At 41.2% G+C, this 144,179-nt stretch overlaps 1 protein-coding gene across 1 annotated transcript; it reads right to left on the reverse strand.

Annotated features, from left to right (window-relative positions):
- Positions 1-8,070: 8,070 nt before the first annotated feature.
- Positions 8,071-113,247, reverse strand: ALG13 (ALG13 UDP-N-acetylglucosaminyltransferase subunit). The gene is given in 28 exon segments (XM_053579744.1): positions 8,071-8,980; positions 13,775-13,955; positions 21,919-21,959; positions 35,475-35,648; positions 42,415-42,580; positions 44,377-44,448; positions 49,805-49,860; positions 49,957-49,989; positions 53,284-53,401; positions 54,347-54,503; positions 54,667-54,780; positions 55,922-56,168; positions 58,019-58,146; positions 59,524-59,624; positions 59,932-59,996; positions 61,375-61,483; positions 62,488-62,563; positions 70,643-70,805; positions 71,005-71,086; positions 75,927-75,999; positions 79,324-79,370; positions 80,212-80,262; positions 82,665-82,748; positions 83,318-83,634; positions 83,637-83,662; positions 108,145-108,283; positions 112,034-112,196; positions 113,099-113,247. Coding segments are annotated over 28 exon segments (3,330 nt in total). The 5' UTR covers positions 113,180-113,247; the 3' UTR covers positions 8,071-8,714.
- Between the last annotated feature and the right edge of the window lie 30,932 nt (positions 113,248-144,179).

The following is a 144,179-nucleotide window of genomic DNA, read 5'->3' on the forward strand; positions in this document are numbered from 1 at the left end:
CACAATCAACAAAGCAAATAGACAACCTTCTGAATGGAAGATATTTACATGTTACAAATCTGACAAAAGGCTAATAACCAGAATCTACAAAGAACTCAAGCAAATCTGCAAGAGCAAACAACCCCATTAATCACTGGGCAAGAAAGATGAACAGAATCATTTCCCAAGTGGATAGATGCATGGCCAAAAATCACACGAAAAAATGCTCATTATTCCTAATCATCAGAGAAATGCAAATCAAAACCACTTTGAGATATCACCTAACCCCAGTGAGAATGGCCCCCATCACAAGGTCCTGAAGCTACAGATACTGGCATGGGTGTAGAAAGCGGGGCATACTTAGGCACTGTTGGTGGGATTACAAGCTAATACAGCCTTTATGGAAAAAAGTATGGCGAATCCTCAAAAAGCTAAGATGTGGAAACAACCCAACTGCCCATCAACACATGAATGGATAAACTGTGGTATATGTATACCATAGAATACTGTTCAACCATAAAAAAGATGGAGACTTTGCATCCTTTGTATTTACTTGGATGGATCTGCAGAACGTTCTCCTCATTAAAGTATCTCAAGAATATAAAACAAGGCTCGTGCTCGTAGCACAGTATTTACAGTGGAAGCCACATACACCTAGACTGGCAGGTTAGAACTCAGCCCGGGCCAGCTAAACAACAATGACAACTGTAACAAAAAATAGCTGGGCACTGTGGTGGGCGCCTGTTGTCCCAGATACTGGGGAGGCTGAGGTAAGAGAATCGCTTAAGCCCAAGAGTTTGAGGTTACTGTGAGCTGTGATGCCACTGCACTCTACCAAGGGTGACATAGTGAAACTGTCTCAAAAAAAAAAAATAATAATGTAAAACAAGAATCTCATGTACTCAATACTATGTTGAAACTAGTAGATCAACAACTACAGAGCCACACAAGAGAAAAAACAGTTAAATTCAAGCAGGAGGCAGGGGGCAGGGGGGAGTGGGGAGGTAGGTTAGTAAGTTCCCACCTAACAGGTACAATGTATGGGTATATGGTATACCACCTGGGTGAAGGACTCAATTGCAACTTGGACTTTACCTTAAAAATGCAATTAATGTAACATAATTGTATGTACCCTCATGTTAATCCAAAACAAACAAATAAATAAATAAATAAACTATTGATAAAAACAATGCCGATGGCTCGGCACCCGTAGCTCAGTGAGTAGGGCACTGGCTACATATATCAAGGCTGGCGGGTTCGAGCCCAGGCCAGGCCTGCTAAACGACACCTGCAATAAAAAAAATAGCTGGGAGGCTCGGCACCTGTGGCTCAAGCGCCTAAGGTGCCAGCCACATACACCTGAGCTGATGGGTTCGAATCCAGCCCAGGCCCGCCAAACAACAAGGACAGCTGCAACCAAAAAATAGCCAGGCGTTGTGGCGGGTGCCTGTAGTCCCAGCTACTTGGGAGGCGGAGGCAGGAGAATCGCTTGATCTCAGGAGTTGGAGGTTGCTGTGAGCTGTGATGCCACAGCACTCTACCCAGGGTGGCAGCTTGAGGCTCTGTCTCAAAAAAAATAGCTGGGCATTGTGGCAGGTGCCTGTAGTCCCAGCTACTCAGAAGGCTGAGGCAAGAGACTTGCTTAAGTCCAAGAGTTTGAGGTTGCTGTGAGCTGTGATGCCATGGCTCTCTACCAACCGAGGGCGACATAGTGAGATTCTGTCTCAAACAAACAAACAAAAAAACAATGCTGATGAAGCCTAAATACATTATGCTGAAAGAAGCCTTAAAAGAGCACATACTTGGATTGATTTATATACAGTTTGAAAAACAGAAAACTAATCTATGATGGAAAAAAACTCAGAACCAATAGTCATTACCCTGGGGGACAGAGATAGAAGCAGGGATTGACACAGAAGGTACATGAAGAGATTTTCAGGGGTGATGACACGTTATCTTGATAAAAGCTTGGGTTTCACAAGCACATGATTTGTCAAAATGAAATGCATCCAACATTTAATATTTGTGCATTTCACTGCATGTATACTTTACCTCAAAAGAAAAAAATAATCTTTAACAAATCCTGAATTCTAGTTAACAATATGCATTCTGAAATGTTTAAGGGGTATACTTAAGTCTGCAATTTTCCTTTAAATGCATGAAAAATAAGGACTTATAGATGGATATTTTAAAAAGCATAGTAAAGTATTAAGTATAGAATCTAAGTGGTGAATATATGCATTTTTTAAACTTCTCTGTAGGTTTAAAATTTTTCATCATAAAATGTTAGAAAAAATAAGCAGTGAGCAAAGAAAAAGAATTAAGGGGCGGCGCCTGTGGCTTAAGGAGTAGGGCGCCGGTCCCATATGCCGGAGGTGGCAGGTTCAAACCTAGCCCCGGCCAAAAGCCACAAAAAAATAAATAAATAAATAAATAAGAAAAAGAATTAAGTTCACAAAAGCCAGATGTATACTGTACTTGAAACAACCAAGAAAACTTCTTGAGTAGTCTAAGCAGAGGTAAAGGGATGAAAGAAAATCAAAATAAAGTTCTACTGCTAATATAAGCAAAACAACTGAATGGCCTTTTAGGCTCGGCACCTGTAACCCAAGCAGCTAAGGCGCCAGCCACATACACCTGAGCTGGCAGGTTCGAATCCAGCCTGGGCCTGCCAAACAACAAGGACAACTACAACCAAAAAATAGCTGGGTGTTGTAGCAGGCACCTGCAGTCCCAGCTACTTGGGAGGCCAAGGCAAGTGAATCACTTAAGCCCAGGAGCTGGAGGTTGCTGTGAGCTGTGATGCCATGGCACTCTATCCAGGGCAACAGCTTGAGTCTCTGTCTCAAAAAATAAAATAAAATAGCCTTTTATTAAGGTAAAAATTGTCACTTTGAGGTGGCTAATATACCATAGCAAGGAAATAAAACACTAGTTGAACTCTAGTACCTTAGTACCCTAGTACTAGGGTAGAATATGTTTTTCTACAACTCTGCAGACAATTCGAAAACCCTGTAGTAAAGTCATATGATCTGCAAAAGAAAAAAAAATTTTTTGAGACAGGGTCTCACTCTGTCACCCTAGGTAGAATGCTATGGTGTCATAGCTCACAGCAACTTCAAATTCTTGGGCTCAAGTGATCCCCTAGCCTCAGCCTCCCAAGTAGCTGAGACTACAGGTGCCCACCACAGCGCCCGGCTATTTTTAGAGGTGGGGTCTCACTCTGGCTCAGGCTAGTATGGAACTCTAGAGCTCTGGCTATCCACAGGCCTCGGCCTCCCAGAGTGCTAGGGTTACAGGTGTGAGCCACCACGCCTGGCCCCCGAGAAAAATTTTCTAATTATGTAAAGAGACTGACCATCCATATAACACTAATAAATCAATACTATTAATTAACAGTGTTTGGCTAGAATTGGTCCTAACAATTTTATTCATTGACTGGTCTGAATTCGTAAGAATTGATTCAGTTTAACTTCAATATTGTTGAAACACCCTCACTCTCACCTTCACAAAAGGTCTACAGTAGCAAGAGCCACCTACCAGGATAAAAACCAAACAGCAGCTCAGTAGTCAGATCTGGTTTCCAAGATCACCTCCAACAACCATAAAGAAAAAAGTGAATTCAAAAGTAGTGGTGATTATTTGCAAAAGTTATTCAAATAGTAAAACTTGAACTGGTTCACTCACCTCAATTAGTTTCAGTTACAAAGGAAATGTCATGTGTTAAATAAAATTGATTTTACATATAGGTAGTGAATATTCTTGAGAATTACAGAATGCCAAGAATCTATTTCCTATCCTGTAGGCTTCCCCCAAACCTCCAGATGTCTTAAGGTAACTATGGACCTTATGTGACAGCCTCTCTAAAACCTTATAAATTTCAGGATTCAAGCCATTTTTAAAAACTTGAACTCTTATTAATTTCATAAAAATCTCTTCTCCAGATGGCCAGTTACCAAGGTAGCTTTTCTCTATTATGAAAAATTTCAAATAGAGAATAGCATAATGAACCTAAGCTTCAACAGATATTTACTCAACAATTAGTAAAATGCACCTAATCTTTCATCTATAAGCCTCATCTCAAGATTATTTTCATGCAACTTCCTTATTTATCACTCTAAAAGAGTTTTAGTCACACATTTTTAGTTACCTAAAATTAAAAATGATCCCTTCCCTGAAGCTACATCTCACATACAGGAACCCCACATGTCATTGCCAAGTATTTTAGGAAAAACTCCCTTTTATAATTGAGGTAGGAGAAGACAAGTGTTTTTGTTATTGTTGTTGTTGTTTTTGACAGAGTCTTAAGCTGTCACCCTGGGTAGCATGCTGTGACATCACAGCTCACAGCAACCTCAAACTCTTGGGCTTAAGCGATTCTCTTGCCTCAGCCTCCTGAGTAGCTGGGACTATAGGCACCTGCCACAACACCTGGCTATTTTTGTTGTTGTTGCAGTTGTCGTTGTTTTAGCTGACCTGGCCAGGTTCGAACACACCAGCTTCGGTGTATGTGGCCAGTGCCATACCTACTGAGCTACGGGTGCTGCAAAGACAAGTGTTTTAAATTAAGTTGCAACTACTGAAACTTAACATTTTAAGTAAGATGGAAGGAAATAAGAGATTGTCTTTTGCTATACAGGTTGAGTACCCTTTAACCAAAATGCTTGGGACTAGAAGTATTCTGGATTTCAGATTTTGGAATATTTGCATTTTACTTTCTGGTTACACATCCTTAATCCAAAATCCTCCAATAAGCATTTCCTTTGACCAGCATGTCGGTGCTCCAGGTTTGGATTTTGGAGCATTTCAGATTAGGGATGCTCAAGCTATATTAGTTCTCTTGAAGTCTTAGTGTCCCAAAAGTTTCCATACATATAGAAAATGGTAAATTATAGCAAAACATACCTTTATTTACAAAATATTCATTAAAATTTTAGAAAGAGGTAGCCAACACATAGAGAACATTTTGCAAAAATTTTGTAAAATTTTGTAATGAATATTTTGCAAATAAAAGTATATTTAGCTACAATTTCTCATTTTCCCTATGTATGGCAACTTCTAAGACACTCTCTAAATGGAAATACAAAAGGAATAAAAGAGGTTTTATATAAAATGGACTAAATTTGTCCCAGATTTAGAAAAGTTCAGATTAAGTTTAAGCTCAACCCTCTCCAACAGACTATTTCACTATTCATGGAGAGTTATGTCTGAATTAAGCTCTGAATGTATAGTGTTCACAAAAAAATACATGACTTGTTTGTTTATATCTTTATTCCAAAGCTAAGTGAAAGGTTAGGCCTTGATTATAGGCTCCAAGGAAGTGAAAAATGTTTTCAATTTGTAAGTCTTGAACTTCAACTGTAAAACAGATTCAGTATTTTCATCTGCTTCTAATCAAGGCAGAAAGCTAAAATTAGTTTTGAGAATAAATATATACAGCATAAAAATGAATTATATTTTTTCTTGCCATGGAAATTATGGAAACTTCTACCTTCGGTGTAATCAGGTTTATGTCAGGAAAGGAGTAAGGGTAAAAGGTCTCAAACAAACCCCAATAATTGTAAACGGATGAAATTTGCTTAACAGTAAAAGGTAGGATATCTTTTGTAACAATAAGAGTAACTAAAGAGGTAATATTTTAAAAGGAGAAGTCCACCATTATGTTTATCCTACAGGCTGATTAAACCAAAGTCTTAGGGTTTCTTTGTTTTTTTAAACCGCAAAACCACTTCCTTTTTATCTGGAAGCTGCCTCCAAAAACCACTTCAGATTTCTGCAGCAGTATAGATTACCTTCACTCCTTCCCCAACAAAAGGAGGGCCAGGGCCCTCCGTGATTATTTCTTAGAAAGACTGATTGTAATACATATAAACAAAGAGATCTGGCAGGTGCAGTGGCTCACGCCAGTAATCCTAGCCCTCTGGGAGGCCGAGGTGGGTGGATTGCTTGAGCTCACCAGTTCAAGACCAGCCTGAGCAAAAGCAGGACCTCGTCTCTACTAAAAATAGAAAGACTGAGGCAAGAGGATCTCTTGAGCCCAAGTGTTGGAGGTTGCTGTGAGCTATGATGCCATGGCACTCCACCCAGGGCAACAGCTTGAGACTCTGTCTCAAAAAAAAAAAAAAAAAGAAAGAAAAGAAAAGAAAAAGATCTGTATGATTTAAATAGACCATAAATAATTGATTTTAATCGAAAAAAATAGGTTACTCTAGTACAAATGTTGATTTCAGATTACATTAATAACAATCATGTGATCAAATTGCATTAATCGATAAGGGAATGCAAGGTAAAGCAGCAAACCACAAGTTTTAATAAAAACAAATCAATTGGAAACCTAAGACTGGCACATTTGTCTCAAAACTACTCAAATTCTAGACCCATATTCTTAAGAAAGACTACAACTTTCTTTTTTTTCTTTTTTTTTACAACTTTCTAAAATACCACTAAGAAGATAGTGAGCCACTGATAGCTGAAGATACAGAGCAATCACATACTATGAATTTATGTGTATTTCTAAAATGTTAGCACGTTGTAAAAATTTTGAAGAGTTGCTCCATGTTATAAGCTTGACTAAAATAAACCTTTATGAAGAACCTAAGACAATTTGTAGGCTGCACATACTGAGAGACAAGAGCATTAGCAGAGAAGCAGCTAAAACATTAATATGCACAGTTAGGTTTTTGTAAACATCAGTGTGTATCATCTATCTTTATTAAAGTGTCAGATGTCAACTTGCAGTGCAAAGCTGTCTTAAGACCAAGGATACAAAAACAAAAACACCAATCAGTACTATATGTTATGAAACAGTACCCTTTAACTAGTACACTGGCTTATTGGGAGCTCATTAATATCAGTCATCTTTGAGAATACACTGAAGATAGGGTATCTTCTCTGCAATGGATTCCACTTTCTGTACTTTCAGCTGTTCAAGCACCTCAAGTCCTGATATCTCAAATGGCTCTTTTTGCTTGGGGTGCAGCCACAGGAAATAAAGGCTAGAATGATTCACAAACATAAATAACTTTTTTTAAAAGGTGGTATAAATACATTTTGTGACAATCAAATTAAACTTTTTTTTTTTTTTTGAGATGGAGTCTCACTTTGTCGCCCTTGGTAGAGTGCCACGGCATCACAGGTCACAGCAACCTTAAACTCTTGGGTTCAAGCGATTCTCTTGTCTCAGCCTCCAGAATAGCTTGGGACTATAGGCGCCCACCACGACGCACAGCTATTTTTAGAGGCAGGGTCTCACTCTGGCTCAGGCTAGTCTTAAACCTGTGAGCTTCAGCAATCCATTCTCCTTGGCCTCCCAGAGTGCTGGGACTACAGGTGTGAGCCACCGAGCCCAGCCCTCAAATTAAACTTTTTAAATAGATGTTTTTCAGGTAAAAATACTGTAAAACATTCAGGTTGAATTGCCACACAAGATCAATACAAGATCTTGTAGTCTTCAAGTAGAAGAAAGGGAGAAGGCAAATAAGACTTATGAAATATGCCTCACAGAAAGTTAAAGACAAGCCAGGCCTTGAGAGATAAAGGTAAGTCTTGAAGCAAAAATAGCAAGATCTAACAACTATTGGAAGAAAACGATAATGAGAAAGCAAGATTAGATCAAAGTGTCATAAGGGGGTTACAGATGCTTTAAAAAACAGAAATAGGGGCGGCTCCTGTGGCTCAAAGGGGTAGGGCACTGGCCCCATATGCCGGAGGTGGCGGGTTTAAACCCAGCCCCGGACAAAAACTGCAGGAAAAAAAAAAAAATAAACAGAAATACATGATGCCACGGCAGTCTACCAAGGATGACAAAGTGAGACTCTGTCTCTAAAAAAAGGAAAAGAAAGAAAAAAAAAATAGAAATACAACCTAAAAGGAACATTCTCAGGAGAAAAGAACTAGATATGGAATCTGCATTGCAATGATTTGAAATTAAATAACATTTCAAACAGCCATGTAACTACTCCCTGCCAGTTCATAGTATAAATTCGTATTCATTTGCAACCAAAATGCCAGGGGAAAAAACATGCTGAAACCACCAAATGTCTGGTACTCTTTGCTGCCACGAAAAAGCAAAAAAGAAAATCCCACTCACTGGCAATTTTAAATGCTAGTTTTTATTTACTGCTAACTGTGCAAAAGACACCAATTCAATAGTGTGCAGTAAAACACCTAAGTCTAATATTAAACAATACTATGGGTTAAACGTAAAGAAGAGCACCATGCACCTTCAAAACTGATCAATTTTACAGAACACAACTCAGTTCAGACAATTCTTAAGAAACCCCATGAGCTCTCTTATTTAATATTAAGTGAGTTAGCTGAAGCAAATTCTCTTGGTTTTGTTTTACTTTATAGAAAAAAGTGGAAGTAATCTCAATACTGCAGTTTAATATGATATGTGATTTCTGAACCAAGGAAATAGTTTATAATGAATTATTCTTTTACCAATTGGTACCATCAGCAAATACAAAGTTGATAAGCTGGCTGACAGGAAAACAGCTGAATACAATGAATGATGGCAATACTGGGCTAGTTGGATATCCATCTCTATTTCCTTATTCACAGCCCAAAGTAATATTTCTTTAAAGTACTATTTTAAACTAAAAGATAAAATAATCTTATAGATAGATACAATAGTAACCACTCTACCCACCCAACAACTTAAACATTAAACATAACTTTTAAAAATCCAAACAGCAAGAAAATGGCAGTGCAAGAGTACTTCATACTGCTAAATCTTACATATTCTGAGGCACATAATGAGAAGGTGAGGGAGATGCAGCAATATAGCCAACTGGCCCAGGATTTATAGCACCATGGATTTGAGAAGAACCAGCATATGCTGCACCAACCGGATGCCAGGGGGCAACATAGGAATAATCTGGCATGACAGGAATGCAGGACTCAAACCCTGGCAAAGGTGGCTGCCCATAGGGATCCGGCATTACTTGATAATAGACTGCTCCATGAGGGACAGATGTAGGGTCAGCATTAGGAAAAGGGCCTGAAACAAAGAATACATATAGTATACTTTATGTACAAAAATTCACTAAAACAGAATCCCATGCAATATAAACATATTCTTACAGGTGAAAATAAAACTTATCATACTATAAGATTACAGCAACTGCAGGGGCACTTCACATATGAACAATAGCGACAAAACAGGCCACCAAAAGATTATATGAAAATTTCCAAATTAAAAAAATATTTAAATATGTATGTGTATTTATATAAATAAAATGTATCAAATCTATTCTACCTATAGACAAGCTATCTTTCTTGGATAACTTAGGTATCAACAAGCTAAATATATAAACTCTGGAATCTTTCTAGTCAATTAAGATCTTACAGGCTATTGCAACGCCTGTGGCTCAGTGGCAGGGCGCTGGCCCCATATACTAAGGGTGACAGGTTCAAACCCGGCCCCTGCCAAATTGCAACAAAAAAATAGCTGGGCATTCTGGTGGGCACCTGTAGTCCCAGCTACTCGGGAGGCTGAGGCAAGAGAATTGCCTAGCCCAGGAGTTGGAGGTTGCTGTGAGCTGTGATGCCATTGCACTCTACTGAGGGCAATAAAGTGAGACTGTGTCTCTTAAAAAAAAAAAAAAGATCTTACAGGCTAAATACATAAACTCTGGAATCTTTCTAGTCAATTAACATCTTTTTTTTTTTTTTTTTTGAGACAGAGCCTCGAGCTGTCGCCCTGGGTAGAGTGCTATAGCATCACAGCTCACAGCAACCTCCAACTCCCGGGCTCAAGCAATTTTCCTGCCTCTGCCTCCCTGTGGGACTACAGGCCCTTGCCACAACGTCTGGTTTTTTGGTTGCAGCCATCATTGTTGTTTGGTGGCCCAGGCTGGATTCGAACCCACCAGGTCAGGTGTATGTGGCTGGTGCCTTAGCTGCTTGAGCCACAGGTGCCGAGTGGTCAATTAAGATCTTATAAGAGGTGGTCATATTTAGGTCATCTAATACTTTTACAGTATAACACATATCATCCATATAACCATTTTATAGCACTTGAGCAATGAAAAACTCAGTCTGGTCTATACTTAAAGGTATATACAGTTCTGAAGAGCAGTCTAAAAATGTAATCCACTGAATGTCATTACAATCCTAGCATCATTTTAATTTTACAGCACTTGTGCTACCATGAGTTACTCTGCAGATGGTGCTCTGACCTTGCTATGGTGACTATACACATTAGATAAAAAGAAATCTTTCATTACTTGAGCTAACTTAGATTAGTTCATTCTGTGAAATTAAGACTGCCATTGCTTCATGGTTTACTACAGTTAAAAATAGCTTTATAGGCTTGGCGCCTGTGGCTCAAGCGGCTAAGGTGCCAGCAACATACACCAGAGATGGGGGTTCGAATCCAGTCCAGGCCCACCAAACAATGATGACAACTGCAACCAAAAAATAGCTGGGCATTGGGGCGGGCACCTGTGGTCCCAGCTACTTGGGAGGTGGGAGAATTGCTTGAGCCCAGGAGTTGGAGGTTGCTGTGAGCTGTGATGTCACAGCACTCTACCCAGGGCGACAGCTTAAAGCTCTATCCCCCCCAAAAAAATAGCTTTATAAAAAGTAGATTGTACAGAGTGGCGCCTATGGCTCAGTGGAGTAGGACGCTGGCCCCATACACCAAGGGTGGTGAGTTCAAACCCAGGCCGGCAGAAGAGCAACAAAAAAATAGCCAGGTGTTGTGGCGGGCGCCTGTAGTCCCAGCTACTTGAGAGGCTGAGGCAAGAGAATCGCCTAAGCCCAGGAACTGGAGGTTGGCTGTGAGCTGTGTGATGCCACGGCACTCTACTGAGGGCGATAAAGTGAGACTCTGTCTCTACCAAAAAAAAATATATATATATTGTACAAAAATGCAATAAAGGTGGACATTCTATTTATTATGATGGACAACATCATACCAGTGCACTAGGGATAGGATTCTATAGTGCTAACAACATTCTAAAACCATTATTTATACTTTAAAATGGGGAAAGAGCAAGGAAATCAGCATTCCTAATATTCACTAAGTACAATTTGCTTTTAAGTAAGATCTCAATGAGTTCTTTTAACAACCCTGTCAAGTCATATATTTCCCATTTTACAGAAAAACAGGCTTAGGGAGGTTTAATTTTATGGAGATCACAACCATCAGGTAGTCTGGAATCTGAAACACATTTGGTTAGGTTAGTTAATATGGTTTCTTCTACCTCTAGCTGACTTATTCTAGGAACAGCAGTCAGAAGATCCTAGTCTAAATTCCCCAAATCTGTCCCCATCTGTACCTTACTATGAACTCATAAAACAACTATCCTTATGGTCTAAAGCAGTGGTTCTCAAATTTTTTTTTTTTTTTGAGGCAAAGTCTCACTATGTCACCCTCCGTAGAGTACTGTGGCATCCCAGCTCACAGCAACCTCAAACTCTTGGGCTTAAGCGATTCCCTTGCCTCAGCCTCCCAAATAGCTGGGACTACAGGCGCCCACCACAATGCCTGGCTAATTTTTGTTACAGTTGTCATTGTTGTTTGGCAGGCTGGGGCTGGGTTCGAACCCGCCAGCTCCCGTGTATGTGCCTGGCACCCTAGCTGCTGAGCTATAGGCATTGAGCTGGTTCTCAAATATTTTGGTCTCAGGATTCCTTTACACTTTTAAAAATTAAGAACTACAAATAGCTTTTGTTTATGTGAGTTATTATCGGTCAATATTTTCTATATTATGAATTAAAATTAGAAAGTTTAAAATATTTATTAATTCACATAAAAACAAGCCAATTACATGTTAACACAATTTTTTTTCTTTCTTTCTTTTTTTTTTTTTGTTGAAGTTGTTTAGCTGTTCAGCTGGCCTGGGCAAGGTTCGAACGTGCCACCTTCAGTGTATGTGGCTGGTGCTATAACCACTGTGCTATGGGTGCTGAGACACAAATTTGTTAAGCAAAATTTATATTCCAGAGTGAAAAAAATTTGAGAAGAGTGTCCTTGTTTTATACTGTGCAAATTCCTTTTTTTTTTAAAGACAGAGTCTTAAGCAGTCACCCTGGGTAGAGTGCTGTGGCGTCATAGCTCACAGCAACCTCAAACTCTTGGGTTCAAGTGATTCTCTTGCCTTAGCCTCCCAAGTAGCTGGGACTACAGGCACCCACCACAACACCTGGCTATTTTTTTTTTTTTGGTGCTGCAGTTGTCATTGTTGTTCTAGCTGGCCCAGGCCAGGTTCCAACCCACCAGCCTTGGTATATGTGGCCGGCTATAGGTGCCACCCACTGTGCAAATTCTATTAAACAAATGTATAGTTTAATTGAAGACAGCTAGATTCTCACACATGCCTTTGTTTTTATTATATGCTGTTTTAGTTGAAGTATATGAAAAAAATCTGACCTCATAGAAATATCTGGTTGGAAAATCTAAGTCCTTTAATAGCTAGTCTTTTCGGTAATTGCAGATATTTTTTGATAGTACACCAAAACTGCACAAGTGCTAGTCTCTCAAAGATTAGTAGAAATATGGAATTTTCATATGCTATTACATTAAAAAAAAGCAACTGTTGAGGCTGGGCACGGTGGCTCATGCCTGTAATCCCAGCATTCTGGGAGGCTGAGGTAGGTGGATTGCCTCAGTTCAGGAGTTTGAGACCAGCCTACGCCAGAGTGAGACTCTGTCTCTGCAGATCTTAAAAATGTTGACACATTACACAATTTAAGAAACTACATTCTATTCTACCAATTTTATTGTTAAGAGTTTTAATTATGGGGAAGCTGTCAAGCTCATATTGGCAGATACAAAATTTCCAAAATTCTAATTTTTATTTGAAAGTTAGATTTTTATCTTTGACAATGAATATTACAGATTATTTTTCCTGGAGTGATGGGCTCACTTTGTTCATTTGAGAAAATGTTGGCTAGCTCAATCAAATCCCAGTTTGTCTCCCACTCTTTCAAGTAAAGAGTGTTCCATGAAAAAAGTCAGCTAGTTCAACTCGTAACTTGATAGCACAAATCCTTTTTCTTATGTTAATAATATTTCATTCAACATGTAGAAGTATTTTGTGAGGTAGGGTGGCGCCTGTGGCTCAGTCGGTAAGGCTCCGGCCCCATATACCGAGGGTGGCGGGTTCAAACCTGGCCCCGGCTGAACTACAACCAAAAAATAGCCAGGCGTTGTGGCAGGCGCCTGTAGTCCCAGCTACTCGGGAGGCTGAGGCAAGAGAATCGCTTAAGCCCAGGAGTTGGAGGTTGCTGTGAGCTGTGTGAGGCCACGGCACTCTACTGAGGGCCATAAAGTGAGACCCTGTCTCTACAAAAAAAAAAAAAAAAGAAGTATTTTGTGAGGCATTCCTATTTTTTCACAAAGAAAATTAAATACATTTAATAATAAAACTTTAGTAAAAATAAGAATGTCTTTTTTAAACAAAAAAAAAAGAAAGAAAATTGGCATTTTTATATCATGAGTGTATGGCAGTGAGAAAGATATTGATTACTGATAGAGTTCAGTACCAGTGCCAATTTGTGCTTAGGGGTCAGCAGTTTTACCCACCACTGATATTTATACCCTCAATACAAATAAATGCAACACAGTGAAAGAAGCAAATAAAATCCTAGGATTTAATTATTGTGAATACACTGGGCCTCATGAATCCCTTCAAGGAGTCTGACAGACCCCAAGGGGTCCACATAGCATGCTTTTAGAACCACTAGTCTAGTATATGACCCTAATGAAATACCTGAAGGCTATTATTAAATTATCCACAATAAAATCCAACTGTCTTTCTTGCCAGCAATCTCATTACAAACTCACCAGTTGCTGATGCTTCTGCCTGAGTGCCATCTGCTCTCACTACTTCATTGTACGGCTGAGGAAGGGTATGATGTACCACAGGAGGTGGCTCAGTATAGACTGGATAATTCTCTACATTAAACTGCTCCTGCTGCATCTGTGGCCCACAGACCATGGAGTGCCAGTAGTTATGGTGATAGCACTTGAACAAGAAGGAGCAACAACGACAAAAAAAAAAAAAAATCAAAAAAGTTACTGTTACCTATCCTTAATGCAGTCCAGTTCCTCACTAAAACAAACAAACAAACAAACAAACGAACAAACAAATAAAGAAAACCTGGGTCATGATTTTCAGGTGAGGTAGCAATGTCTTTTTACCTAAGAGACATTTAGAGAGTCTGTTCTCTATTAGAAGTTTAAAATCTTGTGCTGAATTTGTATATTATATTTGGAACTAAGAATTATTTTAGGAATGTGCCCTAAAACATTAGAGATATACACAAGGACCTATATAGAAAGATGTTTTTACAGCATTATTATTTTTTTTTAAATTTTTTTATTAAATCATAACTGTATACAATGATATGATTATGGGGCATCATACACTCACTTCATAAACCATTTGACACATTTTTATCACAGTGGTTAACATAGCCTTTCTGGCGTTATCTCAGTTACTGTGCCAAAACATTTACATTCTACATTTACCAAGTTTCGCAAATACCCCTATAATATGCACCACAGGTGTGATCCCACCGATCCCCCTCCCTCTACCCACCCCCCCCTTTCCCACTTCCCCCTATTGTTAAGTTGTAGCTGGGTTATAGCTTTCATGTGAGAGTCCCAAATTAGTTTCATAGTAGGGCTGTGTACATTGGGTATTTTTTCTTCCATTCTTGGGATACTTTACTAAGAAGAATATGTTCCAGCTCCATCCATGTAAACATGAAAGAGGTAAAGTCTCCATCTTTCTTTAAGGCTGCATAGTATTCCATGGTATACATATACCACAATTTATTAATCCATTCGTGGATCGATGGACACTTGGGCTTTTTCCATGACTTAGCTATTATGAATTGGGCTGCAATAAACATTCTGGTACAAATATCTTTGTTATGTTGTGATTTTTGGTCTTCTGGGTATATGCCCAGCAGAGGAATTACAGGATTGAATGGCAGATCTATTTTTAGATCTCTGAGTGTTCTCCATATATCTTTCCAAAAGGAATGTATTAATTTGCATTCCCACCAGCAGTGCAGAAGTGTTCCCTTTTCTCCGCATCCACGCCAGCATCTCTGGTCTTGAGATTTTGTGATATAGGCTAGTCTCATTGGAGTTAGATGATATCTCAAAGTAGTTTTGATTTGCATTTCTCTGATGATTAAAGATGATGAGCATTTTTTCATATGTCTGAAGGCCGTGCGCCTGTCTTCTTCAGAGAAGTTTCTCTTCAAATCCCTTGCCCAGCCTGCGATGGGATCCCTTGTTTTTTTCTTGCTGATGCGTTTGAGTTCTCTGTGGATTCTGGTTATTAAACCTTTGTCAGAGTTATACCCTGCAAATATCTTCTCCCATTCTGAGGGCTGTCTGCTTGCTCTGCTTACTGTGTTCTTAGCTGTGCAGAAGCTTTTTAGTTTGATCAAGTCCCAGTAGTGTATTTTTGAAGCTGCTTCAATTGCCCGGGGGGTTCTCCTCATGAAATACTCACCCAGACCAATTTCTTCAAGGGTTTTCCCTGCATTCTCCTCTAGTATTTTTATAGTTTCATGTCTTAAGTTTAAATCTTTAATCCAATGAGAGTCTATCTTAGTTAATGGTGAAAGGTGTGGGTCCAATTTCAGTCTTCTGCAGGTTGCCAGCCAGTTCACCCAGCACCATTTGTTAAATAGGGAATCTTTTCCCCACTGAATGTTTTTAATTGGCTTGTCAAAAATCAAATAGCGGTAAGTAGCTGGATTCATCTCTTGGTTCTCTATTCTGTTCCAGATATCTACTTCTCTGTTTTTGTGCCAATACCATGCTGTTTTGATCACTATCGATTTGTAGTAAAGTCTGAGGTCTGGTAGTGTGATTCCTCCTGTTTTGTTTTTATTTCTGAGTAATGTCTTGGCTATTCGAGGTTTTTTCTGATTCCATATAAAACGAAGTAATGTTTTTTCAAGATCTTTAAAATATGACAGTGGAGCTTTAATAGGGAGTGCGTTGAAATTATATATTGCTTTGGGTAGTATGGACATTTTGATAATGTTGATTCTTCCTAGCCATGAGCATGGTATGTTTTTCCATTTGTTAACATTTTCAGCTATTTCTTTTCTTAGAGTTTCATAGTTCTCTTTATATAGATCTTTCACGTCTTTTGTTAGGTAAATTCCCAAATATTTCATCTTCTTTGGCACTACTGTGAATGGGATAGAGTCCTTAACTGCTTTTTCAATTTGACTGTTGTTGGTTTATATAAAGGCCACCGATTTATGAATGTTGATTTTGTAACCTGAGACGCTGCTGTATTCCTTGATCACTTCTAGGAGTTTTGTAGTAGAGTCCCTAGTGTTTTCCAGATACACAATCATATCATCTGCGAAGAGCGAGAGTTTGATCTCTTCTGACCCTATATGGATACCCTTGATCGCCTTTTCTTCCCTAATTGCGGTGGCTAAAACTTCCATTACAATGTTGAAAAGCAATGGAGACAATGGGCAGCCTTGTCTGGTTCCTGATCTGAGTGGAAATGATTCCAATTTAACTCCATTCAATATGATATTGGCTGTGGGTTTGCTGTAGATAGCCTCTATCAGTTTAAGAAAAGTCCCTTCTAGACCAATTTTCTTGAGTGTTCTGATCATGAAGGGATGCTGGATATTATCAAAAGCTTTTTCTGCATCAATTGAGAGAATCATATGGTCTTTGTTTTTTAATTTGTTTATGTGCTGAATTACATTTATAGATTTACGTATATTGAACCAGCCTTGAGACCCTGGGATAAAACCAACTTGGTCATGATGTATAATTTGTTTGATGTGTTGTTGGATTCTGTTTGTTAGGATCTTGTTGAATATTTTTGCATCTATATTCATTAGTGATATTGGTCTATAATTTTCTTTTCTTGTTGGGTCTTTTCCTGGTTTGGGGATCAGGGTGATGTTTGCTTCATAGAACGTGTTGGGTAGTCTTCCTTCTTTTTCTACATTTTGGAACAGGTTGAGTAATATAGGTACTAATTCCTCTTTAAAGGTTTGGTAGAATTCTGACGTGAAACCATCTGGTCCCGGGCTTTTCTTTTTAGGGAGGTTTTGTATAGTTGATGCTATTTCTGAACTTGATATGGGTCTGTTCAACATTTCCACTTGATTCTGGTTAAGTCTTGGAAGGTGGCGTGCTTCCAAGTATTGGTCTATTTCCTTCAGATTTTCATATTTCTGAGAACAAAGTTTCTTGTAATATTCATTAAGGATTTTTTGGATTTCTGATGAGTCTGTGGTTATTTCGTCTTTGTTGTTTCTGATTGATGATATTAGAGATTTTACTCTTTTTTTCCTGATTAGGTTGGCCAGAGGTTTATCTATTTTATTGACCTTTTCAAAAAACCAGCTTTTTGATTTATTGATCTGTTGTATTATTCTTTTGTTTTCAATTTCATTTAATTCTGCTCTAATTTTGGTTATTTCTTTTCTTCTACTGGGTTTGGGGTTGGAATGTTCTTCCTTTTCCAGTTGCGTGAGATGTCCCATTAAGTTGTTAACTTCCTCTCTTTCCGTTCTCTTGAGGAAGGCTTGCAGTGCTATAAATTTCCCTCTTAGAACTGCCTTTGCAGTGTCCCAGAGGTTCTGATAGTTTGTGTCTTCATTGTCATTTTGTTCCAAAAAATTGGTGATTTCTTTCTTAATCTCATCTCTGACCCAGCTATCATTCAGCATAAGGTTATTTAACTTCCATGTTTTTGTATGGGTATGCAGATTCCTGTTGTTACTCAATTCAAGTTTTATTCCATGATGGTCCGAGAAGATGCATGGAATAATTTCTATTCCTTTAAATTTACTGAGGTTAGACTTGTGACCTAAAATGTGATCAATTTTGGAGTAAGTTCCGTGGGCTGATGAGAAGAATGTGTATTCAGTTTTGTTGGGATGAAATGTTCTGTAGATGTCTGCTAAATCTAAATACTGGATGGTTAGGTTTAAATCTAAGATTTCTTTGCTCAGCTTCTTTCTGGAGGATCGATCCAACACTGCCAAGGGAGTGTTGAAATCTCCAACGATTATGGAGCTGGAGGAAATCAAGTTACTCATGTCTGTTAGAGTTTCTCTTATAAATTGAGGTGCATTCTGGTTGGGTGCATAGATATTAATAATTGAGATCTCGTCATATTGAGTATTACCCTTAACAAATATGAAGTGACCATTCTTGTCCTTCCTTACTTTTGATGGTTTAAAGCCTACTGTATCTGCAAATAAAATTGCAACACCTGCTTTTTTCTGATTACCATTTGCCTGAAATATGGATGACCATCCTTTCACCCTGAGTCTGTATTTGTCTTTTAAGTTGAGATGTGACTCTTGTATGCAACAAATATCTGGCTTGAGTTTTTGTATCCAGTCAGCTAACCTATGCCTCTTTAGAGGACAGTTTAAGCCATTCACATTGATGGAGAGTATTGATAAGTCTGGTGGAATTTTGGGTATCGAGTTTTTCAAAGGTCCAGTGGACATTTTTAATCCTTTCGCCAGTGTGGAAGTTGGAGTTTGATCCGAAGATTCTGAGTGAGTTTACTTTTGTGGTATAGGATTGGGTTGGTCATTGTGGAGGATAGGTCTGAGAACATCCTGAAGAGCTGGTTTACTTATGGCAAATTTTTTCAACATATGAATGTCATTGAAGTATTTAATTTCTCCATCATAGATGAAACTCAGTTTAGCTGGATACAAGATCCTGGGTTGAAAGTTTTTTTGCTTTAGGAGATTAAAAGTTGATGACCAGCCTCTTCTTGCTTGAAAAGTTTCAGCAGAGAGATCTGCAGTTATTCTAATATTCTTACCTTTGTACGTTATAGTTTTCTTTCGCCGGGCTGCTTTGAGAATCTTCTCTTTCACGTTAACTTTAGTGAAGCTAATTATGATATGTCTGGGAGATGGCTTATTGGGGTTGAATCGTGCTGGGGTTCTGAAGCTGTCTGCTATCTGAATTTCAGATTCTCTAGGCATGTCTGGAAAATTTTCTTTCATAATTTCATGTAGAAGGGCCTCTGTGTCCTTGGCAGCTACTTCATCAGTCTCCGAAATTCCTATAACCCTTATGTTGTTTTTTTTCGAATTATCTGAGAGCTCTCTGAGTGAGTGATCCGTTTTTGCTCTCCATTTCTCTTCCTCTTTGAGAGATTGGGAGCGTTCGAAGACTTTATCTTCAATGTCAGAAATCCTTTCTTCTGCTTGCTCCATTCTGTTACTGAGGGATTCTACTGTATTTTTCATATCTTTGAGGGCTGTAAGTTCTTGTTTCAGTGTGTCTAAGTCTTTGGTGGTTTTGTCTTTAAATTCGTTAAATTCTTGAGACAATTTTTGAATTTCTCCTCGAATTCCTAATTCCATTTTATTAATCTTGTCTGCAAACCAAATTCTGAATTCGACTTCTGACATCTCAGCCAGTTGTTTATGAATGGGATCTTCAATCACATCTGCCGTATCTTTTCTTGGGGGGGTTGATCTATTCTGGTTATTCATGTTACCAGAGTTTTTCCGCTGATTCCGCCCCATGGTTTACTCCCTTTGGTTTTTCCCCTGGGGTTTTATCGAGGGCCCGTACAGTGTTGTGGCCTGAGAAACTGGGGCCCTGTCTGGTGTGGTGGAGCAAAGTGGTTCTGTCTTGTTTTCAGCTGGTTTCTGTTCGATCCTATTGCAACTTCTACTCTGGCTTGAAGTCTCAGCTTTTGTTTGCGTCCTTGTGATCATAACTTGCCTCAGCGGTGTTGATGTGCGTTCTTCAGCCTTCTCTCTTGGTGAGGCTCAAGTCCACCAGGATACTTACTAAATTCCTGTCCCTTAACTCTCCTTCTGGACGGGAGCCTTTGTTGAAAGCTGGCTTCAGTCCGCCATCTTGTCTCCCCCCAATATCTACAGCATTATTTTTATTTTATTTTATTTTTTTGAGACAGAGTCTTACTATGTCGCCCTTGGTAGAGTGCTGTAGCATCACAGCTCACAGCAACCTCCAACTCTTGGGCTTAAGCTATTCTCTTGCCTCAACCTCCTAAGTAGCTGAGACTACAGGCGCCCATCACAATGCCCAGCTCTTTTTGTTGTTGTTGTAGTTATCATTGTTTAGCAGGCCCAGACCAGGTCACCCGCCAGCTCTGGTGCATGTGGCCCGCACCCTAACCACTGAACTACAGGTGCCAAGACAACAGCATTATTTTTAAAAACAAAAAATCCTGAACATAAGTTAACTATAGGGAACTGGGCGAATGAATATGATGAAATACTATATAGGCAATAAAATTATTCTATCAAATGCATAAAGAAAAAATTCTCATGCTTTTAAAAGACTGTATTATAGGGCGGCACCTGTGGCTCAAAGGAGTAGGGTGCTGGCCCCATATACTGGAGGTAGCAGGTTCAAACCTGGCCCTGGTCAAAACTGCAAAAAAAAGACTATCATACAGCATAATCTATACCACGTAAAATATAAAGAGTTCTAAGGAAATATTGGAAATATTGAAATATACAGTGGTTATACAGGTGATTTTTTTCTTCATACCTTAGTATTATCCAAATATATGACAATGGATATTATTATTTCTAATATAAAATGTATTAAAATATCAGACAGGACTGCTTGAGCCTAGGAGTTGGAGACCGCAGTGAGCTATGATCATACCACTACACACCAGCCTGAGTGAGAGTAAGACCCTATCTCTAAACAAATATATATATATAATCTATTCAGCATTTCCTGGTATGCCCATGATGTAAAAGGCAGAATATTTAAAATGCCTAAGTCTTGTGAAACAGATTACAAAGTATCTACATGAGACTATAATAAACTAACATAACTGAAGGGGCAAGTAGTTTATCAATTCTTGAAACTGTACTTAGGAAAAACAGTCTCAAGGAACAAAATCCCACCACACTACTCAATTTATAGATGTGTATTAGTTGGGAAGATGGTTTTCTGGCACTAACATGTACAAGGCCTTAGGGAAATCTGTCAGGGAATATGAACTACTATAAGCATTATCCAAGAGACCATATAATTTATCATCTTCCAAATCTTAAAATGTATTATTTCTTTTCAATGAATGCATGCCATCACATCACATCACAAGTCAAGTATATTTTGGAAGGAAAAGATCCTTGAAAGAATAAAACAGCTTTCACTCCCAAATCAGACACACCTTTCAGTGCTATTAAAACATTTGTCACTACCTATGCCACCACAACTTAGGTGAGTGATGAAAACCAATGTTTAGCAAATTCTATAAACATACGAGTGCTTTAAAAACAATATAGCTCTTTAAATGTCTTTGAATCAGTCTGATTACTTTTCACATAAAACGAAGAATCAGCCATAAAATATTTCAAGTAAGCAGAATAAACAATACATTTATTTTGAAACAGAAAAACTTTAAGTATTAAATATGAAGGCTAGGCTCAGTGCCCTTAGCTCTGTGGTTAGGGTGCCAGCCATATACCACCTGTTCAGCTGGCAGGTTTGAACCTGGCCTGGGCCTGCTAAACAACGACAACTATGACAAAAAAATAGCTGGGTGTTGTGGCGAGTACTACTCCAAGTACTGTAGTCCCAGTACTTGGGAGGCTGAGGCAAGAGAATCGCTTAAGCCCAAGAGTTTGAGGTTGCTGTGAGGTCATAGCACTCTACCGAGGGCGACAAAATAAAACTCTGTCTCTAAATAAATAAATACGAAGGCTAATCTAACATATGCTGAAGTTGGCGAAGCTTAGAGCCCAGTACCTACTCTCTTCAATTTAACAACTATTTTATAATAAAAGAAACTGAAGCACAGGAGGCTAAAGTAGAAAAGTTACCTACATCATCTTCAGAGGTCTCTTCAGACCCCTTGATAGCATTCTTGGCTTTTGAAAGCCAATTGATTATCAAAACAGCTTATATTTTGAATACAGAGTTAATCAAAGGAACTTTAACATGATTCTTACCTGTAATCCCAGATTGAAATAGTACTGCAGAACTTTTGTATCTAAAATTAAAAATTTTCAATTTAGTGACTAGATTGACATAAGCAATTAGAAAAATTATTTAATAGCTTTCTCTTTGAGCATTAATGTACACATCAATGTAATCTTCCCATAAGAAGAAGAAATATACCTTATAGTAAATAACCATTTACCTACCAATGTGGGTAAGATCATTTTCTGATCCAAGGTTTAATTATCAAACACTTTATTACTAGTCTTAATATCAGGCAGATGTTACAGGAATGCCACTCAATTTGTATTTGAGAAGTATCCAATAAAAATATTTTCTTCCTTATTTCAAGGAAAATTTTACTTTAATATAATTCTACTACATAAGCAAACATTTTGGTCCTCAGTTACTTGTGCTGCTACATAGCATAAACTAATGCTTTACCAATTCTGAGATTAGTGATGCCTGCAGAGACAACTAACACAATATGAAAAAATTTACCTTGTTTTTATATTTACCATGACTGACATACTACCACTAATGGTAGTAATGAGCGGTACCACTAATGGTCTAATGAGCGGTGAGCAAGGTAATTCAAAATGAGTTATACCCTAAGGTGATAAAATTTCTCCAGACATTATAGAATTCAAATATTTCTAAATGTTTTTACAGATTGACCTGGGATCCACACATATTTTTACTTATAAAATAACATAACCTAAGCTCCACTAACAGATGAACTCTCAGAATATATTTTTCTTAAGCTTGGAACCTCTCTATAAATACAAATATGTTTATTTTAAAAGAATCAGCTTGTACTACAGTGGTTCTCAACCTTCCTAATGCCGCGGCCCTTTAATACAGTTCCAATGGGTCGCAACCCACAGATGGAGAACCGCTATGGTACTATGATTATTATGTGGGAGTATAGCGAAAAGCCTAATGCTCAAGCTAAAGAATATGTAAAGATAACAGAAGGAAGTAAATTCATGAGTGGCATGAGATTCTACTCCTTGGTACACATATATAATCTCAACAAAATAACTTGTACACAAATGTCCATTCCAGCATTAACAGCCCCAAAGTAGAAACAACCTGAAATATCCATCAACTGATAGATAAAATGCAATAACAGGTACACTTCAATATTATGGGTTTGGTCCCAGAGTACCACAATAAAACAAACAGTTCAGTAAAAAAAGCCACACAAATGTTTTGGTTTCCTAGTACATATAGTAGTTAAGTTTATACTATCCTGTAGTTTTCTTTTTTGTGTGTGTGTGTGTGTTTTTTGGCCGGGGCTAGGTTTGAACCGCCACCTCCGGCATATGGGACTGGCGCCCTACTCCTTGAGCCACAGGCCCCCCCCATCCTGTAGTTTTCTAAGTGTGCAATAGCATTATGTCTACAAAACCAATGTGCATACATTAAAAATATTTTGCTGGTAAAAATGATGACATAGAGATACGAAGTAAGCACAAAGCTGTTGGAGAAAAGGTGCTAACAGATTTAACACAAGGTTACCACAAACCTTCAACTTGTGGGGAAAAATGCAGTATATGTGAAGGGCAATAAAGCAAAGCACAATAAAATGAGATATGGCTGTATATCCAAAACTGGAATATTATTTAAGTTACATGAAAACAAGTTTTTTTGTTTTTTTTTTGAGACAGAGTCTCACTATGTTACCCTCGGTACAGTGCCATGGCATCACAGCTTACAACAACCTCAAACTCTTGGGCTTAAGCAATTCTCTTGCCTCAGCTTCCCAACAGGGACTATAGGCACCAGCCACAACACCCAGCTAATTGTTTTGTTGTTGTAGCTGTCATTGCTGTTTAGCTGGCCCGGGCCGGGTTGAACCTGCTAGCCTCCATGTATGTAGCTGGCACTCTACCCACTGAGCTACAGGCGCCACCTGAACAATATGTTTTATTTAAACATTTTCTTTAGATTTCAGTGCAGATGAAGAGAACAATTATGTAAGTGCATATCATTTCAGAAATGTTAGACTAACCTATATCAGCAGATTAAAAATGGTTATTTCAGTATGATGGATTATCAATGATTTTTATTTTCTTTATTCTTCCATAAAGATTGTGTATTACTTTTATAATAAAATGTTATAACAAATATATGGGGCGGCGCCTCTGGCTCAGTCGGTGAGGCGCCGGCCCCATATACCAAGGGTGGCAGGTTCAAATCTGGCCCCGGCTGAACTGCAACCAAAAAATGAAAAAAAAAAAAAAAAAAAAACAAATATATGTATATACATACATATATATTATATAAATGCTCTTTTTTTTTTTTTTTGAGACAGAGCCTCAAGCTGTTGCCCTGGGCAGAGTGCTGTGGCATCATAGCTCACAGCAACCTCAAACTCCTGGGATCAAGCGAGTCTCCTGTCTCCGCCTCCCAAGTAGCTGGGACTGCAGGCACCCGCCACAATGCTCGGCTATTTTTTGGTTGCAGCCATCATTGTTGTTTGGAGGGCCCAGGCTGGGTTCGAACCCGCCAGCTTAGGTGTATGTGGCTGGCGCCTTAGCTGCTTGAGCCACAGGCGCCAAGCCTATATAAATGCTCTTAAAGAGGAAAGCTCATAAACAGACCTACACTTAAAAAAGTCATTTGATTTCTGACTAAAACATCAAAGGAAAATCCATTTCACAAATAGTTACTACTACAATACCGGATATCCACAAAGAAAAGAAAACCCAAAACAACCTCAAACTCCATTTCATACCATATACAAAAATTGATTGAAGATGTATGGATGACCGATAAAATTGAAAACAAAGGCGGCACCCATAGTTCAGTGGGTATGGCGCTGGCCACATACACTGAGGCTGGCGGGTTCAAACCTGGCCCAGGCCAGCTAAAACAATAATGACAACAACGACAAAATGACCAAGCATTGTGGTGGACATCTGTAGTCCCAGCTACTTGGGAGGCTGAAGCAGGAGAATCCTCAAGCCCAAGAGTTTGAGTTTGCTATGAGCTGTGATGCCACGGCACTCTACCTAGGGCAACATAGTGAGACTCTGTCTCAAAAAAAAAAAAAAAAAATCAAAAACTGAAAACAAAGCTTTTAGAGAAAACCAAAACCATGTAAGAATATCTTCATGACTTGGGGGTAGGAAAAGGTTTCTTAGGTTAGAGAAAGCAACAAACAAAAAAACTAATTACATTTCATTGCAATTAAGATTCCCTGCTCACCAGAAGACATCATAAACAAAATAGATAAACCACAGAATAAGAGCAAATATTCACAAAAGACGAGTATCCAGAATATGTAAAGAACTTCTATAACTCAATAATAAGTAGCAACCCAATAAAAAGTCAAAAGATGTGAAAACTTTAAAAAATAAGCAAATAGCCAGTAAGTACATGAAAATAAAGTACTCAAACTGGACATCCACATGCAGAAAAATGTACCTATACATAGACCTTGCACTCCTCACAAAAATTCCCTCAAAATGGATCAGAGACATAAACATAAAACCCCAAACTATAAAACTCCTAGATAACACAGGAGAAAATATAGATGACCCTGGGTATGGCAATGGCTTTTTAAGATACAACACCACAGGCATGATCCTTGAAAGAAATAATCAGTGAATTAGACTTCATTAAAACTATAAAACTCTGCTCTGTGTTTACACTATTAAAGGATAACAAAGACAAATCATGAACTCAAGAGAATCTCTGTAAAAGACATACCTAATAAAGTACTGCTACTCAAAATACACAAAAAACTCTTAAAACTCACTAAGAACCTGATTTAAAAATGAGTGTAAGGGTGGGGCCTTGGTGTGTGCCACACCTTTTGGGGGCAAGACACCACTGTAAGAGGGACTTTACCTAACAAATGCAATCAGTGTAACCTGGTTTCTTGTACCCTCAATGAATCCCCAACAATAAAAAAAAATTTTTTAAATGGGTGTAAGACGTTAACTGGGTGGTGCCTGTGGCTCAAAGGAGTAGGGCACTGGCCCCATATGCCAGAGGTGGCAGGTTCAAACCCAGCCCCAGCCAAAATCTGATCCAGAAAAAAGACTTAAAAAAAAAAAAAAAAAGATAAACAGATGGCAAATAAGCACCTGAAAAGATGCTCCACATCAGCTGTCTTAAGGAAAACACAAATTAAAACAGTGAGATACCACCCAGGTGTGGTGGCTCACACCTGTAATTCCAGCACTTTGGGAGGCTGAGGTGGGTGGACTGCCTCCTGAGCTCAGCGGTTTCAGACCAGCCTGAGTTAAGAGAGAGACCACCTAGCCAGGTGTTGTGGCAGGCGCCTGTAGTCACAGCTACTTGGAAGGCTGAGACAAGAGAATCACTTGAGTCCAAGAGCTGGAGGTTGCTTTGAGCTATGACACCATGGCACTCTACCCAGGAAAACAACTTGAGACTTCGTCTCAAAAAAAAAAAAATTAGAAAAGGAGAAAGCTGGAATGGAGTAGAAACTAGATTGTGAAAATTCATAAATGTTATCCTTAATCTGTTGAACTTTACAAAAACTGAGGAATCACTAAAGGTTTCTGAGCTAAGAAAAGACAAGTGGTACAACTGGGAAGCTACTCTAACTGTTCAGAGGTGAGGTGATAAAGACATCACCTATGAAAGAAGCAGTAGGTATTTTTTTTTTTTTATTGTTGGGGATTCATTGAGGGTACAATAAGCCAGGTTACACTGATTGCAATTGTTAGGTAAAGTCCCTCTTGCAATCATGTCTTGCCCCCATAAAGTGTGACACACACCAAGGCCCCACCCCCCTCCCTCCGTCCCTCTTTCTGCTTCCCCCCCCATAACCTTGTCATTAATTGTCCTCATATCAAAATTGAGTACATAGGATTCATGCTTCTCCATTCTTGTGATGCTTTACTAACAATAATGTCTTCCACTTCCATCCGGGTTAATACGAAGGATGTAAAGTCTCCATTTTTTTTAATGGCTGAATAGTATTCCATGGTATACATATACCACAGCTTGTTAATCCATTCCTGGGTTGGTGGGCATTTAGGCTGTTTCCACATTTTGGCGATTGTAAATTGAGCTGCAATAAACAGTCTAGTACAAGTGTCCTTATGATAGAAGGATTTTTTTCCTTCTGGGTAGATGCCCAGTAATGGGATTGCAGGATCAAATGGGAGGTCTAGCTTGAGTGCTTTGAGGTTTCTCCATACTTCCTTCCAGAAAGGTTGTACTAGTTTGCAGTCCCACCAGCAGTGTAAAAGTGTTCCCTTCTCTCCACATCCACGCCAGCATCTGCAGTGTTGAGATTTTGTGATGTGGGCCATTCTCACTGGGGTTAGATGATATCTCAGGGTTGTTTTGATTTGCATTTCTCTGATATATAGAGATGATGAACATTTTCTCATGTGTTTGTTAGCCATTCGCCTGTCATCTTTAGAGAAAGTTCTATTCATGTCTCTTGCCCATTGATATATGGGATTGTTGGCTTTTTTCATGTGGATTAATTTGAGTTCTCTATAGATCCTAGTTATCAAGCTTTTGTCTGATTGAAAATATGCAAATATCCTTTCCCATTGTGTAGGTTGTCTCTTTGCTTTGGTTATTGTCTCCTTAGCTGTACAGAAGCTTTTCAGTTTAATGAAGTCCCATTTGTTTATTTTTGTTGTTGTTGCAATTGCCATGGCAGTCTTCTTCATGAAGTCTTTCCCCAGGCCAATATCTTCCAGTGTTTTTCCTATGCTTTCTTGGAGGATTTTTATTGTTTCATGCCTTAAGTCCTTTATCCATCTTGAATCAATTTTTGTGAGTGGGGAAAGGTGTTGGGTCCAGTTTCAGTCTTTTACATGTAGACATCCAGTTCTCCCAACACCATTTATTGAATAGGGAGTCTTTCCCCCAAGGTATGTTCTTGTTTGGTTTATCAAAGATTAGGTGGTTGTAAGATGTTAGTTTCATTTCTTGGTTTTCAATTCGATTCCAAGTGTCTATGTCTCTGTTTTTGTGCCAGTACCATGCTGTCTTGAGCACTATGGCTTTGTAGTACAGACTAAAATCTGGTATGCTGATGCCCCCAGCTTTATTTTTGTTACAGAGAACTGCCTTAGCTATACGGGTTTTTTTCCAGTTCCATACAAAACGCAGAATCATTTTTTCCAAATCTTGAAAGTACGATGTTGGTATTTTGATAGGAATGGCATTGAATAGGTAGATTGCTTTGGGAAGTATAGACATTTTAACAATGTTGATTCTTCCCATCCATGAGCATGGTATGTTCTTCCATTTGTTAATATCTTCTGCTATTTCCTTTCTGAGGATTTCATAGTTTTCTTTATAGAGGTCCTTCACCTCCTTCGTTAGGTATATTCCTAGGTATTTCATTTTCTTTGAAACTACGGTGAAGGGAGTTGTGTCCTTAATTAGCTTCTCATCTTGACTGCTATTGGTGTATACAAAGGCTACTGACTTGTGGACATTGATTTTATATCCTGAAACATTACTGTATTTTTTGAATATCCTTTTTTTTTTTTTGGCCAGGGCTGGGTTTGAACCCACCACCTCCGGCATATGGGACCGGCGCCCTACCCGCTGAGCCACAGGCACCGCCCCATTACTGTATTTTTTGATGACTTCTAGGAGTCTTGTGGTTGAGTCTTTGGGGTTCTCTAAGTATAAGATCATGTCGTCAGCAAAGAGGGAGAGTTTGACCTCCTCTGCTCCCATGTGGATTCCCTTTATTTCCTTGTCTTGCCTAATTGTATTGGCTAGAACTTCCAGCACCACGTTGAATAGTAAAGGTGACAGAGGACAACCTTGTCTGGTTCCAGTTCTAAGAGGAAAAGCTTTCGGTTTTACTCCATTCGGTAAAATATTGGCTGTGGGTTTGTCGTAGATAGCTTCAATCAGTTTTAGAAATGTGCCACCTATACCTATACTCTTCAGTGTTCTAATTAGAAAAGGATGCTGGATTTTATCAAATGCTTTTTCTGCATCTATTGAGAGGATCATGTGATCTAGCAGTAGGTATTTTTATTTGTTTATTTTTTTGAGACAGTCTCACTTTGTCGCCCTCAGTACAGTGCTGTAGTGTCATAGCTCACAGCAACCTCAAACACTTGGGCTCAAGTGATTTTTCTTGCCTTAGCTTCCCAAGTACCTGGGACTACAGGCGCCCACCACAATGCCCGGCTATTTTTTTAGAGACAAGGTCTTATTCTAGCTTTGGCTGGTCTTGAACCTGGGAGCTAAGGCAATCCACCCACCTTGGCCTCCGAGAGTGCTAGGATTACAGGCGTGAGCCATCACACACAGTCTTAAGCAATAGGTATTTTTAAAAACCCTCTGTGAAAGACAGATTTTTAATAAATCAGCCAAAATTAACATACAAGCCAACTGCATTTTTTACATACTAGAAGGACAAAATTGCAAAATAAAAATTTAAAAATTCTATTTATTATGGTGCCAAATATCTAGAAATACATTTTTAAAAACATGAAGACTGCTATACCAAAAAACAAACAAACAAAAAAAAGGTGAGACACCAAAGAAGGCCTAAATAAAGATACACCATGTTCATGGCTTCAAAAAGGCAGTATTATTAAGATGGGAATTCTCTCCCAGATTTAGCTATGGATTCAGCACAAACCCAAATTCTCAGGTGTTTTATTAGGGACCGAGGGTCTTAAAAATTGATGATCAAACAGAAATACAAATTATACTACCTGACTTCAAACCTTTGTAAAATTACAGTGTGACACTGATGTAAACATTTAAAAAAGACATTGAGAGACGCTATCAGAGGACCCAGTTAATCATACTAATCTTAAAATGGCTGTCAAAGGTAAACCACTTGCATGTTAAATGAGTGACAACAGCATCAGACAACTTGAGGGAACCAGCAATGACTATGAAATTGCTGATGGGATCAGTAAACTTGAAGGGCTGGGTGCAGTGGCTCACGCCTATAATCCTAGCACTTGAGAGGCCGAGGCGTGTGGATTACCTGAGCTCACAGGTTTGAGACCAACCTAAACCAGAGCGAGACCTTGTCTCTAAAAATATCCAGGCATGCTCAGTACCTGTGGTTCAGTGGTTAGGGCGCCGGCCACATGCACCAGGGCTGGTGGGCTTGAACCCAGCCCAGGCCTGCTAAACAACAACTACAAGAACAACAAAAAAATAGCCAGGTGTTGTGGCAGGCACCTGCAGTCCCAACTACTTGGGAGGCTTAGGCAAGAGAATCACTTGAGCCCAGGAGTTTTGAGATTGCTGTGAGCTATGACACCATGTAGCTCTACCAAGGGATGACAAAGTGAGATTCTGTCTCAAAAAAAACAAAAAAACAAAAACAAAAAACCCAAAACTCGAAGGAACCAGCAATGACGATGAAATTGCTGATGGTGGCTACATGACTCTGAAACACAATGTACCCACTGATAACATGTACCTGATTCTTCCTTAATGACATCAACAGTAATAACTGTGATAGCCAAGATTAAAGTTATGCCATTTGCCCACCCAAGGGATCTTCACTGCTTGCTTTTGCTTTCTCTGAACTGAGAATACAATCACCCTTTCACTTCTCATGCACCACTACCCTCTAGAGAAAGAAACAGCACAAGTACAAGAACCTCATTTAGTCTCCATTGTCTTATCCTGGGATTTGGGAAAAGAATCAGAAAGACAAGGTCAAAAGCATGTTGCAGTTCCAAAGGACGCTCTTCCAGAGTAATCTACTTCAATTCTCCCTGAAGCTCCCTGTCCTGAAGCCACAGACAACATGGTCCCAGATGACTTAACTGCACTTCCTGTGCCTTAGCACTTCCTGACATCAAGACTTCTATTATACATCCACACACCCCAATAAAATGAATAAAATCACTGCTATTAAAAGATTGTAACAACATGGAAAATACATTCACAAAGGCTTTTATAAGAATGTTCATAGCTGGGTGGCACCTGTGCTCAAAGGAGTAGGGTGCCGGCCCCATATACTGGAAGTTCAAACCCAGCGGTTCAAACCCAGCCCCGCCCCCCTGCCCACCCCCCAAAAAGAATGTTCATAGCAGCTTTATTCCTAAAGCCCCAAATTGGAAACAGCCTAGATGTCTATCAACAGGAGGCTGTACACGGCTCAGCACACATAGCTCAGTGGTTAGGGCTCCAGCCTCATGCACCAGGGGTGGTAGGTTCAAACCCAGTCTGGGCCTACTAAACAACGACAACAACAAAAAATAGCCAGGCATTGTGGCAAGTGCCTATACTATAATCCCAGCTACTTGGGAGGCAGAGGCAAGAGAATCACTTAAGTCCAGGAATTTGAGGTTGCTGTGAGCTGTGACACCACAGCACTCTACCAAGGGTGACATAGTGAGACTGTCTCAAAAAAAAAAAAAAAAATACTACGCAGCAATAAAAGCAAATGGACTTCTGATACATACAACAACATGGATGAGTCTCAAAACGATTATGCCAAGTTTAAGAAATCTTTTATTAAAATCACTTACTGCAGGGCGGCGCCTGTGGCTCAGTGAGTAGGGCGCCAGCCCCATATGCCGAGGGTGGCGGGTTCAAACCCAGCCCCGGCCAAACTGCAACAAAAAAATAGCCGGGCGTTGTGGCGGGTGCCTGTAGTCCCAGCTGCTCGGGAGGCTGAGGCAAGAGAATCGCGTAAACCCGAGAGTTAGAGGTTGCTGTGAGCTGTGTGACGCCACGGCACTCTACCCGAGGGCGGTACAGTGAGACTCTGTCTCTACAAAAAACAAAAAAATCACTTACTGCATGATTACACATATAGGAAATTCTAAAACAGGTAAAACTTATCAATGGTAGAAAACAATTAGAACAGTGGTTGCCTCTGAGGGAGAATGGGGATGGGCACAGAGAAAGACTGAGAAAGGTCATGAAAGAACTCTGCAGGATAATCGTAGTATTTTATACCTTGATGGGGATTTGGGTTACATACCCTGTTTCCCCGAAAATAAAACATCTTCCGAAAATAAGATCTACTTACAGGAAAGATAAGACGTCCCCATAAGACCTAGCACATCTTTGGGAGCACACCTTAAAATAAGACACTGTCTTATTTTCGGGGAAACAGGGTAGGTATGTGTGCATTTGCTAAAAACTCAGCTAGTGTTTAAGTTTTGCATATTTCATTATATGTAAATTTTACATCAGAAAAGAAAACTACGTATTGAACTCAAGTTAATAATATGCATGCTGATGTTTTTACGGGGAAATATATTGATGTCTACAACTTAAACTACATGCATTAAAATAAGATGATTTTATTAATCAACAGACACAGAGGGAAAGATGGACAGAAATGTGAAAAACTAGTTAAACATCAATGATTGAATCTAGGCTCAGTGCCTGTGGCTCAAGCACTAAGGTGCCAGCCACACACATCTGAGCTGGCAGGTTCTAATCCAACCCAGGCCCGCCAAACAACAATGACAGCCACAACCAAAAAACAGCCGAGCGTTGTGGCAGGTGCCTGTAGTCCCAGCTACTTGGGAGGCAGAAGCAGGAGAATCACTTGAACCCAGGAGTTGGAGGTTGCTGTGAGCTGTCATGCCACAGCACTCTACCCAGGGCGACAGCTTGAGGCTCTATCTCAAAAAAAAAAAAAAATCCAATCTAGTTTCTCTTCTGCTCTTGCACCATGTGAAGATACAGCATTTATCCTTCCGCCATGTGAAGACACCTAGATGGCTCTATCTAAGAGGAACAGGCTTTTACCAGACACTAAACCTGCTAATGCCTTGATCTTGATCTAACAAGCCAATAAAAAGACATGAAGGTACCTTAAATGTATATTTACTAAGTGAAAGAAGCCAATCTAAAAAGGCTACATACTATATGATTATAACCATATGGAATTCTCTTGCACCATGTGAAGACGCAGCATTTCCAGCCTCCAGAATTGTGAGAATACACATATATTTCTGTTACTTATAAATTACCAAAAAAGGAATCTAGGTAGCAGATGCATGACTATTCATTTTAAAATTCAACTTTGACAAAAACTTGAATTTTTTTTTATTAAATCATAGCTGTGAATATTTTCTTTCTTTCTTTTTTTTTTTTTTTTAGAGACAGAGTCTCACTTTATTGCCCTCGGTAGAGTGCTGTGGCATCACAGCTCACAGCAACCTCCAACTCCTGGGCTTAGGCCATTCTCTTGCCTCAGCCTCCTGAGTAGCTGGGACTACAGGCACCAGGCTAGTCTTTTGTCGCTGTTTGGCCGGGGCCAGGTCCCGGTTCAAACCTGCCACTCTCGGTATATACGGCTGGCGCCCTACCCACTGAGCCACAGACGCCACCCCAAATTTGAATATTTTCATAATAAAATGTTAGACAAATGTAAAACCAACACCATGTGGTAACTGAGTATATATACTGGACAGAAGAAGGTAAGGGAGTGGATCAGAGTCAAGTAATCAAAGTTAAGATACTGGGTAAATTAGTTGGAAATGATACAACTATTAACAAAATAATAAACCAAGGATAAAAGTCAACATTTTGTGTGGCCTGGGGAGAAGAAAGGAGATAAATATGAAGCATTTCATTTAGACATTTTAAGTTTGAAATGAAAGTAAAAAAGCTCAGTAAAAATGTTAAGCAAGTAGCTAGGGACAATTAACTGCAACTTCCAAGGCCCAGGCTAGCTAGATTTAGAAATCAACTACACAGAAGTAACAAAGTTTAAAGGTAGGGAAAGGTTGAAGAAAATTTTGGTGACTACTTTAGGGGCTGGGAAAAACCTCAAAATGGAATAGAGAAGTAGCTAGGAAAATCAAAGGGATGTTATAGCAAAAAGTATAAATAAGCTACAAACAACTTTCAACTAATTTCTCTTTTGAGAAATACAGTATTGCCAAACTGAGAGGTAACAAAGAGCTTCCAACAGAAAACTATATGGTTCTTTAAGAAAACAAGAGAGGGAAAGTTCTATTCATGACAGACGAATGGCTAACAAACACATGAAAAAATGTTCATCATCTCTATATATCAGAGAAATGCAAATCAAAACAACCCTGAGATATCATCTAACCCCAGTGAGAATGGCCCACATCACAAAATCTCAAAACTGCAGATGCTGGCGTGGATGTGGAGAGAAGGGAACACTTTTACACTGCTGGTGGGACTGCAAACTAGTACAACCTTTCTGGAAGGAAGTATGGAGAAACCTCAAAGCACTCAAGCTAGACCTCCCATTTGATCCTGCAATCCCATTACTGGGCATCTACCCAGAAGGAAAAAAATCCTTCTATCATAAGGACACTTGTACTAGACTGTTTATTGCAGCTCAATTTACAATCGCCAAAATGTGGAAACAGCCTAAATGCCCACCAACCCAGGAATGGATTAACAAGCTGTGGTATATGTATACCATGGAATACTATTCAGCCATTAAAAAAATGGAGACTACATCCTTCGTATTAACCCGGATGGAAGTGGAAGACATTATTCTTAGTAAAGCATCACAAGAATGGAGAAGCATGAATCCTATGTACTCAATTTTGATATGAGGACAATTAATGACAATTAAGGTTATGGGGGGGGAAGCAGAAAGAGGGACGGAGGGAGGGGGGTGGGGCCTTGGTGTGTGTCACACTTTATGGGGGCAAGACATGATTGCAAGAGGGACTTTGCCTAACAATTGCAATCAGTGTAACCTGGCTTATTGTACCCTCAATGAGTACAATGAGTACCCAACAATAAAAAAAAAAAAAAAGAAAAGAAAACAAGAGAGGGGCGGCGCCTGTGGCTCAATCGGTAAGGCGCCGGCCCCATATACCGAGGGTGGCGGGTTCAGGCCCGCCCAAGCTGAACTGCAACCAAAAAATAGCCGGGCGTTGTGGCGGGCGCCTGTAGTCCCAGCTACTCGGGAGGCTGAGGCAAGAGAATCGCTTAAGCCCAGGAGTTGGAGGTTGCTGTGAGCTGTGATGCCATGACACTTTACCAAGGGCCATAAAGTGAGACTCTGTCTCTACAAAAAAAAAAAAAAGAAAACAAGAGAGCATGGCTGAAATCCAAGGCAGACCACACCCCTAAAATCCCTAAGTTTTCAAAATTCAGCTGGAATCCTAAATAGCAAAGACTGCAAAAAATTTCCTAGACTTGTGAAAAGAATTTAAGAAATGAAGAAAATTTTAATACTGATGCCTCCTTTTCCAGAAATATAGTTATGAAAAGCAAAGATATCGGTGGCGCCTGTGGCTCAGTGAGTAGGGCGCCGGCCCCATATGCCGAGGGTGGCGGGTTCAAACCCAGCCCCAGCCAAACTGCAAAAAAAAAGAAAAGAAAAGATATCCAACTGAGAACCTTCTTTAGGACAGACATGTAGCTACCCCAAGAAGCAGCATGAGTCAACCATCTACTTGTTGATCATATAGAAGACATTTTTAGCTTTTAATTGCTCCTTTCTTTAATCACTTACCTAGCATTAAGCTTTCAAGTCAATTTTCTTTTTGTTCCCTAACCCACTCTTCCAGGGTCAACCAGAAAGAGATGTGCTCTAAAGTTAAAAAAAAAATCTCAGACCTAAACAACTCTCAAATCTAAACAATTATCAAAATCTACTTACCTTGGGGAAGATCACTGCCATTTGGATCACAGGAATAAGGTGGAGGAGGTGGTGGTAAGTTTGACATATCTCCCATATCAGGAGGCGGCGGAGGAGGTGGTGGTGGCGGCAGAGGGGTGGCAGCAGCAGCAGGTATAAGAGCAGAATGGTATGGAAAGGATGGTGAAGCAATCACTAACAAAGCAAAACAAAACAAAGTAGCAATTCACAACTCCTTATAAGCAAGCAGTGGCTCATTTTCTTATGTCCTGGCTATGGTCAAAGAACTCTTTGGTTTGACTTAAAAACTTGGAAGGTGAACTGCCCATATTCTTGGACATTGCAATTGAAAACTGGTTCATTACAGGTCATTTTGAGTTAAGGAAACTACCAGAAATTAAAAGGAAAAAATTGGAAGTGGCAGAGCTTTGCCTATTAGACTCTGACACACTTAGCTAACAGGTACATAAATAAAACACCATTAAAACAAAACTTTTACTTAGCTTAACACCCAAGGCAAATTTAAGAATACTTTCAGCAATCTGTCACAGTCAAATCACAAGTTGCAGAAGCTAATAAGAGATAAACCAAACCTGCAGAGATTATATATTTTAGCAATCCTTGAAGGTTTCTTTTATCTGAGAAATGTAGGAAACTCTAAATCACATCAGTTCTATTTCTAAGGAAGTACAGAATCTGAAATAAAACAGGCTAGGTACAATTCAGGGTGTCCCAAACATTGCACTTAAAGTTGCCATCCATAGAGAAAATGGGAAACTAGCTAAATGTACCTTTATTTACAAGATATTCATTACAAAATTTTACAAAGAGGTGGCCAACATGTAGAGACTATTTTGTAAATAAAAGTACATTTAATCCTTCAAACTTAACTGAAATAATTTTAGAGAACTTAACAATTCAACTACCAAATTTCATCATTGTTTTATCTGTACTATCATTTTAACCTTGAGAAGTATAGAAAGAAAGTTTAGAATGATTATTCAGTAAACGTTTGAATTCAGAGTTTTAGCATACTGAATTTAGTATAGGGACAGTCCATACAAGCTGAATTTGTTATTCTGGTAATTTAACAAGAATAATCCACATTGTTTTATCTTCTAACAAATACTAAAAATATACTCATCTGTACTTTTATACAGTTATAAGCTAATAATAATAGGAGATCTGTGGCTTTAGAGTGATCTAAAACTTGATAAACAGTGTTTTAGGGGTGATGGAATTATTTTCTCAATTGCGGTAGTAGTTATATAACTCTATGCATTTGTCAAAATTCACAGAACTGGGCACCAAAAAATGAATTACACTGCATCTAAATTAAATGATATATTTTTAAAGCTTACTCAACTGTTTTGGAGCTTTGTCACATATTTAGAAATCTCTTTTACAGTTTTGGAAGAGGAATTTAATTTTCAGAATATCTCCAAATGCTCTAGATCTATGGATTGTTTTTAATAAAATAATGGCTTCTCCAACAAAGCTCTACTCTTAATCTTTTTAAACTATTACTCAAAACAAATAACATTTTTTAAAAAAGCAAATGGAGTAAAGTTAATTAGCTAAAGACAGGAGAATGTGACTATGATGACTATATAAAATAAAAACCAATTACTACACACAGAGGTAGCTAAATAAATTTTCATGGGCCTGAGACAATCAAGGGTAGAAGAAATTTGAAGGTCACTTAGAAACCAAATTCCTTATAAATGCATAGTATTACAATAAGCCACCTAAGAAAAAGCTTGCATGATGTCAAGTTGCTAGAGTTGCTTTTACAACTTCAAGATGTTATACGTGAGCATCTCATCCTCAGACTTAAAGGGCTTTGTAGACTTAACAGAGTTCGAGGGATGACTCTTGTTCAACAGTAGAATCAACATTTTCTAAAATATTAGTGGAAATCAATGTAATGCATTCAAAATGCTGATTTCCCCATCCATGCAGTCTGTTTCAGGTCACTTCAGAAGAGAACATGAATATATAAAAGACTCTGCTTCTCTAGAGATCAAAGGGCAGGGCCAATGGCAGGCACCTATAGTCCTAACTACTTGGAAGGCTAAGGAAAAAGAATTACTTGAGCCCAAAAGTTTGAGGTTGCTGTGATCTATGATGAGGCGACAGCATCCTACACTCTACTCAGGGTGACAGAGTAAGATTGTCTCAAAAAAAAAAAAGGCAGGGCTAAAACTAAGGTGTGATGAGGCAGTCCACTGCAAAACCTAAAGGGCCACCAAAATTAATGGAAAAAAATCTATGATGGATAAAATACCAAAATTTTCAATAAAGATAGGTTCAAACTCTGTACTTATATGACCCCAAGAGTAAATGCCACACTCAATTCACTCTAAATTTAACCCACTGATCATGTCTTTCTTTAAAATTAATACTTTGGGCTGGGCATGGTGGCTTACGCCTGTTGCCTGAGCTCAAGGGTTTGAGACCAGCCTGAGCAAGACTTGCGAAGACACTGTCTCTAAAAAAAAAAAAAAATAGCCAGGTGTTGCAGCGGGTGCCTGTAGTCTCAGCTACTCGGTAGGCTAAGGCAAGAGAATCGCTTGAGCCCAAGAGTCCGAGAGAAGCCCAAGCAAGAGCAAAGACTCCGTCTCTGAAGAAAAAAAAAAAAAAAAAATTTGCCAGGTGTTGTGGTAGGCGCTTGTAGTCCCAGCTACTCAGGAGACAGGCAAGAGAATTGCTTTGAGCCTAAGAGTTTGAGGATGCTGTGAGCTATGATGCCACAGTACTCTACTGAGGGCGACATAGTAAGACTCTGTCTCAAAAAAATTAAAATAAAATAAAATTGATACTTTGCTCTTCTTGGACTTTCCTGAAATAATCTTGATTTTTAAAAATAATGAATTAAAGTGATTTTTTGGTACATACCACCCCTCTGAATCTTACATTTGGAGCAAGTGAGCAACTAGTACCTGCCCAAGAAAAGCCTTGGGAATAGGGCGGCGCTTGTGACTCAAAGGAGTAGGGCACTGGCCCCATATGCTGGAAGTGGCAGGTTCAAATCCAGCCCCGGCCAAAAAAAAATAAAAGCCTTGGGAATAGTTACCAAACTTCAAAGTTGGAAGTTGACAGGATTTAATGCCTATGCAGAGACTCCTAATTAAAGGAAATCATCTCACCTAGTTAGTTACTGTCAAATTAGCAATAACTTAAAGGAGGATGAGAGGCGCCTACCAGAGAGATACGTAACAAAGTAGGGGGGAAAATCAGTTGTTTCATCTAAAGAACTGACATGAATGACAAAGAACGACTAAAAAGCAGCCAGATTTAGTAAAACAGAGCTGAAGTTTATAAGCATCTCAAAGGAGAAAAAAATATATAAAATAAATGAAGTATACATATATTTTTTAGAAAAATCTGGCATTTAAATGGTAAGCTTTCAATTATTCCAAGTAAATGAGACATTATAATGGATGATTCACCTGTCACTTGAATTTTTTAAGCTCAGATGTCTGCAAGAAGCAGCAGACAGCCAATGTTTTCCCTATTAACACAAAGTAATAAAATCAGGGTCCATACTAACATTTCCAATGAAAAAATTTCTAACATTAATTAACATTTATGACTTTTTTTTTTACAGGCACTGTGCTAAGCACTTTGTTAATTAAATACACAGAGAAAACAAATGAATTAATCAATTATTATTATTATTTTTTTTTTTTGTAGAGACAGAGTCTCACTTTATGGCCCTCGGTAGAGTGCCATGGCATCACACAGCTCACAGCAACCTCCAACTCCTGGGCTTAAGCGATTCTCCTGCCTCAGCCTCCCGAGTAGCTGGGACTACAGGCGCACGCCACAACGAATTAATCAATTATTTTAATACTTTTTTGTATTTAGGTCAAGCAATAAAACTTAGCCAGTCACCCGAGAAAATTCCCATTTACCCTATCCCAACTGTAGCCCTCTCCTTTCCACCATAATTAACCATTATTCTGACAGTAATAGTAATTACTTCCTTGTATTTTTTAAAGAGTTTTGTCACTCAAATGTATATCCCTTGATTTTTTTTAATCTTACCTATTTTTTTTTAAAAACTGACTTATTTGCGAAACTTGGTAAATGTAGAATGTAAATGTTTTGGCACAGTAACTGAGATAACGCCGGAAAGGCTATGTTAACCATTGTGATACGAATGTGTCAAATGGTCTATGAAGTGAGTGTATGATGCCCCATGATCATATCAATGTATACAGTTATGATTTAATAAAAAAAAAATTCTCAAAAAAAAAAAAAACTGACTTATTTACAACCTCGTTGAATCAACGTAACCTGGTTTCCTGTACCCTCAATGAATCCCCAACAATAAAAAAAAAAAGATTCTGAGTATTGAGATAAAAGAAACTAATGTCATTATTGAGAGCATTAAAAAATGTTTTTCATATGTTTTCTCAATTCTATCATTTCCTAAAATAGCTGTATCTACATTTTGTCTTAATTCTATGGGTAGCTATATGCTGATGTCTCTAATAGTTTTGGTAGTATACAACTCAAAACTCAAACTCATTCACTCATTGTTGTCCAATACAACTTTCTGTAATGGTAAAAATATTCTATATCTTCTCACATAAAGTAATGCTGCCAAAGTTTGATAATTATTTCTGCTATATTCAATAGACTCTTCTTGCTAGATACTCAAAGTAACTTTTTCTAGTTCAGTAATTTTGCTAGAATATTCTGGTGTTGGTTGTTCCTGGTTAATATTCTCAGATATGCTGCATGCTGTTTCACTATGTACTTTTAAAGTTTTAAAAACTATAGCTTTTCATATTTGTTTTGTTCTGTTACTTTGGTTTTCTTCAGAGACTTCTTTCTTTTTTTTTTCTTTTTTTGAGACAGAGTCTCACTTTGTCACCCTCGGTAGAGTGCTGTGTTATCACAGCTCACAGCAACCTCCAACTCTTGTGCTTAGGTGATCCTCTTGCCTTAGCCTCCCGAGTAGCTGGGACTACAGGCACCTGCCACAACGCCTGGCTATTTTTTGTTGCAGTTTGGCTGGGGCTGGGTTGGAACCCACCGTCCTCGGTATAGAGGGCCAGTGCCCTACCCACTGAGCCACAGGCGCTGCCCTTCTTCAGAGACATCTATCAGTGTTTGATCCCCTTTGCCTAATTTCAATGTCAATTTCAAATCTTTATTTTTTTTCCATTTTAGGTTTTCCCTTTCTTTTTTTATTAAATCATAACTGTGTACATTAATGCATTTATAGGGTACAATGTGCTGATTTTACATACAATTTGGAAGGCTTTCATCAAACTGGTTACCACAGCCTTCACCTCACTTAATTATTGTTAAGACATTTTTTTTTTTTTTAATGTGAGTCCTGGGGAATCCAGAGGAACTCACTCTTTTTTTTTTTTGTAGAGACAGTCTCACTTTATGGCCCTGGGTAGAGTGCCATGGCATCACACAGCTCACAGCAACCTCCAACTCCTGGGCTTAAGCGATTCTCTTGCCTCAGCCTCCCAAGTAGCTGGGACTACAGGCGCCCGCCACAACGCCCAGCTATTTTTTTGGTTGCAGTTTGGCCGGGGCCAGGTTGAACCCGACACCCTCGGTATACGGGGCGGCGCCTTACCGACTGAGCCACAGGCGCCGCCCTGTGTTAAGACATTTATACTCTACACTTAACAGATTTGACATGTACCCTTGCAATATGCACCACAGGTGGGGAGGGAGAGAGGAGAAGGGAGGGAGGAGGTTGGATGGAGGGAAAGTAGTAGGTTTTCCCTTTCTTACACCCTTATTTCTCTTAAAGCATTATCTGTCGTGCATAAAGCATTATCTGTTGTGCATAAAGGGTGAATATGCCTAATCTGAGTATCTGAAAGCTAAAGTGTTCCAAATTCCAAAATTTTTTGAATGACTACATGATGCTTAAAGGAAATGCTCACAGGAGCATTTTGGAGTTCATATTTTTTAATTAAGAATGCTCAACCAGGGTGGCGCCTGTGGCTCAGTGGGTAGGGTGCTGGCCCAATATACCAAGGGTGGCGGGTTCGAACCTGGCCTGGCCGAACTGCAACAACAACAAAAAAAATGCTGGGTGGCACCTGTGGCTCAGTCGGTAGGGCGCCGGCCCCATATACCGAGGGTGGCGGGTTCAAACCCGGCCCAGGCCGAACTGCAACAACAACAAAAAAAAAATAGCTGGGCGTTGTGGCGGGCACCTGTAGTCCCAGCTACTCGGGAGGCTGAGGCAAGAGAATCGCTTAAGCCCAGGAGTTGGAGGTTGCTGTGAGCTGTGTGATGCCACGGAACTCTACCGAGGGCCATAAAATGAGACTCTGTCTCTACAAAAAATAAAAAAAATAAAAAAATAAAAATCTAATGCTGCTGTTGCCAACACCTTCCCAGAATTCTGCTAATAATCTTAAACTGTATTAACTCACTGAAATTCCACAACCACTTTGTGAATTGGTACTATCAGTACTCCCAGGCCATAAATAGAAAAGTTTTGACAATTTGTCCAAACTTACAAAGTTAGTAAGTTTAAAAAGCCAGGATTCTAATGATATCTAAAATTCTAGAACCTACATGTATATTCTTTATTATGGTATTCACAAAACAATAATTCATTTCATATGAATGCATTTTATAGAAAACTTTTAAGGAATTTATTCTATAAAGTGAGAAACATTTCTTTTAATATAATAAAACCTAACTCAAAGTTTGAGAAAATCGTAGAAGTCCTCTAAAATGTAGTGGGTCACAAAATGATAGGTACAAAATCTTAGAGCCAAATTTGTAAGGAAAAACTTGAAACTCTGACTTTCAAATATTACAGGTTCTTCAATAGTGTAACATATGTAATTAGTTAAGTTAAATTTAATTCTAGAAATTAATTATATCTAATCACTAGAATCATTGTATGTGCATGTTTATGAATACGAAAAAAAGTTTCCAAATTAAGTAACCACTAATAACCTACCTGGCCTGCCTCTTGTAGGTGGAGATACAAATAGAGGCTGTACAGCATTCTGAGAAGAAACTGAAGTGGAACTACTAGTTTGATTAGCTGCTGCACAGCTAGATAAGACTGGAGCTGGAACATTATTGGCAGAGGAAGTTGCAATTGCTGCGGAATTTCCCATCACCTGCAAGTAGGGAAGAAAGTTCAAAACTCTTAACTATGGTGTCTTGAACATTATTAGTTACTATCTGATCCTAAATTTCAAGAAATAGTATTTTGTTCTAATAACTAGAATACTGCGAAAACAATCTTTATGTAGACCCTATATAGAAAGGTTATTTCTTTAGAAGATCCCAGATTACTTCAAGAGCTTTAATTTTATAATCATTTTTCTGAAAACATAGTAAAGTAATGTGATTTTATTTTATTTATTTATTTATTTATTTTGTAGAGACAGAGTCTCACTGTACCGCCCTCGGGTAGAGTGCCGTGGCGTCACACGGCTCACAGCAACCTCTAACTCTTGGGCTTACGCGATTCTCTTGCCTCAGCCTCCCAAGCAGCTAGGACTACAGGCGCCCGCCACAACGCCCGGCTATTTTTTTATTGCAGTTTGGCTGGGGCTGGGTTTGAACCCGCCACCCTCGGCATATGGAGCCGGCGCCCTACTCACTGAGCCACAGGCGCCGCCCTATTTTATTTATTTTTTTGAGACAGAGCCTCAAGCTGTCGCCCTGGGTAGAGTGCCGTGGCATCACAGGTCACAGAAACCTCCAACTCCTGGGCTTAAGGGATTCTCTTGCTTCAGCCTCTCAAGTAGCTGGGACTACAGGCACTCACCACAATGCCCGGCTATTTTTTGGTTGTAGTTATCATTGTTGTTTGGCTGGATTCGAACCCACCAGGCTCTGGTGTATGTGGCTGGTACCTTAGCCCCTCGAGCTATAGGCGCCTGGCCAAGTAATATGATTTTAAAAATCAAGTATCAAATTATATACAACAGAATGTTTCTCATCCCTGCCCTCCATATATCTAGTTGCCACCTTCTCCCTGAACAGGTAACTTCTGGGTTTCCTGCACATTATTCCAGAGATTTGTTATATTCCTTTTTACATACATGCACATGTATTTCTCCACATAAGCACATATATACCTGTTAATAGAAAAGGTGCTTTGTATGTTTTGTAATTTCATGAGACTGCAATTTTTTTCTGCTTATGCCACAGTTCTTCAGGAGAACAGACTACTTCCCCGTAGCCCCCAGTACAGTGCTGTGCAGAGAGATATTCGATAGATAGTAAAAGACTCTTCTTGAGCACACTGTCTTCACTGGTAGTTTCTACTTCCTTACCACCCACTGAAGTGTGGCTGATACCCCCTCTGAAAATCCATTCAAGGTCACCAGTGGTCTCTATGGCAACAAATCCTATTAGATTCTTGTTAATCCTTATCTGGCTCGATCTTTTGGCAGCAACTGACACTTGAATGCTCCTTGAAACCTTCTCTTCCTAAGGCTTCCATAACTTCTACTCTCTTACTTTTCCTCCCTCCCTGGATGTTTCTCCTCTATCCATTTTCTAAAATGTTTCTCCTCTAGCATTTTCTAAAACACTGGCTCTGTTTAAGATGCTCTTCCCACTCTCTTCCTTTTCTCAGAATGATGTGGTTTCAGCTACCTTTTTTATGCTGATTTCTCATTCTAGATAACACCTTTAAATTTAAGTTTCAGTAAGTGAGATAGACTTGACAGGTAATTCTTAACTCAATTACACAAAAAGGTTCACAGTAGACTATGAGTAGTCCAAGGCAAGTACATAGAATAGTGTGTCTGGAACACAGCAGATATTCAATAATCTGTTGAATGAATTTAGTGATCACTGTGCCAGATACCACAGGTCTAGTAATACCTAAGGAACACAAGCAGCTACTTTGAAGGTGAAAGCATTGGAACCGATTACTTGATAACACAATGAAGATTACCTTCTTGGGGTAGTTGTATGAGGTAACTTTGTCCTGAGGAGACATGGAACATGGTTTTCTGTCCTGGAGAGACTTTAATGAATACAGAAATATAGTCAAATAAAGGTAAATCAAGATACCAAACAACACATAAATAAATCTGCTTTGTTTTGACATCTCCTAAAACAAAATGAAAGTGATCTGTCCTGAAGTAATTCAAACGTATAAGTGACTACTAAAGAAAATGCTCCAAAAAGTATCACTTTGCATTTGACTTAGGTGACTGCTGTATCCACAGAGATCCTCATCACATGCATCTCTAGTCCTGATGCACATAGTAAAATGTAATTAAGAATTGAAATTTAAAAACGTTCTCAGTGGCCTTTCTTGCCTTAAAAGCTTCAAATGCAGTAGGATCAATGACAGTTTTGCTTTACAAAAAGTCATTCTATCTGAAGATGTAGCTTGGGAAAGGAGTTAACCTGTTATTCAGCTACATCCTAGCTGAGCAGGATGTAATAGATATAAGTGGGACCCAAACACTAATCTCTGGCTCAAGGTCTTGTCTTTGTGAAGTAGTAATTTTGAAAGGCTCAGTCAGACTTATGCAGAATGGCACAGCAGCAAAATTCTAGCATCAGATTGACCATATTGGTAAAAATACAGAGAGAAACAGGAAAATAATCACAGTGAACAAGAAGCCATACTTTGAAAAATGAGTTTCACTTAACATGGACTGTATGTTTCCAAAGTTTTTGTTCAAGGATAGTCAAAGTATTTGTCAAAAAGCATTTGCAAGCATTTTCCCTGGCTCAAAGGATCCTGTGCAAATGCCAAAAATTTCCAGAGAAGGATTTAGTTGAGTGCTGGGTAAGGAAATAAGAGGTAGGAATAAATGTTCATGGTTTCTTAGAAGGTTCTGTGCCTGGAAATTTTTATTCAAGTCTTACATTAGCCATCCCCCTATGCTGTAAAAAAAAAAAAAAAAAATCACTTAGAAATTACTATGGAGGCTCAGCGCCTGTGGCTCAAGCAGCTAAGGCGCCAGCCACATACACCTGAGCTGGCAAGGTTGAATCCAGTCCAGGCCCGCCAAACAACAATGACGGCTGTAACCAAAAAATAGCTGGGCGTTGTGGCGGGTGCCTGTAGTCTCAGCTATTCGGGAGACAGAGGCAAGAGAATCGCCTGAGCCCAGGAGTTGGAGGTTGCTGGGCTCCAACCAGCAGGCCTCTGGTTGATGCCACCACACTCTACCTAGGGTGACAGCTTGAGGCTCTGTCTCAAAAAAAAAGAAAGAAATTTACTATGGATTTGGTGACTGGGGGGCAAGAGGGGAACATATTACGAAGAGATTGAAAGTTATTGGCAGTGTATAATTAAGTAAATTCAGAACAAAAAGGAACATGTGACAACTGAAATTAAAGGAACAGAAAGAGATTTTTACTTGCCTGTTCACTTGGATGGCTATTTCAAGAGATAGTATAAAAAGTACATGATAGGAGAATACTAATGGTGGGGTAGGAAGAGACTCCTTCTCTAGAAGAGGCAAAGTAAGGGAAGAAGAAAGACAGGGGGAAGAGAATTACACATCAGAGTTTTCGTCTCCTTTCTAAGATGCATGGCCTAAATAACAATAACAACAAAATTAGTACATGAAATTAAGATTCACTGGCTCGGCACCTATAGCTCAAGCAGCTAAGGCACCACATATACCAGAGCTGGGGGGTTCGAATCCAGCCCGGGCCTGCCAAACAACAATGACAACTACAACCCCCCCCCCAAAAAAAATAGCCAGGCGTTGTGGTGGTCACCTATAGTCCCAGCTACTTGGGAGGCTGAGGCAAGAGAATCACTTAAGCCCAAGAGTTTGAGGTTGCTGTGACCTGTGACGCCACGGCACTCTACCGAGGATGACATAGTAAGACCCTGTCTCAAAAAAAAGAAATTAAGATTAATCATAATGTTACTGGGCATCTACCCAGAAGGAAAAAAATCCTTTTATCATAAGGACACTTGTACTAGACTGTTTATTGCAGCTCAATTTACAATTGCCAAAATGTGGAAACAGCCTAAATGCCCACCAACCCAGGAATGGATTAACAAGCTATGGTATATGTATACCATGGAATACTATTCAGCTATTAAAAAAAATGGAGACTTTACATCCTTGGTATTAACCTGGATGGAAGTGGAAGACATTATTCTTAGTAAAGCATCACAAGAATGAGAAGCATGAATCCTATGTACTCAATTTTGATATGAGGACAATTAATGACAATTAAGGTCATGGGGGGGGAAGTAGTGAGAGGGAAGGAGGGAGAGGGGTGGGGCCTTGGTGTGTGCCACACCTTCTGGGGGCAAGACATGATTGCAAGAGGGGCTTTACCTAACAAATGCAATCAGTGTAACCTGGCTTATTGTACTCTCAATGAATCCCCAACAATAAAAAAAAAAAAAGAACATTCTAAGGCAAAAAAAAAAAAAAAAGATTAATCATAATGTTAATTATTTGAGTTCTTCATAACTAATCCAGTTCATGGCAGACTTGCCCTTCCTGGCTCCATCTAAATTTAGGTAAAGCCATGTTACTTGTTTGGCGAATGAAACATGAGCAGAAATGTTAAGAATCAGTATTCAGCCTGGCGTAGTGGCTCAGGCCTGTAATCCTAACACTCTGGGAGGCCAAGGCAGGTGGAATGCCTGAGCTCACAGGTTCGAAACCAGCCTTAGCCAGAGTGAGACCCTTGTCTCTAAAAATAGCCTGGTGTTGTGGCCGGCGCCTGTAGTCCCAGCTACTCGGGAGGCCAAGGCAAGAGAATCACTTGAGACCAGGAGTTTGAGGTTGCTGTGAGCTATGATACCAAGGCAGTCTACCAAAGTCAAAAAAGTGAAACTGTTTCAAAAAAAAAAAAAAAAAAATCAGTGTTCAATTTCTGTATCTTTGATCCTGCTGAGATGATTGGGAAAATATGTGTCCCTCAGCCTGGATCACCCTAATTAACAGAAGCCTGCTACCAACCTACACTGGACATACAACATTAGCAAAAGCAACCTTTTCTGTGTTAAGCCACTGAGATTTGGGGTGGGTTGTTACTGCAGCATAACCTAGCTTGACTAAAACAGAAATTGGTAACTAGAAGTAGAGTGCGACTATAATAAAAACCTAATTTAGGAGATTATGAATATGTAGCAAATCATTTTAGAAGGAAGAATGTTAGCATTGTGTTTGGATTACTATTGGCAGAGTTTAGGGCAAGGTATTTTAAGGCAGAGGTGTATAGAAAAGAATTAGCAGTTTGCAGGCAGGAATGAAAAGGAAATAGACAGTCCTTGTAGAGGGGTTCATTGGGCTAAAAAAGGGAACTGTTTCAACCCTAAATGATAGGGCAGCGCCTGTGGCTCAAAGGGATGGGGCGCCGGTCCCATATGCTGGAGGTGGTGGGTTCAAACCCAGCCTTGGCCAAAAACCACAAAAAAAAAAAAAAAGATAAAAGATTAAATTGCAGATGCTTTGAACAACAAAAAGCAGTTAACAACAAAAACCATTGTTAAAATCTGACAACAAAAACCAAATCTGAGTGCATTAAGATGTCTCAAAGCAAGAGTTCAATTAAGGATATGACGCCCAATAAATACTTGCACTTGGAAAAAATGTTTTGATCATGGAAAAGTATATAGTAATAGGTATGGCTATTCCATTAATGCCTGATAAGTACAAGGTGTCTGCAATCAAGTAGAAAGAAACAGATAAAAAATCAAAGATTTATAGCAAATCAAAGTAATACATCAATAAAAAAAGAACTGACAGTGTTTACTGGTACATGAAAGTAACAGAAATCAGAGAGGCAAAATAAATTAATCTCACAACCAAAGAAATCAGAAGCCAGAACTAAAACCATTCAAATGAGTTGAAAGGACCCTTAGGACTCCTATCTTCTATGAGTAAGTAGCAGGGTGAGAAAGCTGCTCAGTGTCAAGGATGAAGTATTCTATAAAGCCTACTTCAAATACTGCCAAAGAAGGGCAGGCCTTGGAGTAACTAATAGCCCCAGGAAACGAACCAGACAGTTCCTCCAGGAAATAATCCCAATGCATACCTTGAGGGTCCTTGGAATGTCTACCCATGAAGATCTCAGATTTTCTAAAGGCCAGTAATTGGGTTTTTTCCTCATTTCTCCCCCCCAGTAGAAATTTTTATTGCAATTTTTCAGTCCCTGATCTAGGAGGGGTGGTGGTGGTAAAAAGAAAAGAAAAAAAAAAAAAAAACACACACACACACAAAACTTTATATTTTTGGTTTTAGGCTTTAAGATCAATACAAGCCATATCTGTTCTTTTTTTTTTGTAGAGACAGAGTCTCACTGTACCGCCCTCAGATAGAGTGCTGTGGCGTCACACGGCTCACAGCAACCTCTAACTCTTGGGCTTCCACGATTCTCTTGCCTAAGCCTCCCGAGCAGCTGGGACTACAGGCACCCGCCACAACGCCGGGCTATTTTTTTTTTTTTTGCTGCAGTTTGGCCGGGGCTGGGTTTGAACCCGCCACCCTCGGCATATGGGGCTGGCGCCCTACTCACTGAGCCACAGGTGCCGCCCACAAGCCATATCTGGACCCAATATAAAGAGTGGTACATGTTACCCAGAAGTCCTGGGTTTTGAATTTGTTTACAATGAATGGGACTTTCAGGTTGTCTCCTTTGGGGTAGAAGCAAGTATTTGCCTTTGCGAAGGGAGAACAAGTTGAATGTTGTAGTCCTTGGTACTGTTAAAATGTTTTTAATTTTTTGTCTTCCAGGCACAGAGAAGCTAGACTCTTCAGTGGGACCTGTACTGGCCAATGAAATGTAAAAGAAAGTGACATGGGGCGGTGCCTGTGGCTCAAAAGGGTAGGGTGCCGGCCCCATATGTTGGAGGTGGCGGGTTCAAACCCAGCCCTGGCCAAAAAAAGAAAGTAACATGTATCATCTCTGGTGGAAGCTATAAGAGCCAGCGCACCCTGTACTACCTTTTATTTATTTCCTGCCTTGGCAATCATGAATGGAGCATCCATCAGCATGAAAGAGCCCCTCTCCTAAGTGAGCCCTCCTATAGGCCTCCCCTGTATATGTAGCATAACAAAGAATCAAATTTTTGTTATATGGAGTAAGATTTATGGTCCATTATGACTGATACAAAAAAATAAAGCCCTCTAAAAAAATCATTACTGCCAATGTTAGAATTTCCTCTTACATTAGTAAGTATTAAGAATACCTCTAAATTCCAGAAAAGGGGTATGATTTAGAGAAGAGTTTATTTCTGTATCTTAATTTTTTCATCTACAAAATGAGAATGATACCAACTGTTTTATATGGTTGTACTGATTTAAATACATTTATATGTATAGTGCTTAGAACAATATCCTAGTACATAGTAGAAGCTGTAAGTGTTGCTATTATTAAATACCTACCAAGTTTGCTGTAGATATAGTTGTGCTATAAACACCTGAAGTATCATAGTCTGGCCCTAGAGAATATAACCAAAATAAAATTAAAAATGAGCATATTTATAATTTAAAATTCCATAAATGATAATGTCAAATTATAACTAGATCTCACTGACCTGAAGGATAAAGATATTCTTCCTGATATCCCCCTAGAAAAAAAGACAGCCGTCTGTTTACATAGCTCTTTTTAGCTTACCAAAGCCAAACAGCCAGCCAGCACTTGCTTTTTCTCAAGTTTTATGGATATACATTCAAAACTAAAACACATATACCCTAGAAAGTAATTTGAACTTTCATACTAGTCCACAGATATTGAAGCCAGAGATTAGCTGTTAATAGCAAAATTTTCTCCTGTGAAAATTCCTTTAGCTCTTAGAATTCAAGCAGAGGTGAAAATCCAGCTGCGTCCAATTTTTCCAGTAATGCAGCACAGTGTGGTGATTAAGCATATTGGCTCTGGAGAGACTGCCTAGATCTGAATCCTAATTAACCATATTAACTTTATGCAAGTTATTTAATCTTTGTGCCTAAATTTCCTCCTTGTCTAACTAGGTAACATTATCTAGCTCATTAAGGGTTCTGAGAAGAGTTAGCACAAATGAAAAGAACTTAGCATGGTGCTTAAGACATACATTTATTTCTGTGTCTTAATTTCTTCATCTACAAAATGATAATACCAATTGTTTTATATGGTTGTTATGATTTAAATACATTTATATGTATAGCTCTAAGAATAGTGTCCTTGAACACAGTAGGAGCTATAAGTGTTTGTGCTTACAGCTTTATTACATAAAGTAATCTGAGTATAACCCCTTAATTCCATAGGCGGACATTAAAAGAATATATCATGCCTCCCAATTTGTTTTTCAGCCTGTGTCACATAAGCACTACATGTAAAACCAGTTTATCCTCAAATAATGGTCCATTAAACTGAAGTAATTTGAAGATTTCTGGACCAATGAAATGCAGAGAAAGTCAATCTTCAATTGGACAGTTTTACAACAAATAAAACCCCACAGGTCTAAACTGGATTTGAGTCTTAAACATACCACTTATCAACCACACATGTATGCAACTCCTCCAGACAGCAGGATTTTAGGTGAGAAAAAAAGATTTGGTTACTTCAGATATGCCACAACAGGTGAGTAGTCCATCTGAAACTACTCACAGGGATGAAAGGGTCATCTGAATGAGAGCAGAGAATGACCATCCTTAAGCACATGCATGTACAAAGTTTTCACAGATCATTCCAGCGCTAGATTTTTACTCTCATTAAATTCCTAGAAATATATATTTTTCCACATAAATAGGAAAAAGGATATCACAATAAAGAATTTATTAATAAGTTATTCAGAATGCCTCACACTTCAGCCACCCAACCCTCCAGAATTGTTTCAGTAGGCATATAAAATATCATTTAGCATTATACCAAGTAATCATGTAATAAAAACGTTTCTACCCCCTTAATATTTTGAAAAAACTATTAATTTTTTTTGAGACAGAGTCTCAAGCTGTTACCCTGGGTAGAGTGCCATGGCAACATCATAGTTCACAGCAACCTCCAACTGTTGGGCTCAAGAAGTCCTCATGCCTCAGTTTTTTTGTATTTTTAGTAGAGAAGGGGTCTCGCTCTGGCTCAGGCTAGTCTCGAACCCATGAGCTCAAGCAATCCACTCACCTTGGCCTTCCAGAGTACTAGGATTACAGGTGTGAGCCACCGTGCCCAGCCTAATCTTATCTTTTAAAAACCCTATAAAATAGTAAAAATAAACATACTCCATGGTGGGAGGCAATATAATGACTGTTAAATGTATGTGTATATGCAGGCTTTAGAGTCAGACAAAATCAAGTTCAAAATCCATCTCTGCCAATCACAAAGAACCACATAGATATATATATATTTTTTTTTTTTTTTTTTTTTTGAGACAGAGCCTCAAGCTGTCGCCCTGGGTAGAGTGGCGTGGCATCACAGCTCATAGCAATCTCCAACTCCTGGGCTCAAGTGATTCTCTTGCCTCTGCCTCCCAAGCAGCTGGGCCTACAGGCGCCCGCCACAAAGCCCGGCTATTTTTTAGTTACAGCCATCATTGTTGTTTGGCAGGCCCGGGCTAGAATTGAACCCGCCAGCTCAGGTGTATGTGGCTGGCGCCTTAGCTTTAAGCCACAGGCACGAGTCAAGAACCACATATTATATGATTCCATTCACATTAAATGTCCAAATTTGCCAGAATAGGCAAATACATGGGCGATAGAAGACAGATTGGTAGCTGCCAAGGACTACAAATAGGGGAGTTGAGGGATATGGGAAGTAACTACTAATAGGCATGAGGTTTCTGCGTGGGATGATAAAAAATGTTCTAAAATTAATTGTGGTGATTATATAACTCCAAATGTAAAAAAAAAAATACTTTAAGGGGGTGAATTGTATGGTATGTAAATTATATCTCAAAGCTATTATAAAACAATTATATGTTTGCTATATACCAAAAATATGACCTTGGCCACATCATTTACCCTTTGAACCTCATTTCTTCATATATAAAATAAGAACAGCACATTCTTATCAGGGATACAATAAGGAGTATAATTACTTAGTAGACTGGATAACATGAATAATTCAATAAATATTAATGTTCACAGATCAAACAGATGTTTTGGGGCAAAGAAGTTATTTCATAGGGGCCAGGAGCGGTGGCTCATTTCTATAATCCTAGCTCTGGGAGGCTGAGGTGGGTGGACTGCCTGAGCTCACATGTGCGAGACCAGCCTGAGCAAGGGCAAAACCCTGCTTCTAAAAACAGCCGGGCATTGTGGCAGGCGCCTGTAGTCCCAGCTATCAGGAGGCTGAGGCAAGATAATCACTTGAGCCCAAGAGTCTGAGGTTGCTGTGAGCTGTGACGCCACAGCAAGTGACAAAGTGAGACTCCGCCTCAAAAGCTAAAACATTATTTCATAGCCATCTTATACTATAAAATAATATTTGGTCACATGGAAAGGCTAAAGTAGTTATACAAATGATGAGGACAACTATGAATAGTGTCTTACTAAGAAGGAATACATTTTCCATACTGATATCTGACCCAATCAAAACTCACTAAACTAGGGTGGTGCCTGTGACTCAAGGAGTAGGGCCCCGGTCCCATATGCCGGAGGTGGCAGGTTCAAACCTAGCCCCGGCCAAAAACCAAAAAAAAAACAAAAAAAAAAAAACTCACTAAACTCATGAAGATAGTTGAAAATAACTTAAAATATGTAGTGGCCTACTGAAATAGAAGTCTATTCTTTTGAGAAATACCCAGACATCTTCAAAAACCCAGCAAGCTCTGAGACAAGAACTTGTAACTCTTTCAACCAAAACTAAACCTTTGGTCTACTTCATAGCCCTAACGTACTAATGCCACAAGAATCATCTTTTTAAAAATATTTAACTGTAATTAACTCACCATTGTCATTCTGGCTATTATCCTCTGAATTCAAAGTTTGTTTGCCTGATCTATGTCCCCGCCTTGCAACACGGTATCTCGAAGCAGCAGGAACCACTGTAGGGGGACCTCCATGGTTCTGTACCAAAAAGATATACACATACAGTTATCCCTATATAGTCAGAGAAGAAAAAAAGCTAGAGGAATGATTTAAAAGTCGGTTAAAAAAATAGTCTAACAATGTGAACTGCTATTGTAAAAGAACCCTGTAATTAAACTTTTTTATTTTTAAGACAGAGTCTCAAGCTGTTGCCCTGGTAGTACCGTGGCGTCACAGCTCACAGCAACCTCAAACTCTTGGGCTTAAACGATTCTCTTGTCTCAGCCTCCCAAGTAGCTGGGACTACAGCCCACCACAACACCTGGCTATTTTTTGGTTGTAGTTGCCATTACTGTTTGGCAGGCTGGGGCTGGATTTGAACCCACCAGCTCTGGTGTATGTGGCTGGCGCCCTAGCCACTGAGCTACAAGTGCCGAGCCTGTAATTAAACATTTTAAATGTACTATACAATAAAATGTGAAGTAACAATCAAGAAAGCAGAAAATATTAGCCCATACAATACAGGTAAGACTATTTGTTTACCTCTACCCCCTTCTCTAAGTACAGGTAGAAAAACTCCCCCATTTTCCAGAAAAAGATTTGGTTGTTCACACAAAATTTAAAGTTTATCCAGTGTCTTTACTTCAAAAAAAAAAAAAAGAAAGAAAAAAAGAAAAACAGGGGCGGCGCCTGTGGCGCAGTCGGTAAGGCGCCAGCCCCATATACCGAGGATGGCGGGTTCAAACCCGGCCCCAGCCAAACTGCAACCAAAAAATAGCCAGGCGTTGTGGCGGGCGCCTGTAGTCCCAGCTACTTGGGAGGCTGAGGCAAGAGAATTGCTTAAGCCCATGAGTTGGAGGTTGCTGTGAGCTGTGTGAGGCGACAGCACTCTACCAAGGGCCATAAAGAAAGACTCTGTCTCTACAAAAAAAAAGAAAAATAAAAAAGTAAACAGCTTTTTGAGTAAACCTTTGACCCACTCACAGGAAAAGTTGGATAAGCAGTTTCATCCCCTTCTTCAACTTCATAAAAAGTAATAGTTTCTTCCATGCCCCTGGGCATCTGTCCATTCTCTGAGGCAAAGCCATACTGGCACTCTTTATTCATACAATGCACCTGGCGGTGACTACGTCTAAAGGAACTTATGTAGTATGGAGAATAAAAAAGAGAAAAATTGATAAAACATAGTAGTAACTTATTTCTAATTTCTAAGTAACAGTTCAAACATCTGAAAGTTGACATTTAAAAAAAAAAACATTTATAGTAAGCAAACCATTTTCTCTGACTTTTAAAACAATACTTACCGAGATCTATAGGAGAAATTATCATAGGTATGGCAGCATCTTTTACCTGGGCCAGGATAAAAATCAACTTTAGGGGCCACCATATTGTTCCTGTTTATAAAACGAGATGAATCCCTAACAATAAAGGGAAATAAAAACAGAACTCTTTACTCACTAATGCCTTAGAGGTGAGTCTCTGTGGTTAAACAGAAATAACACATTTTCCTAAAAACATCCTACTAGAAAGGCCCATCCTTAGGCCTATCCATTAATGGACACAGTGTCATATATTATGACAAGGACACTCACCTTGACAGCATTCTATTTTCAGGTACAATGATTTTCAATGGGTGTGCTGTGAGAGGATCTTATGTGCCACAAAAATTTTTTAAAATCATTAATGATTTTTAGGCCAGGCACAGTGGTTCACACCTATATTCCCAGCACTTGGGAGGCCAAGGCAGGTGGATTACCTGAGCTCACAGTTTCAAGACCAGCCTGAGCCAGAGCAAGACTGCATCCCTAAAAATAGCCGGGCATTGTGGTAGGCACCTGTAGTCCCAGCCACTTGGGAGGCCGAGGCAAGAGCATCGCTTAAGCCCAGGAGTTTGAGGTTGCTGTGAGCTATGACACCACAGCACTCTACCAAGGGTGACAAAGTGAGACTCTGTCTCAAAAAAAAAAAAAATCATTAATAATTTTTGAAAGAAGTTCGAAGCACGGTAAGCACATTCTTTATTTACTTTTTTTTTTTTTGATCATCATAATTTAAGTGTGCCATGGAAGTTTAACTATAGGTTCAAGTGTGCCGTAAGATAAGGCTGAAAAGCACTGTTCTTCTATCTCGTTTCACATTTCCCTAGACTATGAGAACACAAATCTGCAAATGAATTCATGTAATAATAAGTATACATCAGTTCTCTCTTTTATGTTCCCTTTAGACATAAAATTGGTGGGACCACACCTATGGTGCATTTTACAAGGGTACATGTTAAATCTACTAAGTGTAGAGTATAAATGTCTTAACACAGTACCTAAGAAAATGCAGCGAAGGCTATGTTAACCAGTTTGATGAAAGTATTTCAAATTGTATATAAAACCAGCACATTGTATCCCATAACTGCATTAATGTATGCAGCTATGATTTAATTTAAAAAATTATAAAAGAAATCTAAACTATTAAGATGTTTCTTGATTTTACTGTAATTTTGGCTAGAAATTATTTCTAAGAATTAAACAGAGACATACATTATCTTGAAAGTCAGTTATGTCTCACCTGGGCACCCCATATCCCCGACCTTGTCTTGGAGATGAATACTGAGGATGAAAATGTTCATTAGACATAATGTTTCCAGTTGCCTGTGAGTAGTGCATTGGAGGTTCATGCCCATAGTGCACACCATGCTGAAACCTGGATGGGAGGAAGGCGTCTCCCCTGCTGCAAGCCATAGTCACATAAACTTCTTTCCCTCGAACTTTCTTGAACATCTTCTTTCGCTGCTTCATGTCCATCTCTGACATAGCTTTCAGACAAAGTGGTAGCAAATAAGCTTCGCAACCAAAGCAAAAAGTTCAATGACCCTGACCCCCTTACACTGCCTTAAACACTCAGAGGATTTTCTCAGGAATAAACCAAATAAATAAAAGATGGAAATTTTGGTTATTTTTCAAAAATATACTAGAACTTTCATTTGGAAGGGCAAAGCAAGGAGGTAATTTCTGTATAAATGGGTACCCTCAGCACTACCTTTAGTAGAGGCAGTTTAGTGTAGGCCATTAAAACACTGAGTCATCCAGTCACCTACACTACCATTCTCTTAACAAATTATACATGTTAATATCTCTGGCTGTCTCTATGAGATATTTTCCTAGTTCTTTAAGAAATATTTCCCCCTCGGGCGGTGCCTGTGGCTCAGGGGATAGGCGCAGGCCCCATATACCGAGGGTGGCGGGTTCAAACCCAGCCCCAGCCAAATTGCAACCAAAAAATAGCCAGGCGTTGTGGCGGGCATCTGTAGTCCCAGCTACCTGGGAGGCTGAGGCAAGAGGATCACCTAAGCCCAGGAGCTGGGGGTTGCTGTGAGCTGTGTGACGCCACAGCACTCTACCAAGGGTGATAAAGTGAGACTGTCTCTACAAAAAAAAAACAAAAAAAAAAAAGAAAGAAAGAAAAAGAAATATTTCCCCCTCAAGTTAGAGTCTAAAATGTACACTACCTTAAGTTTTTTTAATTTTATAGGTATATAGTTATTATACATATTTACATGTGATATTTTGATATAAGCATATAATGTGTAATATAATCAAACCAGGGTAACTGAGATGTCTATCACTTCAATTACCATTTCTTTTTTTTTTTTTTTTTTTTGTAGAGACAGAGTCTCACTTTATGGCCCTGGGTAGAGTGCCGTGGCGTCACACAGCTCACAGCAACCTCCAACTCCTGGGCTTAGGCGATTCTCCTGCCTCAGCCTCCCGAGTAGCTGGGACTACAGGCGCCCGCCACAACGCCCGGCTATTTTTTTGTTGCAGTTTGGCCGGGGCTGGGTTTGAACCCGCCACCCTCGGCATATGGGGCCAGCGCCCTACTCACTGAGCCACAGGCGCTGCCCCTCAATTACCATTTCTTTGTGCCAAGAACAATCCAAATCCACTCCTCTAGTTATTTTGAAATATACAATAATTTATTAACTATAGTTGCCCTATTGCACTACCAAACACTAGATCTTACTCCTTCTGTGTTTTTGTACCCATTAGGCAACTCCTCTCTATTCCCCAGTGCTGCATCTGAGCCTTTGGTAACCATCCTTCTACTCTCTAACTCCATGAGATCAAAATTTTTTTTTTCTTTTTTTTGCTCCCACACAAGTGGTTAAGTTTACACAACGTCCCCTAGAACAGTGGTTCTCAACCAGGGACAGTCTTGCCCTTCCCTCCCTCAAGGTACACTGGCAATGTCTGAAAACACTTTTGGTTGTCACAACTAGGCAGAGGGTGCTACTGGCATCTAGTGTAGTGGATAGAAGCCAGGGATGCTGCCAAGCATCCTAAAATGCACAGGGAGCCCTCCCTCTGATTTTTTTTCCAGTAGTAAGACAGGACTTTTATTAGAAGTTAGAAAGGAATTCAGAAGAAGTAAAAAGCACCAGAGCTTCTGGAAGGGGGAAAGAACTGAAGGACTCACTCAGGCGGAAGCCCTCCCTCTGAAACAATGATGTATTATCCATTCCATTATCAGTAGTGCTTAAGTTGAGTAACCCTATCCTAGAATAAGATATATGATATTACCTTTTTACAAAAGTATAATGTAGATAAATAACAGGAGATATAAAGAAGGAAAAGCAAAAGAATAACAAACTTTTAGCATACAAACCTATTTCTGGGACATAGGCCCCAGGCATTTTCTGGTAACCTCTTCCTTTCCGACTAGGCATAGCATTCCACACAGGAACAGGTGTCACTTGGGTAACTGGTTTTAAATTCTCCAATGGAACAACATGCCTTAAAAGTTAAAGGTATCACCATGAAGTCATTGCAATAAAGACTTAACTCTCCTTTGATACAAATATCCCCCATCTCTTCTGCTTCATTTTCAAGTATATTCTATTTAAACTTGCTGACACTATCTTTCCTAAGTTTTTTTAAGTTAGAAAACCTAAGAGTAGCTTATACAATTTCGTAACTGTTTGTAGTACCTATCACATTCCAAAAGACAGACAGTGGTAGACTGTATTAGTTCATAAATATTTGCTGCCCTTCCTTACAGGAGGATTGTTATTGCCCCACACCTAACTTCAGGCTTGGCTATATAAACCACTTTGGCCAATAAAATGTCAGATGTTGTAAGATCCAGCAAGTGGTTTGGCATGCTTTCGCCTACCCACCGCCTGTGAACATGGAAGTAATGTGTTAAAAACAGACCCTGTATTGGCCTGGGTCCCCTATGTTGACCCACTATGGGCATGCTATATGAGGGAGAAATTAACTTTATTGTTTGAAGCTGAGAATTTTTTTTTTTTGGTTGTTTGGGTAGCATAGCCTCATGTAATGGTTCTCAAAGTAGACCAAAAGCATTGGGCATCACCTGGAAACTTGTTAGAAATCCAAATTCTCGGCTTGGTGCCTGTAGCTCAGTGGTTACAGTGCCAGCCACATATACCAGGGCTGGTGGGTTCAAACCTGGCCTGGGCCTGCTAAATAACAATGACAACTACAAAAAGAAAATAGCTGAGCATTGTGGCAGATGCCTACAGTCCCAGCTATTTGGGAGGCTGAGGCAAGAGAATTGCTTAAACCCAAGAGTTTGAAGTTGCTGTGAGCTGTGACGCCACAGCACTCTACCCAGGGCAACATACTGAGGCTCTATCTCAAAAAATAAAATTCAAATTCTTACTTGAATAAAATTCAAATTCTAACTTACTGTATCAGAAACTTTGCAGATCAGGCTCATTAACCTATGTTTTCACAAGCTCTCCAGGTAACCCTGATGCATGGTAAAGTTTGGGAAAGACTAGACTAGCTTATCTTGATACTGGCAGGGGCTCATTTAGCAAACCACCTTTTTCTAGTAATTACTAGAACAGGTCTGTATCAGAATTCTGTTGGTCTTAAATTTAATATTTCTAGTAAGTTGCCTAGTGTCTAGGATTTAGAAACTTTAAGTAATTAAGAGGATTTATTCTATAAAATTTGGGATTCAGTCAAAAGGCCACACTCAAGGATCCAGAAGACCACATGTGGCCCCAAGGCCACAGGCTCCCCACCCCCAACAGATATAACCCTGGTTCTCTTATTACCATCCTAGTAATTATCAAGTTAATACAAAAAGGCACTGAGAGCCAATGACTTTAGTAACTTAACAAATTATTATATTCTTACTTTTCTGCCAGTTCTTCAATGAAAACTGTTACTGAATTGTTCTCCTTTCCAACTTCCTGAATATGTGCATTATAATATCTTCCCACTGACTGCAATTGAACCTGAAAAGAGAATACACCTAGTCTCAAGTCCATTGAAAGATACGACTTCTGCCTAACAAAATACCACTTTTCCCCAAATGGAGTTCAGTGTCTACTTTTTAAAGTAATTGATATTAACATTGCCAGTCTGGTTCAACAAAGGAGCATATAAGAGCCTTATTATAATCATAAAAGTTTGTAATTACAATTTAACACAAACATTAAACAACATTTTTCTAGAACTTAGTAAATAAATCTTATTCAACTCATATTAATGACCAAAAACACAGTCTTGGAGAAAAAGTTACTGATTCTTTAAAGAACTAACCTGACACTTGTCACCCAAATAGTACTGTCTTCCAGCATACTCCATGCATTCAGATTTTTGAAGTTCTATTAAAAAAAAATAAAGATTCAAACTCAACTGTAGTGGTTGCTTTACTATTTTATATCATTAATTTCCTAATTTAACTTTACCATAGTTCCTTTGACAATACTACCACTATAAGTGAAAATCTAGGGTGGGGGGAAGTACGAAAGGGCCATTTTATAGCTCTTCATGGATAATTTCTGTCATCAATTTAAAGAGACCTGCCAGAATAATTTTGTGCTTTAAATAACAAATAGGTGGAAATTGGGAGTTTGTTAATCTTAGAGTTGGTCAAAACATGAAAAAGGTATGATTTCAAAGTAACACTATGCAGCCTATATCTTTTAATAGCATACTGTGTTACATGAGGTCTTAACCTCATTCTAAACTGTTTTCTTTTCTTTTCTTTTTTTTTTTTTGAGACAGAGTCTCACTATGTTGCCCTCGGTAGAGTGCCGTAGCATCATAGCTCACAGTAACCTCAAACTCTTGGGCTTAAGCAATTCTCTTGCCTCAGCTTCCCAAGTAGCTGAGACTACAGGCACTCATCACAATGCCTGGCTATTATTATTTTTTTTTTGTAGTTGTCATTGTTGTTTAGCAGGCCCAGGTTTGAACCCTCCAGCCCCAATGCATGTGGCCGGCGCCCTAACTGCTGAGCTACAGGCGCCGAGCCTAAATTGTTAACTATACCTTGGTTCACCAAAGTTCAAGGAGATGAATGTGAAATATGAAAGGCTTACCTGGAAGGCAGAATTTTAAGGCCAAGTTTGATGGCTTTAGTTTACAAAGAGAAACAATTATCTATTTCAAGGGTTGGTGAACTTTGTATGTAAAAAGCCAAATCGCAAATACTTTAGGTTTCACGGGCCATACAGACTATCAAAACTACTCAAACTCTGCCGTAAAACTGTATTTATCCACACTGAAATTTGAATTTTATATAATTTTTATGTCATAATATATTGTTCTTTTAATTTTTTTCTGCCATTTAAAAATGTAAAGACCATTCTTAGCTCATGGACCATACAAAAACAAGCAGTACACCAGAATTTGTCCACAGGCCTGACCTTATTCATTTACCAATGAGCGTGGTCTTAACCGTTTAAAATTAAGATGAGTTTACTTACAGTCAATAAAAGTTTTTGGCACTCGTAAGGTTATCACCACAGTCTTTGCAAAGTTGAAGTATAAAATAAACAAAAGACTCTAAAAGATCCCTCCCCATTTCTAAACCTATTTGTTTCCTCCTTTGGATTTAAATTATCGTGAAGCAAAATAAAACTTAACAGCCTGTTTTTTAAAACAGGACATTGAAAATGTCTTTTATAAGAAACAATTTGCAAAATTATTCTCCTGGATCTGTCAGGATTCTAAAGTATCCTGTTGATATTTCATTACCTTTTCTGCTGTCCAACCAAACATCAAATTCTACATTACGATAGATTTCTGGATCCAGGGCTTTGAGCACCTTATAGGGCAAGAGCATCTTTGATGGATTTTCTGGAGACTAAAACAAAAATAATCATGCTACAAACTCACCCTCCTTAGCTTAAGTCTTTCTTCTATGTGGAAGGAAGAATTAAGGCTCTTTTCTTACTTAAAAAGAAAAAAAAAAACTACGTACACAAGCCTCCTTTTCTTTCTTAAAACAAGAAAATAAATAGCACAATAAATTTTACCATGTCTTTTTAAAACTAGGAGACTAAAGAAGTAAAATGCAAATAATCAGAACGCTTTAAGATGGCAGAAAGGAAATAATGTCTAGAGTAGCCAATACCTCAGGATACAGCTCACATAATTCAATGCAACATAGACCAGAATTTAAAATTCAGAACTATTCAACATTATCTTCATATGCACATGGAGGTGCAAGTGTTTCTGTACCCTATAATCACCTTTTTACTTCATTAGGTCAAATTCTGTTAAAATTTCAAAAGGAATTACGATTTTTCTTCTGTTTTCCTAAAATTTCACTTTATTTAATACTGTTCCAAGATTACCAGCACTGCAGATGTACCTAGAGATTGTTATAATAGTATTTGCCCTGTTTAGTTGGCTTCAACATGAAGACCTACTTGATTTTAGGCCTATCCCAACAGTAAAATTTTTCCTATTTCTCCAACTGTAATAGACCAGGCTTATCACCTAGTTTCTTTGAACAGATTAAGGATAGGCATTATATTCTTTGTTGAAATAAATGACCTTACTATCAGCAAGATTGCAAACTAAATATTGGATTTGTAGTATTATTTTAACTTGAAAACAACAGCTTCTTAAATTTCTGAAGTATTCAGAGTTTGTACTGAAAAATCTAAAATTCCATAAGAATAAGAATTATAAGAAAATTAAGCATGTGTTTTACTTTTTCGGATAGGTTAAGATTTCCACAAAGGAAAACATGACCAACTCTTCCCCAATCCCATTTAACTGAATGGACCACCTGACCATTAGTTTAATTCTTATGCTGCAAGCCAAGAGTAGAAAAATTCTTTGCCTTAGAAAATATCAAACCTTTGCTGCTTCTGTTCCTTGACTACGGCCCTCTGGTGTATTTTCCACACTGCAGCAGGCACCCAACTCTTCCAGCCTAATTGAAAAGATTTAAAGAATTTTATATAAATGCAGTAGTTACTTAAGTCTAATGACCATACCACCACCTAGTGGCAAAAAAGCTCATTTCTAAAAATGAGGCAAATATTTTCATCCCAATATTTGCATTTATACTTCCTTTTTATAAGTGCTGCAATACCTGCTACATTTATACCTTTTGCGAGGACACACTCTTAAGATGGTTCCCATGATCCCTGCTTCACCAATCTTGTTGGTCCCTCTCTGTCCCAGCCACTTGCTTGTAAAGAAGCAAACAGCCATTTTCATCAACCCTATGTGGCAAGGAGCTGAGACTTACTAACTCGGGCTAGCTGCCAAGAAAAAAAATGGAAACACTCAGTTCTACAGCTGGAAGAAACTGAATACTGCCAAGAATTATGAGTGGAGAAGTGGATCTTTCCCCCAAACTCCAGATAACTCAGTCCTGATCAACACCTTCATACATTCTTGTGAGATTCTCAGCAAAAGATCCAGCTAACCCATACCCAAACCCACATAGATTATGAGATAAGCATGTTGTTTTAAGCTGCCAAGTGTCTGGTAATATTGTTACACAGCAATAGATAACTAATAGACCTTGCCTCCCTACAACTATACCCTTCTACTATGTATGAGCCTAATGTCCTTAAGACAAGTAATCAGTCTATACTATGAAAAGTGATCTACAGATTCAATGTGATCCTCATTAAAACATCACCATTAAAATACCAACATCATCTTTTGCAGATCTAGGGAAAAAAAAGTCTACGCATCACATGCAACCAGAAAAGAGCCTGAATAGCCAAAGCAACCTTAACCAAAAAGGACAAATAGGGAGGCATCATTTTACCAGACTTTAAGCTATACTACAAGGCTATATAGTAACCACGCCAGGATGGTCCTGGCACAAGAATAGTGACATAGACCAATGGATCAGAACAGAAAACTCAGATATAAAACCATCCTCATATTGCCATCTTTGACAAAGCAGACAGTAACAAACACTAGGGAAAAGATTCCTTATACAATAAATGGTGTTGGAAAAATTGGATAGCCACATGTAGAAGACTGAAATAGGATCTGCATCTCTCACCACTCACAAAAATTAATTCACATGGGTAACAGACTTAAACCTAAGACATGAAACAGTAAGAATTCCAGAAGAAAATGCTGGAAAAATCCTTATAAGGCCAGGTGCAGTGGCTCACGCCTATAATCCTACCACTCTGGGAGGCCAAGGCAAGTGGACTGCCTGAGCTCCTGAGTTTGAGACCAGCCTGAGCCGGACGCTGTGGCAGGTGCTTGTAGTTCCACCTACTTGGGAAGCTGAGGCAAGAGAATTGTTTGAGCCCAAGAGTTTGAGGTTGCTGTGAGCTGTGGCACCACGGCACTCTACCAAGGGTGACAAAGGAAGACTGTCTCAAAGAAAAAAAAAAAACCTCTTATAGACATTGGCCTAGGCAAAGAGTTTATGAAGATCCCAAAGGCAATCATAGCAACAACAAAAATAAACAAATGGAACCTGATTAAATTATCAGGCTTGATTAAAAGGCTTGAGGAGGGACACAATTGTAAGAGGGACTTTACCTAACAAATACAATCAATGTAACCTGGTTCTTTTTACCCTCAATGAATCCCCAACAATAAAAAAAAAAAAAAGCTCCTGCACAGCCCAGGAAATAATCAACAGAGCAAATAACCTACAGAATAGGAGACAGTATTTTCTTGCTATACATCTGATGAAAGGCTCATAACCAGAATCTATAAAGAACTCAAGCAAATCAATAAAAAAAATCCAAAACCCCATAAAAAAGTGGACAAAAAGCCAGGCATGGTGGCGCCTGTGGCTCAGTCAGTAAGGCACCAGTCCCATATACCGAGGGTGGTGGGTTCAAACCTGGCCCCGGCTGAACTGCAACCAGAAAAAAAAAATAAATAAATAAAAATACATAAAAAAAAAAAAAGCCAGGCATGGTGGCTCACACCTGTAATCCTAGCACACTGGGAGGCCAAGGTGGGTGGATTGCTTAAGCTCAGTTCGAGACCAGCCTGAGCAAGAATGAGACCCCCATCTCTACTAAAAATAGAAAAACTGAGGTAAGAGGATTGCTTGAGCTCAAGGATTTGAGATTGCTGTGAGCTATAATTACGCCATGGCACTCTACCCTGCGCCACAGAGTGAAACTCTATCTCAAAAAAAAAAAGGTTGCCAAAAGACATGAACAGAAGCTTTTCAAAAGATAAACTAATGACCAATAAGCATATGAAAACATGCTCAATGTCCCTAATCATCAGGAAAAAGCAAATCAAAACCACAATGATGTATCATATCACCTAACTCCAGTGAGAATTTTTTTTTTTTTTTTTTTGAGACAGAGTCTTACTCTGTCAGCCTGGGCAGATTGCTGTGGCATCATCATAACTCACAGCAACCTCAAACTCATGGGCTTTAGCAATCCTCTTGCCTCAGCTTCACAAGTAGCTGGGAGGACAGGCATGTACCACTACACTCAGCTAGTTTTTCCATTTTTAGTAGCGACAGGGTCTCGCTCTTGCTGAGGCTGGTCTTGAAATCCTGAGCTTAAGCAATCCACCTGCCTCAGCCTCCCAGAGTGATAGTAGGATTACACACGTGAGCCACTGCATCTGGCCAGTGAAATGTCTTTTATCAAAAAATTCCAAACTAACAGATACTAGTATGGATGCAGGGAGAACAAAACACTTATACACTGTTGGTGGGACTGCAAACTAGTACAAAACTAGTACAACCTCTATGGAAAGTAGTATGGAGTTAAACTCAGAGAACTAAAAGTAGACCTGTGATTCAATCCAGAAATCCCACTACTGGGTATACACCCAAAGGATAAAAAGTCACTTTATCAAAAAGACACATGTTCTTAAATATTTACTATAGCACAATTCACAATTTCAAAGATGTGTAATCAACCCAAGTGCCCACCAATACATGAGGTGGATCAAGAAAATGTGGTATATATACCACAGAGTACTACTACTTAGCTATAAAAAAAAAGGTGATATAATACCTTTTGCAACAACCTGGATAGAACTGGAAACCATTCTTCTAAGTGAAATTTTACAAGAATGGAAAAAGAAACATGTGTACTCACTATTAAACTGGAACTAATCAATCAACACCCATGTGCATATTTAGTAGGAAGACTCAATTGGAAAGCAAGTAGGTGGAAGGAGGTAGAATGGGAGGAGTATATTCACACTTAACAGGTAAAAAGCACATATCCAAATAAGGGGCACACTTATAACTTTGACTCAAACTGTACGAAAGCAATTTTGTAAGCAAAACATTTATACTCCAGTAATATCCTGGAATATTAAAAATTTTTTAAAAAGACAAATAATCAGTAAAGAATGATACAACTTTTACCCTGATACATGGTTGTCACCCCCTGGAGTTCCAAATGAGCTTTTAAGAAAAACCTCTTTTGGGCGGCGCCTGTGGCTCAGTGAGCAGGGCGCCGGCCCCATATGCTGAGGGTGGCAGGTTCAAACCCAGCCCCAGCCAAACTGCAACAAAAAAATAGCCGGGCGTTGTGGCGGGCGCCTGTAGTCCCAGCTGCTCGGGAGGCTGAGGCAAGAGAATCGCATAAGCCCAAGAGTTAGAGATTACTGTGAGCCGTGTGACGCCACGGCACTCTACCCAAGGGCAGTACAGTGAGACTCTGTCTCTACAAAAAAAAAAAAAAAAAAAAAGAAAAACCTCTTTTGACTTGGCGCCTGTAACTCAGTGGTTAGGGCGCCAGCCACATACACCAGGGCTGATGGGTTCAAATCCGGCCCAGGCCAGCTAAACATCAATGACAACTGCAACCAAAAAATAGCCGGGCATTGTGGCGGGTGCCTATAGTCCCAGCTGCTTCAGCTGCTTGGGAGGCTGAGGCAAGAGAATCACTTAAGACCAAGAGTTTGAGGTTGCTGTCACAGCACTATACAAAAAAAAAAGAAAGAAAGAAAAAAGAAAAAGAAGAAGAAAAACCTCTCCTAAAAAAAAAGTCTAAGTATTAACATTCAAGAAATAGAATTGCAAGACAAAAACACAAGGTGACAGCTCGGCACCTATAGCACAACGGTTACAGCACCAGCCACATGCACCAAGGCTGGTGGGTTCAAACCCGGCCTGGGTCGGCTAAACAATGACAACTACAACAAAAAAATAGCCGGACATTGTGGCAGGGGTGTGTAGTCCCAGCTACATGGAAGGCTGAGGCAAGAGACTCACTTAAGCACATGAGTTTGAGGCTGCTGTCAGCTGTGATGCCACTGTACTCTACAGAGGGTGACATAGTGAGACTGTCTCAAAAACTAAAAAAAAAAAAAATTAAAAATTAAAAGAGCACAGGGCGGCGCCTGTGGCTCAGTGAGTAGGGCACCGGCCCCATATACTAAGGGTGGTGGGTTCAAACCCAGCCCTGGCCAAACTGCAGCAACAACAACAACAAAAAAAAAAAAAAAACAGGGGGGCGTTGTGGCCGGCGCCTATAGTCCCAGCTACTCGGGAGGCTGAGGCAAGAGAATCACCTAAACCCAGAAGTTGGAGGTTGCTGTGAGCTGTGATGCCATAGCTCTCTACCGAGGGTGATAAAGTGATACTCTGTCTCTACAAAAAAAAAAAAAAAAAAAAAAATAGCCGGGCCTTGTGGTGGGCGCCTGTAGTCCCAGCTACTTGGGAGGCTGAGGCAAGAGAATCGCTTAAGCCCAGGAGTTGGAGGTTGCTGTGAGCTGTGTGAGGCCACAGCACTCTACCAAGGGCCATACAAAGTGAGACTCTGTCTCTACAAAAAAAAAAAAAACACACAAGGTGACACCTGACTAGCACCAAACCTAGCTGAATTTCCAGAAAGAACTAGGAATCAGGAAGAAATATAAGACACCCACTTTATTATGTCAAACCCAGATTTCAACTACATCTGTTCAAGAACAGCTGTTTTCTCAGAGGCAGACAATCTATACTCATAGTGCAAACCAAAGCCAGATACTTTGAAAAACTTTGAAAACTCCCCTTAGCCTGATTTTCTACTAACTGAATGTACATGTCAAGTAACCACTCAACCTCAGTTATTAGCTACATAATGATGGTGGTGGTTTAGAAGCAGAATTTTCTCAAAGTATGATCCAGGGCCTAACTACATCAGAATAATTGATTGCACTTGTTTAAAAAAGAGATTCCTGGGTGGCGCCTGTGGCTCAGTGAGCAGGGCGCCGGCCCCATATGCCGAGGGTGGCGGGTTCGAACCCAGCCCCGGCCAAACTGCAACAACAACAACAACAAAAAAAAATAGCCGGGCGTTGTGGCGGGCGCCTGTAGTCCCAGCTACTCGGGAGGCTGAGGCAGGAGAATCGCCTAAGCCCAGGAGTTGGAGGTTGCTGTGAGCTGTGAGCTGTTTGATGCCACGGCACTCTACTGAGGGCAATAAAGTGAAACTCTGTCTCTACAAAAAAAAAAAAAAAAAAAGAGATTCCTTGCAATATGCACAATAGGTGAGGTCCCACCAATTACCCTCCCTCCCTCCGGCCTCCTCCCTCCCCTTCCCTCCCCCTCCTCCATTCTGGCTATAGTTGTGTTTTATCATTCCTATGAAAGTGTGGGTGATTATATATTGGTTTCATAATAATACTGAGTACAAAGGATGTGCATGTTAAAGCTATTAAGAGTATAAATGTGGGTGGCGCCTGTGGCTCAGTCGGTAGGGTGCCGGCCCCACATACCAAGGGTGGCGGGTTCAAACGCAGCCCCGGCCGAACTGCAACCAAAAAATAGCCAGGTGTTGTGGCCGGCACCTGTAGTCCCAGCTGCTCGGGAGGCTGAGGCAAGAGAGTCGCTTAAGCCCAGGAGTTGGAGGTTGCTGTGAGCTTTATGGCACTCGTACCGAGGGCCATAAAGTGAGACTCTGTCTCTAAAAAAAAAAAAAAGGGCGGCGCCTGTGGCTCAGTCGGTAAGGCGGCCCCATATACCCAGGGTGGCGGGTTCGAACCCGGCCCCGGCTGAACTGCAACCAAAAAAATAGCTGGGTGTTGTGGCGGGCGCCTGTAGTCCCAGCTACTCGGGAGGCTGAGGCAAGAGAATCGCTTAAGCCCAGGAGTTGGAGGTTGCTGTGAGCCGTGTGACGCCACGGCACTCGTACCAAGGGCCATAAAGTGAGACTCTGTCTCTACAAAAAAAAAAAAAAAAAAGAGTATAAATGTATTTTTTTTTGGGGGGGGGGACAGTCTCACTATGTCGCCCTGGGTAGAGTGCTGTGACATCACAGCTCACAGCAACCTCCAATTCTTGAGCTTAAGTGATTCTCCTGTCTCAGCCTCCCAAGTAGCTGGGACTAAAGGCACTCACTATAACACCCGGCTATTTTTTGGTTGTAGTCATCATTGTTTGGCAGGCCCGGGCTGGATTCAAACCTGCCAGCTTGGTATATGTGGCTGGCGCCCTAGCCACTGAACTACAGGCACCGAGCCAAGAGTATAAATGTCTTAACACAACAATTAAGCTAGGTGAAGGCTATATTAACCAGTATGATGTAAGCATTCCAAATTGTATATAAAACCAACACATTGGCTCGGCGCCTGTGGCTCAAGCAGCTAAGGCACCAGCCACATATACCTGAGCTGGCAGGTTCAAATCCAGCCCGAGCCCACCAAACCATAATGATGGCTGCAACAACCAAAAAATAGCCAGGTGTTATGGCAGGCGCCTGTAGTCCCAGCTACTTGGGAGGCAGAGGCAGGAGAATTGCTTGAGTCCAGGAGTTGGAGGTTGCTGTGAGCTGTGATGCCACAGCACACTACCCAGAGTGACAGCTTGAGGCTCTGAAAAAAAAAAAAAATTGTACACCATAAATGCACTAATGTACACAGTTATGATTTAATAAAAAATAAAATAAGAGATTCCTGGCCCCATATTTACCTCAAATGTTGTGAAAGTAGACCCAGGTGTAGACCCAGGAACCTGCCTTTCTAACAAGCAATGAAATTTATATACAAGTTAAGTTTGAGAATTGTGACATTAGATGATTCTTTTTTTTTAATTTTAAAATAGAGATGGTAGGCTGGGCACAGTACCTTGTGCCTATAATCCTAGCACTCTGGGAAGCCAAGGCAGGATATCCCCCTGAGCTCAGGAGTCATCTCTACTAAGAATAGAAAAATTAGGGCAGCGCCTATGGCTCAGTGAGTAGGGCGCCAGCCCCATATACTGAGGGTGGTGGGTTCAAACCTGACCCCAGCCAAAACTGCAACAAAAACAACAAAAAAGAATAGAAAAGTTAGCTGGTCAGGCACAGTGGTTCACACCTGTAACCCCAGCAATCTGGGATGCTGTGGTTGGTGGGTTGCTTGAGCTCCCAAATTTGAGACCAGCCTGAGCAAGAGCAAGACCCCATCTCTAAAAAATAGTTGGGCATTGTGGTGGGTGCCTGTACTCCCAGCTACTTGGGAGACTAAAGAAAGAGAATTGCTCGAGCCCAAGAGTTTGAGGTTGCTGTGAGATATGACTACATGGCATTCTACCCAGGGCAAGAAAGTAAGACTGTCTCAAAAAAAAAGAAAAAAAAAAAGAAAAATTAGCTGCAGGTGGCCAGGCACCTGTAGTCCCAGGGGGAGGAAGGAGGATCACTTGAACCCAGGAGTTTGAGGTTGCTGTGAGCTGTGATGCCACAGCACTCTACTGAGGGTGACATAGTGAGATTGTCTCCAAAAAAAAAACCACACACACACACACAAAATGGACTGTGACTTCAACAAAACGCCCAGAGGTTTGAACATCTCACAGTATATTTTTGGTAAAACTCTTCCCCCATTAAAAAATACGCATTCCAGGCAGCGCCTGTGGCTCAAAGGAGTAGGGCGCCGGCCCCATATGCTGGAGGTGGTGGGTTCAAACCCAGCCCTGGCCAAAAACTGCAAAAAAAAAAAAAATGCATTCCTAATGTATATGTGTGAATATATAATCTAAGTCATAAGCCTGTCAGACCCCTTCCACTTTCAAATTATGCACAGAAACACTGAAACATAATTATCTTGTAGTTCACACCCCCTTTCCCTTTATTACCTATCCTGAGTTGAACTCTTGTCATCAGTATGGGTATCTGCACTTCCAGTCAAAGCATTATTTCTATTCTTCCTAGAACCAGCTCGAAACAATTCAACTGCAGTTTTCAACTCTTCTTCATCGACAACAAATACATCTTTATAGAGAATTTCATATAACACAGCTGAAGGGGGAAAAATAGCCAAAATTCTGATTGTCAAAATAGTATTTTTTATAACAATGTAAAAATAGCTTTAACCCAACATACAAATTCAACAGATATACCAAAGTTTTAAAAGGCCTATTGTGGTAGGTCCACCAAATTAAAAACAAGCAACAAATGATCTGAAATCACACCTGAAAATTTATAAAGCTTCACTTACCCTGACAAATAGCAGCACTTGACTGAAATCGTTTTGAGTATACAGAATCATAATGACCATTACTTGAATAGCAGAGTACAATCTAAAAAAAAGAAAAACACGTAACAATTAAGTGAATATTACATATCTTACAACCATAAAATTATGTTGATAATTACCTTCAAATTAGGTTGGTAGTCAGCAATTGATAATTTAAATGTATTATTTTTTTAAGGTTTTTTTTTTTTTAGACAGTCTCACTCTGTTGTCCTGGGTAGAGTACCAAGGCATCATAGTTTATAGCAATCTCAAACTCTTGCACTCAACCATTCCTCTTGCTTCAGCCTCCCGAGTTGCTGGGACTACAGGCATGCACCACTACGGCTAGCTAGTTTTTCTATTTTTAGTAGAGATGGAGTCTCACTCTTGCTCAGGCTGGTCTCAAACTCCTGAGCTCAAGCAATCCACCCACCTGAGCCTCCCAGAGTGCTAGGATTAAAGGCTTGAGTCACCCTACCCTGTCTCTAAAGTCATTTTTAAAATCTAAATATAGGCCAGGTGAAGTTGCTCACGCCTATAATCCCAGCACTCTGTAAGGCCCAGGCAGGTGGATTGCTTCAGCTCAGGAGTTCAAGATCAGCTCTGAGCAAGAGTGAGACCTTGTCTCTACTAAAAATAGAAAAACTAAGGCAACATGATCATTTGAGCTCAAGAGTTTGGGATTGCTGTGAGCTATCACGACACCACAGCACTCTACCCAGGGCGACAGAGTAAGATTCTATCTCAAGCAAAATAAATAAAGGCTCGGCGCCGGTAGTACAGTTGTTATGGCACCAGCCACATACACAGAGGGTGGCGGGTTTGAACCCAGCCCGGGCCAGCTAAACAACAATGAGAACTGCAACAAAAAATAACCGGGTGTTGTGGCAGGTGCCTGTAGTCCCAGCTACTTGGGAGGCTGAGGCAAGAGAACCGCTTAAGCCCTAGAGTTGGAGATTGTTGTGAGCTGTTATGCCATGGCACTCTACCAAGGGCGACATAGTGAGAATCTGTCTCAAAAAAATAAGGAAAATAAATAAATAAATAGGTTCAGTGCCTATAGCTCAAGCAGCTAAGACACCAGCCACATACACCAGAGCTGGCGGGTTCAAATCCAGCCCGGCCCTGCCGAACAACAATGACAACTACAACCAAAAAATGGCTGGGCATTGTGGCAGGTGCCTGTAGTCCCAGCTGCTTGGGAGGCTGAGGCAAGAGAATCACTTAAGTCCAGGAGCTGGAGGTTGCTGTGAGCTGTGATGGCCACCGCACTCTACATTCAGGGTGACAGCTTGAGACTCTGTCTCAAAATAAATAAATTAAATTAAATCTAAATAGAAGGAAATGCAAGCTGTACCTCATAAAGAGATCTTCTTAGCAGTGACTTTTAAATGCCAAGATTAAAATCACTACTATTGTTACACTGTTCACCTCAATCACATTCCTTTAATATATGAAACAAAGCCTGATTTACAAATTTGCAAAAAATAGAAATTTTTACAAAAAGAGTTACTGAACATAATAGAAACCCTAGGAGATGTCAAGAGACTGAGCTTAACTTCTAAGAATGATTGAAGAAATTAAGTGAAATACCTAAATATTCTAAACTCAGACTAAGAAAGGGACTTCACTCAATTTATTCAAAAGATTACCCACTGTACTGAACAGCAATACATCAACACATCATATGGCAGCTAGACTATTAGACAGACTTCCTCAAGGCATTGAGCTATCTACAAAAATGAGGGATTAACTTCTGAACTATTTTCTTTAACTTCCAGTTTTTTCCCTAAACAATTCAAATATGTTTGCTAACCAAATTTTTCAGCAAAAAACATCCCATGAGATAAAATCTGTTCATGTAACTGCTCTAAAACCTTTCTAAATTTTTGTTCAAAATATGTGTCTTGGGCGGCACCTGTGGCTCAAAGGATTAGGGCGCTGGCCCCATATACCGGAGGGGGTGGGTTCAAATCCAGCCCCGGCCAAAAACTGCAAAATATATATATACACACACATTTTTATATATATATAGATAGATAGATAGATATTTATATATATACGTGTATATATATATGTCTTAGTCAGATGCAGCGTGGCTCACTCCTGTAGTTACAGCTACTTGAGAGGCTGAGGCAGAAGGATCACTTGAGCCCAGGGGTCTGAGGCTATAGTGTGCCATGATCACACCTATGAATAGCCACTGTACTTCCAGCCTGGGCTCCATAGCAAGACCTTGTCTCTATAAAAAGTCTATCTTGTATAAGGAATATAATTCTTAATGATTAATACTTTTCTTTTGAAGCTATCGTTGGTATCAGCAAACTGAAGATGATGCTATCTTCAGCTGTCAACATACAGAAGTATGTTGCCACATATTCTTGGCTGAAAAAAATTATCCTGAAAACTTTTTTTTCTACCTTCCTACACTACACTAGGGTAACTTCTAATAATCAAGTTCACTGATGCCAAGCCTATTGTTCTTTCCTAACCTTTTCTGAAATCACAATTCCATTTCAGTAATAATCTGTTTCCAATTGTCAAGCTAAAGCAACTCACAGTAAAGTTATGAATAAGTTTCTCCCACCACAAGGGATATTTGCATTTAAGAGGAGTTTATTAACTCCTAAGCAGAGAAGCTCTTTGTACTTTGGGCTACAAGAACCAAGAATTTGAACTAAGAAGTGTTAATAACCAGAGGCTATTAAGGAATAAAAGAACCCAGCTAACCAAAACTGATGAATAAATTATCAGTTCTTATAGAAAGAAAGCAGATGACTCTTAATTTATCTAAGCAAGTGGCAATAAGTTCCATTTTGATTGGAAGAAGCAAAACAAGGCATGATGGCTTTTATGTTCCTGGTGATATCCCAACATAAAATAGTAATTCTCATTCACGCTCATAGGGAGTGGTTTAGGAGTAGGCAGGTGGGATGTAATGCCAGTAAACTAATGAAAATGGGGTAAATCCGTATTACTGGTAAGGATAGATATCTAAAAAGAACAAGTAACAGGATGTTATGCATGAGCCCATCTACATAAAGAAAGACATGGGCGGCGCCTGTGGCTCAAGGAGTAGGGCACCAGTCCCATATGCCGGAGGTGGCAGGTTCAAACCTAGCCCCGGCCAAAAACAAAAAAAAAACAAAAAAAAAAAAAAGAAAGACATAAATGCAAAGAGAATGATACATAAGATTACCCACCCATACTTAATAGTTTACCTTCAAGGACATGCGATTGAAAAGCATGAATGAGAATTTACTTTTTACTCTACATTTTCAAATTTAAGTTTTATTTTGTTTTTAACATATGTACATTTTTCTAGATAGAGCAAGCGAGCTTAGTGAAGATGGCCAGCTTTCAGTAGCATTCACTTTAACACTGAATACACTTAGGAAATTAAAGATAGCTATGAAGAATGCAAAATTAGGTCAACATAGAAGGTAAAGGGTACCAAGATGAACATTAGGCATTTATTTCTTTGAAAGTTTGCTCTAGGCTCGGCACCCACAGCTCAGTGAGTAGGGCGCCGGCCACATACACCGCCGAGGCTGTCGGGGTTGAGCCCGGCCTGGGCCTGCTAAACAACAATGATAACTGCAACAAAAAAAAAAGCCAGATGTTGTGGTGGGCGCCTGTAGTCCCAGCTACTTGGGAGGCTGAGGCAAGAGAATCACTTATGCCCAAGAGTTGGAGGTTGCTGCGAGCTGTGATGCCACAGCACTCTACCGAAGGCGACATAAGGAGACTCTATCTTGACAACAGAACAAACAAAAAAGAAAAAAAAACACGGAAGTTTGAACCTTATCCTATAGTCACTGAAGTGTCAATTAGGGTTTGGGGAGCTTTTTTTAAATTACAGGGGTGACAAGATCAGATCTGTTCCAGAGGTAGCTAACAACACTGTGGATGAATGACTGGAGAGAAAAAGACTGGTGACAAAACACCTTGTCATTTAGACTGTGCTTACTTTTTCATTAATTTAGTTAAAAATTATTTAATACCCCAGTAAGCCAGTAGCATCCAATTTGTTTTCTTTCTTTTTTTTTTTTTTTTTTTTCTCAGACAGTCTCAAGCTGTCACCTTGGGTAGAGTGCTGTGACATCATGGCTCATAGCAACCTCCAACTCTTGGATTCAAGCGATCTTCTTGCCTTGGTTTTTCTATTTTTAGTAGAGAAGGGGTCTCGCTTTTGCTCAGGCTGGTCTCAAACTCGTGAGCTCAAGCAATCCACCTGCCTCGGCCTCCCAGAGTGCTAGGATTACAGGAGTGAGCCACCGTGCCCAGCCTCTTTTTCCTTTTCTTTTTTTTTTGAGATACAGTCTCCCTCTGTTGCCCTAGGCTAGCATACCATGGTATTACAGCTCATAGCAACCTCCAACTCCTGGGCTCAAACCTCTTGCCTCAACCTCCCTGAGTAACTGGAACTATAGGAGTACACCACTACATCCAGCTACTTTTTCTGTTTTTTTTTTTTTTTTTTTTGTAGAGACAGAGTCTCACTTTATGGCCCTTGGTAGAGTGCCGTGGCCTCACACAGCTCACAGCAACCTCCAACTCCTGGGCCTAAGTGATTCTCTTGCCTCAGCCTCCTGAGTAGCTGGGACTACAGGCGCCCGCCACAACGCCCGGCCATTTTCTGGTTGCAGTTCGGCCGGGGCTGGGTCTGAACCCGCCACCCTCGGTATATGGGGCCGGCGCCTTACCGACTGAGCCACAGGTGCCGCCCTACTTTTTCTGTTTTTTAGTAGAGATAGGAGTCTCACTCTTGGTCAGGCTGGTCTCAGAACTCCTGAGCTCAAGAAATCCACCCACCCCTGCCTCCCAGAGTACTAGGATTACAGGCATGAGCCACCAAGCCTGGTCTCAATTTCTTTTAAGTCAACATTCACTTATCATATTACCTTTTCTTCATAGCCATTATCAGTGATAGAAGTTGGAGGCTTTCCAGGATAGCGATAAAGAATGAAATCCCGACTACATCAGTAGAAAACAAAAGTGGGTGGGAAGAGATAATTTAGTATATGTAAGAGATAGTTTTAACAAGCATTCACACATTTTCCCTTTTTTAATTACTTTTTATTAAATCATAACTTTGTACATTGATGCATTTATGGGGTTCAGGGTACTGCTTCGATATACAATGTGAAAATGTTTACATTGAACTAAGTAACACATCCATCACAATTATACTCATTTCTTAATAGTAAGAAATGTACGATTGCATCATGCACATTAGGTGAGGTCCCCCCATATACCCTCCTTTCTCCCATATCCTCCTCCCCTCCCCTCTCTCTCCTCTTCCTTTCTACTTTCTGGACCATAGTTATTTCCTTTTTTTTTTAATTATTGGGGATTCACTGAGGGTACAAGAAACCAGGTTATACTGATTGCATTTGTTAGGTAAAGTCCCTCTTACAATTGTGTCTTGCCCTCAAGAGGTGTGTCACACACCCAGACCCCCACCCCCCTCCCTCCTTCTCTTTCTTTCTGATCTCCCCTGCCCCCACCTCCCCCCACCGTGTACTAGGTCATTAATTGTTCCCAAGTATTCACACTTTTAAACCGTCTACCTTATTAATATAAACTAACAAGCCTAATGTTTGGCTTTAAGATCCAAAGGGTCTGGATTGTTTAAAATGGTCTCAATCAGGGCGGCGCCTGTGGCTCAAGGAGTAAGGCGCCGGCCCCATATGCCAGAAGTAGGGGGTTCATACCCTGCCCTGGCCAAAAAAAAAAAAAAAAAAAATGGTCTCAATCAGGCTCAGCACCGGTAGCACAGTGGTTATGGCACCAACCACACACACCAAAGGTGGCAGGTTTGAACCCAGCCCGGGCCAGCTAAAAACGACGATGACAATTGCAACAAAAAATAGCCAGGCAATATGGCAGGCGCCTGTGGTCCCAGCTACTTGGGAGGCTGAGGCAACAGAATTCAAAAGTTTGAGGTTGCTGTGAGCTGTGACACCACAGCACTCTACCCAGGGTGACAAAGTGAGACTCTGTCTCAACAACAACAACAAAAAATGTGTCTCAATTAGGCTGGCGGGTTCAAACCCAGGCCAGGTCAGCTAAACAACGACAACTGCAACAAAAAAATAGCCAGGCGTTGTGATGGGCACCTGTAGTCTGAGCTACTTGGGAGGCTGAGGCAAGAGAATCGCTTTAGCCCAAGAGTTGGAAGTTGCTATGAGCTGTGACACCACAGCACTCTACCAAGGGTGACACCATGAGACTGTCTCAAAAAAAAAAAAAAAAAAAATGTGTGTCAATTAGGAGTGGAAGGGGTAAAGACAAAATATTACCAATTGTATGTATGTTTGTGAACTTTGGGGGCTCTCCCTATCTAAGCAGGGGTTGGCGAATCTTTTTTGGCAAAAAGCCAAATAATAAGCATTTCGGCTTTTACGGGCCATATGGTTTATTCAACTGTGCTTTTATAGCATGAAAGAAGCCATAAATAATGCTTAAGTGAATAGTCATGAATGTGTTCCAATAAAGCTTTATTTACAGGCAGTGAAATTTGAATTTTATATAATTTTCATGACATGAAACCTTCCTTTGACCTTTTAACCATTTAAAATATTTTATTTTTTTTTTGTAGAGACAGAGTCTCACTTTATGGCCCTCGGTAGAGTGCCGTGGCCTCACACAGCTCACAGCAACCTCCAACTCCTGGGCTTAAGCGATTCTCTTGCCTCAGCCTCCCGAGTAGCTGGGACTACAGGCGCCCGCCACAACACCCAGCTATTTTTTGGTTGCAGTTCAGCCGAGGCCAGGTTTGAACCCGCCACCCTCGGTATATGGGGCCGGCACCTTACCGACTGAGCCACAGGGGCCGCCCCATTTAAATTATTTTAAAGGGCGGCACCTGCGGCTCCGTGAGTAGGGCACCGGTTCCATATACCAAGGGTAGTGGGTTCAAACCCGGCCCAGGCCAAACTGCAACAAAAAAAATAGCCAGGTGTTGTGGCGGGCACCTGTATGTAGTCCCAGCTACTCGGGAGGCTGAGGCAAGAGAATCACCTAGCCCAAGAGCTGGAGGTTGCTGTGAACCGTGACACCATGGCACTGTACTGAGGGCTACAAAGTGAGACTCTGTCTCTAAAAAAAAAGAAAGAAATAAAATAAAGTCTTTTAAAAATCATTCTTAGCCTAGGGCGGCGCCTGTGGCTCAAAGGGATAGGGCACCAGTCCCATATCTGGAGGTGGTGGGTTCAAACCCAGCCTCGGCCAAAAAAAAAAATAATAATAATAATTCTTAGCCTAAAGGTCATACAAAGACAGAAAATAGGCCAATATAAAAGCCAACTCCTCACTTAACAGTAACAAAAAAGTGACTAGCCACCTTCCCAATGCCTCTTCTATATGTCTTGCTGGATTTAATGAGAAATGGACAAATGGTGAAATACTGACTTGAAAAAGTCCCTGTTGCAAGAGGGTTCTGATTCTACCAAGGTAGAATCTTACCATCCTAAGAATTATGAGAGAGTATTATACAGAGCAGATTCCTTAAATGAACAAGATTTCCACTAGCCTATAACCTATATTATATGGCTATTTTTTAAAAACACTACACCTTTCATAAATGCTACTTTTGCAGTTATAAAGATCAACTTTTAAGCAACTCCCAAACCAGTAGAGCAGTGCTTCTCAAATATTCCACCCATAATCACCTCCCAATAAACCTCTTTATACTTTTCTTAATTTCTCTATGAAATTTTAATACCATAGATGTACTATGTACCTGTTTATGTACTATGACCATTTGAAGGACCAAAAACCACATCTGAGTTGTTTTGCCCCTCCCAAAACCAATTCCTACTACCTGGGGACAATATTACTCCACAAAGAATGCATACCAAAGAGGCAAAAGTTAAATACACAAGAATTATATAAAATAAATATTCTGACTTCCTATAGAATATCAACAGTTCCTAGTCTTTTAGTCATCCATATAGACACAAATGCTAAAAGTAAGGAGGGCACCTGTAATAAGTTCTCCACCCAAAAACTACAAACTGAGGGCAGCACCTGTGGCTCAAAGTGGTAGGGCGCCGGCCTCATATGCTAGAGGTGGCAGGTTCAAACCCATCCTTGGCCCAAAACAGCAAAAACAAAAAGAAAACAAACAAACAAACAAAAAAAAAAAAAACTACAAACTGACTTTGCTTAGACCTCTTCATTCTACATATTACTACATCAAATCTCGAATTTCCCCAATCCTAACGGGACTTTAGTAGAAACCTTATACACACAGGCACACACACATACTCAGAAAGAAAAGGGGATACAACTTACTTATAAATTTGAGAAAGAGCCCTTATTTCCAACTGGCCAGCACCTTCCTAAACACAAATAATGTATAGAGATTTTAAAAACATTCTATAGCTAGGAGGTAGAAAGAAGTTCAACAATTTTTAAAGCTGCTTAGCATTGTTTTAGAATTTGTAGAACATGCTATAACTTGTTTTGATGCTTGGCATACTGCAACAGTTACTCAAACTTATCCTGAAAAAAATGGACCTAATGCCCTTCTTAGTCATTAAGTAATAAGGACAGCTAATAAGAGATTTTTAAAGCACAATAAAAGTAGAACTATTATAATAATAAAAAAGTATCAGGGTAAAGAGTTGGAGGTTGCTGTGAGCTATGACGCCATGGTACTCTACCAAGGGTGATATAAGTGAGACTCTGTCCCAAAAAAAAAAAAAAAAAAAAAAAAAGTAGCACGGTATTTAGTAAATGTGTCTTAAATCTAGAACTATGTAATTTTATCACATAAAATTACTTCTAAATAAGGCATATGTTTACAGATTTTACTTCCACAAAAAAGGAGGATAAATACAGAGAACTGTTTAATAAAACAAAATAGTGGTCTCTTTAGTAATATTCATTTCCACCCTCCTCCCCCGTGAAAGTGAATAGGCTTATGCTTATCCTACTTCCACTGTGTATACTCTTTTGCTAGTCTATGGATGATGGGATTACTGACACACAAATTTCAATGTTCAACACAAAATAACAGATCAATTGCCAGCCTCAAAACTTTTGCAAGAACTATTTGATTCAACACAGCTGGCTACCAAAGAAAATATTTTAAGTCTGTCTAAAGTGACAGTTGAATGAATATTTAGGTTGCTATTGTAAATAACTCTGAAAAGATTAAACCCCCATATTTGATCTTACCTTGGGATCTCCCAACCGTTCCAGGTATTTCTCAAAAGATCCCTCCACATACTTCAAAAATAAAACAAACTTGACTTAACCAAATACATAGCATTACTGAAATCTGGTTATATTCTGCAATATTATCCTCTGATGAGTTTTTTGTTCAGTTCAACAATTATGATATTAAGTTACTACTTTGCACAACATCTCAAGGAGATTTGCCCATATATAAAAGTTATGAGTGAAGAAAAGCTAGAGTATAAAAGTATCTTAGATATTGGTCTTGGCTTATTCACAAATCAGTACATTTCATAAAATTATACACCTTCAAGATTCATTTAATGTCAACTTAAATATCTTGATAATTTTTGTAAATCAAGCCTAGTAATTATAAAAATTTTCTAATTTGACAGGAAACATACCTTTGCAAAGTTAAACTGAGGAACTTTAAAAAGAATTATTAGTTTCAAAAGAGCCCAGGGTACAAGGGAACTTTTGGGGGTGATGAAAATGTTCTATATCTTAAGTGTGGTGGCAGTTGCATAATTGTGTTATCATTGCCAAAACTAAAAATGCTAAACTTAAAATGGTCAATTTTATCCTATGTAACATATACCTCAATAAAAATGAAATTCAACTCAGAACAAAACAAATTTATTTCTAACTCCATACATATCACTAGACTTTAAAAATCAGTTTTAAATTTTTCCTTAATTTTCAAAAGTTTTTTTTTTAGAGACAGAGTCTTACTTTGTCGCCCTCCATGGAGTGCCTTAGCATCACAGCTCACAGCAACCTCCAGCTCTTGGGTTTAGGCAATTCTCTTGCCTCAGCCTCCCGAGTAGCTGGGACTACAGGCGCCTGCCACAACGCCCGGCTACTTTTTTGTTGCAGTTTGGCTGGGGCTGGGCTCGAGCCCACCACCCTCGGTATATGGGGCCAGCGCCCTACTCAGTGAGCCATTGGCACTGCCCAACTTTTTAAAAGTTTTGAGGTATAACTTACATATAATAAACTGCACAATTTAAATAGCACAAATAAATTTTGACTTATGTACACATCCCATGAAATCATCACCACAGCTGAAGATAGTGCATATCTCTATCACTCCTGTAAGTTTCCTTGTGCCCCTTCCCTAACTGATCAAGCAGTGATCTGCTTCCTGTCACTGCAAATTGGTTTGTATTTTTATTGAATTTTATATAAAGGAAACCATAAAGTATAAATGGGGGGTGGCTTCTATCATTCAGTATAACCTTTTTGCGATTCATTCATGTTGTTTTAAAATTGTACACACATCTTTATTACTCAAAATGTAGTCCACTAAACGACAGCAAGCACCACTTTGGAATTTTTTTTAAATGTAAAAATCTCTGGCCCCAGCTCAGACCTATTGAATCAGAACCTGTAGTTTAACAAAATTCCCAGGTGTTTTGTATGTACAAAAATATTTGCGATGTACTGCTTTACACCATCAAGTAATGTCACTAATAACTGTTTCCCCAGGTGTGGAAAAACCTATACTCAGCTACAAGGTAACAAGCTTACAAGTCAAGAAGCCTTTGCACAGTTTTACAATTCCCTGAAACCTGTAGAGAAAATCAAGAGTAAACCTAAAACAGCCGGAAAATATCCAGAATAAACAGGAGAAAATAGTATTGGAAGCACTAGAAGCACGAAGGAAAAAAAAAAAAAAAACATACGAAAGGGCACACTTTCACCAAACCTTGATAAAACCTCCAGTTTTGTTAAAAAAAATTCAAATACTTGGGCAGCACCTGTGGCTCAAAGGGGTAGGGTGCCAGCCCCATATGCCAGAGGTGGTGGGTACAAACCCAGCCTAGGCCAAAAACTGCCAAAAAAAAAAAATTCAAATACTTATATGTGTACAAAGATATCCTCTAAAGTTATTTACCTAAAGTCAATCATTAGTAGCAGAGCTCCAATTACCACAATTTGTCACATGAAAAGACTAGATATTTAGACTAATTTGTTTCCTTACAATTAATTTTACAAGATTCCTCAAATTGACTAAAATTACTATGCACAGCATTAAGCAAGATTATGGAGAGAGTTTGCATTTGCACCTATTTCTAAATATGCATTTTAAAATATTAACAGAGCCAAACCTTTCATGAACTATTATTACATTTTCAAGAAAATAGTATATGGATAATACAAAATAAATGTAACTATTTAGGGTTTCAGGGCTGGGGTGTGGTATCGAAGAAGTAGGAGGAAGGGGACAGAGTAACTGTTTTTTCTTAATTTTTAATAAGAGTACAAAACAACATAATTCTGGGAGAAGGTTCAGAAGTATGCTAGCTAGTGGGAAGGAAGCCAAATGGGAATTAAATATTTGCTATTGAGAGACTACATGATATAATTCTCATATATAGATGCTCAAAATTCTTTTCCCACCCGCTACATATGCTGCTGACAATTCTCCCCTAGGTATGTGTTCTACTTACAGACTCAAAAGTTTGTCGATGTTCCCTCATATATGAGACACAAGCTTTCCTGATTTCCAAATGATGGACCTGGCTGCAAAACAACTAAAAAACACCAACTCACTGTCAGTAGCCATTTAAAACAGAAGCTTCTAAATCAAGATTATGAACTGGACACTTAATAAGACTTCTTTATTCAGAAAATATGTAGGAAATTGGAAATTAAATCCTTACCTTACTAAATTTATCATTTTAGTGAGATTGGGAAGGAATGATTCTGTCATGACTCACTCTTTTTTCTCCTCAATTTACAACCTGTAAATTGTTTCTTAGGCATAAAATTTACAGGAAGCAGAGGATACTTACAAATGATTAATTACATTTCAAGTTCTCTTTAACCCCATTTTCTTACCACTTCTACATTATAAACTGGCATTTAAAAAATAGAAAAGTTAAGAAAAGGTACAGCAATATATTTATACTAATCAGCAAAGACCAAGGTAATGCACCAAGTTAATAAGGAGCAGAGGGTCTCTTTCCAGGATCTGGATAGGCCTAGATGTTTTCATTAGGGAACAGAAAAGAATTTTGTTTCTTCTGGTGAACTACATATCTAGCTACAGGTCTCAAATTGAAAACTGAGTATATGGAAGATATATTTGTTTTCATTTTACCTGCTCCGAAATAGCCCGAAAGAGGCAAGAAGCATCCTTGGCAGTCAGCTTTCGAAACAGCCCTAAGCTGCCTAAATATTCATCCATTGATGCCTCATGCTGAAACTTCTGGCCGGAGTGCTTTTTCCATCCTTTATGCATTGTGCACAGCGTGGGAGGAGGGAGGAAGGAGCAGAAGAGTGGTAAGAAGGAAAAAGCAGGGTGCAGGCAGGAATGCTTATGCAGGTATCCGGAAAGCAGACCAAAGTCTAGGCATGAGAAGGCAGTTGGAGTCAGCACAGCAGTATCTTGGCACTTCCCAGGAGCAGAAGCAATGAGTTGGCTTTCCCCGGACAAATCAGGATCCTGTGAAAAGAAGAGGAAAAGCCAATGCTCCTAGGAATAGGGAACTTGACATGAGACAACGGAGGGAAAAGGTGCTTACAGAGCTACCTGGCTAGGGAAGAGTGGGATTACCCCAATCAGCCCAAGGTTGAGAAAAGTATGCATAAGCAGCTGAGCTTGGGACCAGAAGGAAACAGAGTTTGCGGCTTAACTCAGGGCAATTGCTGCAGGAGGCTGCAAAAGGATTAGAATAAGGCTCAGGTGTGTTAGATGCAGGCTGGTCCACATTACACTGCTTTAAAATCTCTGCTTTCATTTTCAACTAGTCTGTGCTCAAATTCCCTGTTCCTTTCATAGCTCCAGGGAAATAAAGGCAGGAGGAAATCTAAACGTAATTAACTAGTAAGCTTTTACATTATGAATACATTAAGAATATCTTCTTAGGCTTGGCACCAGCCACATACACCAGAGCTGGCCGGTTCGAATGCAGCCCGGGCCTGCCAAACAACGACAACTACAACCAAAAAACAGGTGGGCATTGTGGCAGGCGCCTGTGGTCCCAGCTATTTGGGAGGCTGAGGCAAGAGAATCACTTAACCCCAGGAGTTGGAGGTTGCTGTGAGCTGTGATGCCACAGCACTCTACCCAGGGCGATAGTTTGAGGCTCTGTCTCAAAAAAAAAGTATCTTTTTTAGGCCCGGTGCCTGTAGCTCAGCAGCTAGGGCGCCAGCCACATACACCAGAGCTAGCAGGTTCGAATCCAGCCCAGGCCTGCCAGACGACAACTACATCCAAACTATACCCGGGCATTGTGGCAGGCGCCTGTAGTCCCAGCTACTTGGGAGGCTGAGGCAAGAGAAATGCTTAAACCAGGGGTTCTCAACCTTCCTAATGCCACAACCCTTTAATACAGTTCCTGTGGGTCAGGACCCACAGGTTGAGAACAGCTCGGTTAACCACAAGAGTTTGAGGTTGCTGTGAGCTGTGATGCCACAGCACTCTGCCCAGAGCAACAGCTTGAGACTCTGTCTTAAAAAAAAAAAAAAGAGTATCTTTTTTAAAAAAATGGAGATGAACGTCCCTTTATCTGTGAGGGTAGAGATCACAGTTCAAGCAAATTGTCAAAGCAATTACCTGGTTATTTCAGATATGAGGGTGAAGTAATCGCTCATTTAATCCTACATAATAACGCTCTGCTAGCACCACAGAAACTAAATCTATTAGCTATGCTAGGAAACCCCAATACAATTATCGACTAATGTCTCCAAAGTATCATATGGCACTAATAAAAAGGAAAAATGCAAAAAACATGTTTCTTAAAAAATGAAAATAAAAATTTAAATGGAAGTAGCATGAAAACAATATTTTATCCACAAACTTTATAATAGGCTAAATTTAAAATGCTGTAGCACATTATGAGAGGCACTGGACGTAAGAGGCATGTTTCAGGTTCAGCACCCGTAACTCAGTAGTTAGGGCACAGGCCACATACACCAGAGCTGGCAGGTTTGAACCTGGCCCAGGCCTGCAAAACAACAACTGCAACAACAAAAACAACAAAATAGCTGAGCGCTGTGGTGGGCACCTGTAGTCACAGCTACTTGGGAGGCAGAGGCAAGAGAATCGCTTAAGCCCAAGAGTTAGAGGTTGCTGTGAGCTGTGACGCCATAGCACTCTACCAAGGGCTACACAGTGAAACTCTGTCTCAAAAAAAAAAAGAAAAAAGGCATGTTTCAATTATTACTAGGGTACTTTTCCAGAAAAACTGCTCTGGATTCTGAAAAGACCAAAGTAAAATATTAAGGGTCAAAGACAGGATGAGTTGTATAACTTGATTGCACTGTCAAGTGTCATTTTTATTTAAGTACCAAAATCCAATTATTTTCTTACTTTTCTTTAAGTGTTACAAAGTAAATAGGTAAAAAGCTGTCTTTTGAAAAGCTGCAACATTAAGCTGCTTTCAAAAAAAAATTTTTTGTGTTTGTGGATTCAGCAGTAATCATGACTGCCCCTATAAAACACCATCAATAGGGCGGTGCCTGTGGCTCAGTCGGTAAGGCGCCGGCACCATATACCAAGGGTGGTGGGTTCAAGCCCGGCCCCGGCCAAACTGCAACCAAAAATAGCCGGGCGTTGTGGCGGGCGCCTGTAGTCCCAGTTACTCGGGAGGCTGAGGCAAGAGAATCGCTTAAGCCCAGGAGTTGGAGGTTGCTGTGAGCTGTGTGACGCCATGGCACTCTACCGAGGGCCATAAAGTGAGACTCTGTCTCTACAAAAAAAAAAAAAAAAAAAAAAAAACACCATCAACATTCAGGCGGGTGCCTGTAGTCCCAACTACTCAGGAAGCTGAGGTAGGAGAATCACTTGAGCCCAGGAGTTAGAAGCTGCTATGAGCTGTAACCCCACAGCACTCTACCAAGGGCGACATAGTAAGACTCTGTCTCAAAAAAATAAAAACCCATCAAGGGGGGGCGCCAGTGGCTCAAGGAGTAGGGCACCGGCTCCATATACCAGGGATGGCAGGTTCAAACCCGGCCCCAGCCAAAACTGCAAAAAATATAAAAATAACCATTAATATTCAATTGTACAATTTAGGAATGAAAAAAATGCTTACATGGTAAAATAAATCCTGACTTTCCTTAGCACCCCAATTTACAATTACCTTAACTAATTTTTATTTTTTTGACAGTCTCACTTTGTCGACCCTAGTAGGGTACCGTGACATCATAGCTCACAGCAACCTCAGACTCTTGGGCTCAAGCGATTCTCTTGCCCCAGATAGCTAGGAGGGACTACAGGCACCTACCACAACGCCCAGTTATTTTTAGAAAGGGTGGTCTTGCTCTGGCTCAGGCTGGTCTCCAACTTACCAGCTTAGGTGATACGCCCACCTTGGCCCTAATTTCTTTTTTAAAAGAAATTGTAACACTAGGGAAGTGATGTCTTCTGCAAAACTTCTGAAATACTATGGGAAGAGGAATCACCATCTTTCTTTTTTTTTTTTTTTTTTTTTTTTGTAGAGACAGAGTCTCACTGTATCGCCCTCGGGTAGAGTGCCGTGGCGTCACACGGCTCACAGCATCCTCTAACTCTTGGGCTTCCGCGATTCTCCTGCCTCAGCCTCCCGAGCAGCTGGGACTACAGGCGCCCGCCACAACACCCGGCTATTTTTCTGTTGCAGTTTGGCCGGGGCTGGGTTTGAACCTGCCACCCTCGGCATATGGGGCCGGCGCCCTACTCACTGAGCCACAGGCGCCGCCCATCACCATCTTTCTTTAAGCTCACTGATTCACTGAGAGAAATTAATTGAAGGTTATAATTAAAATTTTAATTATTTTTTGTTGTATTTCATTTGTCAAGAAAAATGTAAGTTATTCACATATATTGCTTTTTAAGTGAAAAATAAGGTATATAAAATTTAATACAATCTATATACTTCATTTTGAGGAAGGGAACAGAAGAAAGAAAAATTGGGAGAGAGAAAATAAGAAAATAGGAGAACACTGGAAACAAAAAAATCAGGGACAGAAAGACAAAGGAGATGGAGGAAAAAAGAAAGTAACACACACGGAAGCACAGAGAAGCAGACCCACACAAATATCGTCAATTGATGGGCGGCACCTGTGGCTCAGTGAGTAGGGTGCCGGCCCCATATGCCGAGGGTGGCGGGTTCAAACCCAGCCCCAGCCAAACTGCAACAACAAAAAAAAAAAAAATAGCCGGGCATTGTGGCAGGCGCCTGTAGTCCCAGCTGCTCGGGAGGCTGAGGCAAGAGAATCGCGTAAGCCCAAGAGTTAGACGTTGCTGTGAGCTGTGTGACACCACGGCACTCTACCCGAGGGCAGTACAGTGAGACTCTGTCTCTACAAAAAAAAAAAAAAAAAAAATGGGGTGGCGCCTGTGGCTCAAGGAGTAGGGCGCCGGTCCCATATGCCGGAGGTGGCGGGTTCAAACCTAGCCCCGGCCAAAAAACAAAACAAATAAATAAATAAATACATAATAAAAAGTTTAAAAAATGGTCAATTGATCTCTGACAAACATACAATAACAGTTCAATAAAGATGGCATTTTCATCAAATGGTGCTAGAAAAACATATGCCAAAAAAAATCCCAACCTATACCTCACACCTTTATGATAATTAACTGAAAGATTTAAATGTAAAACAAACTTTCAAAACTTTTAAATAAAACATAGGAGAAAATCTTCAAGACCTTGAGTCAGGCAAAGAGTTATTACACATATCATAACATTAAAAATGATTAATTTAACTTTATCAAAACTAAAAATTTTTGTTCTGTAAATATCATTGATAGGAGAATGAAGATACAAACCACAGACCAGGAGAAAATATTTTTTATGTTACATATCTAACCAAAAAACTTTAAAAGTGTTCTCAAAAGTCAATGATAAAAAAAATCCAATTTTTAAAATGGGCACAAAATTTGAATACACATTTCACCAAGATATAGGAATGGCTAATAAGCACAGAAAAAGATATACAAAATCATTAGTCATTACGAAAATACAAATTAGAACCACAAGATATCACTACACACCTATTAGGACAGCTGTAATAAATATTACAGACAATACCAAGTGTTAACAAGGATGTAGAGAAATTAACCCTAAATAAAAGAAGACAAATGCAAAAGGTGTATGACTTCCAAAGATACATGATTCCATTTATGTAAAATACACCACAAGAGCAAATCTATAGAGACAGAAGCAGATTAGTAGTTGCCTAGGGCTGGAGTGGAACTAGGCACTGACTATGATTAAGCACAATGAATCTTTTGGGATAAAAAATTTATTCTAAAACTATTCTATGGTGATGCTTTCAGAATTCTGTATATTAACTAAAAACTACTGAGTTGTACTCTTAAAACTAGGGAATTTAACAGCTTTCAGATATGTCACATACCATACACTTCAAAGTTTAACTTTTATGATTTTTTTATTTTTTTTATCTTTAGAGTTGTGCATCCATCAACACATCAACTACCCTAAAATGATACCCTGCATCCTCTAGCTGTCAACCTCTAAATCCCCTATTTCCACCAACCCCAGGCAAAACTAATCTACTTTCTGAACTGAGGTTTTCAAGGTTCACTCACATTGCAGCATGTTATCAGTACTTATTTCTACCCATTGGATAGTTAAACCACAATTTATCCATTCATTAGATAAGAATTTGAATTTTTTCCATTTTTGACAACTATGAATAACATTGCTTTATTCATATACAAGTTTTTGTTTGGCCATGTTTTCTTTTTTTTTTTTTTTTTGTAGAGACAGGGTCTCACTTTATGGCCCTCGGTAGAGTGCCGTGGCCTCACCCAGCTCACAGCAACCTCCAACTCCTGGGCTTAAGTGGTTCTCTTGCCTCAGCCTCCCGAGTAGCTGGGACTACAGGCACCCGCCACAACGCCCGACTATTTTTTGGTTGCAGTTTGGCCGGGGCCGGGTTTGAACCCGACACTGTCGGTATATGGGGCCGGCACCTTACCGACTGAGCCACAGGCGCCACCCTGGCCATATGTTTTCAATTCTCTAAGGTAAATACTTAGGAATTGCTGGATTCCTTTAACCTTTTGAGGAACTGTCAAACTGTTTTCACAGCTGCTGTACTATTTTACATTCTTACCAGTAGCATATGAGGGTTCCAACTAGAACTTTCCTATGTTGCTAGTGGGAATGTAAAATAGCACAGCCACTCTAAAAAATAGTTTATCATGACCTAAGACAAAAGTATCCATACTGAGATTAAAAGAGTCCATTAAGTAGCCATGACAATAAAAGCAAAAAAGACTATTGGCACTGCACATAATAATAAAATTTCTGAAGCCAGAGGATAGAAGGAAGAGTCTACAGCTTTCAGAGAGGGAAGAACAGGTCAGATACAAAAAAATTTTTAAATCACAAATACAAAGAGCAACAAATTTCTCCAAAGAAAAAAATAGAATTAAGTAAACAATGAAGTTCCAGACTAGAGGGAAAATTATCTCCAACCTTAATTTCTATACTAAGCTATCTAATGGGAGAGTAAAATAAGGTGTTTGTAGAAAAGAAAACTGAAAAACTTTACCACCTTTTCTCAAAAAGCTACTAGAATATATTTGAAACCATAATAAAGAAGTTAAACCAAAAAGGGGAGCAAGCAATCCTGGAAATAAGTGATTCAACACAAGAGAAAAGCAAAGAGAATTTCCAAAATGAGGATGAAGGGAAAATCCAAGGAAGTCAGACACTCAGTAGGACTAGACAGAGAATGAGTAGTTCAGGTAAAAGAACAGAGAACTCCAGCATAGACATCTAAAATAACAAATAGGCATCTGTGGTTCAAAGGGGTAGGGCACCGGTCCCATATGTCAGAGGTGGCGGGCTCAAACCCAGCCCTGGCCAAAAAACGACAAAAAGAAAAAAAAAAGGGTGGTGCCTGTGGCTCAGTGAGTAGGGCGCTGACCTCATATACCGAGGGTTCTGGGTTCAAACCCAGCCCCGGCTGAACTGCAACCAAAAACTAGCCAGGCATTGTGGCGGGCGCCTGTAGTCCCAGCTGCTCGGGAGGCTGAGGCAGGAGAATAGCGGAAGCCCAAGAGCTAGAGGTTGCTGTGAGTCCTGTGACATCATGGCACTCTACCAAAGGTGGTAAAGTGAGACTCGATGTCTCTACAAAAAAAAAAAAAAAAACAAATAGGCTGGGCTCAGTGGCTTACACCTATAATCATAATACTTTGGGAGGCCGAGGCAGGTGGATTGCCTGAGCAAGACTGAGACATACTCTCTACTAAAACTAGCTGGGTGTTGTGGCAGGTGCCTGTAATCCCAGCTACTCCGGAGGCTGAGGCAAGATCACTTGAGTCCAAGAGTTTGAGGTTGCTGCGAGATATAACAACACAGCACTTTACCAAAGGCAACAAAGTGAGACTCTGTCTAAATAAATAAATAACAAATAGGTAATTAAAGTCATAGATAACTTATTCTGTTTAAATACCCTAAGGAGAGATATAACACTTCCGTTGGAGAGTTTAAGGATGTTTCTATCAAAAACTAGGCAAATTGGGTGGCACCTGTGGCTCAAAGGAGTAGGGCGCTGGCCCCATATGCCTAAGGTGGTGGGTTCAAACCTAGCCCCCGCCAAAAACTGCAAAAAAAAAAAAAAAAAAGAAAGAAAGACACTAACTAGGCAAATTGGCTCAGCCTCTGTAGCTCAAGCAGCTGGGACGCCAGCCACATACACTGGAGCTGGCGGGTTCAAATCCAGCCCAGATCCTCCAAAACAACAATGACAACTACAACTTAAAAACAGCCAGGCGTTGTGGTGGATGCCTGTAGTCCTAGCTACTTGGGAGGCTGAGGCAAGAGAATCGCTTAAGCCTAGGAGTTTGAGGTTGCTGTGAGCTGTGATGCTACAGCACTCCAGGGCAACAGCTTGAGACTCTGTATCAAAAAAAAAAAACAACAAAAAACTAGCCAAATTAAAAAATGAGATAAGACAAAGTTTTAAGAAATAAAATCGGGCGGCGCCTGTGGCTCAAGGAGTAGGGCGCCGGTCCCATATGCCGGAGGTGGTGGGTTCAAACCCAGCCCCGGCCAAAAAAAAACCAAAAAAAAAAAAAAAAAAAAAAAAAAAAAAAAAAAAAAAAAAGAAATAAAATCAATGAACACTACATAGCTCAGATGTTAACAAAAACTGTACTTAACTAGTCATAATAATGTCAGCAGTGAAAATGAATCTCACAACAGATAAAACTAAATGGGAGAAAGAAGAAAAATAAAGAAGAGAGAGAAAAGGAAGATAAAAGTCTCTTCTTTGGGACCTCATTACCCAACTTTTGACAAATCACCTAGACAGCAAATCAGTAACAAAACATTAGACTCGCATTATACTTTAAACCAAATTGACCTAAGAGATGCATACAGAACATTCCATTCAACAGCAACATAATACACACTTTTATTAAGCACACATGGAATATTTACCAGAATAAATCATATTAGGCCAACAAGTCTTAAGAAATTTAAGAAAACTGAAATCATATCTTTTTGGATCACAATGACATGAAACTATAAGATAATAACAGAAGAAATTCTGGAAAATATAAAAATACATTGAAATTAATCAACATGCTCCTAAACAAGTCATTATGTCATAGAAAAAAAAAATCAAAAAGGAAATCAATACGCCATTGGCTCATGCCTATAATCCTAGCACTCTGGAAGGCCAAGGTGGGTGGATTGCTTGAGCTGAGAAGTTCGAGACCAGCCTGAGCAAGAACAAGACCCTGTCAGTAAAAAATAGCAGGGCATTGTGGCAGGCCCCTGTAGCCCCAGCTACTCAGGAGGCTGAGGCAAGAGAATCACTTGAGCCCAAGAGTTTGAGTTTGCTGTGAGCTGTAATGCCATGGCACTCTACCCAGGGCAACAAAGTAAGACTCTGTCTCAAAAAATAATAATAATAAAAATAAATAAGTAAAATACTTTTAAAAGTCTCCTCATCCATATAGGAACCATATGGATAGTATTCAAATTTCAAAAGCCAGAAAACAGGTGGCACCTGTGGCTCAAGGAGTAGGGCGCTGGCCCCATATATCGAAGGTGATGGGTTCAAACCCGACCCCGGCCAAAAACTGCAAAATCAAAACAAAACAAAAAACCCATAAAACAATTTCACCATATACATAATATTTATATAAAATATAAAATAATATAAAGTAATATGATGACCTATAAGTAGGATCAGAGATGGGGAGGAGTTAGACTTAGGACTATTTCTCATTATATGCCTTGTAAAACTAGTTAATTACATGCATTAATTTTTAAAATAAACATTAAATTTAAACATTTTAATGAAGACAAAGAAACAGGTTTCAAATAATTATAAGTCTTGCCCAAGTTTTAAAGTTGAATCAGTAATACTACTGTAACTAATACTCCTCACAATTATTATGAAGAGGAATCACATACCAAAGCAGAAAAGGTAAGAACAAAGGCTCAGAAGCGGTAAAGTATGGGTTCCATTCTCCAAACTAATACAATGTTTTTTTTTTTTTTTTTTCATTGAGACAGAGTTTTACTTTGTCACCCTCGGTAGACTGCTATGGCGTCATAGCTCACAGCAACCTCAAACTCTTGGGCTCAAGCGATTCTCTTGCCTCAGCCTCTCTAGTAGCTGGGACTACAGGTACCCGCCAGAATCCTATTTTTTTCTGTTTAGCAGGCCAGGGCCAGGTTCGAACTGACCAGCCCCCGAGTGTGTAGCTGGCACCGTAACCAATGAGCAACTGGTGCCCAGCCTACAATATGATTTTTTAGAAGACCTGTGGGATAATGCTAGGCATTATCTTGCACATAATACAAACTCACTTCAAAGTGTTTAATACTGTCCTTTGAAATATCTATTGTGCTTGACATCTGAAAGTAATGGAAAAAAAAATGATTGTCTTAAAGACATTTTAGGCACTGTACCTTTGGGTACAGAATAATACACATTAAATAAAATTTAAATAACTTACAATAATTAACCTATTTGACCTATCATCAAATTGATGTGCTTTAATTTTACCATTATTTATATTGAAATTTAGCTAAAAAATGTGATTTGTAATTTTAATTACTAAAATTATTTTATTGATCAAACAGGTAAACTGTACAACATACGAATACTAGTGATTTTAATTCTAATATACTCCACATTTCAACCAATTAAACAAGGTATATGGCTGAAATTATTTTTTCAAAGCAGACGTTATCTGTGACATAGCCATAAATGTAAAGGATCTAATGCTTTTATTATTTTAATTTCTGAGACACAATACAGTATCATGAAAAGATTATTATAAACTTGGTTATGGCACTTTATTCTCTCTGTATCTCGGTTTTCTCATTTGTAAATGAAGGCTGCTTGATCTCTATGTGCTCTTCCAAGTCTAAGGAATTAACAGACTTGCCCTTCCTTGAGGTGGTCAAATTTGTGATTGCCATTAAAAACAGTTTTATGGGGCGCTGCCCCATAGCTCAGTGGGTAGGGCACTGGCCACAAGCACCGAGGCTGGAGGGTTTGAACCTGGCCGGGGGCCAGCTAAAACAATGACAACTGCAAAAAACGACAACAAAAATAGCCGGGCATTGTGGCAGGCGCCTGAAGTCCCAGCTACTTGGCAGGCTAAGGCAAGAGAATCACTTAAGCCCAAGAGTTTGAGGTGCTGTGAGCTGTGATGCCATGGTACTGACAGCTTGAGACTCTGTCTCAAAAAAAAAAAAAAAAAGAAAGAAAGAAAAATGCAAAACAGGGTGGTGCCAGCCCCATATGCAGGAGGTGGCGGGTTCAAATCCAGCCCCAGCCAAAAACTGCAACAACAAAAAAAATGGGGCGGCGCCTGTGGCTCAAGGAGTAGGGTGCCAGTCCCATATGCTGGAGGTGGCGGGTTCAAACCTAGCCCCGGCCAAAAATAAATAAATAAATAAATAAATAAAATTAAAAAAAAAATGCAAAACACAATGATTACCAAGAATCTCTTGCTCTCATTTCCTTCTCTTCCTCATTTCTACCTGAAGCATAATACAGATTTGAAAAGAGAAAATTGCATTGTGCTTTCAAAAAAAAAAAAAGAGAAATAGTACTTTGCTTTAAAAAATAGAAAGAAAATAGTACTTTGCTTTCAAAAGAGAAAATAGTACTTTGCTTTAAAATATATATACATATATATCACTAACACAGAAATACTGACCAAAGGTTTTTTGTCGCTGTTTACTGACTTAAGATACTTGAAGTGAGAATAAAAGAAAAAAAAAAATACTTGAAGTGCCTAATCAGTCTAGTGTTTTTCAACTTTTTTAAATCTCACAGCACACTTAAATTATGTTGATCAAAAAAAAAGTTAAAAAAAGAATACACTTACTGTTCTTTGAAATTCTTGAAAAAATAATGTTATTAATGATCTTTAAAAATTTTTCGGGCACACCAAGATCCTTTCACAGCACACCAGTGTGCCACAGCATACCAGCTGAAAATCACTGGTCTAGACAGATTGGGAAAAGGATGAATAAAGACGAGAACATTCTGTTCTGTTTTGAAGCAATGAAATCCTATTTCTTACAACAAAAGCTAACCAAGAGAAAATGTATTACTTCAATGGCATTTCTTTTTTTTTTTTTTTGGTTTTTGGCTGGGGCTAGGTTTGAACCTACCACCTCTGGCATATGGGACAATGGCATTTCTTATTTTAAACATGCCAATTTGTTTTACGTCTTAGAAATCACCTATTAAGGAAGTTAAAACTAACTCACAAGTGGGAAAACTGAGATCCAAAAAATTACTTACGCCAAGATTTAGGAATGTTTTTCAATCCTAAATTTGAGGTGTATTATCCACCCACTTAACACTAGTGATGGAGAAACAACCAGTATATTGTCCTATACAAAGGAGGAAATGTTGTCTGGTATATTTTAAATGTCACAAGAAAAAGATGCAACATATGCTCTCTCACAGATGCTATTCCAATAGTGATGATCAGAGTTCAGCAAACAAGTACCTTGGAAGCACTCTTAACTGTGAGTAAAAATACTGTAGGGCAGCACCTATGGCTCAAAGGAGTAGGGCACCAGCTCCATATACCGGAGGTGGCAGGTTCAAACCCAGCCCCAGCCAAAAACTGCAAAAAAACAAAAAAAAATGAACAATACCGTACTGCTTTACTGGTCGTCTTCTCCTAATATCCTAATGTAGTATATTATAAAATAATTGTTACAGGGTGGTGCCTGTAGCTCAGTGAGTAGGGCACTGGCCCCATATACCAAGGGTGGCAAACTGCAACAACAATAAAAAATAGCTGGGCGTTGTGGTGTGCACCTGTACTCCCAGCTATTTGGGAGGCTGAGGCAAGTGAATTGCTTAAGCCCAAGAGCTGAAGGTTGCTGTGAACTATGATGCTACAGCACTCTACTGAGGGCAACAAAGTGAGACTCTCTCAAAAAAAAATTATTACAAATAAAAAATCCTATTCAGTCCTTTTTATCATTAGAAACAGTTACAGGCGACACCTGTAGCTCAGTGGTTAGGGTGCCGGCCACATACACTGAGGCTGGTGGGTTCGAACCCAGCCTGGGCCAGCTAAACAATGAAAACTGCAACAAAAAATAGCTGGGCCTTGTGCCAGGCGCCTGTAGTCCCAGCTACTTGGGAGGCTGAGGCAAGAGAATCACTTGAGCCCAAGAGTTTGAGGCTGCTGTGAGTTGTGATGCTACAGCACTCTACCCAGGGTGACAGACTGAGACTCTGTCTCAAAAAAAAAAAGAATAGCTGGGCATTGTGGCGGGCGCCTGTAGTCCCAGCTACTCGGGAGGCTGAGGCAGGAGAATCGCTTGAGCCCGGGAGTTGGAGGTTGCTGTGACCTGTGTGATGCCATGGCACTCTACCGAGGGCCATAAAGTGAGACTCTGTCTCTACAAAAAAAAAAAAGAAACAGTGCTACATAAGACATTATGGTTTATAAACATAGCATAAGGATATTAATGTTAACTATAAATATGTATATTTTAAATGTCACAAGAAAAGTTTTTAATTTGTATTGCATTATAAAAACCGGGACTTATTGAATTTAAATCAGTAATCATAAAGGAGAGTCTAGGCGTTATCACCAAAACATTAATGAATGATGGTCAAGAAATGAAATTACTAAAGGTAGCCTCAGTGTAGGGATTCTTAATCTGGGGCCTCAAGATACCTGTAAACTCCCCAAAAGTCACTATAAAATTGTGTATATGTGTGAGCAGGGAGAAAAGCAATAATCTTAAGTATTTCATTTTTTGGACAGTGTCACTTTGTCGTCACCCTTGGTAGAATGCCATGGCATCATAGCTCACAGCAGCCTCAAACTCAGGCTCAAGCGATTCTCTTGTCTAAGCCTCCCAAGTAGCTGGAACCACAGGTGCCCGCCACAACACCCGGCTATTTTTAGAGATGGGGTCTCGCTCTTACTCAAGCTGGTCTTGAACCTGTGAGAATCTACCCACCTCAGCCTCCCAGAGTGCTAGGAATCTTAAGTATTTTAAAGGGTTCATGACTGAAAGAAGTTTTAAGAACCACTGCCTTGGAGAACAAGACTGTAGTCATCAAAAGAAAACCAAATTCAGAGCTATATGAGTATCAATAAAATAATTTTGGCCAGGATGGGGTAAAAATTCATAAGACAATAGATTTAGAAGTCAAATACCAAGATAGATGATGTATAAGGATGTGGCCAGTACCCTGAGCTATGGGTATTGAGCTATGGGTACTGAGCCATTCATCCAGTCTTTTATTATAAATACATAATGAGGGTCTATCTTTTGTATCAGCAGGACTCAGAGACAGTCTAGTGGGGGGAGGAACTATGTCTTATGCATTCTTGAGTTCTCTGCCTGAAATACAGTAAGCTGTTCATAAAGGAAACACTGTTATCTTGCATACATTTATTTCATACTGGCTTGATTTGACTTGTATGTAAGATAATCTCTCAAAGTATTTTTCTGAGAATATCAACATTAAAAAACATGTATTCTATATTCTAGTTTTAAAAACATGTATTCTATATTCTAGTTTAAAGCTAGATTTTGTTGTCTACCTTTTGTTTAGCCATCTACAAAATTATACTAGAATATTCATAATTATTTCATAAATTAAAATCACTTGGTAGTATCCTAAACCTTGCTCCATGTAATCTTTTACTGGAAAACACTTTAGCTACTGCTTATGTACCTGATTTTTAACAATGTTTTACCATAAATTTCCAATAGGTAGCATTATTTGACAGATCTTTAAACACCATCATATTGTGTAGGCCATGCCTGGGGCCTAGCACACTGGGAGGCCATGACGAATGGACTGTTGGAGGTCTGGAGTTCATGACCAGCTTGAGCAAGACACTGCCTCTAAAAAATAGATGGGAGTGGTAGTGGACACTTGTAATCCCAGCTACTTGGGAGGCTGAGGCAAGTGGATTGCTTGAGCTCAAGAGTTGGAGGTTGCTGTCAGCTATGATGCTACAGCACTCTACTGAGGGTGACAAAGTGATCCAGTCTAAAAAAAAAAAAAAAGATACTGTATGGATCAGCACTGTTATATTTGGGATGCCATTCCTGAAAATGCTTAATCCTAAAAACTGACCATGCAATAGGATGGTCACATCTTTCTTGTGAACAAGGGTCATACTAGATACTTTGAAGTCAAATCAAAGTCAGTATGAAATGTGTGCAGAATGACAGTGTTTCCTTTATGAAAAGCCTATATTTCTGGCGGAGAAATCAAGAATGCATAAGACATAGATAGTTCCTCCCCAAAGACTGTCTTTGAGTTCTGCTGATACAAAAGATAGACTCTCACTATGCATTTATAACAAAAGACTGAATGAATGGCTCAGTGCCTTGCTCAGTGGTTAGGGCACCGGCCACATACACAGGGGCTGGCGGGTTCAAACCTGGCCCAGGCCTGCTAAACAATTACTACAAAAAAAAAAAAATATATATATATATATATATATACACATATATATATATATATATATATATATCCTGGAGTTGTGCCGGGCACTTGTAGTCCCAGCTACTTGGGAGGCTGAGAGAAGAGAATCACTTAAGCCCAAGAGTTTGAGGTTGCTATGAGCTGTGATGACACAGCACTCTACCTAGGGCAACAAAGAGAGCCTCTGTCTCAAACAAACAAACAAAAAAAAAAGACCGAATGAACGAATGGGCTTGAGATACTCAGGAAATAAAGCTGAGTATTTGGTGAGCAATTAGACATAAGGGGTTGGGAGGCGCCTGTGGCTCAAAGGAGTAGGGCGCCGGCCCCATATGCCGGAGCTGGTGGGTTCAAACCCAGGCCTGGCCGAAAACTGCAAAAAAAAAAAAAAAAAAAGATATAAGGGGTTGGAGAGTTATAGCCTGAAGGACTGACTAAATGGGGACATCATTAATAGAGGTAAGGATCTCAGAAGGATGAATAGAAATATGACTTTAGTTTGGGACACATCAAGTTTGAGGTGCTTAACAGACATGACCAACAGGCAACTGGAAATGCCATTCAGAAGCTCAAAACAGATTTGGGAGATAAAGATAAGGGAGTCAACAGTAATAGCTCTGGGAGTGATAAAAATGGCAAGAAAAAATATATATAAAGGAAAAAGGACCAAAAGGAGAACCTCAAAACACTAATATTTAAGGGAAAAAAAGACCAGTAAGTAACTTGCAGCCAGGTAAACCAACGGGAAGTTTCCACACGCGGATTCTATGAAGAACAATTAGTGTGATTTTTTTAGTGGCAATACGAAAACTCAAAAAAGGTTATACATCTATGGCTACCATGCAATCTGAATATCTCGGGATAATCCTGAGTTCAAATTTATGAGTCTTACAACCAGCATGAATGATGGAAATATACTGGAACTCGATGTTCCAATTACAATTTCCATACCATCTTTGGACCCTTAAATAGCATAAAACTCTTTTGGTTCGGCGCCCGTAGTTCAGTGAGTAGGACGCCAGCCACATACGCCAAGGGTGGTGGGTTCAAACCTGGCCTGGGCCTGCTAAACAATGACAACTGCAACCAAAAAATAGCTGGGCATTGGTGTTGGGCACCTGTAGTCCCAGCTACTTGGGAGCTGAGGCAAGAGAATCACTTAAGCCCAAGCGTTTGAGGTTGCTGTGAGCTGTGACACCACAGCACTCTACGGAGGGCAACATTATGAGACTATGTCTCAAAAAAAAAAAAAAACTCATTTTTCACATCTGTCCTAAGCTCAGTTTCCTCATTTGCAAAGTGGGACAATAACTATTTCATAGTTACTATGAAGATTAAAGTTTCTCTGTGTTAAATGTTCTGAATAGTATTTGACACGTGCTGAACTCTCAGCAATTGTTAACTGAAATTATTTCTCATTCCCCACAACTCCATAAAAATAGGTACTAATTGTACAGCAGAAGACTGATCATCACATGGCTATCATGACCTTTTCCAAATCTTTTCCAAAAATCAGTTTCAAACAATATGCCCATATACTTCATTTCTCAAACTATATGCATATTTCTTGTCATCTCCACAAAGTTCACATTATGAACAAATCAGAGATTAAGTATTTATACCATAATAAAGACCCAAGAAAATTTTCTACATTACTGAGTCAGTTGTGACTTTAGTCTTTGAAACCTCTTGTTCAAACTATCAAAGTGGTAAACCTTTTTATATTATCCTTTGTTTATATATGACCTACTGTTAAGTGTACAAAGTAGAGCTCAAAGGTGTCTTAGATACTAGATAATACTTTGAGATAATGACGTTTAAATGTTCCAGAACTGTGTATCAAATTAATTTGTTGTATTGTCTCAGCCCCAAATCCTTTCAGTTCCTCCCTTCCCAAATTATAAGCCTATAGTCACCTAAAATCCTTAATTCCCAAGGTCATCCCATATTATCACAACACTGATTTACCCCAATACCCTAAACTTCCTAGTATTAAATTTCTGCCTCTGAACCTATCCACAATGTGAATTTCCTAATTTTAAGTTATTTCACTTCCTTATCCCTGGAAACATAAACATCTCTAATAGAAAACTGCTAAATAGGCTCAGTGCCTGTAGCTCAGCAGCTAAGGCGCCAGCCACATGCACGGGGCTGGTGGGTTCCAACCAGGTCTGGGCCTGCCAAACTACAACAACAAAAAAAAATCGCTGGGCATTTTGGTGGATGCCTATAGTCCCAGCTATTTGGGAGGCAGAGGCAAGAGACTTATTTAAGCCCAAGAGTTTGAGGTTGCTGTGAGCAGTGACATCCCAGCACTCTAGTGAGGCTGACATAGTGAGGCTCTTAAAAAAAAAGGAAAAAAGAAAATTGCTAAATAAATGGAATTCCATTTACTCACTGATTTCAAGAACCTGAAGCTCTATCATATAATGAAAACAAATTTTAACTTTATTCAACATTTCAGACAGAATTTTGCATACTATTTTCTCATTAAGGACCACTAAGTATGGGGGCGCCGGCCCCATATATCGGAGGTGGCAGGCAGGTTCAAGGTTCAAAGCTAGCCCCAGCCAAAAACTCCAAAAAAAAACAAAGACCACTAAGTTGTAAACTTGTCAATTTCTCTTAGTTCGTTTTCTCATGTATAAAATGAGCGGTTTAAACCAACTATTTATTCTTCGAACTCCAAAAGTATCTAATTCTTTAATGTCTTAATTCAGTAGATCTACGTAGTATCAATTCTTTCCGGAGAATTTTACTAGACTCCAAAAACTCAGAAATCACTAATTTCTAAATCCTAGGTAAGGCTGTCATATACCAAAGGAAAACTCAGGTAAGTATAAAAATACTAAAATAAACTTCTGGAAACAAAGAAAACCTTCCTTGGGCGGCGCCAGTAGCTCAGTGGGTAGGGCACCAGCCACATACACCAAGGCTGGCAGGGTCGAACCCAGCCTGGGCCACCTAAAACAATGACAACAACAAAATAGCCAGGCATTGTGGCGGGCGCCTGTAGTCCCAGCTACTTGGGAGGCTGAGCCAAGAGAACTGCTTGAGCCCAGGAGTTTGAGGTTGCTGTGAGCTGTGATGCCACAGTACTCTACCAAGGGCAACAGCTTGAGACCAGTCTCAAAAAAAATGAATAAAAAGAAAAAAAAATTGGCGGCGCCTGTGGCTTAAAGGAGTAGGGCATCTGCCCCATATGCCGGACGTGGTGGGTTCAAACCCAGCCCCATCCAAAAACTGTAAATAAATAAATAAATAAATAAATAAAAAATAAAAGAAAGAAAAAAAGACAGGAACTGAGCTGATGGGGAACTTAGCCATAAAAAAATAATAAAATTAAAAAAAGAAAACTTTGGGGCGGTGCCTGTGGCTCAAAGGAGTAGGGCACCGGCCCCATATGCCGGAGGTGGCAGGTTCAAACCCAGCCCCGGCCAAAAAAACTGCCAAAAAAAAAAAAAAAGAAAACCTTCCTTGGAAGGGATTAGTGACTAAAATATTAGACAAATAACAAAAAGCTTACAACATAAAAAAATGTATAGGAGAACACAAGGCAGGGAATCAAGGAGCTGCTTCTAGTGGCAGCTTTCTAAAAGAAATAATGGAATTGGACTAGATAATCTAGAGAAGCCTTGACATATCAAAACTGCTCTAAAGTCTCCTTTAATTAAAAACCCACCACTAGGGGCGGCGCCTGTGGCTCAGTCAGTAAGGCGCCGGCCCCATATACTGAGGGTGGCGGGTTCAAACCCGGCCCTGGCTGAACTGCAACCAAAAAATAGCTGGGCATTGTGGCGGGCGCCTGTAGTCCCAGCTACTCGGGAGGCTGAGGCAAGAGAATCGCTTAAGCCCAGGAGTTGGAGGTTGCTGTGAGCTGTGTGAGGCCATGGCACTCTACCAAGGGCCATAAAGTGAGACTCTGTCTCTACAAAAAAAAAAAAACAAAAAAAACCCACCACTAGCTCAGTGCCTGTAGCACAGTGGTTATGGCACCAGCCAGGCTGGCAGGTTCAAATCCGGCCTGGGACAGCTAAACAACAATGACAACCACAACAAAAAACAGCTAGGTTTTGTGGTGGGCACCTGTAGTCCCAGTTACTTGGGGGGCTGAGGCAAGAGAATCGCTTAAGCCCAAGAGTTTGAGGTTGCTGTGAGCTGTGACACCACGACACTCTACTGAGGGTGTCATAGAGAAACTGTCTCAAAAACAAAACAAAACAAAAAAAACCACCACTGATATAGTATTCCTAAAAGTATAGCCAGAGATCTTACTACCCACAATTGACATCACTGAGGCTCTGCTAAATGAAATAACAGAACCTAAGTTACACATTCTAATGGGAAAGGAAAAAGCAAATGATATGAGAGCCCATATGGCTTTTTAGTTGTCTGATATTTGGGTAGATCCTCCCTTTGTTTCTGATTCTCTATAGTCAGTCCTTTTTTTTTTTTTTTTTGTAGAGACAGTCTCACTTTATGGCCCTCGGTAGAGTGCCATGGCCTCACACAGCTCACAGCAACCTCCAACTCCTGGGTTTAAGCGATTATCTTGCCTCAGCCTCCTGAGTAGCTGGGACCACAGGCGCCCGCCACAACAACGCCTGGCTATTTTTTGGTTGCAGTTTGGCCGGGGCCGGGTTTGAACCAGCCACCCTCGGTACATGGGGCCGGCGCCTTACCGACTGAGCCACAGGTGCCGCCCAGTCAGTCCTTCTTGCTATAAAATAATCATAAAAACTGAGTGACCAACATAAACTTTCAGCCATAATTCTTCTCACATAAGAAAAACATTTAAAGAGGGACTAGAAACACTTAACATTCTCTCCCTGGATCTGAATATGATCTCTCCTAAAACATTAGTATTACGTTAATATACAATTACGGTTATGCTGCTTCGAATTCTCAACTATGTAATTACTCACTTTTTAGATTACTCTCAGCAAAATTTTAATCCAAGTTGGCTTCCTCCTGCTACCCAGAGTACTTCTCAGCCACCACTTCTACCATTAGTGAAAATTTATTTTAATACTAGCCTAAGTAAAACACAATCAGTAAAATAAATCTACAAAAACATTATAAAATGCATCCCAAGTAAAATATTTAGAACACTTAACATTTTGGAATAATGTCATGAAAGGTAGGTCTTCACAGTGAATGTTCAATTTTTACAAATCAATGATATATCTAAAACATTCTACCAGAGAACTATGGACATTTAAGGATAAAGCAGTTTATTTTAAAGGTCTTGAGACCATGTACTCTTAATAAGAATTGTATAATGTGTCTATCTCATGTTACCATATAAACTTTAAAACCATATTCAAAACCATATAAGTCATCATACACATATCATTTATTATTCACTTACGAAACTAATTTTATAACCAAACACATTGTAAATTTGTTACAGTAGATGTTTCATTACCACTATGGGAAGGGATTCTTTTTAAAATAACAGTAAATCCTACTGGTGTAAGTCCTTTGATTTGTTGTTCTCAAACCAAGAAAGCTTTGACATTGAGCAAAATTATTTTTGTCACTTTTAGATTTTAAAAAAGTGAACATATAGCCGGGCGTTGTGGTGGGCGCCTGTAGTCCCAGCTGCTCGGGAGGCTGAGGCAAGAGAATCACGTAAGCCCAAGAGTTAGAGGTTGCTGTGAGCCGTGTGACGCCACGGTGTGACGCCACGGCACTCTACCCGAGGGTGGTACAGTGAGACTCTGTCTCTACAAAAAAAAAAAGTGAACATAACCACTCCACTCTATTTTTCAGAATAAAAGTAGTTTCTCCATGTACAACAGATCAACTTACTTGATAATCATTTCTAATCAAGGACTGAACTATTTCGCAGAACACAACCCATCATTTCTGGGTTTTGTTATTTAAATGTAGTTCCTAGGAGACAGTCATGGTGGTTCACACTCATAATCCTAATCGGAGGCTGAGGGGAGAGGATCATTTGAACTCAGGAGTTGGGGATCAGTCTGAGCAAGAGCAAGACCCCATCTCTACTAAATATAGAAAAAAACTAGCACATCAGTAGTCCTAGCTACTCAGGAGGCTGAAACAAGAAGACTGCTCAAGCCCGAGAGTTTGAGGTTGCTATGAGGTATGATGCCACGGCACTCAACCCATGGCAACAAAATGAGACTCAGTCTCAAAAAAAAAAAAAAAAAGAAAAATGGTTTATTGGATTATGAAGCTAAAAATGCCAACTCTCATGGAAACTTGTTACTGTTTCCTTTTTTTATTCCAAGGAATATCAAACTAATTACATTTATGCTCCTTGTCAAAGTCTTTAAGTTTTGTTCATTTTTTTTTTTTTAATTTGTCCGGGGCTGGGTTTGAACCCACCACCTCCGGCATATGGGACCGGCGCCCTACCCGCTGAGCCACAGGCGCCGCCCAAGTTTTGTTCATTTTTTCATGATTCCAAATCCACTTGGCAATTCTAGGACAAAACCTGTGAATGCTCATTACATACTGAAGATCAGGAAAAAGCTAATAAATTTACTAAATTCTAATTAGGATTTGGACCCAAATGCAAATGTGTACACCATAACATTTCCTATACATTCTACAGATATAGGAAGTTTATTAACTTATATTATTCTGCAAATAAATGTTTAATTTGATTTAACCACATTCCATATGTTGGATTTGGGGGGTGTTTTTAAAGTGTTGAGAGTTTAGTGTTTATTTTTGTAATCCAACAACTTTATCCAAAAATGCAGAAAATTTTTCTGGCTGGCCAGGAGGATAACATTTCAGTGTTGATAAGTCCATTGACTGTAACAGCCCAGGAAGCGTGCTAAAACAAAAGAAGAAAAATATTAGGTAACATGGGAGAAAACGCCATACTTCATTTGTTGCCCCCTTGATGACTGAATCTAGCTTTCAGGAATATAATGGTAAAACTGCACATGTGAATTTTACATATTTTAATATTATACATGTATATATACTAGAATTAAAGTAATACAAAGAATACTATAAAATACCAGCATAAATTTAGCAGATATTTCATCTCCTATGTCAACTGAAATATTTCAGAAATATTATTTCACAAAAAATTTGTTCACATGGCTTTGTAGAACTTTTCAGGACTGGGCAGATTAAAACTGATGCAAAATTAACTTTATGAAAATAGAGCAAAACAAACTGAAACCAAAAACTCAAGTAAGTAATAGCTACCAGATAAGAAAATAATCTGGGGAGACTATTAGACCATGCACAAACACTGTAACTTTTTTACCAGTAATTTACTATCATAAATCCATATATAATTAAACAATTTACAACCACTGTGCATGTTGGAAATAAGTTTCTAAATCACAACATTCAGAAATTTATTTAAACCAGCCACTTAAATTAAAACAGACATATTGCCACCCAGCCTAGGTTTGGGGAAAATAAATGATTTACTTAAAATGAAAATACAATCAATTAATTTTTGTTATTGCTTGTACATATATGACTTTCTTGAATTAATACTGGATAAGACTTCTAAAACTGAAAAAAAAATAAATAAATAAATTGGATACTTGTACAGTTACCTTTCAGCCTGGGTAAAAACTCAGGATGTGTTTATGAAATCAATGTTTTCCTGTTAATGTACTAACATAAAAGCAAAATTGACTTAACATTTAGAATTATAATTACTCATCAACAAAATCTGGAAAAATTGACTTGCATAAACCAGTTAGGAAGGTAAGAATTTTATTCCTCTTTTTAAAATGATATAAAACCCACAAGTGCATTAATGTGCACAGCTATGATTTAATTTTAAAAAAAGTAAAAAAAAATAAATAAAAATGATGTTAAAACAATCTCAACTACCCAAGGGAAGATATGCCCATTATCTAAAGAATACATAATTTTAATTATCTAAGTTCTCCCTTGACTCATGATAGCTCATGACTACTTCTATATTACAGAGCCACCCAGACATTCCCTCTCCTCTATCATTATCGGAATGCGAGCACCAACAATTTTACACCTGAAACAATCAATGAAACTGTCTCCTCTTGATGAGAACAGGAATCCTTGTCTGTTTTTTTTCACTGAAGTGTATCAAGTGCCTAGAACAATGGCTGACACATGGTAGGTGTTCAATAAATTTTAATAAACGAACAAGTATTTACTGAATACCTAAGAAACAGAAGCAATAAAAGAAACCTTATTATTTTCTAACCATTTTTTTCTAAGATTTTTTACTTTAAAATTAATTTCAATTTATTGGAATATAAATATATATAATCCTTCAATGAGATTTTTACTCTTTAAAATATTAAATTAGTATAGGTTTTAAAGTCAAACAATTGGGAATTACTGACCTGGCTCTTTCGCAAGCTTCTAGTTTTTCAAGGAAGAACTACTAGAAAACCAGGAATTTTCTTCGTCCTTCTATTGTGATGATCAGTTCTTAATGAATTCTAATATACTTCTAAAAAATAATACTCCTTACCATAAAGTAATTCCTCTGCTTAAAATACTGCAATGGCTTCTCAGTAAACATACAATAAAATCGGGAACTATAACATGAGCTGTCTCCACCCAGCCTCATCTTATAGTAACACTCTCCCTTGCTCCTGCTATACTACCCCTTTCCCCTCTGTTCCTCAAGCAAATCAAACTCCAAGTTCACTCTTTTTTTTTTTTTTTTTATTTTTGAGAGCAAGACTTATTCTTGCCCTGGTTAGGAGTGCTATGGTGTCATAGCTCATGGCAATCACAAACTGTTGGGTTTGAGTAATCCTCTTGAGTTGCTAGGCATGTGCTACCATGGCCAGCTAATTTTTCTATTTTTCATAGACAGTATCTCTCTCTTGTCAGGCTGATCTTAAACTCAAGTAATCCACCTGCCTCAGGCTCCCAGAGTGCTAGGATTATAGACGTGAGCCACCATGCCTGGCCCCAAGTTCATTTTTTTTTTTTTTTTTGTAGAGACAGAGTCTCACTCCATGGCCCTCGGTAGAGTACCGTGGCCTCACACAGCTCACAGCAACCTCCAACTCCTGGGCCCAAGCGATTCTCCTGCCTCAGCCTCCCGAGCAGCTGGGACCACAGGCGCCCGCCACAACGCCCAGCTATTTTTTGGTTGCAGTTTGGCCGGGGCCGGGCTTGAACCCGCCACCCTCAGTATATGGGGCTGGCGCCCCACCGACTGAGCCACAGGTGCCGCCCCCCAAGTTCATTTTTAAAGCTTTTGCAATTACTATTCCCTCTGTACCTAGAGGGTCACATGATTGGCTCTTTCTTGTAATTCCTGTCCCAGTTCAAATGTCACATACTCTTGTCAAGCCTTCCCTGACAATTCTATCTAAACTAGCTCTTGCATAACCCTAACTTTTTTTGTAGAATATTTCACCATGTGAAATTATCCTGAACATTTCTTTTTGACCTTTTTTACTGTCAATCTTCCACCACTAGAATATGAGTACATAAGATCAGGAATTTCATGTTTATCACTGTATCCACAGCACCTAAAACAGTCCTGCTACATTTAGATGTAGTTGAGTAAATGAGTAATTTTTTTTTTTTTTTTTTGAGACAGTCTCAAGCTGTCACCCTGGGTAAGTGCCATGGCATCACAGCTCACAGCAACCTCAAACTCTTGGGCTCAAGCGAGTCTCTTGCCTCAGCCGCCCAATAAATTAGTAAATTTAATTTAGGGATACCAATAGATTCACTGAAAGCAAAACCTTAACTGAAATGAACAAATACCTTCCTTGAATAATGAAAATGTAACAACTGCATGCCAGATACACACACACACACACTCAGATATTCACATGAAAAGAAACAGCCACAAATAGAAATTCAACAGAGATCACAGTTAAAAGTGGGAGACAAATGAAAGGGTTTTATTGGTGAGAAAAATCAAAGTATGTTTGACAGGTGGGAGAAGAAACAAAGAGACAGATGGGTTACGTAGGTGGGAAAGAACCGTTAGGGAGTAATTGAGGCAAGAGATCAAATAATCAGTCTTCAATATACCTGCAGGTACAGTAGAAGAGATGCCCCTCTTTGTGTAGCTGCTTTGCCAATTCCAGTTGATGATTGCTCATCAACTTTTCATTTACAACCACCACAAGTGGTTTTCCTTTTTCCAGCGACTCCAAACAGGTTCCTGCCCCTACAAAAATAAATCACACCGTTCAATACAATGTTTAAAAAGTTACAATGCTCCATCAAGCTTTATAGTTGCAGGGGTGTCCAACCACAGCCTGAAGCTGGCTATAAACATTTACTTATCTAAGAGTTGTCTTGAGTCTACACATTAAATACGAAAACACTAACAAAAGCCAAGGAGCAGGGCGGCGCCTGTGGCTCAAGGAGTAGGGCGCTGGTCCCATATGCCGGAGGTGGTGGGTTCAAACCCAGCCTCGGCCAAAAACCACAAAAAAAAAAAAAAAAAAAAAAAAAAAAAGCCAAGGAGCAAAGGTCCGTGCATAATTTTCGTGATTATCTGCCACCAAAGATAAGCATTCACAGCCAACCATGGGCCATGGCTGGATGCTCCTGAAAGTGAAAAACAGTCAACACAACTACAAAGCAGGCCTTTCAATTATACATTCAAAATGAATGAAAGGGCTCGGCACCTGTGGCTCAAGCGGCTAAGGCGCCAGCCACATACACCTGAGCTGGTGGGTTTGAATCCAGCCCGGGCCTGCCAAACAACAATGATGGCTGCAACTAAAAAACAGCCGGGCATTGTGGCAGGTGCCTGTGGTCCCAGCTACTTGGGAGGCAAAGACAGGAGACTCGCTTGAGCTCAGGAGTTGGAGGTTGCTGTGAGCTGTGATGCCACAGCACTCTACCCAGGGCAACAGCTTGAGACTGTCTCAAAAAAAAATAAAATAAAAAAAGAATGAAAGTATAGTTATCAACTGCTCTATGGTGTTAGAAACCTGAGTTGAAAACTACATTACTTCATCACTGACAATGATATTATGGCCTATGACTCAGTTCTGTGCCATCTGCTTCTAGTACTTATGGGGTTACATTCCCATAAACTCACAAGTTAAAAATATCCTGTTGAAAATGCAATCCACCCAACCATTATCATAGTTTAGCCTAATCTACCTTAAATGTGCCCAGAACACAGGCAGCGCCTGTGGCTCAAGGAGTAGGGCGCCGGTCCCATATGCCAGAGGTGGCAGGTTCAAACCCAGCCCCGGCCAAAAAAAACACACACACACAAAAAAAAAAAAATGTGCCCAGAACACTTGTTATCCTACAGTTGGACAAAATCATGTAACCCCAAACCCATTTTGTAATAGTGCTGAATATCTCATGCCATTTACTGAATACTGCACTGAAAGTAAAAGGAATGGTTGTATGGGTAGTTGAGGAATGGTTTCTATTGAATATATATTGTTTTGCACTAGTGTGAAGCTGAAAAATCCTAAATCCAGCTGTTTTAACATATCACTGACCGGTCACAAGTTAACTCGTGTTTGTACTTGCATTAGCTACTGCAATTTTTAAAACACACGGCAATGTAGACTACCGTAAAAGCTTTCTTGATTGTGTTCAGTCATGTTCACTTTATTACAAAAAATTATTTTTCTGGATATTCAGGCTTTTATCACTGTTGTAGTTTTGCAAACATTTCAACCACGACAGATTGTGATGCTAAATAATTGTTTAGGGCCAGACAAGGTGGCTAAGGCCTATAATCCTAGTACTCTGGGAGGCCGAGGCAGATGGACTGCCTGAGCTCAGGAGTTGGAGATCAGCCTGAGCAAGATTCTTCCTCTAAAAATAGCCAGGCATTGTGGTGGGCTCCCACTTCTGAGGCAAGAGGATCTTTTCAGCCAAGAGTGTGAGGCTGCTGTGAGCTATCACCCCAGGGCACTCTAGCCTGGGGCAACAGAGTGAGACTACATCTTTAAAATATCATTTTTTTCTTTTTTGAGATGAAGTCTATGTTGCTAAGGCTAGTCTGGAACTTCTGGGATCAAGAGATCCTCCAGTCTCAGCCTCCCAACTAGAAGGGACTATGGGCTTGAATGCTATACAATTTAATCACCAATATCTTGGTAACACCTATTTCTTTCTTTTTTTTTTTTTTTTTTTGTAGAGACAGAGTCTCACTGTACCGCCCTCTGTAGAGTGCCGTGGCGTCACACGGCTCACAGCAACCTCTCACTCTTGGGCTTACGCGATTCTCTTGCCTCAGCCTCCCGAGCAGCTGGGACTACAGGCGCCCACCACAACGCCCGGATATTTTTTTTTTTTTTTGTAGAGACAGAGTCTCACTTTATGGCCCTTGGTACAGTGCCATGGCCTCACACAGCTCACAGCAACCTCCAACTCCTGGGCTTAAGCGATTCTCTTGCCTCAGCCTCCCGAGTAGCTGGGACCACAGGTGCCCGCCACAACGCCCGGCTATTTTTTGGTTGCAGTTTGGCCGGGGCCGGGTTTGAACCCGCCACCCTCGGTATATGGGGCCGGCGCCTTACCGACTGAGCCACAGGCACCGCCCACGCCCGGATATTTTTTTATTGCAGTTTTGGCCAGGGCTGGGTTTGAACCCACCACCCTCGGCATATGGGGCCGGCACCCTACTCACTGAGCCACAGGCGCCGCCCGGTAATACCTATTTCTAAAGCCTTTACTCTCCTCAAACTAGACTTTAAAAACGCAAAACACCCCCCCCACATTCAAAACTGCAATATTCCCCAAAAGTGGTTATTCTGAAGGTATTAGAACTCTAACCCAATCATCAGGAAATTAACTAGACCATCAAGATGGTTCTCTGAAGAACAAAAAATGATTTACAGAATATATGGCTATTAAATTTTTTTTTTTCTTTTTGAGACAGTCTCACTCTGTCACCCTAGGTAGTGTTGTGTCATCATAGCACACAGCAACCTCAAACTCTTGGACTCAAGAGATCCTCCTGCCTCAGCTTTGCAAGTAGCTGGGACTAGAGGCACCTGCCATGACACCCAGGTAGTTTTTCTATTTTTAGTAAAGGTGAGTCTTGCTCTTGCTCAGGCTGGTCTTGAACTCCTGAGCTCAAGCAATCCCCACCTGCATTGGCCTCAGCAAGTTATTAGGATTACAGGCATTACCACACCAGGCCCCTAGGGCAGTGGTTTTCAACCAGTGTTCTGTGAGAGGATCTTAGGTGTGCTGGAAAAATTTTTAAAGATAGTGGGGCACAGTAGCTGACACCCATAATCCTAGTATTCTGATAGGCCAAGGCAAATGAATTGCTTGACATCAGTTCAAGACCAGCCTTAGCAAGAGCTAAACTTACCTGTACTAAAAATAGAAAAACTAGCCAGGCCTTCTGGCAAGCGCCTATAGTCTCAGCTACTCGGGAGGCTGAGGCAAGAGAATCGCTTAACCCAAGAGTTAGAGGTTCCTGTGAGCTATGACACCACCGCACTCTACCCAGTGCGACAAAGTGAGACTGTGTCTCAAAAAAAAAAAAAAAACACCAGGGCGGCCCGTGGCTCAAAGAAGTAGGGCGCCAGCCCCATATACCGGAAGTGATGGGTTCAAACCCGGCCCCGGCCAAAAACTGAAAAATAAAAAAACAAACAAAAAACACACACACACACAAACCACTGGTTTAGGATTTCCTATTGTAGAGCTGGGCTATAGAGATTAATTTCCCATCCTTCTCTCCCGCAGAAAAACTACTTTCTCGCCGATAAAGTTCTCAATGGTTATATTTTAAAAAGTGTTCAAAAGGCTTACAGTTGCGGCACTCTACCGAGGGCAGTAAAGTGAGACTGTCTCTACAAAAAAAAAAAAAAGGCTTACAGTTGAGTTACTCTAGTGATTTTATTTCACCTGGAAAAGTTCAAGTGCCAGTTACTTATAGTTAATCAAAAACCGAGAGCCCCCAGAGGGTAAGGCACTTTACCTGCGTGACTAATGACAAGATCTGCCTTCCGAAGGTCTTCTTTTACCGAATCCTTGTACCTATAAACATCCAGAGTAAATGACTCAGTACGGAACGGTTCAGGTGCCACCGTCCCTCTCCCAATTTGGAGGATAAGTCGGCTGTAACCGAGGCTCTCGATTATCTGAAACGGGAAATAAGAAAAAGCGGGCCTTTTAAACTGGCTCCTGTAAGAACAGCTAGATCAATGAGGCACGCGCCAAGTTCCGCGTTCAGGCCGGGGGCCCGGCGTCCAAACTGCCCCGCCGCGCCGACTCCCGTTAGTTTTTCAGAACTTAACAAAGTTATTCCGTTTTCACGTCCCGAGCCCAACAAGTACCTCGCTAGCCCTAAGGAGACAGAGCCGCCTCACCGAGTCGGGAAAGAAGCGGTCCCGTTAAAAGAGAAGGAAGAAACTGAGAAAGCCGCAAGCTAGGAAAGGGGAGCGACCAACGGACAATTTAGTTCTACCTCACCGGCTGGCAGGGCCACGAGAACCGCGAGCGCTGAGGCTACGACGCCCTCCGGGGCCGACGCGTCACACGAGGACGCCAGCCCAAAGAGCGCCTCACCGCTAAGGCCCGAGGGCTGGCCAAGAGCGTCGGGGACCAGCAGGGGCACAACGGCTCGCAACGGCTCGCTACAGTCGCCCTGACGGCGGCCTCAGCGGACTGAGGCGCCGGGCCCTAACCGCCGGGCTCACAGGACGCCAGACAGACCTGCGAGACGTAAAGGGCTGGCCCGCGTCTGCCGCACCTAAGAGGGGCGGGGCCGTTTGAGGGAGGGGCGGGGCCATGGGGAGGAGGGGAGGAAGCGGAGAATTGCAGGGGAGAGAAGCGGGGGAAGGAGGAGCGGTCGGGGGAGTGGGCAAAGGAGGGGGAGGACCTCGCACAGCCGGGGCGTCGACACCTGTGATACGGTTGCGGGGGTTTCTTCCCGAAGCTGAGGTCAAGCAAGGTTGCCAAAGCTAGCAGTAAGAAGGCTGGCGGCGGGCGGCGAGCGAAGCGCTCCGAGCCACGCCGTTGCTGGGTCCCCCGCCCCACTCACTTGCAGACAGTCGTGCGATGACACACACGCAATCAGGTCATCAAAGCTGGTGGTCCCTACAGTAACAAATACGCTCTTCATTGCGCGGGTTTCAGGGTTTCGCAATCCAGAATTGCAAGGGCCGGATGTGACGCAACAGGCCACCGGAGCTGCGGCAGCCACACACTGTGCGGAAGGCGGAAGTCAGCTGTGGCCGCCAGGGGGCGGTGGGACGCTAAGCTACGTCACGGTGGGGGGTGGAGCTAAAATTGCTAAAGGCACGTGTGCCAACAGTTGTTTTAAACCTTTTCCGGGTAGCAGCTTCTGAGAATCCTTCGCTATAGGGGATGAGGGCTGGCTAAATGTATTTATTTCATCAAATATGGTGGTTAATAACAAAAATCCTAACACCCTATCCTAAGCATTGTGTTGGTATCATTACTTGGGTACCACAAATCTTTTAATGACAGAGAAGTTTGGGATTCTTTATTTGCTGCCATGGTTTTTCTTGTGTTGGTTTGAGTTTTTGAGACAATCTCACGCCCACCCTGGGTAGAGTGCCATAGCGTCATAGCTCATAGCAACCTCAAACTCCTGGTTCAGGTGATTCTCCTGCCTGAGCTTCTTGAGTAACTAAGACTACAGGCACCCCCCACAACTTCCAGCTAGTTTTTCTATTTTTAGTAGTGAGAGAGGATACCCAGGAAGGTTGAGATCTAGAACAGAGGTCTTCTCTGTTGGAGGAGACCACAAGGATACACCTGCAGGATCCTCTCCATGGTGACTCAGCTGTTAGGAATTTGTAGACTTAACTTCCAGGGACCTGGAAATTTCCACTTACGTGCAATCCTGTAGATCTGTAGGAGCTGGAACAGCATTTCCCGCTTGATTCAAACTGACCAATGACAAAAGTACCCATGGATTGGCATTTTTTTTTTTTTGTAGAGACAGAGTCTCACTTTATGCCCTTGGTAGAATGCCATGGCGTCACACGGCTCACAGCAACCTCCAGCTCTTGGGCTTACCGATTCTCTTGCCTCAGCCTCCCCAGCAGCTGGAAATACAGGCACCCACCACAAGGCCGGCTATTATTTTTTTGTTGTTTGGCGGGGCTGGGTTTGAAGCCACCACCCTGGGATGTGGGGCCGGCGCCCTACTCACTGAGCCACAGGCACGCCTGAATTGGCACTTTTTTTTATTTCTTATTTATTTTTTTTGAGACAGAGTCTCACTTTATGGCCCTCGGTAGAGTGCCATGGCATCACACAGCTCACAGCAACCTCCAACTCCTGGGCTTAAGCAAGTCTCTTACCTCAGCCTCCCAAGTAGCTGGATTGGCACTTTTTGATTGGAGATAAAAAGGGAAAGACCAAGCCAGTCAGGGAGCCAGGCCATTTCAAATTCTATGCCATTCGCTCCACTTGCTGAAATAAAGCCCTTTGTGTTATAAACATGGTGTTTGGGTGCTCTTCTCTCCATTGGGCCTTATCTTCCTGCAATAGTAGAGAGAGGTGTCTTGCTCTTGTTCAGGCTGGTCTTGAACTCCTGAGCTCCAGTGATTCACCAGCCTCAGCCTCCCAGCATTCTGGGATTATAGGCATTAGCCACCATGCCCGGACTATTTGCTGCCATGTTGTGAGAAGATATATTTGAGGGATGGTTTTATTTGGATTTAGCTAAGGAGATATGAACAATAAAAGTGCCTTTTAAAAATTAATCCAGGGCGGCGCCTGTGGCTCAGTCGGTAGGGCGCCGGCCCCATATACCAAGGGTGGTGGGTTCAAACCTGGCCCCGGCCAAACTGCAACCAAAAAATAGCCGGGCGTTGTGGCAGGCGTCTGTAGTCCTAGCTACTCGGGAGGCTGAGGCAGGAGAATCGCTTGGGCCCAGGAGTTGGAGGTTGCTGTGAGCTGTGTGAGGCAACGGCACTCTACCGAGGGCCATAAAGTGAGACTCTGTCTCTACAAAAAAAAAAAATAAAAATAAAAATTAATCCAATTCAAACTTGGGGCCTGTAGCTCAGTGGTTAAAGCACCAGGCACATACACCAGAGCTGGCGGGTTCAAATCCAGCCCAGGCCTGCCAAACAACAATAAGAACTACAACCAAAAAATTCCCAGGCGTTGTGGCGCACGCCTGTAGTCCCAGCTCCTTGGGAGGCTGAGGCAAGAGAATCACTTAAGCCCAAGAATTTGAGGTTGATGTGCACTGTGACACCACGGCACTCTACCCAGAGTGACATAGTGAGACTGTGTCTCACAAAAAAAAAAAAAAAAATCAATCCAATTTAGGTGCTCTTTTTCCAAGGGTGATTCTCAAGGATCCAAAGCACCACAGCATCTCTTATAAGCTCCAGACAGTTAATCAACATTAACAACCATTATTTGTTAAATGGAGGCAATAAGACCTGAAGCCTAAGGTCTTTCATTGAACCATGAAATACAAAGATCTGGGTGGCACCTGTGGTCAAGTGGGTAGGGCGCCAGCCCCCCATGCTGGAGGTGGTGGGTTCAAACCCAGCCCCGGCCAAAAAAAAAATATATATATATATAAAGATCTTTGTTCACTTTATCTCCTACCATTTTCTGTACTTCTACTTAAAGGTCTCCCCTTATGTTGTGTGTTTGCCTTGCCCTGCCTGGATGTATACTGAAAAGAAGTTGTGAGAAGAAATAATTTTAACCTTTTGAAAATGAACAATGCCTACAGGCATCAAAAATATATATTAGTTTGTTGCTAACAATGCCTGTAGGAGTTCATTTTCCAAACAAAAATTTGATGACATGTTACTATTAGGTTACCTAAGTTGAGTCTGTAAGAATCATATGCTTAGTTCTCAATATTTTCCACAGTTATGCCTGAAAAAATTTGTACAACTAGGGCGGCGCCTGTGGCTCAGTGAGTAGGGCGCCGGCCCCATATACCGAGGGTGGCGGGTTCAAACCCAGCCCCGGCCAAACTGCAACAAAAAAATACTGGGCGTTGTGGCGGGTGCCTGTGGTCCCAGCTACTCGGGAGGCTGAGGCAGGAGAATCGCCTAAGCCCAGGAGTTGGAGGTTGCTGTGAGCCGTGTAACGCCACGGCAATCTGTCTCTACAAGAAAAAAAAAAAGAGGGGCGGCGCCTGTGGCTCAGTGAGCAGGGCGCCGGCCCCATATACCGAGGGTGGCGGGTTCAAACCCAGCCCCGGCCAAACTGCAACAAAAAAATAGCCGGGTGTTGTGGCAAGTGCCTGTAGTCCCAGCTACTCGGGAGGCTGAGGCAGGAGAATCGCCTAAGCCCAGGAGTTGGAGGTTGCTGTGAGCTGTGTGATGCCATGGCTCTCTACCGAGGGCAAGAAAGTGAAACTCTGTCTCTACAAAAAAAAAAAAAAAAAAGAAAAACAAAACTGTAGGCTTGACGCCCGTAGCACAATGGTTATAGCGCCAGCCACATACACCCAGGTTGGTGGGTTTGATCCCAGCACGGGCCAGCTAAACAACAAAGGCAACTGCAACAAAAAATAGCCGGCCATTGTGGCAGGCGCCTGTAGTCCCAGATACTTGGGAGGCTGAGGCAAGAAAATCTCTTAAGCCCAAGAGTTTGAGGTTGCTGTGAGCTGTGATGTTACAGAACTCTACTAAGGGTGACATAGCGAGAATCTGTCTCAAAAAAATAAATAAATAAAATAAAACAAAACTGTAGAAGCTATTTCAAATTTAAATTCTATAAATAGGCCAGACCCGGTGGCTCACACCTGTGATCCTAGCACTTTGGGAGGCTGAGGAGGGTAGATTACCTGGGCTCACAGGTTCAAGACCAGGCTGAGATCCTTGTCTCTAAAGCTGGCCAGGAGCTGTGTCATTTGTGCCTGTAGTCCCAGCTACTCAGAAGGCTGACAAAAGAATCACTTGAGCCCGAGAGTTTTTTGTTTTGTTTTGTTTTGTTTTTTGCAGTTTTTGATGGGGCTGGGTTTCAACCCGCCACCTCCGACATATGGGGCTGGTGCCCTACTCCTTTGAGCCACAGGTGCTGCCGAGCCCAGGAGTTTGAGGTTGCTGTGAGCTGTGACACCACGACACTCTACCGAGGGCAACAAAATGAGATTCTGTCTCCAAATAAATAAATAAATTCTATATACTATACAGAAAACGTTAAAGTGGTACAAAAAGGTTTTTTTCCCCACATGCATAATTTATCAATTTATAATGCTTATGTACTTTATAAAACTGCAACAAATAAAAATTTTAAAATTGAGGCGGCGCCTGTGGCTCAGTGAGTAGGGCGCCGGCCCCATATGCCGAGGGTGGCGGGTTCAAACCCAGCCCCGGCCAAACCGCAACAAAAAAATAGCTGGGCGTTGTGGCGGGCGCCTATAGTCCCAGCTGCTCGGGAGGCTGAGGCAAGAGAATGGCGTAGGCCCAAGAGTTGGAGGTTGCTGTGAGCCGTGTGACGCCACGGCACTCTACCCCAGGGCAGTACAGTGAGACTCTGTCTCTACAAAAAAAAAAAAAAAAAAATTTTAAAATTGTACAATTTCATCTACATCTAATTAGAGAAATACTGGGAAAAATGTCTGTTGCAAGATGACTAACTCTGGAGAGAGAACTGTTTCTGGTAACAATCCATTCTTTCTTATGGAAAGGCATTTTTCATCAAAGTATAGCAATCCAACAGGAATATGCCAAAATGCCCACTGGAGATGTGTTGTTTGCAGGAAACATATCAATGCAAACAATGTAATGTTGGATTATGCATCAAACCGTGCGTTCAATTGCACCATTCAAAAGATTATTAGGGCGGCGCCTATGGCTCAGCGAGTAGGGCGCCGGCCCCACATGCCGAGGGTGGCGGGTTCAAACCCAGCCCCGGTCAAACTGCAACAACAAAAAAAAAAAATAGCCGGGCGTTGTGGCGGGCGCCTGTAGTCCCAGCTACTAGGGAGGCTGAGGCAAGAGAATCGCGGAAGCCCAGGAGTTAGAGGTTGCTGTGAGCCGTGTGACGCCACGGCACTCTACCCGAGGGCGGTACAGTGAGACTCTGTCTCTACAAAAAAAAATAAATAAATAAAAAATAAATAAATAAATAAAAACAAAAGATTATTAAATTTTTATTGATATGGCAAAGCTTTATCATTTCATATTAATTTTTGTTTGCATATTACTCATTTACAGATATAATATTGAAACTGAAACCAACTAGGGTGAATTGAATTGATCAGTAAGAAACCCAAGAACGTCTGAGAGCACTCCAGGTATCCTAACAATTGTGGTCTTTGCATGCCTCAATTTGCACATTTCTTTTCTTTTTTTTTTTTTTTTTTTGAGACAGAGTCTCACTTTATCGCCCTGGGTAGAGTGCCCTGGCATTACAGCTCACAACAACCTCCAGCTCTTGGGCTTAGGCGATTCTCTTGCCTCACCCTCCTGAGTAGCTGGGACTACAGGTGCCTGCCACTTCGCTCAGCTATTTTGTTATTGTTGTTGCAATTTGCCTGGGCCAGGTTCGAACCTGCCACCCTCGGTATGTGGGGCCGGCACCCTACCCCAACTGAGCCACAGGTGCCACCCCTTGTTTTCTTTTTTTGAGACAGAGCCTCAAGCTGTCACCCTGGGTAGAATGCTGTGGCATCACAGCTCACGGTAACCTCCAACTCCTGGGCTCAAGCGATTCTCCTGCCTCTGCCTCTCAAGTAGCTGGGACTACAGGCACCTGCCACAGTGCCCGGCTATTTTTTGGTTGCAGCTGTCATAGTTGTTTGGTGGGGCTGGGCTGGATTTGAACCCTCAGCTCAGGTGTATGTGGCTGGCGCCTTAGCCACTTGAGCCTCATGCGCCAAGCCTGCTATTCTTTTTTGATATGAAATTTCACAAACTAATGGTACAGTAAAACTACAGCTTAAAAATAACAATAGGCCAAGCAGGAGGATTGATTGAGCTCAGGAGTTCTAGACCAGCCTGAACAAGAGTGAGATCCTGTCTCTACCAAAAAACAGAAAAGATTAGTTGGGCATTGTGGCTGGTGCCTGTAGTTTGAGCTACTCTGAAGGCTGAGGCAGGAGAATCACTTTAGCCCTCAAGTTTGAGGTTGCTGTGAGCTATGATGACATCACTGCACTCTAACCCATGTGACAAAGCAAGCCCTGTTTCAAGAAAATAAATAAACAAATACAGAATCATGGTTGAATAATTAAAAATATGCACAATCATGTTTTTACTCAGTAAGAGAATGCAATATGATAAGTTATTGAAATATAAAGATAAAAATATTGGAAAATTGCACCTGTCCTAAAAAAATCTAGAATTTATGGTTTTTGTGGGAAAGAGATCTTCAAACCTCAGGTACCCCATTAGCATAGTGCAGACATGCTAGTGAGGTAGCTATTTAAGAGAGCTGGGCCAAGCAGTTGAATGAATTTAAACCAAAGGTCAAACAGCAGAACAAGGCTAAGCCGAAGGTTTGGAGGTCAACTGCAGAGCAATTGTTAAACCCCCACACATACACACCCCATGTCTCCAGAATATTGCAGGACAATTACTCCTGGAATGTTCCACAGTGTGAACTTTCCACCTTGGGTAGCGTCCCCTCTGCAGTTTTTATTATTTATTTATTGAGTTAGGTGTATTTTGAGACAGAGTTTCACTATGTTGCTTTTGGTAGAATGCCATGGCGTCACATCTCACAGCAACCTCAAACTCTTGGGCTTAAGTCCCAAGTAGCTGGGACTACAGGTGTCTGCCACAACACCGGGCTATTTTTTTTGGTCGTTGTTGTGGTTGTCATTGTTATGTAGCTGGCCCAGGCGGGTTTGAAACCCACCATACTTGGTGCATGTGGCCAGTGCCGTAACCACTGTACTATGGGCACTGAGCCAGCCCTCTGCAGTTTTTAAAAGCTAACTCTCCTTGCTTTTCCAGCAGATAACCCTCTCACCGGTTACAAGGCCTCTAGCAGATGACCTTGATCTCTGTCATGGCAGGCCCTGTCACCTGAGTCACACTTACGCTAAACCCTGAACTGCTTTAAAAGAGGCGCCTGGGGGCGGCGCCTGTGGCTCAGTGAGTAGGGCGCGGGCCCCATATGCCGAGGGTGGTGGGTTCAAACCCAGCCCCGGCCTAACTGCAACAAAAAAGTAATAGCCGGGCGTTGTGGCGGGCGCCTGTAGTCCCAGCTGCCCGGAAGGCTGAGGCAAGAGAATCGCATAATCCCAAGAGTTAGAGGTTGCTGTGAGCCGTGTGACGCCACGGCACTCTACCAAGGGCGGTACAGTGAGACTCTGTCTCTACAAAAAAAAAAAAAAAAAGGGTGGCGCCTGTGTCTCAGTGAGTAGGGCGCCAGCCCCATATGCCAAGGGTGGCGGGTTCAAACCCAGCCCCGGCCAAATTGCAACAACAAAAAAAAAATAGCCAGGCGTTGTGGCGGGCGCCTGTAGTCCCAGCTGCTCGGGAGGCTGAGGCAAGAGAATCGCGTAAGCCCAAGCGTTAGAGGTTGCTGTGAGCCGTGTGACGCCACGGCACTCTACCGAGGGCGGTACAGTGAGACTCTGTCTCTACAAAAAAAAAAAAAAAAAAAATCTCTGCAATTAACTCTACTTGCCCTGATGCTTTGTGGCACCTTTCTGCCTTTCGATATCTAACAGTTTTGTAGCTAGGCCCGTTAAGATTTTGGTACCCCAGCATTTTTAGTGACCAAAATAATGTAAATTCTGACTGGCCCTTGTTTGCATGCACCTGCACTTTGCCAATTCCTGGTTTGGAGGGCTAAATGCCAATGGATAGGCAGTAGGGATAATGTGGGTATACTCTCCATATCCCACCTCAGTCTATTTAATCGGAAAAGTAATAACCTCTCTTATCAAGATGATCCTAGACAAATGGCTGAGTTGTTTTCCTCCATTTTTTTGATATTCAGACACAATAAATGTTTTCCTCACAGCCAAGGAAAGCCAATGGCTATTGAAAAGACAAGAGAGGGCTCGGTGCCTGTGGCTTAAGCGGCTAAGGCACCAGCCACATACATCTGAGCTGGTGGGTTCAAATCCAGCCCAGGCCCGCCAAACAACAATGATGGTTGCAACCAAAAAAATAGCTGGTCGTTTGTGGCGGGCGCCTGTGGTCCCAGCTACTTGGGAGGCTGAGGCAAGAGAATCGCTTAAACCCAGGAGTTGGAGGTTGCTGTGAGCTGTGATGCAACAACACTCTACCCAGGGCGACAGCTTGAGGCTCTGTCTCAAAAAAAAAAAAAAAAAAAAGACAGGAGAGGAAGCCCATCAGCTTCACACCTTGAGGCTAGAAGTAACTGCCCTGATTCTACTGACACTGTCCCCACAGTTGATCCAAACTGATAGGTAACAATGAAGGGTAGCTCTGGCTTGAGCATTACAGAGACTGTATTATGTAAGGACAGTATCTAGGTAATATACTGATGCCAATCCCAAAGCCCCTGACAATCAGAGAATAGTGAACCTTGTAACAGAAGTAAGAGGGGGGAGGCAAAGAAATGTTTTATAAGCTGTCTCTCTATACCCCTACCCTTTTGGGGAATTAAAAACTGCACTCTTGCCCAAGGCCAGTAATCAAAGGGGCAGAAAAATGTTCTTTGCCTTTTGTTGTCTAGTATCTTAAACCACAGGAGATGGCTCAATGGAATTGTTGTCACTGGAGATAATGTTTACTGAAATTACCAATTGTAATTAAACAAACGCCTGAAGCCATGACATGTGACACCACTGAAAACCCCTTTTGCAAAGGCCTGTTTTTCTGTTTAAAAGGAGGATGGCAATCTTTAAGATGCTAGTCCACTCCCCTTTTCATTTGCCAGCAAATTAATAAACTTCTCTCCTTTTCCTCAAACCACTTGTCCTCATTTTTATTCTCACTGATTCAGGGTCAGGGGCAAGTACTGAACTTTCGGAAACAATGTGACCTTTATCAGCCAAAGTGCCCCTGATACTGAAGGGAACTGAAGAAGGTGGACAGGGTTTATGGGCATTTGGTGGAGCTTGATTTTAAGGCTTACAACAACAGAGAGGAGGCTAGCCAGGCATTGTAGCAGGAGCCTGCAGTCCCAGCTACTCAGCAGGCTGGGGCAAAAGAATCGCTTGAGCCCAAAGTCTGAGGTTGCTGTGAGCTCTGACGCCATAGCACCAGAGGTGACAAAGTGAGACTCTGTCTCAAAAAACAAAAAAACAGGAGGTGAGAGAGCAATGGAAGATGAAGTAATGGGCAACCCTGCTGATAGCATTTGACTATGGAAGCAAGGGGAAGATGGAAAAGGGAGGATCATGGAAGGTAAGGAAAAATCCTTTGGGAAAGGATCAGTGTAAATATTGCAAAGAAGAGGGATATCAGAAGAAGGATTGCACCAAACTTGTGAAGGTAGCAAAGAAAGGTAAGACCCCTTTAACCCAGATGGTGGAGGTGAAGGGGGGAGATACAGATGAAGAATGAAGATGCTGGGCGGCGCCTGTGGCTCAAAGGGGTAGGGCGCCAACCCCATATGCTGGAGGTGGCGGGTTCAAACCCAGCCCCGGCCAAAAACTGCAAAAAAAAGAATGAAGATGCTTAAGGGCTGCAACAGACTTGAAGCAGCCTGACGTCACACCCGCACAGGAACACCAAGTACCAGTGACAGTGGGGAACAAACTGATTGGCTTTCTTTTTCTTTCTTTTGTTTTTTTTTTTTTGTTTTAAGGCAGAGTCTCTCACTTTGTCACCCTTGGTACAGTGCCGTGCCATCATAGCTCACAACAACCTTCACTCTTGGGCTCAAGTGATTCACTTGCCTCAGCCTCCCATGTAGCTGGGACTACAGGTGCCAGCCTGAACACCTGGCTAGTTTTAGAGACAGGGTCTTGTTCTGGCTCAGGCTGGTCTTGAACCCGTGAGCTCAGGCAATCCACCCACCTTGGCCTCACAGAGTGCTAGGATTACAGGCATGAGCCACCATGCCCAGCTGATTGTCTTTCTTATTGATAGAGGGGATACATTCTGTAGTTAATACTCATCCACTGACTCAAAGGAGACTATTGTGGTAATCGGAGTGTCAGGAAAAGCTGTGACTTGCTTCTTCCTGCTACCTGGTTTGTCATCTTGGAGACACAAACCTGAAACATAGCTTTTTATATATGCCTGAATGTGCTGTTCCCCTCTGGGTGGAGATTTATTTGCTAGATTGAATATTCAAATTCGTTTTTCCCGGGCGGCGCCTGTGGCTCAGTGAGCAGGGTGCCGGCCCCATATACTGAGGGTGGCGGGTTCAAACCCAGCCCCGGCCAAACTGCAACCAAAAAATAGCCGGGCGTTGTGGCGGGCGTCTGTAGTCCCGGCTACTCGGGAGGCTGAGGCAGGAGAATCGCCTAAGCCAAGGAGTTGGAGGTTGCTGTGAGCTGTGTGACGCCACGGCATTCTACCGAGGGCAATAAAGTGAAACGCTGTCTCTACAAAAAAAAAAAAAAAAAAGAAAATCAAATTCGTTTTTCCCCTGAACGTCTTGAGTTCAAGGTTCTATTTGAGAATGCCTGCACCTTCCAGGTATCACTATGACAGCTGGAGAATGGATTTCCTTTTTTTTTTTTTTTTGTAGAGACAGAGTCTCACTTTATGGCCCTCGGTAGAGTGCCGTGACCTCACACAGCTCACAGCAACCTCCAACTCCTGGGCTTAGGTGATTCTCCTGCCTCAGCCTCCCGAGTAGCTGGGACTACAGGCGCCCGCCACAACGCCCGGCTATTTTTTGGTTGCAGTTTGGCCGGGGCCGGGTTTGAACCCGCCACCCTCAGGTATATGGGGCTGGCGCCTTACTGACTGAGCCACAGGCGCCGCCCGAGAATGGATTTCCTTATGAGATACCTGACAAAATTCTGAGCAAGGTAAAAGAGAGTGTCTGGGCAGATGGGAAACCAGTTTGGGTCTTAATAGCCAACCCAGGAGAAGTCATCCCTTTTTTGTCTTTCTTGAGATAGAGTCTCACTTGGTCACCCTTTGGTAGGGTGCCATGGCATCTTAGCTGACAGCAGCCTCAAACTCTTGGGGTCAAGTGATCCTCTTGGCTCAGCCTCCCAACTAGCTGGGACCACAGGCGCTCACCACAATACCAGCTATTTTCTTTTTTTCGCCGTTTTTGGCTGGGGCCAGGTTTGAGCCCACCACCTCTGGTATATGGGGCTGGCGCCCTACTCCTTTGAGCCACAGGTGCCACCCCCAGCTATTTTTTTTTCTCGCTCTGGCTCAGGCTGGTCTCAAATCTGTGAGCTCAGGCAATTCACTCGCCTTGGCCTCCCAAGTGCTCGCATTACAGGAATGAGCCACCACATCCGGCCCAGAAGTCGTCTCAAAAAAAAAAAAAAAAAAAAGGAACATGAGGTGCCTAACTTGAAACAATAGCCATTAAAGAAGAAAGCCTGACCCGTACTGGAGGCTTTCCCAAAGCAAGGCCAGATCCTCCTTGCTGCTCTCCTATGACACCCCCATCCTGCTGAGGCATGTGCCTCACTCATAGTAATACTAGTTTGTTCAGCAGGATTACCAAATCGGAAACCAGATTGTCCAGGAAGTGCATCCAATAGTTCCAAATTAATATACTTTACTGTTCACCTTGTTAGGAAACCTACACTGGTTTGTGCTTTTATTTTATTGTATTACTTTTTTTTGAGACAGAGTCTCACTATTGTCACCCTCAATAGAGTGCTATGGTGTCACAGCTCAGAGCAACCTCAAACTCTTGGGCTTAAGCAATTCTCTTGCCTTAGCCTCCCAAGTAACTGGGACTACAGGCACCCACCACAACGCCTGGCTATTTTTTTTTTTTTTTTGGTTGTAGTTGTCATTGTTGTTTGGCAGGCCCCGGCTGGATTCGAACCCACCAGCTCTGGTGTAAGTGGCTGGCGCCCTAGCCGCTGAGCTGGCTTGTGCTTTTAAATTTAAAGAATGTGTCTTGGCCCGGCGCATTTGTGGCTCAAGTGGCTAAGGCACCAGCCACATACACCTGAGCTGGCGGGTTCAAATTCAGCCTGGGCCCGCCAAACAACAATAACGGCTGCAACCAAAAAATAGCCAGGCATTGTGGTGGGCACCTGTAGTCCCAGCTACTTGGGAGGCTGAGGCAGGAGAATCGCTTGAGCCCAGGAGTTGGAGGTTGCTGTGAGCTATAATGCCACAGCACTCTACCCAGGGTGACAGCTTGAGGCTCTGTCTCAAAATAAATAAATAAATAATGTGTCTTTTGGGCTTGGCGCCTGTAGCTCAGTGGCTATGATGCCAGTCACATGCTTCGGAGCTGGTGGGTTCAAATCCAGCCTGGGCCTGCCAAACAACGACAGCTACAATCCCCCCCACAAAAAAAAAAAATAGCCGTGTGTTGTGGCGGACACCTGTACTCCCAGCTACTTGGGAGGCTGAGGCAAGAGAATCTCTTGAGCCCAAAAGTTTGAGGTTGCTGTGAGCTGTGGCCTCACAGCATTCTACTCAGGGTGACATAGTGAGAGCCTGTCTCAAAAAAAAAAAAAGAATGCCACTTTTCACAGACCATTGGAAAAAGCTTCCAAAAGATCTTTGCTTTTGAATGGCAGGATCTTGAGACCAATTCCAAACAACACTTTTGTTACACTGTTTTACTTCAGGGTTTTAAGAATTTGCCCACGGGCGGCGCCTGTGGCTCAGTTGGTAAGGCGCCGGCCCCATATACGGTGGCCTGTTCAGGCCCGCCCCGGCTGAACTGCAACCAAAAAATAGCCGGGCACTGTGGTGGGCGCCTGTAGTCCCAGCTACTCGGGAGGCTGAGGCAAGAGAATCGCGTAAGCCCAGGAGTTGGAGGTTGCTGTGAGCTGTGTGAGGCCACGGCACTCTACCGAGGGCCATAAGGTGAGACTCTGTCTCTACAAAAAAAAAAAAAAAAAAAAGAGAGAACGAATGGGCCACGTACTGTCATAATAAGAGCTAATGAACTAAGTGCTGTGACAAATTGTTTTACTTATCCATTAGTCGCTAGATCTGCATTATGTTACCTATTGACTAAACCACTAAATTGCAAGGTTCGCTTCTGTAAAAGGGGTCATCATGACTCATGACTCCGTGTTTGCTTTTTGCTTCTTTTGTCAACTTTCTTTTTGCTTCTTTTTTTTTATTTTTATTTATTTTTTGGCCGGGGCTGGGTTTGAACCCACCACCTCCGGCATATGGGACTGGCGCCCTACTCCTTGAGCCACAGGCGCCACCCCTCTTTTTGCTTCTTCTTTTTTTTTTTTTTTGCAGTTTTTGGCAGGGCCGGGTTTGAACCCACCAACTCTGGTGTATGGGGCTGGTGCGCTACTCCTTGAGCCACAGGTGCTACCCTTTCTTTTTGCTTCTAATTGCTAACTTTCAGCCCACCTGTTTGCCCCTTTGCCAACTTTCAGACCAGAAAAACCTCAATTTCAGACCCCTCAATGCTCTCTCGCTTAGTCTGCTTTAGACTTTCCTGAGACAGACTGGAGGTTAATAAAAGACTCCTTTTTGAAATTCTAATTTGAGTGGGTGGTCCTTATCTCGCCCCTGAACAGCTTACTGGGCGTAAAGAACACTATTCAAGTAATGGACACACTAAAAGCCCTGACTTAACCTTTATATTCAAACAAGGTATCCATGTTAAAAACTTTTTTGTATCCTTTTAATATTTTGAAACAAAAGAGAGCAGTTTAGATACAGCAAGTCTAGACAAAGCTGCCAGCTAAGGTACACAGAAAAATGTACAGAGTTTCAAAGGGATACGTATGTCTGCGTGTTTTGTTTTGTTTTGTTTTGTTTCTTTTGTAGAGACAGAGTTTCACTTTATCACCCTTGGTAGAGTGCTGTGGCATCACACAGCTCACAGCAACCTCCAACTCCTGGGTTTAGGCAATTTTCTTGCCTCAGCCTCCCGAGTAGCTGGGACTACAGGCGCCCGCCACAACGCCCAGCTATTTCTTTTGTTGCAGTTTTGGCCAGGGCTGGGTTTGAACCTGCCACCCTCAGTATAGGGGGCTGGCGCCTTACCCACTGAGCCACAGGCGCCACCCTGTCTGTGTTTCTTTAATGGAATGTAACATTGCATTAAAGGCTGACACAGAAAAGCTTTTATTTTGTTGTTTGAGTAAGAAAACATAACATTCTGAAGATTTCTACAAATATATTCCTTACAACTGGAAATAGTAGAACTAAGACAATGTCATACTTGAATGTGTACATTCTAAATGGCTAATGGTTTGCTAGTTGTATGTACAATGAGGAATAGAGGCCTCATGACGATCTAATCCGGAGGTGTCCAAGCTTTTGGCTTCTCTGGGCCACACTAGAAGAATTGTTTCGGCCACAGATTAAATACACAAACACTAACAAAAGCTGGTGATTAAAAAAAAAGGGGGGGGGGCGGCGCCTGTGGCTCAGTCGGTAAGGCACCTGCCCCATATACCAAGGATGGCGGGTTCAAACCCGGCCCCGGCTGAACTGCAAAACAAAAAATAGCCGGGCGTTGTGGCGGGCGCCTGTAGTCCCAGCTGCTCGGGAGGCTGAGGCAGGAGAATCGCCTAAGCCCAGGAGTTGGAGGTTGCTGTGAGCTGTGTGATGCCATGGCACTCTACTGACGGCCATAAAGTGAGACTCTGTCTCTACAAAAAAAAAAAAAGGTCTGTGTTCAATTTGTGTGATATCTGCCACAACAGATACAAAAAAGACCTCATTTAATAATCCTAATCATTCAATGGCCTGTTCAGAAAGCCTTTCAAAATTGTCAAGCAGGTCCCAAGTTTGTGATCACTAATATAGAAATGTACATATTTGGGTGGTGCCTGTGGCTCAAGGAGTAGGGCGCTGGTCCCATATGCCGTAGGTGGCGGGTTCAAACCCAGCCCCGGCCAAACTGCAACAAAAAAATAGCCGGGCGTTGTGGCAGGCGCCTGTTAGTCCCAGCTACTCCGGAGGCTGAGGCAGGAGAATCGCCTAAGCCCAGGAGTTGGAGGTTGCTGTGAGCTGTGTGACGCCACAGCACTCTACCGAGGGCAATAAAGTGAAACTCTGTCTCTACAAAAAAAAAAAGAAATATTGTATTGATAAGTTGATATTCACCTTGAAGACTCATGTTTAACTAATTTTTATCTTTTTTTTTTTTTTTTTGAAGTTTTTGGCCAGGGCTGGGCTTGAACCCGCCACCTCTGGCATATGGGGCTGGCGCCCTACTCCTTTGAGCCACAGGTGCCACCCTTTATCTTTTTTTTTTTTTTTTTTTTGAGACAGAGTCTCACCCTGTCACCCTGCATAGAGTGCCCAGGGTATCATCATAGCTCACAGCAACCTCCAACTCCCGGGCTTAAGCGATTCTCCTGCCTCAGGCTCCCGAGTAGCTGGGACTACAGGCGCCCGCCACAACGCCCGGCTATTTTTTGGTTGCAGTTTGGCTGGGGCCGGGTTTGAACCCGCCACCCTCGGTATATGGGGCTGGCGCATTACCGACTGAGCCACAGCGCCGCCCACAAATTTGGTTTTTGATACCATAAATTTGCACTTGATAACATGGTGCAAATCACAAAATCTTTTCAACATGTGGCCTGGACTTAGCCATCTTACTTCCAAAAAGTAAATGCTGGGGGTTTTTTGTTTGTTTTGTCTTGTTTTTAAGACAGAGTCTCAAGGTGTCGCTCTGGGTAGAATGCCGTGGCGTCAGCTCACAGCAACCTCCAAGTCTTGGGCTCAAGCGATCCTCTTGCCTCAGTTTTTCTATTTTTTTAGTAGAGATAGGGTCTCACTTTTTTGTTCAGGCTGGTCTTAAACTCATGAGCTCAAGCTGTCCACCTGCCTCCATGGGCCTCCCAGGGTGCTAGGATTACAGGTACGAGCCACCAAGCTTGGCCCCAAAAGTAAATGTTGTTATTATAGTCAGCATCAATACTTTTAAGGAATTGCTGGAAATGGCAATGACTGAATCCCTTGTCCCTTATGAAACTCACAGTCTTGATGATGATTTGCATGACGTTATCCACTTTTAAATCTTTAGTGCATACATTTTCTTGATGTACTATGTAATGATACTTCATCAAATGTGAGTTTTGGGTGACAAGGGCATCATTTTCTTTTAATTTTACAATTAAATTACCTACCTTTGCCAGGGCACCATTAGCAAGTCTCTTTACCTACCTTTGCTGGGGCACCATTAGCAAGTCTACCATATATGTTAGACAAAGAAAGTCACTTTAACATATTTTTACTACTTCATATAAATATCTTGATTTAGTTGTGTCTTTTAATGGCATTAAAGAATCCATTTCTCCAGTGACATTATATTTATCCTCAATACCTCTAATAAAAATAGCAAGTTGAGCCATATTTGTAGCATCAGTACTGCCATCCATCACCAAAGCATAAAAGTTTTTTTTTTTTTTGTAGAGACAGAGTCTCACTTTATGGCCCTCGGTAGAGTGCCATGGCCTCACACAGCTCACAGCAACCTCCAACTCCTGGGCTTAAGCGATTCTCTTGCCTCAGCCTCCCAAGTAGCTGGGACTACAGGAGCCCGCCACAACGCCCGGCTACAAAGCATAAAAGTTTTTTTTTTTTTTTTTGTAGAGACTAGAGTCTCACCTTATCGCCCTCGGTAGAGTGCCGTGGCGTCACACAGCTCACAGCAACCTCCAAATCCTTGGGCTTAGGCGATTCTCTTGCCTCAGCCTCCCGAGTAGCTGGGACTACAGGTGCCCACCACAACGCCCGGCTATTTTTTTGTTGCAGTTTGGCCGGGGCTGGGTTTGAACCCGCCACCCTCAGCATATGGGGCCGGCGCCCTACCCGCTGAGCCACAGGCGCCGCCCAGCATAAAAGTTTTAAATTAGCAGCTTTACTCTCCAAAGTTTACTCTCCAAATATCCTTTTTTTTTTTTTAAGAGACAGAGTCTCACTTTATTGCCCTTGGTGGAGTGTTGTGGCTTCACAGCTCACAGCAACCTCCAACTCCTGGGCTTAGGCGACTCTCTTGCCTCAGCCTCCTGAGTAGCTGGGACTACAGGCGCCCGCCACAATGCCCGGCTATTTTTTTTGTTGTAGTTTGGCTGGGGATGGGTTCAAACTCGACACCCTCGGTATATGGGGCCAGAGCTCCACAAGCTGAGCCACAGGTGCCGTCCCTCCAAACTTCTTTCAATAGATTTTCCAATTTCTTCAATTTGCCTGACTGCAGTCTGGTCAGATAAACTGATTTTAGAAATATCCTCCCTTGGGCGGCGCCTGTGGCTCAGTCGGTAAGGTGCCAGCCCCATATACCGAGGGTGGCCGGTTCAAACCTGGCCCCAGCCAAACTGCAACCAAAAAATAGCCGGGCACTGTGGCGTGTGCCTGTAGTCCCAGCTACTTGGGAGGCTGAGGCAAGAGAATCGCTTAAGCCCAGAAGTTGGAGGTTGCTGTGAGCTGTGTGAGGCCACGGCACTCTACCGAGGGCCAGAAAGTGAGACTCTGCCTCTCCAAAAAAGAAAGAAAAAAAAAAAAGAAATATCCTCCCTTTTTTCAGGGCAAATTGTATGTGTCATGATTTCCATATGTTGCCGAATAAACTCATCATCAGTAAATGGTTTTGATTTTTTTGCTATTAAGTATGCTACCACATAACTAGCTTTTGCAATGGAATCCATGCCAATTGTACCTTTTATAAAAATTTTATTGAGAAGACAAACTTTTTTTCAGTTCTGCTACATATTTTGTTCTTACAACACAATCCTTCATATGCATCAAATTTGACAAGATGTTTTTGCACATAATGTCTTTTCAAATTATAGTCTTTGAAAACTTGGACAAATTCCCTAGAAATTAAGCACAATGCCTTACTATTTGCCTTGACAAAAAAGTAGCCATTTGTCCACTTTTCACTGAACAGTCTTTCTTCATCTGTAATTTTTATTTTTTGGAGTTCTGTTTTCTTTTGAGATGTTGTAGAACCCATGCTGGGACTGAAAAATAATAGTAGAGAAGGAACTCTATTTACTTTCGATGTGGCGTCCATTGCTCAGTGATTAGGGGGCTAGCTTATATACACCGGGGCTGGCGGGTTCGAACCCAGCCCCTGACTGCTAAACAACAATGACAACTACAACAGAAAAAAAATAGCTGGGCATTGTGGCGGGCGCCGGTAGTCCCAGCTACTTGAGAGGCTGAGGCAAGAGAATTGTTTAAGCCCAAGAGTTTGAGATTGCTGTGAACTATGACACCACAGCACTCTACCAAGAGAGACATAGTAAGACTCTGTCACAAAAAAAAGAGAGAGAGAATCGTGGCTCAGCGCCCATGCTCAGTGGTTAGGGCTCCGGACACCTGGGCTGGTGGGTTCGAACCAGGCCTGGGCCTGCTAAACAATGACAACTACAAAACAACAATAACAACAACAAAAGGGTAGCCAGGTGTTGTGGCAGGCACCTGTAGTCCCAGCTACTTGGGAGGCTGAGGCAAAAGAATCTTTTAATGGGGCAGCACCTGTGGCTCAAGAAGTAAGGGTGCTGGCCCCATATACCAGAGGTGGCAGGTTCAAACCTGCCCCGGCCGGAAAAAGAATAAAAAGAATATTTTAAGCCCAAGAGTTTGAGGTTGCTGTGGGCTGTGACACCATAGCACTCTATCGAGAGCAAAACAGTGAGACTCTATCTAAAAAAAAAAAAACAAAACAAGAGAGAATCGTTTGAGGTGAGCTATGATGCTATGGCACTCTACCAAGCATGACAAATTGAGACTCTCTCTCAAAAAAAAAAGAAAAAGAAAAAGAAAAGAAAAGAAAATTAATTGACAGGGAACTAGGAAGCAAGGTTTGGCTATTCCACATGTCAGCTACTGGTGCAGGCTGAGGCAGAGAACTCATTATAAAGTGTGGTGGGTGATGTGTGTTAAGTATCCTTAATAATAAAATAAGAATACTTCACTGACTTCTAAATAACACTGAATCCCTAACATCACAAGTAGGTTGAAATATTGATAGGGCGGCGCCTGTGGCTCAGTTGGTAAGGCGCCGGCCCCATATACCAAGGGTGGCGGGTTCAAACCCAGCCCCGGCTGAACTGCAACCAAAAAATAGCTGGGTGTTGTGGCGGGCGCCTGTAGTCCCAGCTACTCGGGAGGCTGAGGCAAGAGAATCGCTTAAGCCCAGGAGTTGGAGGTTGCTGTGAGCTGTGTGATGCCATGGTACTCTACCGAGGGCCATAAAGTGAGACTCTGTCTCTACCAAAAAAAAAAAAAAAAAATAGAAATATTATTGATAATCTCTGCATTGCCAAGTCATCATGAGCACATGTAATGGCTAATGGTGCCAATTTGACTTGGGTGATAACAAGCTGGAAGCTGCATGCATAAAACTGTTTTTTTTTTTTTTTTTTTTTTTGTGTGGTTTTCGGCCGGGGCTAGGTTTGAACCTGCCACCTCTCGCATATGGGACCGGCGCCCTACTCCTTGAGTCACAGGCACTGCCCAAAACTGTAAAACTGAAGCCATGCATACATACAAATAGTGAGAGCTTCTGTATGTTTATTTGACATTACTACAAGACCTTGTCAATTACAAAGTTCACATTTGAGAACCACATGATTGAGTTCCACCAAAGAATCTCATAATGCTTTAAGTAAATTTATGTTTTTTGTGTTGGACCAAATTCTGGGACACATGCAGCCTATGGGCTGCGGGATGGACATCCCTGATCTAGTTCATTGAAGTGTCAAGTTTAAGTCTCCCCTAGTTCAGGATTAAAGGAAACAATAGGGGAAAAGCAATTTGGGTCTATAATCCCATTGATTGCAGTTTTCTTCAGGCTTTGATTCATAAGCCCATCTGTTCCCTGTGATTGCCCTGAACTCAGCAATGCCCCGCTGGTTTCCATGGTGCTAATTTGTATACCAAACTGATAAAAGATTCCTCCACTCAGGACTGGACAGGGATTCCCCCATTCTCTAGGCCCAAGTGAGCTCAGAAATCAGACCCCTATTTCCAGGCACAAACAGGCTGCCTTTTCCAGGCCACACCCTCTGGGCTCTAACATGATCATGAACAAAGCAGCCTGAGATGTTTTGGGGGGTGTTTCCACCTTAAGTAGGGAGCATACACCCCATCCTTTCCCTGAGACAAAAACTGCAAAGACTTAATAATCTTGCCCCAGGGGAGGGGCTACATTCAACTTGAAAGAATATTTTTCCACCTACCAATCCTATTCAAAAATGTAATTCTCCAGACAAAATATATCCCTAGACAAAGGACCCAGGGTAGACTTTTTTTTTTTGCAGTTTTTGGCTGGGGCTGGGTTTGAACCCGCGATCTCCGGCATATGGGGCCAGCGCCCTACCCCTTTGAGCCATAGGCGCCACCCCCAGGGGAGACTTTTGACTTGAGTCTTCCCCTTTGCCAGAAGATCTGGTACCTTTTTATTCCTTCTGTATTCCTTTCTGACTAATAAAATTGTATCTTACCACTGATCTGTGGTCCGTGGGTTCATTCTTCGAATCCCTGAGACCAAGGTCCTACTGAAGACGAAATTCCAGTAACATATTTTGGGGCCATCGTCCTGGATTGAAGATCTGTGGTAAGCATTGGGACCACTTAACTGTATCCTGGTTTTCTCTATAATCATAATAATGAAGACTAATAATTCAGATGCCCATCAGCCCCTAAAAGCACATAGTGTGGCTGCCGACCTCCAGGTCATGGGCAAGAGGCTGTTGGGGAACAAACTTTCTAATTCCCCTTGGCTCCAAAAGAAAGGAGCCAAAGGATTTGAATGTTAGTAGGCTTGAGAGCTGAGCAAACAGAAGTAGCGCCCAGAGGTCCTGGGGACTGTAGCAATCGTTCTGACCCATGGCACTGGAGGGCCTTCTGAAAAATGTGCTCTCCCAGCTCTTTTACTATCCTCTCATGTCTTCCTGGGTTCCAAACCTCTTCTACTTATCTCTATAAACCCCTACTGCTCTCTCTCCCTCTCCTGTGGTTTGCATGCTTTGTTTGAACACTGGTAAAGGATTGGTACTGGCTTTTTCTAGTATTTTTCAGTCAAAAGGGTCCTATCCATTGCCTTTTCCTCCAAAATTACATTCAATTGGCTGTTCCATGTATTTGAGAAAAAGTTGATCTGTGCTAATGATTACAGGGCAAGAAGCAGGCTCCAAACAAAGGGCAAAATGGTGGAAGGAAGCTGGGGGCAATTCCCTGAGGCAAGAATGGCCCAAAACCATTCAGAACCAACAGTTCAGTCTCTTAAAAAGAAAAAACGGAGGAGAGGTACCTGTGGCTCAAAGGAGTAAGGCGCTGGCCCCATATGCTGGAGGTAGCAGGTTCAAACCCAGCCCCGGCCAAAAAATGCAAAAAATAAAGAAATAAAAAGTGCACGAGATTAGGGTAGAAAGGGCACTTAAAAAAAAAAAAAAGAAAGAAAAAAAGAAAGAAAGAAAATGTTTAAAAGTGAAGGCAAAGAAAATGATCCTGGGTATTTGATTTTTTTTTTTTTCTGGCCTGTTGGCGTAAATGGGAAAGTTCAAAGTAAGTCTAGATTTCTCTAACACTCCACCTAGCTAATTCTAATGCAAAAATTTTAAAGTGTCTCTCAACCCTGAGTTTAATTATCGTTGCCTTGCCAACTTTTGGGGAAGAAAGGAGGTTGGAAAACATAGTATTTGAAACCTACTTAATGATAGAAAGCCTGTTTTCCTTTGTTACTGAGAATTTAGAAAAAGCCTGTAAAAATTATAAAGCGTTAAATGTGCAAACACTGCACAGCCGTTTTCTCCAGGGTGGGGCTCATCCCTACTTTGATTGACAGACATGTACTCAATAGCAGGAGCAGAAAGGAGCAGAACTTGCATCAGGTAGGACCAGGCTCCTAGATACTTGATTTCTCAGGCTGTGCTGCCAGCAAGCAATAAGCACAGGAGAGCCAGTGGGTACAAAGCGCTGCACTGGTAATTGTAGCTAAATCCAGACAAGCACATGGGCTGAGGAGGCCATTCTCCCCAGGGACTCTTCCCCAAGCATTGGAGGGATGCATCCTTTTGTCTGGCTGGAAGCCTTCCTGGGTCAGTCAGAGGATTCTTTGACAACTCAGGAATACAGGGTGGGACTGATTAAGAAACTAGATGTTTGGCTTGGTGCCCGTAGCACAGTGGTTTCAGCGCTGGCCACATACACTGAGGCTGGCAGTTCGAATCCAGCCCGAGGCAGCTAAACAATAATGACAACTGCAACAAAAAAATAGCCGGGCATTGTGGCAGGTGCCTGAAGTCCCAGCTACTTGGGAGGCTGAGAGAAGAGAATCGCTTAAGCCCAAGAGTCAGCTACTTGGGAGGCTAAGGCAAGAGAATCGCTTAAGCCCAAGAGTCTGAGATTGCTGTGAGCTGTGTTGTCATGGGCACTCTACCGAGGGCAACAAAAAAGAAAGAAAGAAGGAAGGAAACTGGACAATTGTTCTTTCCCACACATGGGTATCATTCTCTAAGAGAACACCCAGGTAACATGTTCTTTTGCCAAGAGAACTTTCATCAGGTGGGACCACTATGGCTCCTGGCTACCTGATCTTTTGGCCTATGCTGCCAGAACACCCCAGTTGGCTGTATTCTGAAGCATTGGGACATATTTGATCTCCAGACGCTGAAAAACGAATGTATGGTTTTCTTCTGCACCGAGCCTGGAATAACCCCAGGAGAGGTTACTCTAAATTTTGGTAAACAAGAGGGGAAATGGTCTGAATTAACTACATGCAAGCTTTATTTTTTTTTTATTTTATTATTTTATTTTTTTAAACATTTTTTTTTTTTTTTTGTAGAGACAGAGTCTCACTTTATGGCCCTCGGTAGAGTGCCATGGCATCACACAGCTCACAGCAACCTCCAACTCCTGGGCTTAAGCGATTCTCTTGCATCAGCCTCCCGAGTAGCTGGGACTATAGGCGCCCACCACAACGCCTGGCTATTTTTTGGTTGCAGTTCAGCCGGGGCCGGGTTTGAACCCGCCACCCTTGGTATATGGGACCGGCGCCTTACCGACTGAGCCACAGGCGCCGCCCATGCAAGCTTTCTTTTTTCTCAGAGACAACCCCCAACTGTGTAAAACCTGTCAGGTAGATCCAGCTCTCCTGGCTGTAGTAACTTCCCCAAATGGTCAGAAAATCCCAGAGGGGGCGGTGCCTGTGGCTCAAAGGAGTAGGGCACCGGCCCCATATGCCAGAGGTGGCGGGTTCAAAACTGCAAAAAAAAGAAAAAGAAAAGAAAAGAAAATCCCAAGAGAGACACCATCACCACGTAGTTCAAACCCTCCATCTACTTCTGCACCTTCCTCCATGCTTTAGAAAACCCCAAGAAGAAGGGCCAGGTGAGGTGGCTCACTGACTGTAATCCTAGCACTCTGGGAGGCCGAGGTGGGTGGATAGCTTGAGCTCATGAGTTTGAGACCAGCCTGAGTAAAAAAGCAAGACTCCCAGGCTGCGCCTGTGGCTCAAGGAGTGGGGCGCTGGCCCCATGTACCGGGGGTGGCAGTTTCAAACCCGGCCCCGGCCAAAACTGCAAAATAATAATAATAATAATTATTATTATAATAAAAGCAAGACTCCATCTCTACTAAACAAATTGAAAAAACTAAGGTAAGAGGATCGCTTGAGCCCAAGAGTTGGAATTTGCTGTGATTTATGATGTCATAGCACTCTACACAGGCAACAGCTTGAGACTCTGTCTCAAAAAAAAAAGAGAGAGAGAGAGAATCGCTTGAGCCCAGAAGTTTGAGGTTGCTATGAGCTATGACACCACAGCACTCCGCTGAAGGCAACAAAGTAAGATTCTGTCTAAAAACAAAATGGAAAGAGAAAACCCTAAGAAGAAGGAGTCTGTTTCAAGAGTTTCTTCTGGTCCTATTGGGACCCCCAGAAAGCAACTGTATCCTTCTTTGTGTCCCTTGGTCTAGACTGAGGGTGGCAAGAGGGGAAATGTGCGAGTATACACTCCATTTTCTCTGGCAGATGCAGATTTCAAACAAATTAAGGTTGATTTAGAAAATTAGGTATACACATGCTCTCCGAGGGTTAGGACAAAGCTTTGACCTCTCAGGCAGCGCCTGTGGCTCAGCAGGTAGGGCCCCGGCCCCATATGCCGAGGGTGGCGGGTTCAAACCCAGCCCCGGCCAAACTGCAACAAAAAAATAGCCGGGCGTTATGGCGGGCGCCTGTAGTCCCAGCTACTTGGGAGGCTGAGTCAAGAGAATCACCTAAGCCCAAGGATTTGGAGGTTGCTGTGAGCTGTGTGACGCCACGGCACTCTACCGAGGGCGATAAGGTGAGACTCTGTCTCTACAAAAAAAAAAAAAAAAGCTTTGACCTCTCTTGGAGAGATGTAATCCTACTACTAGATCAAGCTTTAACTTTAAATGAGAAAAATGAAGTCTTGGATGAAGCTAGAAGATGGGGTAGTTTGTGGTTCATTGCCAATACTGATAGCAGCATGTCCACTGAGGAAAGGGACAGATACCCCATGGGAAGGCAGGCAGTTCCCTTTGAGGATCCCAAATGGGACCCTGAGAAACAAGGTGACTGGTGACATAAACATTTTCTTTTTTTTTTTTTTGTAGAGACAGAGTCTCACTGTACCGCCCTCAGGTAGAGTGCCGTGGCATCACATGGCTCACAGCAACCTCTAACTCTTGGGTTTACGCAATTCTCTTGCCTCAGCCTCCCGAGCAGCTGGGACTACAGGCGCCCGCCACAACGCCCGGCTATTTTTTTGTTGCAGTTTGGCTGGGGCTGGGTTTGAACCCGCCACCTTCGGCATATGGGGCCGGCGCCCTACTCACTGAGCCACAGGCGCCACCAGACATAAACATTTTCTAACATGTATTCTGGAAGGTTTATGTCAATACAAGAAAAAGTCTATGAATATTCTTTTTTTTTCTAGAGACAGAGCCTCAAGCTGTCCCCCTAGGTAGAGTGCTATGGCGTCACAGCTCACAGCAACCTCCAACTCCTGGGCTCGAGCGATTCTCCTGCCTCGGCCTCCCAAGTAGCTGGGACTACAGGTGCCCACCACAACGCCCGGCTATTTTTTGGTTGCAGCTGTCATTGTTCTTTGGCAGACCCAGGCTGGATTGGAACCCCCCAGCTCAGGTGTATGTGGCTGGTGCCTTAGCCACTTGAGCCACAAGCTTCGAGCCTGAATATTATAAGTTATTACTATTGGCCCAGAGCAAAATGAAACTCCCTCACCCTTTTTTTTTTGAGACAGAGTCACACTATGTCACTCTCGGTAGAGTGTTGTGTCATCACAGCTCACAGCAACCTCAAACTCTTGGGCTTAAGCGATTCTCTTGCCTAAGCCTTCCAAGTAGCTGGGACTACAGGCGCCTGCCACAATGCCTCGACTATTTTTTGATTGTAATTGTCATTGTTTGGCAGGCCCGGGCTGAATTCGAACCAGCCAGCTCTGGTGTATGTGGCTGGAGTCCTAGCCACTGAGCTACAGGCGCCGAGCCATCTTCAGCCTTTCTTGAGCAGCTTAGGAAGGCAATTACAAAATACACCCAGTTGACACCCGACTCTTTAGAGGCCCAAATTATTTTAAAAGATAAATTTATCATTCAGGCAGCCCCAGACATTTGAAGAAACTCCAGAAAGTAGCTCTAGGCTCAGATCATAACCTGGTGAATCTTCTTTTATTTATTTATTGTTAAAGCATAGCTATGTACATTAGTGCAATCAAGGGTGAATCTTTTTTTTTTTTGTAGAGATAGAGTCTGACTTTATGGCCCTCGATAGAGTGCCATGGCCTCACACAGCTCACAGCAACCTCCAACTCCTGGGCTTAAGCGATTCTCTTGCCTCAGCCTCCCGAGTAGCTGGGACTACAGGCGCCCGCCACAACGCTCAGCTAAAGGGTGAATCTTCTTAAAATGGCCACATCGGTCACTCCAACAAACGGGCACCATTCAGGGACAGAGGGAAGCCAGAGGAGCTAACAAGTCCTTACAATGTGGTCAGACTGGCCACTTTAGGAGAGATGGCCCCAGCAGCACTGTCTGCCAGGCAAGCCACTGGGCCCCTCTCCAAAATGCAAGGGTGACCACTGGAGGGCAGCATGTCCCCAGAGATGAAGGCCTCCTGGCAAAGTGACCCCATCAGCCCCCAAAGTGAACTGAGGGCGCCAAGGGCAGATTCTCATGGCTCCATCTTGTGTCATTACCCCTTAAGAGCCCTGGATCTGCCTCACACTGGAGGACCAGGAGACAGAATTTCTTCTGGACGCTGGAGCAACCATTTCTGTACTCCTCTCTAACCCTGGTCTTCTATCTCCCAAATCTGTAACAATACAGGGGGTGTCTGGAAAGCTGGTTAGCGAATTCTTCTCTCAGCCTTTAAGCTTCAATTGGAGCGACTGGCTGTTCTCTCACGCCTTCCTAATCATGTCTGAAAGTTCTGCTCCCCTTTTAGAAAGGGACATACTAACTAAAGTGGGAACAGGGTGGCGCCTGTGGCTCAAAGGGGTATGGCGCCAGCCCCATATGCCAGAGGTGGAGGGTTCAAACCCGGCCCTGGCCAAATTGCAACAAAAAAAACAGCCGGGTATTGTGGTGGGCGCTTGTAGTACCAGCTACTCAGGAGGCCGAGGCAAGAGAATCGCCTAAGCCCAGGAGTTGGAGGTTGCTGTGAGCAGTTTGATGCCACAGCACTCTACCCAGGGTGATAAAGTGAGACTCTGTCTCTACAAAAAAAAAAAAGAAAGAAAGAAAGAAAGAAATTTACCTCAGAAACTCGGTTGTAGCCCATTTGAGTTATTATATGGAAGGCCCCCCTCTTTTCTTTTCTTTTCTTTTTTTTTTGAGACTCCCGGCTATTTTTTGTTGTTGTGGCAGTTGTCATTGTTGTTTTGCAGGCCCGGGCTGGGTTTCAACCGGCCAGCCTTGGTGTATGTGGCCGGCACCATAACCACTGAGATATGGGCGCCAACTCATGGAAGGCCCTTTTTAACTAACGATTTATTATTAGATTAAGAGACTATAGAATTGGCTCAGCGTCTGTAGCTCAGTGCGTAGGGCATGAACCACATACCCCAAGGATGGTGGGTTTGAGCCCGGCCCAGGCCTAAACAACAATGACAACTGCAACCAAAAAATGGCCAGGCGTTGTGTCAGGCGCCTGTAGTCTCAGTTACTTAGGAGGCTGAGGCAAGAGAGTTATTTAAGCTCAAGAGTTGAAGGTTGCTGTGAGCTGTGGTGCCACAGCACTCTACTGAGGGTGACATGGTGTGACTCTTTCTCAAAAAAGAAAAAAAAAAACACTACAGAATTAGTAAAACATATTACTTCTTTAGCTAAATTTCAACAAATCCTTAAGAACCTCCCAAATACATCTCCACATTCAATACTAAAAGAGCTTTTCATGAACAAAGCAGTCTGAAACTTTTTGGGGGTGCTTTCACCTTGAGTAGGGAGCACATACTCCAATCCCTTCCCTGAGACAAAAACTGCAAAGACCTAATAATGTAGCCCCAGGGGCTACAATCAACTTGAAAGAATATTTTTCCACCTACCAATCCTAGCCAAAATGTAATTCTCCAGACAAAATATACCCCTAGACAAAGGACCCAGGGGAGACTTTTGACTTGGGTCTTCCCCTTTGCCAGAAGGTCTGGTACCTTTTTATTCCTTCTGTATTCCTTTCTGTCTAATAAAATCGTATCTTACCACTGATCTGTGGTCTGTGGGTTCATTCTTCAAATCCCCAAGACCAAGGACCTACTGAAGAAGAAATTCCGGTAACAAAACCAGACTTACTGTTTTGTATTTGCCTCACATGGAATGTATAACTTATTTAGTGTTTACTAGATTCAATTCAGCCAAGTGTAGTAGGTATGTATGTCACTTAATTTTCATAATTCTATGAGGTCATTACTACTCCCCCCCATTTTATAGATAAAGACGTTCAAGCTCGGCTCGGCGCCTGTGGCTCAAGCGGCTAAGGCGCCAGCCACATACACCTGAGCTGGTGGGTTCAAATCCAGCCCGGGTCCGCCAAGCAACAATGACGACTACAACCAAAAAATAGCCAGGCGTTGTGGCGGGCGCCTGTAGTCCCAGCTACTTGGGAGGCGGAGGCAAGAGAATCGCTTGAGCCCAGGAGTTTGAGGTTGCTGTGAGCTGTGATACCATCAGGGTGACAGTTTGAGGCTCTGTCTCAAAAAACAAAAAACAAAACAAAACAAAACAAAAAAAGACGTTCAAGCTCAGAGAAACTAAGTTACCTGCCCAAAGTTATAGAGCTGGTAAATGATGGAGTCAGGAGTTAAACCCAGTCTGTTTAACCCCTAGCCGACAGAGATTTAGAAGTCTGGCTGGACAATACCAATGAATGTAGTGAGCAAAGAAAATGTCATCGTTTACAAGATGTTGTAACCTGGCTCCCACTAGTAATTGGCTGAAACCTGTTTACCAAGAACACCCAGCTAGGGCAGGAAACCCTTTTGTTCAAGATTAATGTGAAATGCACTGTGAAAACCATTATTCAAGAAAGGGCCCGGAAGGTATGTACCCAGCCCCCTCCTTAGGCCTAGAGGTATTATGATGGATATCCCTGGGTTTTTGTCATACACACTCCAGGCAACAAGGGATGTGGCAGCAAACTAGAAAATTGCCAGTTCTTTTCTATTTAATAGTTCAGAAAGGCTGTGTTAAGACCAGATGGGGGGAGACTCCATGATGTGAAGGGATAACCAGGTGTCCGGTCTGTGGAATATGCGAATATAAATGTCTGGGAGGTATTTAGATAGCCCACCCTGGAGCTCAAGAGAAAGGCTTAGGCTAGACATATGGATTTAGTGGTCATCAACATAGGTTACATATCCTTGAGTACAAGGAGACATCAACAAGAAAATACTAAAAAGTTTTTCTTGTTACCAGAACTATAAAAACTTTTAGGTATATAGATGAATAAATCAAATATCTACTTATGGCATTCAAAATTTCAATCTAGTAATAATTTAAAGCTACATTTATGAAGATATTAATTTAGCTGTGTTGCTTTTCCTGCTCATTTCATGAGATAATTTTATTTTAATTCTTCATACGCATTTTTAACATCACTGAAATCTATTTTTGTCTTCTTGTAGCAGCCCGTATAGCCTATGGCTAGGAGGAGTGAGAGTTATTAGAAATACCTGTATAGATCAATGATGGAACACCTTGGTGGAAAGGGCATGGAGAGGGATTTAGCTCTCCTAACAAGTATGAGAGCACTGGTGAATTGGCAGTCTCTACACCTGTGGTGTTGAGAAGCATGAGATCAGCCTTATACTAGGCTGGAGGACAAGGCAGGCAGGTGTGCGCATTCTATCACGGACCCGCTTTCTCTGACTCTGTCTCCTCTTCTGCCTGCAGAACGCCAGCATGGCGTCTCTCTGCTAAAGATTACCAAGCTCTACTAGAGACTAAGATCTATCTATTCTAAGACTGCTTTACTCTCTCTAAGACTCTCTCTCCAGCTAAAGTAGATAGCCCTCAGGCATCTAAGAGAAATTGTTCCTGAGCAAGGTAATTTAGCCATCTGCCTCTGGTACCTAGTTAAGCCGGCTGAGACCTGGCCAGTCCTGGGCCCTGACAAGTGGTGTCAGAAGTGAGGTGTGACATCTTCTAACAGTTTTTACAGCTCATTTCCCTCATTTCTAAGTTATTGGATATGCAAAACTATTTTCATCATCTTGCTGTCAAGGAAATTTTATTCTAGGTCACAAATGCCATTTACATAAAATCACATTTGCCGTTGTAATGTAATAACCCTAGAATAGTTTCTACATTTGTATTAAATTGATATTTTTATGTATGTATACATTTGTTCATATTTATTTATTGTTTTTTAATCTTTTTTTTTTTTAAACTTTGTCACCCTGGGTAGAGTGCTGTGGCTTCATAGGTCACACCAACCTCAAACTCTTGGGCTCAAGCGATTCTCTTGCCTCAGCCTCCCAAGTAGCTGGGACTATAGGTGCCCACCACAACGCCAGGCTTGCTCTGGCTCAGGCTGGTCTCAAACTCGTCAGCTCAAGCCATCCAGCCACCTCAGCCTCCGAGAGTGCTAGGATTACAGGCGTGAGCCACCACGCTCAGCCATGTTTGTTCATATTTATTTTTAAGCTATCTTTGATGTATGTTATTTAATGCAAACGCGGTAATGTTAATTGAAATCTTTGGCAAAATAAAGGTAGATAGAGCCTCAGTTAAAGAAAAAGGAATAGGTTGACATGACAACTACACAAAGGCAGCAAAGTACATACTTTTACAAATTTCTCACATTTAATTAAGATGTGTTAAAACTTCTCATTAAAGGCTCAGCACCTGTAGCTTAGCTGCTAGGGCACCGGCCACATACACCGGAGCTGGCGGGTTTGAACCCAGCCCGGGCCTGCCAAATAACAGTGACAACTACAACAACAAAAAAATAGCCAGGCGTTGTGGTGGGCACCTGTAGTCCCAGCTGAGGGAGGCTGAGGCAAGAGAATCGCTTAAGCCCAAGAGCTGGAAGTTGCTGTGAGCTGTGACGCTACGGCACTCTACCAAGGGTGACATAGTGAGACTCTGTCTCAAAAAAAAAAGAAACTTATTATTAAATATTTTTTCAGGTACTTTCATTCCTATAATAACCTAGTGCCATCCCTATAGCATTATTTCCCCCTTCTTTTTTTTATAGGTGAGGAATAAGGCTCGGTGAAGTAACTTATGAAGGAGAAATAACTCAAAAACAGCAGAGAAAAGATTTTAATGTAGGGCGGTGCCTGTGGCTCAGAGGAGTAGGGCAACAGCCCCATCTACTGGAGATGGTGGGTTCAAACCTAGCCCTCGCCAAAAAAAGAAACAACTAAAAAAAAAAAAGATTTTAATCTAGATCTAACTCAACCCCATGTTCTTTTTTTAAAAATTGCTTCCTGAAAATAGCCGGGCGTTGTGGTGGGCACCTGTAGTCCCAGCTACTCGGGAGGCTGAGGCAAGAGAATCGCTTAAGCCCAGGAGTTGGAGGTTGCTGTGACCTGTGTGATGCCATGGCACTCTACCGAGGGCCATAAAGTGAGACTCTGTCTCTACAAAAATAAATAAATAAAATAAAAAATAAAAAATAAAAATTGCTTCCTGGCTCTGCGCCTGTGGCTCAAG

The sequence above is a fragment of the Nycticebus coucang genome, chromosome X (genome assembly GCF_027406575.1).
Source record: "Nycticebus coucang isolate mNycCou1 chromosome X, mNycCou1.pri, whole genome shotgun sequence".
In the NCBI taxonomy this organism is placed as follows: domain Eukaryota; kingdom Metazoa; phylum Chordata; class Mammalia; order Primates; family Lorisidae; genus Nycticebus; species Nycticebus coucang.